The sequence below is a fragment of the Halichoerus grypus genome, chromosome 1 (genome assembly GCF_964656455.1).
Source record: "Halichoerus grypus chromosome 1, mHalGry1.hap1.1, whole genome shotgun sequence".
Taxonomy (NCBI): domain Eukaryota; kingdom Metazoa; phylum Chordata; class Mammalia; order Carnivora; family Phocidae; genus Halichoerus; species Halichoerus grypus.
Window position 1 is genome coordinate 199458180 of NC_135712.1, and position 141146 is coordinate 199599325.

The window sequence follows — 141146 nt, forward strand, 5'->3', positions numbered from 1 at the left end:
TTTCTTTTCTTTTTTCTTTTTAGATTTTATTTATTTATTTGAGAGAGAGAGAAAGAGCATGAGCGGGAGATGGGGGGAAGAGGCAGAGGGAGAGGGAGAAGCAGACTACCCATTGAGCAGGGAGCCTGACACCTGGCTCGATCCCAGGACCCTGAGATCATGACCTGAGCCGAAGGCAGACACTTAACCAACTGAGCCACCCAGACGCCCCATGGACCTTCATTTCTTGTAGCAAGAAGGCAAACTGTGAAAATTAAGGCCAGGATTTCATTATAAGCGTAGTGGAATTAAAAGGATGTCAATGCGCAGACCTTGCAGGTCTTCTCTGCTAAATTAGGACACTAAAGCTGAAGGAGTAAGACCCTGATACCAAGGACAGGAACATATATTTGGATCTTCCGGAGACCAATGAACCCCTAAATTCCCTCTAAAAAATCTCTAGGTCTATGGAAGCAGTCGCCTTACCTTTGCAAGGGGAGAGCAGGGTCCCATTATCCTCTGGTCATACAAAGGCCTCCTGAAGTGGCTTCCTCCCAAGATGCTGTCTGCCCACCTCAAACTCCACTTCTGCCCCCTTCATGACCCCCAGGCCTGTAACTAAGTTCAGGTCTCAGCAGGGCCTTGGTGAGAAAGTAGCTGATTTACCAAATGAGTGGTATGCTGTGTCTCATTTGTATTGATGGGCCCTGGGGGAATAGGAGCAGAAGGGCATTGTGCGGGTTTTCACTTGCCGTGGAAAAGGCCGGGCACGGAAGTGTTTGTTGATATGAGGGCACTCACAGTGACTCAGGACTTGACATCTTGTAAAGACACATGACCCTGGCCCTTGACCCTGCTGGGAGAGCTCTTTGAAAATATGACATGATGACGCCACAGTAAATGAGGCAGAAATGCTGGAACTGCTATGGCAAATTGTGAGGGTCAGAGTTCTAGCAAAAGGACAGACAAGAATTGAATTATTAGGGGCGCCTGGTCGGTTCAGTCGGTTAAGCATCTGCCTTCGGCTCGGGTCATGATCTCGGGGTCCTGGGATCAAGCCCCACGTCAGGCTCCCTGCTCAGCAGGGAGTCTACTTCTCCCTCTCCCTCAGCCCCTCCCCACTGCTCATGCTCTCGCTGGCTCTCTCTCGCTCAAAGGAATAAACAAAAAATCTTAAAAAAAAAAAAAAAGAATTGAATTACTAGGGGCGCCTAGCTGGCTCAGTCAGAAAAGCATGCGAGTCTTGATCTTGGGGTCATGAGTTTGAGCCCCATATTGGGTGTAGAGATTACTTAAATAAATAAAACTTAAAAAAGAATAATTGAATTATTATGTGATTCCAGAGAAGCCACTAGAATGGTCCTGCAGCTGATTATGATTACTATAACCCAGCTGAGTATGGTCCTGGAGAGGACCTAGAGATTACTCCTTTCACAAAAGCAATACAGGATGCTTTAGTCAGATAGGCACCAGCATCACTGAGAAGCTCAGTAGTGAGGTTTTGTCCTCTGAAGGTCCTGGTGAGGACAGGAATGTGACTAAGAAAGTGGGCTCCCTAGTGTGAGTGGGGACAATAGGATTCCATATAATACGAGCGAGATGGTAAGAGCTCAGTCAGAAGCAAGATGGGTGTGACTGCTATGACGAGAAAAAAGTCTGGCTTTGCAACCTGGGGGCCTCTATCCACCGGGATTTGTGTCACTGGCAAATCGGCCTTCTTCCTAGGTATGAGATTGGATGGGCAGCCCCGGATGGCACTGCTTACCTTCTACAGATGAAGTGAGAAAGAATGGGATTGCAGAAGACTTATGTCAGCAGCCTAGCAGATTAACTGTGAGCTCTTATGCAACTTTGACATCTAAACCAGTTCACAGAGCCCATTGCTTGGATGGGGACCTGGGGACCTGGTGTCCTCGAGAATGGAACCAACAGAGCCTCTGTACGTATAAATAAACATATATTCATGGAGTCTTTTACCAATGGGACCTATGGCCATGGGCCCAAGTCCCTCCACACTGGAAAAAGAAGGATACCCAGATCTATTGAGGGCTATTGGATATAGATAAGGAGCTTACCCGATTACCAGGGTAACTCTAGGGAGAATTTTGTGAAAAAGTAAATAAGGATAATCAGGACTTGTAATTTCATGTTAATTATTTTGGGGAAGTCACTGAATTTTCATCCTCCTTGGATGGCAACTGCAATCTTCAAATCTGTAGTTCTTATGAATCTCCAAAGATCCTTAAAAGAAAAGGGCCTGGAAGCTGTTTTCAGTATTTGTAAAAGCGTATTGGAAATCATATCTACATTAAAGCTTCAGAAGCTAAAAAAAAAAAAAAAAAAAAAAAAATCTGTGCCCAGTCAGAGTCATGCCAATCACAGTGGCCGGAGCTGTGTTGTTTGCACAAGAAATTAGTCAAGTTTTGGAGAATGACAGTGTATATAGATTTCAGGGAGACTGTCTCCTCAATTTTTAATTAAGTCCAGAGGCCATATGGATGGCACTGTGTTCACGCAGGCTTCACGTGGGCTGGTGTGTTTATGCTGTATTGTGCTTTCTCGAGCAATCTGCCATCACCTCGGCTCTCAACATGCATTCAATGACTCACTGCCTTAGACAAATACATGTTTTCTATAATAAACACACACACGTCATTTCCCCGGGAGCACTTTAACCAAACCAATTCCTTTGGAAGTTAAACTTATATGGTGAGCCATTATCTTTCATTTAATGATAATTTGATATTTTGTTATATTTCACTTTTTCGGTTTCGGATTCCTGTCTATACATTCCTTGCTTGTTGATTTTTCTTCAGCTCCTTTTCTCTTATTCAAGGGCTGCTACCCTGCTTTCTTTCTTTCTTTTAAATTTTTATTTAAATTCTAGTTAGTTAACATGTCATGTAATATTGATTTCAGGAGTAGAATTCAGTGATTCATCACTTACATATAATACCCAGGGCTCATCATCACAAGTGCCCTCCTTAATACCCATCACCCATTTAGCCCATTGCCCACCCACCTCCCCTCCAGCAGCCCTCAGTTTGTTCTCTCTCTTTCTTCAATATAGATATTTCTATAGGCTTCTCTTATACTTTTTAGATAGTCTTATCACTATTTCGCTATTTATCATTATTTATTACTTAGTCTTTCATGTAGCGTTAGTGAAGCATTGATTCACTGGAAAAAACATCCTTCAACAGAAATGTAACCGGGCCACAGGGGTGCATGAGCACCTGGCTCCAGGCTCCCAAACAGACCAAGTGTGGCCACTCGCTGCTGACAAAATCCAAAGGCAGAGAGACCAGCGGTGGTGAAACAAGAAAGGAATTTATTTCAGGGAGGCCGACACCTAGAAGACAGCAGACTAGCATCTCAAAGATGGTCTCCAAAGTGCCGAAAATACTCCCAGGTTTATATAAGTTTGGTGGGTGCATGCAGGTGGATAGTGAAGGTCAGGTCGATCTCGTCTTGGGGTCAGTCGCCATCATTGTCTTGCTGGCTCAGGGTGGTTCTTATTGCTTGAGGGGGTAGTTTCAGTTCTCATGGGGGATGCTTTGCCCACAGGGTCTTTGGCCTGAGTTAAGAGATAATGCTAGAAAGAACTGAATCAATTAGAAAGGAGGACTGAGGTCAAAATGGAGGTGCTTGAAGTCCTCTTTCAGACACATATAACAAGTATCTCTCTTTGACAGAAAACCAGGACTTCTTCATATTCTGATTCTATTATTAGTAGCCTGTGCCGTTCCAACTATCCATTTGCTCATTTCCTCTCTGTCTTCTCCTCAGTCTCTCACCCACTTCTTTGAATAGCTTAAATATTTGGGTCTTCAAATATCTTAAACTATTGGCTTCTTAGCTCTGTGCCTCTGTGTTCTATGTCCCAAACTTCAACAATTTTCTGATCCAGAATCTCTCATCATGTTAAATATTCCATTAAATGTGTGGTTTGGGACTGGGATAAATTCCTTTCAATAAGCACACACACACATTTGGGCATTCTGTGTCCTATTGATGTGGGAAACAAAGGCAGAAGAAAAATTATTAAATTTCCTTACTACCTAGAGACCACTGACAAGTCCTTGAAATAGGCAGAGTGACATTCCTCTAGGGACTCAGCTGCCTCGATGTTAATACTTTGCTAAGGGCAAAAGACAATCCTAGCCCGACTCCCCCGCCCCCCCCATCCTGTAAGTCTACTTTAACATATAAAAATTCCTTTGGAAACTTCCTTTATCTCTAAACCCCCCAAGATACATGTTGGTAATCATCCTCCAAGCATATGACCCACTGATATACACCTGAAGGGTCTCATGACTAAGGTTTTATTAGATAGTAATAAATGACCTTTCCCCAACAAGAGCTAGCCCCCTCAAGGTCTTGAAAACCTTGCTTCCAGAATTCCTTAGAGATTACGCTCTCCCTAACCCCCTCCCAACCTGAAAGTATATAACGGGCCACCCCTCATGACCCTGGTGTAGCTCTTTCTGCCCACGGGTCCTGTCCCTGTGCTTTAATAAAACCACCTTTCTGCACCAAAGACATCTCAAGAATTCTTTCTTGGCCGTCGGCTTTGAACCCTAATAACGTCTTTCCTACATCACTATCACTTTCTGAGAACCCAGAGAGAATGGGATATTCTGCAGGATGGGTTATACTCGGAAAGGAGTTCAGATACGCTGGACCCTTCTGTTCCTAACTACTTTGATTTCATTTAGGGTAATCTTCTAAGGATACCTGTTTTATTTTATTTTTTTTAATTAAAGATTTTTATTTACTTTTGAGAGAGAGAGCATGCGTGAGCGAGAGCACGAGCAGCGGGGAGGGTCAGAGGGACAGGGAGAACAGACTCCCTGCTGAGCAGAGAGCCTGATGTGGGTCTTGATCCTGGGACTCCAGGATCATGACCTGAGCCGAAGGCAGATGCTTAACCGACTGAGCCACCCAGGTGCCCAGGATACCTGTTTTAAAAGTATTTTAGAATTCTACATTTTCCTGTGTCATCTTTTATAAAAATGTCTGGTTTTATACACAAATACTAGGAACATTATAATTTTTCTGCTTATAAAAGGAATAAAATCTTTGAGTTCCCATACTCTGATGGCATATGCTGGGAGATTCTCATTTGTTTCTGTCTCAGAGCCCAGTACAATTAAGGAGACAGTAAGTGTCTCTCTCACCCAAAGTGCTTGTGATCATTGAGAAGCTGCCCATGTCCTTTACTTCAGTATATAATTGGACACGTAACAATGTAAGTCTGGAGGTTTCAGAGATTCAAATGATCCTTTTGGATAATTTTTAATTGTTATTTCTGACCCTAAACATATTTTCCTACCCCTGCTATTATTTGTTTACTCTTGTTTTTTATTCTGTTTTTTTCATCAACTCCTTCAGGTGGTATGAACGAGTTGATTGTTAAATGCAAGTGAAGAGTTGACTTGGGTAGCGGGTGGGTGGGTGATCCAGGGAAGTATTTAATGGTGACAATCACTTATCCCGGAAGGAAGCCTGAACGGAGAGGCTATTTTGTGACTGAGCTGAGAACTGGTCTCTTTCTATTGCTTGGTTTACTAAAATAACCCGTATATGGTTGCTTACGTTATCTTTCACTTTCTGGATACGTAAAGCGTGTTTCTGTGCTTTGCTTGGGCGTCACCCATGTCCCCCTACTTCGTGGAAGTGCTGTGATTCAGCTTTTCCATCCTCTTGGCTTTGGTCTGGAGCTCCCTCTTCTGCCACCTTGCCTGGTCAAACAGCCTCCTGCATGGCTCTCTACAGCGGACTTCTTTTTTTTTTTTCTTTATAACATTTTCTTTTTTAATGTTCAGTTAGCCTACAGCAGACTTCTATATGCACCATCTGACACACCGTCCCGGGAGGAGACTAAGCCATCTACTTGCTTCCTTTTCTTAGAAGATAAAACTCCCAATATTGGACTCTCACCTTCGTTTTATTGATCTGTTTTCCTATTTCCTAATTCATTCTCAAAACTATTAAAGCTATTTGTTGGCTTATAAAGATCTATTTACTTCTTTTCTTTCTTTTTTTAAGATTTTATTTTTAAGTAATCTCTATACCCAACGTGGGGTTCAAACTCACAATGCCAGATCAAGAGTCACATGCTCCACTGACTGAGACAGCTGGTGACAAGAGCTTCATCATCATAGCTCTGTATGTGTAAAATATTTTTCACATAAGTCCTATTTTACTCCATATTTAAATCTGAGCTTAAATATTTAAATTTAAAATATCCAGACAACTTAAATATTTAAATTAAAAATATAAAGCAATAAAATTTTGCAAAAAAATCTACATGACTACATCTAAAATTTAGGGGCAGGGACAACCATATCAAAGAAGATAAGAAAGCAGAAACTCTGTAATAATAAAATGGAATTACTTGATTAAATACCATGTAAAAACATTTGTGTGATAATATGTTCTATAAACACAATTAATACACAATTAGCACATAAATAATCGATCTAGTAAAAATGTACTTTGCAGATTATAAAATTTGATTAGTTACACAGAAGTAATAACTCTTATGAATTTCTGAGGAAAGACTAAGGGAAAACTGGGGAAAAGGTATGAATTTTCAGTTCACAAAGACCAACCCAAAAAGATACAACCTCCTAGAAAAATATTCACATACATTTGGGTGAAGAAATGCAAATTAAAGTAACAATGGCAGGGCGCCTGGGTGGCTCAGTCAGTTAAGCATCTGAATTTGGCTCAGGTCATGATCTTGGGGCCCAAGGATCCAGCCCTGCGTGCAGCCCCATGTTGGGCTCTGTGTTCAGCCAGAAGTCTGTTTCTCCCTCTCCCTCTGCCTCTTCCCCAACCCCCATGCTCTCTCTCTGTCTCTTTCAAATAAATAAAATCTTTAAAAATAATAATAAAATAACAATGCCATATCACTTTCTACTCGCCAAACTGAGGGAAACACTGAAATTACTAATGCACACTCCTACTTTGCTGGTAGAACTCTGATTTGTTTCAACCCACCTGGAAATCCATGATCCTCGTCCTCTTCCCTCGTCTCCCTCCCCCTTCTCCGTTTCTCCCAGTCTTCCTTCTCTCCCTCTTTCCTTTCTCTAAAACAGCATCCCACTCCTGTGAGTCTGAATCTGCCATAAGAATAAAGAAACAAGAATAAGCTTGCTACAAAGCTGCAATCAGCAAACATCTAGGTTCTTATATACTCAGTAAAAAATATAATGAGGCTACTAATATTGGAGACTGTGGAGTGTAAAAGTGAAAGACCCCAGAGCCAGTTCAAATCTCAGCTGTGCTACTCATCAGATATGTGAATATTGGCAAGTTATTTAATCTGACAGTGTTGCATTTTCCAGATCAGTGACATGAGGATAACACTGTATCTAACTCATGAGTTTGTTTTGATAATTAAAATAGATCTTAACCCACTGAGGCACCCAGGCACCCCACCCCCATCTACTTATTTGATGTGAACATGATTTTTCAGTGTGTATCTGTGAAAACAAAGGGTAAATATAGAACTGATGCTGGATCCCGAGTAATTCCAGCAACAAGTAATATTCGAGGTATATACACAAATAACTGAAAAACATCAGCACCATGCATCTCATTAAGAGATGTATACCTAGGAGCACCTGGCTGGCTCAGTTGGAGGAGCGTATGACTTTTGATCTTGGAGCCGTGAGTTAGAGGCCCACACTGGGTATAGAGATTACTTAAATAAATAAACTAAAAAAAAAGAGAGAGAGATTTAATAAAAATTTACTTCTATGTTAAATAACTATCAAAATTTATAATATATGCTGTTTTGATCAATATGTACTACTGTTTGTGATAACTCAACCCAAAAGAATTTTATTAACACTTTATATCCTATGGTCACAGGAAATTGAAAACATCAATTCATTGCATATTTCTGTTGAAGAAAATTAGAAAAGCCTGACCAGTAAAAATTTGTAACATAACATTGTGTATAAAATTGTAGGGAAAGTAGAATGAAAATTCTACTCATTCAAGGAAGAAAAGTATGTAAAATTTCAAACTGCGAGCTCATCCATATGTTTGGTTACATGAAATCACCATAGAATGTAGATTCCACTGGATACATCTTAAAGAATGACTTTCACTTTCAACATTTTTATTTTAAAACGTGTGCATTTAATCATTTGTAACCATTTAAACTTAGGGTGAAACATTTTACATGCCACTTAAAAAATATCTAAGTGGGGGCGCCTGGGTGGCTCAGTTGGTTAAGCGTCTGCTTTCGGCTCAGGTCATGATCCCGGGGTCCTGGGATTGAGTCCCGCATCGGGCTCCCTGCTCAGCAGGGAGTCTGCTTCTCCCTCTGCCTGCCGCTCCCCCTGCTTGTGCTCTGTCTTTCTCTCTCTCTGTCAAATAAATAAATAAAATCTTTAAAAAAGAGAGAGAGAGTTTTAAAAAAATATCTAAGTGGGGTGTGGGTGCCTGGGTAGCTCAGTAGGTTGGGTGTCTGACTCTTGGTTTGAGCTCAGGTTATTGTCTCAAGGTTGTGGGATCAAGCCCCACGTCGGGCTCCGTGTTCAGTGCAGAGTCTGTTTGGGGTTCTTGCCCTCTCCTTCTCCCTCCCCCTCTGCTCCTCCCGCTCTCTCTCTCTCTCTCTCTCAAATGAAATAAATAAATAAAATCTTTTTAAAAAAACCTAAGTGGGCATCAAATTTAGAGGGATTGAAAGCAAAAATTTTGGAGACTATTATGGTACACGCTGTGGTCAATCAGAACAGTACTGAGAAAGCAGAGGCACCTGGGTGGCTCAGCTGGTTAAGCCTCTAACTCTTGATATCAGCTCAGATCTTGATCTCAGGGTCTTGAATTCAAGTCCCAGGTTGGGCTCCACATTGGGCTCCATGCTAAGTGTGGAGCCTACTTAAAAAATAAACAAACAAACAAACTGAAAACAGTACTGAGAAAGTATACTCCACCTCCCAGAACTATGCGGCATGTCCCTATTTAAGGCCATTCATCAAGCACTGGGACCTACAGAATTTATGATACCCAATAACCTCTGAACTTCTCCTTTAAAGTTGGTGTGTGTTTTGTTTTGTTTTGTTTTAAGATTTTATTTATTTATTTGACAAAGAGAGAGGTAGCGAGAGCAGGAACACAAGCAGGGGGAGTGGGAGAGGGAGAAGCAGGCTTCCTGCCAAGCAGGGAGCTGGATGTGGGGCTCGATCCCAGGACCCTGGGATCATGACCTGAGCCAAAGGCAGACACTTAATGACTGAGCCACCCAGGCGCCCCAAAAGTTGGTATTTTGAGGGACTTTTGTTCCAAGTGGTAGAAAGAGCTATCGTCTAGTGCTCATGGAAAGAGCACCCCATCCCAGGATTCCTCAACTCCACTCAACAAGGCTGAACCTGAACAAGGCGGATTCCATATAAGATAACTTTCCACTTTAAGATTCTGTGAGTTAGTATTAGAAACCTTCTAAATTAAAGGTTTCGATAAACTGAATACAGAGTTTTGACTACTGATGAAATAAGTAACTGCATATGAAGCTGTGGCAATTTATAGTACTGTCTACACACCCAAAGCTGTCCTAGATACAATGATTGCTATACAGATAAAAATACAAGAATTCAATATTTGGGTAGGACACATCTCTACATTGCTAGGTCCAGGTTTGGCAAGAACGACTAAATTCTGGAGCGGTAATGGACAGTACATACCACCCTTAAAAAACTGAAATAGAAACTCACGAGATTTAGGCATGACAGAATTTGGAGTTGGAAGAAATAGGTATGAGTTGTAACCACATTCTTAACTTCAGAGTTCCCTTCCTTCAGGGCGCCTGGCTGGCTCAGTCAGTGGCGTGTGTGACTCTTGATCTCCAAGTTGTGGGTTCGAGCCTCACATTGTGTGTAGAGTTCACTCAAAAATAATAAAAAAAATCTTTAAAAACAAAGTTCACTCTCTTCTGCTGTCAGGCATCTCAGCCTTGAAAAGACATTTCCTCCCTCACCCACCCACTCCCACACATGTCGTAATTTCATTATCAACAAACTGGAAATAAAAAATATCTCGTCCAGCCTGTTTTTCACAGCAACTATGGGAGTCCCAGCAGGTAAAGTGGACATACTAATCTGCAAACTTTTGAGTAGGAAAAGGGTTATATTCTTTATTATTTGTTTTTACTCAGGGAGGGTCTTGGGCAGAAATTACCTAGATATATAATTTGCCTGGAAAATGTATCAAAACCATATAAATAATGTCAACTGCCTTGTACTATAATATTTTCAATAATGCAAGTAAGCTGTTGGTAAATACTCTATGGTTTTCCCTTCAATACTGATATAGATTACTAAATATTAACACCAAAGTAATAATATGGAAGATTAAGAAAGGATTAAGAAATGTTGTTTTTTTCCTTCCTGTCTTTTATTGTCTGTTGATTTAACACGTGTCACTGAACTTCCTAGTGACTGCCCTTCTTACCTCAGAGATAAAGATCAACTTTTAAACATTTAATCGCAAAGTTCTTGGTGCCTATTCTTTATCAAATGATCCCCTGCAGATAGTCTTTACTAGCTCTTTTTCTGGCATCTTCTAAAATTCCATTTTTGAGATCATTTTCTTCTAATGTCCAATTGTTCTAGAGAAATAAATGAAGCCACTTAATTGCATCAGACAAAATTCATTCCAAATGGCCTGAGGAAAGAACATACTTGAAGGATTTAGACTTCACTTCCTGGTCAGTGCGGGATCTCTGTGAGAATGAGTACTTCACGTGGAACTTGCTCTCTCCTACCATCAAAGGCTGCATATTTTCATAGCTCTTCTGCCACCATGAAGGAGGTTTTCTCGAATGCCATCCTTGTCCTGGCCATCTCTGTGTGGGCTGCCCTTGCAGTTGGTGAGTTATGTATCCTTGCTCTGCCCACGTTTTCTGGGGTATATCCAGTATTACAGGAAAATCAGAGGCAGGAGTGGAAGTGCTGTTCAGTTTTGTTTAATACTAATTCCTTTATGTTACAGATGTAGAAACTGAAACCCAGAGGAAGAGAGGATTCATTCCCTCAATGTCATTGGTATCAAAGCTGGGAGTCAAATCCAGACCTTCCAAACCCAGGACCACTGAACTTTCCAAAATACCTGATTACTATCGAGGCATTCAAACCTTAAAAACATTCATTTCCAGAATCTGTATATTTACATTTCTCAAACCCCAAAGGGAGTGTCAGGCAGGACAGCGAAGCAGAGACTGCCAGGAGGCGGTGGTGAGGGGCTATAGTTACAGGGCGGAATGAGGAAGTATGGGGACTTATGGAATTTTCCCTTTTTTGGTAATCTGAGGAACTGTGCGTGGCTGTAACTGGTCAGTTAGGGCCTATGGCTATTTCATGTGGATTGCTTCATGAGCCTGTTGGTGTTAGCTTGGTTGTCGGTGGTCACTGTGGGCCCTCTTGCCTTCTTCAGATTTCTATTGCGCAAGCCTGTTGCCTAAAAGCAGCCTCTACACTCAACAGGTCCTGTTTCCATCTGGACTCTGAAATTCTCATTTATCTTCAATTTTTTACTTTCTATTGGTGCTTTCTCTCACTTAAAACATTTTTTTCAAGCCTCTCACATCTTAAGAGGCTCTGTAACAAATTGAAAACTGTTCTTCCTGCCTCTAATATCTTATGGGGAAAACCCCTTTTCTTCTACTGAAGAAAAAACTATTTCCTTCTACTCCAACACTTCTGACACCAAATGTGTGGGTTTTCCACACCAAGCAATCCTCCCATTTTCTGTGGACATCAACTGGGTATCCCACAATTTAATATAATTATGGCACTACTATCTGGCATCCATCCAAACACCACAGTTAAGGACTCAGTCCCACAAGACTGCCCCTACTTGGGACAGCAGTCACAAGACTGGGCCTCCAGTACTTCTAACCAACAAGTTATAAGTCAGGAGTTCCCCTGACGCCCTCCTCAGGTTCAGTAACTTGCTAGAATGGCTCACAGAACTCAGGATAATGCTTTACTTACTGTTACCAGTTTATTATAAAGGACACAACTCAGGAACAGCCAAATGGAAGAGATGCATAGGACAAGGTATGTGGGAAGGGGCAGAGAGCTTCTATGCCCTCTCTGAGCATACCACCCTCCCAGCACCTCAGTGTGTTCAACCTGGAAGCTCTCCAAACCTTGTGGTTTAGGATTTTTATGGAGGTTCCATTATGACAGTGTCAACTGAGAAAAAGAGGCAAAACTGAAGAAGAACAAAGGCTTCTATCTGAGGTCTCAGAATTGCAATTTGGCAAGCACAGTTTCCAGAGTAACCAGAAAAGTGTCCTGCTCACATGGGAAAGCAAGAGGGGTTTTATGAGAAAGAAAGAGGGTAACTACAGGATATAAAGAAGAGTAAAGAACTTAATTCAGTGCTAACCGGTTGAGCTGCTTTTGGTGACTACCTAGTCGATTATTTTATAGGTGCTATCAAACAAAACTCCTCCTGGAATGCATTAGTCAATGCTTCTGTCTTCATAAAGGTCATGTCAACAGTTTTATGGTCTGAGGACCTGTTGTTCTGTTGGATTTTACAAGCAACTGTTTGTAATACAATGACCCCTTCTGGCCCACTTCAAGAGTTCATTAGTTAGAAAGGAAAACAGAGCTTCAAAATGGAATCTCTCCTGTCTAAATATTTTATACAATTCCACAAAGGCACGCTTGATTAAATCATTGGTCACTGGCAATTAATTTAATCTCCACCTTCTGATGGGATATGTTGCTTCCTGTGTGCCAAGCAGGGTCTCCCTCATCCTAGCTTTTTTTCCCTAAGGTCAGAAGACAGAGCAGCAACTCTTCCGAATGTGTTTTTGTCTTCCAGATTTCCCTCTTCCTACAGGCACAGGGGCTCGCCTACGAGAGACAAAGGTGAGCTCTACTTCCTTGGTTCCCAAGAACAAGAATGGGGAGTAAGCCAGTTTCCTGGATAGTCCCCAGAGCTTTCTTCTGAGAGGTGGGGGCAGAGGGGACTTGTGTGGGAATAACACCACAGTAAAAGCTGGGTCATCAACTGTGTGTAGCACATTTCATATGTTCCTGGGCCCTCTTCCCATGCATCATTCCAACCAGTTCATACTCTGTTGTGGGATAGAAGCCAAGTATTTTGAACCATTAAATGGATGATGAAGTCATGGCTCAAGTTCAGGTCTGTCCTATGCTGCAGTGGACATTCTTTCAGCTGAGACAGGCCAATATGTACATCCTGCCTCCCCCACACTAAGGCCCCACAAATATTCTCTCTGTCCCCTTCCTTCTATACCCCACCTCTGCTGTGATAAGTTTGACATCACTGTTGTCTGAAGCACCACACACAAGTCACTCAGTAATGTTCATAAGAAAAGTCTAACCTTCAAGACATGTTCCTTTCTGTAATCTAACAATCACATTTTGTGGTTGGTAGGGCAGGGATTTTCATCCTAATGAGGAACTTACATCTTAGACTGTGGAGTTCACAGATTATATGTTACATTATAATATATATTATATTATAGTCATATTGTTGGGTATGTGCCAGGGGTCAAACCCCAAAGCTGCTAAAGACTGTTCCCTGGATGCTTGGTCTCGCATTCCTTCTTCAAGCCCCCTACCCCACTACCAGTGACAATGGTCAGAGGTCCTGGAGGAAGGCATCTGAAGCAGTAATCTGTGTCTCATCTTCAGGCGCACTGCACTGGGAATATAAATAAGTGCTGGATTTTCTCTTACATCAAGCCAAGTGAACCCATATGTGGCAGTGACCAGGTTACTTACAGTGGTGAATGCCATCTCTGCTCCCAAATCCTGTAAGTCTTGATTTTTATTTTCCCTTCTCCCAGTCAGGAGGCTAAAGGTAGCCAAGATAGGAGTAACCTCTTCAGAACGCTTCCTACTGGTTAGATCTTCCCTCCAGTGACTCCTCCATGATTTGTTCCTCCATTTCTTCGATCTTCCCTTATGCTCTCAGAAGTGATCCCATTCACACAATTGCAGAAACAGAAACCCACTGAGACGAGAGTGTTCTGTCTGGCCTGGACAAGTATCAAGTGGAAAGTTCTCAGCAGCAACGAGCCACAGCAATCAGATCATGTGACCGCAGATGAGGGTTACCCTCAAGCCCCCTCAGGCCAAAGAACAAAAGCCTGATGAAGAAGAGGAAGAGGGGGCTGGGTGCAGAATCTTCCCAGCTGTTGCTTTATTGATCCTTGAAGGGGTATTATCCTCTCAAACAACTTTCTTTAGCTTCCAACTTTCTTTTAGCTTTCATGCTTTAGCTTTCATGGCTTAGTCTTTGGGCCCATCATATGTTAGGCATGAAGTGGCCAATGCTTTGGTCCAAGAGGAACAGCAAGGCACAGAGGTTTTCATCAAGGAGGCTGCCTTACAGAGTTTGGAAGAGGATTCCCTGACATCTGCTTTCTCCTTTAAGGAAAAAGCAACACCTTTGGATGACTAAGATTTAGAGATTAAGTCCAGTATTTTAAGAGAGAGAAAAAGCAGACAGGAGAGTAGATAAAAGTTTCTTTCTCTCCTTCCTCTTGTCTTCTCCTTAAAAGAAGAAATAATAATCCTGGTCACAATAAGAGATGTCAAGCTGGGCAGGATTGGACTTTCTTGCATGCCTTGCTGCATAAATACCAAAATTTACACTAGAACCCATAAAAGACTTGTGAGGTGAACAACTTTAGCGTCAGCCTCCAGGACCGGCATAGACAGCGGACAATCAGAATGCACAGTCTGGGGGGTTTAGGACATCACAGACCCAGAGAAGGCTAAAACCAGGAGATACTTGAGAGATAGATGACTTTCAAAGAACTCACACTGACTAGTATTCCCCGAAATATATTCTTAGTAGTTAATAGGGGAATGAAAGGATTTTACTGTATAATACTCTAGTTTGGACTGATAACCACATTAATTACCAAAGTATTTTTAAAAATTTTGCTCCTGATAGCTCCATTCTACCACCTCTTCTTTGTATATTATCATGCAAATTATACCTTCATACATGGATGCCCATCAATATAGATTGGTAATTATTGCTTTACGTAGTTGCCTTTTCAATCAGAGAGGAGAAAAAATTATAGACAAAACATACATTTACACTGTCTTTTCTATTTCCCTATATAGTTACCTTTACTGGTTCTCTTTGTTTCTTCATGTGGATTTGAAGTTCTGTCTAGTGTCTTTTCACTTCAGCCTGAAGGACTGTCTTTAGTATTTTGAAGCAACAAATTCTCTCATTTGGGTTGTTTCCTCATTTTAGCTATTGTGAATAGTGCTGCGATGAACATTTATGTAAAGGTATGTACTTGAGCACCTGTTTTCAATGTTTGGGGTATAAACTTAGGAGTGGAATTTGCTGGGTCCTATAGTAATTATATGTGTAACTTACTGAGAAACCACCAAATGTTTCCCACAGGGACTGGACCATTTTACATTCCTGCCAGCAACATTGAGGGTTCCAATTTCCTCACATTCTCCCCGACATTTTTTAATATCCATCCTGTGGATGTGAAATGATATCTCATTATGGTTTTAATCTACATTTCCCTAATGACTAATGATGTTAAGCATCTTCATGTACTTGCTGGCCATCTGTACACCTTCTCTGGAGACATGTCTATTTGAGTCTTTTGCCCCATTTTTAAAAAAGATTTTATTTTATTTATTTATTTGAGAGAGAGAGAGAGAGAAACAGCATGAGAGGGGAGAGGGTCAGAGGGAGAAGCAGGCTCCCCACTGAGCCAGGAGCCCGATGCGGGACTCGATCCCAGGACTCTGGGATCATGACCTGAGCTGAAGGCAGACGCCCAACCGACTGAGCCACCCAGGTGCCCATTTTTTTTTTTTACTTCATTCTTTGTCTTTTTATTTTTGAACTGTAAGAGTTCTCTATATATTCTTTTTTTTTTTTTTAAAGATTTTATTTATTTATTTGAGAGAGAGAGAGAGAGCATGAGGGGGGGAGGGTCAGAGGGAGAAGCAGACTCCTCGCAGAGCAAGGAGCCCGATGCGGGACTCGATCCCGGGACTCCAGGATCATGACCTGAGCTGAAGGCAGTCGCTTAACCAACTGAGCCACCCAGGCGCCCTGTCTATATATTCTTAATACTAGATATTATAATTTGTAAATATATTCTCCCATTCTGTAGATTGTCTTCCACTTTCCTGATAATGTATTTTGATGCACAAAGTTTTGAATTTTGATCAAGTCCAATGTATATCTATGTATTTTTTCCTGCTGCTTCTCCTGCTTTCAGTGTCATACCTAAGGAGCCTCTGTAAAATCCAAGGGCATGAAGACTTATCCCTATGTTTTCTTCTAAGAGTTTTATAGTCTTGGCTATTAAACTTAGGTTGTAGGGGCACCTGGGTGGCTCAGTCAGTTAAGCGTCTGCCTTCAGCTCAGGTCATGGTCCCAGGGTCCTGGGATCCAGTCCCACATTGGCCTCCCTGCTCAGCGGGGAGCCTGCTTCTCCCTCTCCCTCTGCTGTTCCCCCTGCTTGCGCTTTATCTCTCTGTCAAATAAATAAGTAAAATCTTTTTAAAAAATTTAGGCTGTAGATCTATTTTTGAGCTAATTTTTGTTATGGTGTGAGACAGAGGTCCAGCTTCATTCTTTTGCATGTGATTATCTAGTTGTCCCAGCACCATTTGTTAAAAAGACTATTCCTTCTATCACTGAAAGGCCTTGGCACCCTTGTCAAAAATAAATTTGTCATAGATGTTTGAATTTATCCTGCACTCTCAATTTCATTCCATTGTTCTATAGGTCTATCCTAATGCCAGTGCCACACAGTTTCTTATCTTGGTAGTAAGTTTTTGAAATTGGGATTTTGGGGTTCTCCAGCTTTTCTTTTTTTCAATGGTTCTGGCCACGCAGGACCTCTTGCAACTCCGTATGAATTTGAAAGTGGGCTTTTCCGTTTCTGGAAAAAAAAAAAAATGCCATTGGTATTTGGATAGGGATTACATGGACTTTGTAGTTTGCTTTGGGTAGTATGGACATTTCAACAACATTAAGTCTTCCAATCCATGAGCATGGGAGAGTTTCCATTTATCAGGACTTCATTAATTTCTTTCAGAACTGCTTTTTAGTTTTCAGTGTACAAGTCTTTCACCTCCTGAGCTAAATTTATTCAGAAGTATTTTATTTTTTTGGATGCTATTGTAAATGGGATTGTTGTTGTTGTTTCTTTGTTTTTTAAGTAGGCTCCATGCCCAGCATGGGGCTTGAACTCACGACCTCGGCAGAGTTGCATGCTCTACCAACTGAGCCAACCAGACTCCCCTGTAAATGGAATTTTTTTTTAATTTTTTTTAGAGATTTTATTTATTTCAGACAGAGAGCGAGCGAGAGCATGAGCGGGGGTGGGGGGTATAGGGGCAGAGGGAGAAGCAGACTCCCCACTGAACAGGGAGCCTGACGCAGGGCTCAATCCCAGGACACTGGGATAATGACCTGAGCCGAAGGCAGATGCTTAACTGACTTGAGCCAGCCAGGCGCCCCTGGAATTGTTTTATTAATTTTATTTTCAGCTTGTTCACTGTTGCTATATAGAAACACAACTGATTTTCATGTGTTGATCTGTACCCTGAAACAGTGCTGAATTTATTAGCTTTAGTAGTTTTAATATGAATTCTTTGGTATTTTCTATATGTAGAATCATGTCATCTTCAAATAGAGATAGTTTTACTTCTTCCTTTCCAATTTGGATCTCTCCCCCTACCCCAGCTTTATTGAGGTAAAATTGACAAATGAAATTTTGGATGCCTTTAATTTCTTTTTCTTGCCCTGGCTAGAACTTTCAGCATAATGTCGAATATCAGTGGTGAAAATGGGTATCTTTGTCTTGTTTCTGATCTTAGAAAGAAATCTTTCAGTCTTTCACCACTGAGTATGATATTGCTGTGGGTTTTTCATAAATGTTGTTTATCAAAAAAAAAAAAAATAAGTGTTGTTTATCATATCAAGGAAGGTCCCTTCTATTCCTTGTTTCTGAGCGTTTTTATTATGAAAAGGTGTTGAATTTTGTCAAATAAGGGATTTTTTTAATGTAAATTGAGATGAACATGTGCCTTTTACCTCCTTCATTCTATTAATGTGATGCTATTGCATTGGTTGATATTTTTGGGTTGAACCACCCTGCATTCTTGGGATAAATCATGGTCATAGTGTATAATTCTTTTAATATGCTGTTGGATTCAGCTTGCTATAGTTTAGTTGCGAATTTTTACATCTATATTCATAAGGGATTTGGTCTATAGTTTTGTGTGTGTGTGTGCGTGTGTGTGTGTGATGTCTTTGTCTTTGCTATCATGGTAATTCTGGTTTCATAGAATGATTAGCAAGTGTTTTTTCCTCTTCTAGTACTTGAAAGAGTTTGAAAAGGATTGGTATTTGCTCTTAAATGTTTGGTAGTATTCACTAATGAAGAAGATACCTGGTCCTGAACTTTTCTTTATTAAGAGGTTTTTTATTACTGAGTCAATCTTTTTACTTGGTACAGGTCTGTTGAGATTTCCTATTTCTTCTTGAGTCAGTGTGTTTCAGTACTTTGTCCATATTTCTTCTAATTTGTGTTTTTCTAGGGATTTGTCCATTTCATCTAGATCATCTAACTGTTGACATAACAATAGTTTATAGTATTCCTTTATAATCATTTTTATTTCTGTAAGGTCAGTAGTAATGTCTTACCTTTCATCAAATTCATACTTTAATTTTACTGCATATTCTTTTTATGATACTCTGAATTTCTACTTAAATATTCAAGATTCTTTTTAATTTTCTATATTTGATTTAAGGCTGAGTATGTTTCACATATCAAATATCTTTGACAAATAAAGATCTATAACAATAGGGATTTTTAAATATTTGCTACATAAGAATTCACTACAAGCAGTGTTTTTCCTTCTCAAACTTAGCTAAAGATTATCAAGTGCAATTTAGTTGTAATTTATAATATGCCATAAAGCAAAAATAATCATTTCAAAATATAATTTCTTTCAGATACAAAGGGCTTAACATAACTAAACTGTACGATGGACCATGTGTAAGTAAAGTCACTCTCATTTTTCATTTTTAGGAGTAAACCAGATATACTGATATGCTGTAGAGAGCTTTAAATGGTTTGTTATAAAAAATTTCAAACATAACATAAAACTAGATACAAGATAATATCATATGCCTGTCATATCAATCCAACAAAGTATAAAGTGTTTGCCACATTTCCTTCCTTTATTATTCCTTTTTTTTTTTTTTTTTGCCTAAATATATTAATGCACGTCTTGGACATCATGTCATTTTACTAAGAAGTGTGGACATTTCCTTACATGCCCACAATGCTGTAATCACACCTAATTAGTACCCTGTCATCTTCTAATATGTACTTCATGTTCAAATTTTCCCAGCCACCTCAAAAATAATATCTTCTGGGGAAATAAAAGTATTTCAGCCTAATAATTCAGTAGTTAAGAACATCCAGTCCACCTTTCTGTTCCCTGCCATACCCAATTTCTGGGATTTTTTTTTTTTAAAGATTTTATTTATTTGAGAGAGAGAGAGAAAGCATGCACGAGCAGAGGGGAGGAGCAGAGGGAAAAGTAGACTCCCTGCGGAGCAGGGGACACTCGATCCCAGGACCCTGGGATCATGACCTAAGCCGAAGGCAGACACTTAACTGAGCCACCCAGGGGCCCCCCCCAATTTCTGGGATATTGACAAAAGACACTAACTGGAACATGAAAGGTTATTCAGAGTGAATGGACCAGGTCTTGCTTAGCTCTGGCCTAGATATTGTGTCTTTGACTTCAGGGTCATAGGGCCAAAGCAAGAACTCAGCTGATGCCATAAAGATCATTGTAGAGTTATGAAGCACAGAAACAAGACTGGGGAAAGTCATCTTGGAACAAAATATAAAAAAGGTGGAAGGTAAAGCAGGTAAAAAAGACAATTATATACTTTTGTAATAATTTTATGACAATATCTTCTGACACAATCTCAACAAGTTGACAAGACTCAACTGATGTACAGACCAGCATACATATTACTCACTTGGGGAAGGTCTATAACCTGAAAGTTCTCTAGTTCTACTAGAGAGAAACATAAAGACTTTTAGGCATTTCCATGATTTGGGGTAACTCTAAAGAGACCTTACATTTCCTCTACCTCTGTCAGATGCCTTTGACCTGGGCTAATTCATAAAAAATCCTGCTGAATCCCCTTCTCTTATATCTGGACCATAGCCCTTTCCAAATAAACTTCTGGTCTTACATCTTTTTCAAATTTGTAACTTCAAAGAGATGCTTTTAATCTCAAGGATATCAATAAGATGGTGTCTGAAAGCTTTCTGCTGGCAGAATTTCTTTTTGCTCAGAGAGGTTGGTCTTTTGTTCCAATAAGACCTTCAGCTGATTGGATGAGGTCCACCCACCTTGTGGCAGGTAATCCTGGATTAAATGTTAAATGTTTTTTTAATTGAGTTTATTTTAATTCTAATATAGTTTATATACAGTATTATATTAGTTTCAGGTGTACAATATAGTGATTCAACAATTCTATACATTACTCAGTGTTCATCATAAGTATACTCCTTAATTCCCATTAGCTATTTCACCCATCCCCCTCACTCACCTTCCCTGTGGTAACCATCAGTTTGTTCTCTATAGTTAAGAGTCTGTTTCTTGGGGGTGCCTGGGTGGCTCAGTCAGTTAAGCATCTTCCTTTGGCTTAGGTCATGATCCCAGAGTCCCAGGATCAAGCCCCGCATCAGGCTCCCCACTCAGCGGGGAGTTTGCTTTTCCCTCTGGCCCTCCCCCCTCTCATGCTCTCTCTCTCTCAAATAAATAAATAAAATCTTTAAAAAAAAAAAGTCTGTTTCTTGGTTTGTCTCTTTTATTCCTTTGCTCATTTATTTCGTTTCTTAAATTCCACAGATGAGTGAAATCATATGGTATGTGTCTTTCTCTATTTTGCTTAACATAATACCCTCTAGTTCCATGTCATTGCAAATGGCAAGATTTCATTCTTTTTTTTTTTTTTAAGATTTTATTTATTTGACAGAGAGAGAGAGAGACAGTGGGAGAGGGAACACAAGCAGGGGGAGCGGGAGAGGGAGAAGCAGGCTCCTGGCCGAGCAGGGAGCCCATTGTGGGGCTCCATCCCAGGACCCTGGGATCACGACCTGAGCCAAAGGCAGATGCTTAACGACTGAGCCATCTAGGTGCTCCAAGATTTCATTTTTTTTATGGCTGAGTAATATTCCATTGTATATTTATATCACATCTTCTTTATCCATTCATCTATCAATGGACACTCAGGCTGCTTCCATAATTTGGCTATTGTAAATAATGCTGCTCTAAACAAAGAGGCCTGTGAATCCCTCTGAATTAATGATTTTGTATTTTGGGGATAAATACCAGTAGTGCAAGTACTGGATCATATGGTAATTCTATTTTTTAACTCTTTGAGGAACCTCCATACTGTTTTCCATAGTGGTCGCACCAGTTTGCATTCCCACCAACAGGGCATAAGGGTTCCTATTTCTCTGCATCCTCACCAACACTTGTTTCTTGAGTTTTTTATTTTAGCCATTCCGACAGGTGTGAGTTGATATCTCCTTGTAGTTTTGATTTGCATTTCCCTGATGATGAGTGATGTTGAGCATCTTTCCATGTGTCTGTTGGCCATGCGATTAAATGCTGAATGTTAATCCCATGCAAAACACTTTCATAGAAATATTCAGAATAATGTTTGATCAAATATCTGGGCAGCATGGCACAGCCAAGTTGACACATAAAATCAGTCATCACAAAGCCTGTCTGAGAAACACTGGTTGGAAGACAGCTGGCCTCCAGTGCGAAGCACCTACCTGCCCCAGGGACCACTACATATGCAGGCAATGAACTTTTTATTTTATTCAAGTCTTTTCATGTTTGTCTATTTACTAAATGGCACTTGAGTCTGCCTAAGACAAAAATGAAGATACTATAATCATCAATCCCAGGGTGGGCTTAGCCACAAACTATTAACACTATTAAGGGGATTCTGAAATTGTGCTGGAGGCAAGATCAGTCCACAAAATCAATAAGAGTTCTTTATAGCAGTAACACCCAATTAAAAAATAAAATAAAAAATAATACATCACTCAAAATAGAAACAAAAACTACGAAGTATCTGGAAATTAACTATAAAAGAATAAAAATGCTCAGGACTTCCAAAGAAAAAACTTTAAAACTCAAAAGGTATTTAAAATCATATGAATAACGGAGAGACGGTCCATGCTCCTAGATTATAACTTAAGTAATATGATTGTTAGTTTTTTCTAAACTATTCTAAAAAATTCATTTCATTCCCAATCAATATTTCAGTTGGGTTGAAGATCTCCGATAAGTAAAGGACACTATGGTAAGTTAGTAGACAACTGACAGAACTGGAGGATATTTGCCATTCCCAAAAACAACAATAAGCTAATATTGAGAATGTGTGTCTAAATAAGCAGCAAGAAAATATACAGCAAACCAACAGGAAAATAGGCAGAGGCTACGGTTTTATACAAGAAAGATAAAGACTAATTAGCATAAGAAAGATGTTCAAAAGCTCGTGAATAACCAGACGGGTTCAAATTGAAACAACAAGATACCAATTTGCACTTGTTATACGAGTAAAAATCAGAAAGCTGGGTCATGTCTAATGCTGTACTCTTCATGACATGTGGTAAGAGTGAAGACTGTCCCAGCCACTCTTTTTTTTTTTAAAAAGATTTCACTTATTTATTAGAGAGACAGCAGGAGCAGAGGGAGAGGGAGAGGGAGAAGCAGATTCCCTGCTGAGCAGGGAGCCCGACACGGGGCTCAATCCCAGGACCCTGGGATCATGACCTGAGCCGAAGGCAGCTGCTTAACCGACTGAGCCACCCAGGCGCCCCTGTTACAGCCACTCTTGAGGAGCAATCGACCACTTCCTAGGCAAAGTAAGAAATTAAATACATGCATATCTAGCGGGCCAGCATTTCCAAACCTAGGAAATCACAAAGCAATTCTCTCATAGCTTTGTAAAGTGACATACATGTTTATTGCAGTGTTATTCATGGTGGCAGGTGGCCATTTTTTTTTTTTTTTAAAGATTTTATTTATTTATTTGACAGAGAGAGACACAGTGAGAGAAGGAACACAAGCAGGGGGAGTGGGAGAGGGAGAAGCAGGCTTCCTGCTGAGCAGGGAGCCCGATGGCAGGTGGCCATTTTGAGGGCAGCCTGGGTGAGACTAGTCCAGAAATCAACTAGTAAACTGTGGAAGGTGTCTTCATAGAGGTCCATGCAGCTTTCAGAATAAAACAGATGTACATTTTGGCAGTGTGAGTAGATCTCACAATATTGCACTGAGCGAAAAAGAGAATAATTCAAGTACCTCAATACCATTACGTAAACTAAAAATAACCACAAACAGTACATATTTTATGCAAACACATAAACAAAAAGAGACATACTGAACTCATTAAAATGTTTGGCTGTAATGTGAGGAGAAAGGGAATAAATGAATAAATGAATGAATGAATGAATGGTGGCCCCTCCCCATAGCCCTTTACCAAAGCACAGTGGAAACTGTTTTTGACAAGATCGAAAAGAAAATAACAATATCCTTGGTGGGAGGACTAACAGTTATCACTTATCGACTGCTAGCTGTGTACCTGGCCCTGTGTCCCATGCTTTGCCTATATCTCCTCCCCCATGTTTCTACAGCCCTCACCATGAGGCAGGTGTTGCTATTAGCTACATTTCATATTGAAAGATGGAGAGGTCTACAGAGGGATGTGACTTGCCCAAGGCCACACAGCTAGGAACGGGCAGGGCTGAGTCTTGAACCCGGCTGGTCAGCCTCCAGACCCTGTTAATAGCACTTTCTGTGCTGCCCATGGCACCCCATAGGCCTCTGACCAGACTCTGCTTCACCAATGTCACTGCCTCTATTCTCCACCTTTCTGCCCCCTGGCTCTCCTGGGGTTCAAAGACTCACATAGCCATCTGCATCCTTAGCTCTCCTCTTCTCTTCCCACTTCTACTCTGTGCTCCTATTCTTCATTGACATTAGAATGTCTCCAGTCTGCCTTAATTCACAGAATAATGGTTTAGCCATTCCTCCTGCAGGACTGTGGGTGTAGTTATCAATGTGGTAGTTTTTCTCTTAACTTTCCCAAATTTGATTTCTCTAAGCCGATACTTCCCTTGCAGGAAAACTCCTGAACTTACCGTGAAGAATTATAGAACTTGCTGAATCCCCGACGATCAAGGGAAACATAATGGTTGTCACTTCCAGTATCATCCCCTGTGGAGGAGAATGCTGATGCTGGAGGAAACCAATGGTTAGAGGATCAAACTCCTTGATGTTTGCTTCTTCAATAAATGATTCTCAGTAGAAATTCTGGCTGGCAAACATTTCTCTTGGTTAATCAGAATCTGTTAAAAATATCAACTATTCTGGGTTCACATCCCAAAACTACAGGACTTATGCCATAGATTCCCTTTGTTCTCATACAGACTGTGAGCAAATGACCCCAGAAATCTAAACGATGGGATAGGTGCCTCAAGAGCAGCTATAGATACAACTCGAAGGCTCTGGTCATTATGGGGCTGAATATGTGTCTTGTGAGTGACACGGATTTCAATACACCAGGATCTGGTTTGAGCAATTTCAACCATACCATAAAAGAGAGACTTTTATCCAAAGAAAATGTATTGAGCACAATACTGCCTGGCCACAGTATGGTTTCTAAATACTATACAAGCACTAACTTACTTAAGCCTCACTACAAACTTAAGAAGTACATCCTCATTTTATAGACAAAGGAATGGAAGCTTAGAGAGTTGCACACAATTCCACACTGAGGATTCTACTAGAACAAACTGCATAGATCCTTATATAAAACATACAGTAATGGTCCTAGGGAAACACATATATACACATGTACACATTAAACTGAGAAAGATGAGGAAATACATGCTTGTGTTAATGTATGTTTATTTCTTAACATGCTTTAATGCTTTTCCGCTTTCCCAAAATTATAAGTTGCAGACTAATGATATCACTTAGGACTAAGGACATTTACTCGAAACAATCTAGAAGTTATAGTCATTTGCTCCAATTTCTTGTCACTTCTTAGGACACAGCATAAAAAGAATGAAAAGAATAGAATGAGATTCTTTTTTTTTTTTTTTAAAGATTTTATTTATTTGAGAGAGAGAGAGCATGAGGGGGGAAGGGTCAGAGGGAGAAGCAGACTTCCCGCCGAGCAGGGAGCCTGATGTGGGACTCGATCCCGGGACTCCAGGATCATGACCTGAGCCGAAGGCAGTCGCTTAACCAACTGAGCCACCCAGGCGCCCTAGAATGAGATTCTTATCAGAAGTTCTGAAATGAACCCCAGGCAACATGCAGTAAGAATGAAAAGCCTCCCAAACTCAGAAATTCTGATGCAAAACTAGAATTAGGAACCATTTGACTCAATTAGCTTCTTGAGGTCCCATGCAACAAGAGTCCTACAATTCTAAAGAGAAAATTGCTTATATCTGATGGCACTGGGTGGTTAGTGTAAACATGTCTTTTCCTCAGATATGAGAGACCAGACAATGTCTATAGAAATAAAAGAAGTGGACAGAGATTTAATATGAGGATGAAATTGTTTAAGATGCAAAGAGGGGGCGCCTGGGTGGCTCAGTCGTTAAGTGTCTGCTTTCTGCTCAGGTCATGACCCCAGGGTCCTGGGATAGAGCCCCACATCGGGCTCCCTGCTCAGCGGGAAGCCTGCTTCTCCCTCTCCCACTCCTCCTGCTTGTGTTCCCTCTCTCGCTGTGTCTCTGTCAAATAAATAAATAAAATCTTAAAAAAAAAAAAAAAAAAGACGCAAAGAGGAGGGGCGCCTGAGTGGCTCAGTCAGTTAAGCATCAAACTCTTGGTTTCAGCTCAGGTCATGATCTCAGGGTTGTAGGACCGAGCCCCGCATCACGCTCTGTGCTCAGTGTGGAGTCTGCTTCAGATTCTCTCTCCCTCTCTCTTCCTCTCTCTCAAATAAATAAATAAAATATTTTTTAAAAAAAAAGAGGCAAAGAGGAGATGAGATTAAGGGACAAAGTAGAAACCTCCCCTGAATTCATATTAGTGGGCTTGAATCTGTTCCAACATGCCCCGCACACATGCATAAAATGACATCTGTATGATAATAACACCACAAAGGAGCAGGCGGATGGAGTTACAGAGAAGCAAAGTTTTGTACAGTATTAAAATTAAGTTGGAATTAACATGAACTAAATTATTATATGTTAAGATGTTAATTGTAGGGTGCCTGGGTGGCTCAGTTGGTTGAGCGACTGCCTTCGGCTCAGGTCATGATCCTGGAGTCCCGGGATCGAGTCCCGCATCGGGCTCCCTGCTCGGCAGGGAGTCTGCTTCTCCCTCTGGCCCTCCCCCCTCTCATGTGCTCTCTCTCTCCTCTCATCCTCTCTCTCAAATAAATAAATAAAATCTTTAAAAAAAAAAAAAAAAAAAGATGTTAATTGTAATCCCCAAGGCAATCATTAAGGAAATAACTAAGAAATATAATAAAAGAGGGGCGCCTTGGTGGCTCAGTCAGTTGAGCATCCAACTCTTGATTTCAGCTCAGGTCATGATCTCAGGGTCATGGGATTAAGCCCCATGTTGGGCTCCATGCTGAGTGTGGATCCTGCTTGAGATTCTCTCCCTCTGCCCCTCCCACTCGCACATGCACACACACTCTCTCTCTCTCTCCCCAAATAAAAAAGTAAAAGAAATGACAGGGGAATTAAAACAGTACCCTGAAAAATATTTAACACACAAGAAAAGGCAACAACAGAGAAATAGAGGAACAAAAAAGACCTAAGACAAATAGAAAACAAATTACAAAATTACAGAGGACAATTCTACCTTATCCACAACTACATAAATGGATTAAACATTAAAACCAAAAGCAGAGATTGACAGAATGAATAAAAACATGATCCAATTAGATGCCAGCTACAAGAGACACATTTTGGATTCTAAGACACAAATAGGTTGAAAATAAAAGGATGAAAAAAACTCATGCAAAACAGTAACAAAAAGAAACCTGACATGGCTATACTAATATCAAACAAAGTAGAATTTATCCAAAAATTGTTACCAGAGACAGAGGATATTTTATAATGATCAAAGAGTCAATCCAGCAAGAAGACATATAAACATTTTTGCAACTAAAAATAGAGCCCCAAAATACATGAGGCAAATTAAAGAGATAAATAGACAATTCCACAATAACAGCTGGAGGTTTCAACATTCCATTTTCAATCCTGGATAGAGGAACTAAGCAGAAGATCCAAAGTAAAAGAGAGTAACTATACCTATACAGACATCACAGACCTAACGAGACATCTATAGAACACTCCATCCAACAACAGCAGAATTACACATATTTCTCAAGTGCACATGAAATATTCTCCAGGATAAACCATATCCTGGACCATTAAAAATGTTCAATAAATTTGAAAGGATTGAAATCATACTAAATATATTCTCTAATCACAATGGACTAAAATTAGAAATCAATAGCAGAAGAAAATACCTAGGAAATACCTAACAAAACTATTGGCAAATACCTAACAAACCTAGGTACATACTTTCCTTCCAAGCCAGTAATCTCACTCCTAGGAATCTACTACTCTGAAGACACACCTCTAAACAAAAATATATATGTGCAAGGTTATTCACTGCAGCATTGTTATTGCAAATAATTGAAAACAACCCAAATGGGGCGCCTGGATGGCTCAGTCGTCAAGTGTCTGCCTTTGGCTCAGGTCAGGATCCCGGGGTCCTGGGATTGAGCCCCACATCAGGCTCCCTGCTCCTTGGGAAGCCTGCTTCTCCCTCTCCCACTCCCCCTGCTTGTATTCCCTCTTGCTGTGTCTCTCTCTGTCAAATAAATAAATAAAATCTTAAAAAAAAAAAACAAACCTAAATGTCTACGCATAGGGGAGTGGTTAAATACACTACGGTACGTCACACAATAAGGAACAATGCAGCTGTGAAAGAAAAGTAGAAGGTCTCTGTGAGCTGATATGGAGTGTTTTCCAGGGCATTCTGGAAGTGGAGAAAGCAAAATGCCAAAGAGTATCTACAGTATGCTACATTTGTGTAAGAAAGAAGAGGATAAGATAAACTACGCCTGTATCTGCCCATTTGTGCAAAGGGAATATAGACAGGGTAAACCAGAAACAAAAAAGAATGGTTCCCTATAGGGAGTAGGTGGGGAAATGATGGAAAGAAATGGGGAAGGGGAACAAGATAGCAGGAATGAGGGGGGAGCAGCACTTCTCTGAGCATATCTTTTGGTACAGCTCCCTTGAAACCACAGTTATGTTTCACATACACAAACATAAACAATTAAAACCAACCAGGATGTGGGGGGACTCGAAATGGAATACAAACATTAAGGATTGCACTAGCTGTGTTTTAAATTGCATAACCACACTGAAGGGGGTAGGGAAGAAAATAACCAAGCTAAGTAACTTTATGGAACAGTATCTTGACTGGCTACTGTAAGGCTAAAGACAAGAACTCTACGTAAATGCTATCATCCAGTTGGTAATTGTTGAGGGTGAAGATGCTGGATTTTGTGGGGGACATAACAGATTTGATATGAGGATTACATTTTAAGGGCAGATGTGCTGCAGGCAATTGGGAGTGACTGGAGCTCCAAAGAACGTTAGGGAGAGCCATCCACCCTCGCCTAATAGATCACAAGTCTTTACTTCTGCATTAAGAAATGACTCCTCCGGACGCTCCATTCAAGACAATTAGAACTCTAATCCAAAGAGCGGTAGAAGACAACTCATTTCTTCTTTTGTAACTTGCCTGGACATGTTTTCACTTATCAATTTGTAGAGTCGTATTTATTAGCCATTAGGTAAGGGACATTTATTTACTGTAGTTGCCAACAAGCTATAATTGTTTACAATACAGTCTACAGTTCATTCTTGGTCTTTTATGGCATTTATTTACTTATTTAAGTGGCCTAGCCTTTCCTTTATGGCCTCTAGACCATATCTTGCTTGGGAAAGTCTCCTCACCACAAAGGATATAAAAATATTTTCCTAAATTTCATTCCAACATTTTCATCGTTGTATTTCACTTTTACCCATTTAAAGCCAGGCAGAATTTATCATGTATGTGGTTGAGGTTAAAGTGTAGGTTTCCTTCCAGATGAATTCTCAACCTTATGAACATTACTCTTTCCCATGGAATACCATTGACTTTTATATATACATATACTTCACTATTTGATGAAAGTGGATTTATAAGAAATATATTTTGTAAGATAAGTCTATACCCAATCATTTTTCTTTTTAAAAATAATTTTGACTGTTTTTCAAACATTTGTTCTTCTATACACAAGACCCTCATTCTGGGGCGCCTGGGTGGCTCAGTTGGTTAGGCGACTGCCTTCGGCTCAGGTCATGATCCTGGAGTCCCGGGATCGAGTCCTGCATCGGGCTCCCTGCTCGGCAGGGAGTCTGCTTCTCCCTCTGACCCTCCCCCCTCTCATGTGCTCTCTCTCTCTCAAATAAATAAATAAAATCTTTAAAAAAAAAAAAAAAGACCCTCATTCTGAAAGTTTTGTCTGTGACTGACATAATCCTATTCCAATGCCATAATTTTAATTATTGTAGTTTACATTTAATATCTAAGTACTATCTCATTACTCCCATTTCTTAAGGTTTTCTTGCCTGCTTTTTTCTGTCATCTTTAAAAATATTTTCTTAAATATTCCCCGATCTCATTTGTAATATTGATTTTAACTGCCGGCATGATGCTTGAAATGTTCTGTATCATGATCTGGGTGATGGTTACTCAGGTGTAGATATATTTAGACATCGCATACTTAAGATTTGTTCACTTTGCTGTATGTGTAACCACATAAAAATTTTATTTTTTTTTTATTTTTTATTTTTTTTAAAGATTTTATTTATTTATTTGAGAGAGAGAATGAGATACAGAGAGCATGAGAGGGGGTAGGGTCAGAGGGAGAAGCAGACTCCCTGCTGAGCAGGGAGCCCGATGTGGGACTCGATCCCGGGACTCCAGGATCATGACCTGAGCCAAAGGCAGTCGCTTAACCAACTGAGCCACCCAGGCGCCCCGCATAAAAATTTTAAAATAAACTTGTATTTTGATACTTTTTTTTCATTTTGAGAAATCTCTGCTCTTAGTTTTAACTCTGCCTTTTTTAGTTTATTTTTTCTAACTTGTAGAGATGGATGGAGCTTAGATGATGGATTCTTCAACCTTCTTTTCTAATATATGTATTTTAGGTTTCAGCAGTATTCTTCAATTTAAAGCAAATTATACCTAAGGACAAGGTACATACAGAAGTCATGTAAGCTTAAGCAGGATGAAGCACCTCCTCAGTACTGTTAGTAAATGTTTTCTATTACTACTGTTAGTTGTCCTTTGCCTCTTTTGTATGCATAAGGACCCTGGTGGTGGGAAAGGGGTTGGGAATGGGACAAAGGGGAGGATTCTGGGATTCCATCTTTATTAGAGCATGGACTTCTTCTGTCCTCTCCATGGGAGAAGATTTGTGCGTTTCTTCAAGTTTGGTTCATGTTGGAAGACTGAATTCTGGGATCCCATCTAGGTCAGGGTCTGGAATTTGGGGAAAGAGCTGGTTTCATATAGCTTCCTGTCTTTTGTTCAGCTGGGTTGTTAGCTTGTTTCTGGGCTTCTCCTGGAATCCCAATGATTGTGCTAGGGAAATTGGGGAATGGTAATGCTGGCTATGGCTTCTATCTCCTGGGTTATGGTGGTCATTGTATTGCCGAGGTTTCTTTTGCTGTGTCTTAGGACAAGGGCTTTATTGAGCCATCCGTGTTTCTTTTGCTGTGTCCTAGAGCAAGGGCTTTACTGAGCCATCCATCTGTGTCTGAGAGCTTTACCACTTACTAAGGACAGTTCTCTTCCATCATGGGTCTAGGATGACCTGCTGACTGAGGCTACTGTGTTGGGACATAGAAGTATGGTCACAGTGACTGGGACTTTCATTGCCCATCTTCTGAGATTTGAAACTTCGTTCAGGCTTGCTGCTAGTCTACCACATCCTGTATTTAGGGGAGTTTTTCTGGCTGTTTTTTTTTTTCCCCCTGGTTTTCCAGGAGTCCTATTGTTTCATGTTCTGTGCCTGGTGGATTAATTTGCTGGCATTCATTCACTATGTCCTCTGGCCTATGCAGTTTGAGTTGCTGTGATTCCCCTTGTCTGTGGCTCATGGTAGGGTGAAGTACTGCCTTGTCATTTGTAGAGTCAGGGTTGGGGGTCTGGGGTTCCCGGATCCTGGAGGTTAGCAGTTTATGGGTGAGGGTTCAAAGGTTAGAATCCATAGGTCAGGATTTAGGGATTAAGGGCAGGATTACAAGGTTAGAAGATAAGTATCAGGGCCTCAGGATCTAGAAACCAGGTCTAAGGTTAAAGGGTTATAAGTTTAGGGACTAGGGCTTGGGTTAGGGTTAGAAAGTAGTGTCAGAGGAGTTAAGATTAGAGTGGTGGTCAGGGACTGTGCCGGATTAGATGTTAGGGCTGTGGCAAAGGCCTGAGGTTTAGGGCTTCAGTTTAAGGATCAAGGGTCAGAGTTACAAGGTCAGTGTCAGAAGAGAATGAGTCAGGGTCAGAAGATCTAGGTTTAGGTTACAAGTTAAGAGTTAGATCACTGCCAGTGGTGCAGTTAGGGGTCAGGATATAGAATTTAGAGTAAAAGGTTACGTACTAGGGTTGGAATTTGCTAGGGTTAGGGAAGCAGAGTGAGGGTAACTTCTCTTTTTTCCTTGCTGTGGGCAGATTGTCCAGGAAGATAGAAGGCTTCAGGTTCTATGGTTCCATAAGCCCCAACTCCCAGAGGACACACGTCAAGGTTTCACACTAACTACTCCACTGCACACCCGATTTGACCATGGCAACACTGGGCCCTGAGGTTCAAAGGATCAGTAGTAGAGCGAGGCCAATCTCCCTCTCCTGCAGGCACTTCCCCATATCTGAAAGTCGGACTCTGGAGTCCTCTTCACTTGGCTCAGGGGAATCACCTTTCCTCCTCCAAAGCAACCTACACACACACACACGCAGGGAAGAAGCAAGTGGACCTGGAGGGCAGCTAGCCAGATTTTCCTCTCATTAATAAAGCCAGAAGAAAGGGTGGGCTAGAGTAACAAAGACAGGTACAGGTACTGAGGAAAAACAGAGAAGGATAATGGGAAAGAGAATGCAGGGAGTGGGTGTGGCTTTAGATCGTGAAATCTGGCCAGGCTCTCTGAGGAGGTGACTCAATGCTGAGTGAATGGAACAATATTGGGTAGAAGAGCTTTCAGACAGAGTGAGCAGCTCCTGTGGAGGCCCTGAAGTGGGAACAAGGTGGTGGAATGGTAGGAGTGAAAGGGAGAGTGGTTTGTGAGGAAGGAACAGAAGTCAGCAAGGGCCAAGTCAGGTCGTGCATTAAGGGCCATGGTGAGGAGTTTGGCTTTTGTTCTTAGTAGAGCAGCAAAACACGGAAGTGCTTTAGGCAGGAGAGTGACGTGACCTGCTTTATGCATTAAAAAGATCAATATGGGGGCGCCTGGCCGGCTGTCAGTGGAGCGTGCGACTCTTTGATTTCTGGGTTGTGAGTTTGAGCCCCACAATGGGTGTAGATTACCTAAAAATATCTATTTATTTTAAAAAATAAAAATTAAAAGATCAATCTGATGGCTGTATGAAAAACAAGCCACAGAAGGGATAGACAGTACATGAAGGGATGAAGCTGGCTTGGGCTAGGAGATGGCCAGAGGTGATCTGATTTAATGTACAGCTGAAGGTTAAGTGGACAGGTTTGCTGAGGGATTGTTGAGGGGAGTCTGGCAAAAAATGAAACCAAGAATCATGCCTGAGTTTTTGGAAAACTGGATGGCTAACGGCAGGAGTGCAGCTCAGGGGACTGAAAGTTCTGTTTTATAACATTTATGGCAAAAGAAAAAATACACACTTCATCTAAAAAGCGAGTGTGAGGGTGTTTAAATATTTTTTTTTAATGGAAAATATGTTTCAGCAGTTGTGAGCAGAGATGGTGATTCAAAGTTAGAAACTTCTATCAGGATTTTTATTCTTAAAAGTAAATGCTCTCTCAGTTATGATCCACTTGGTTTGTAAATATTCATTAGCTAAACTTGACTAAACTAATCCTTGGGACTTAATCTCCTGATTAAACAGGCCAGTGACTAAACTGGATATGAAATGGGTTCCAAATATTTGTATTAGTGTCTAGGATTCCCTTGCTCTTTTTGGCATTGTCTGCTAATATTCAGGGGTTTAAATACTGTTATACAGCCAATGCCCCCAAAACAACATTCAACTCATGTTGTCACCTCGGAAGGAAACTGAAACCCTCAGGGCTAACGTGGACCAGAGCTGAGTCTGCTTAAAAGGGAGAAGGTCAGAGATTCTGAGAAGGGAAATAGCAGACCTGGCCTAACTGATGATGGGGCTTACAACGGATACTGATAAGGCATTATTCATCCAGAAACAGCCTGACACATACACCTCACTGGAACTCTAGAGGTCTTCTGGAGAACCCATAAGCAAGTGAAGTTGATATTTTATAATCCATTCACTTGCCCCAGGGAAAAATACTGGCTCTTTGTTGGCTGCTAGCTGATGAGCAGTCTACCCACAGGAAACAAAAGCTACAATTTTCACACAATCTGTGGTTTTTCCTTCTTCCCTCTCTGCTTTCTTATACATAAATCGTTTTTGCTGCTAGATTAAATCAATTATTGTTTTCCCTTATATACAAGTAGTTTTTCTTAAGTTTATGTATTTATTTAAGTAATCTCTACACTCAACATGGGGCTTGAACTCACGACCCTGAGATCAAGAGTTGCTGCTTTTTCGACTGAGCCAGCCAGGCGCCCCTTTATAAATAAGTTTTTAAATGACAGGGGAAGGATTGGTCTTTGATCTTGTCTTCTGTCTGCATTCTTTCCCATGGTCGGTTCTTCACTGACGTATTTCTGACTATCACCACTCTGATAACTCCCAAACCTAACTATCCAACCACCACCAAGCTAGTTCTGCTTGAATGTCCCACCATCGCTCCAAACTCACATCCCAAATGAATTCATTTTCATCTTTAAGCCAACCTCTTACCCAATTCCCAAACACACAGGCTGAAACCAAAGAGTTATTTTCAACTCTATTAGAAAGGGAATGCTTCCTGGACTGATTCCTTGCGTCCACGAGGATTTCCTCTATACACTCCTGAACTCTTAGGGTAACTCTCCTCCCCCGGCTGAAGCTTCAGGGACAGAGAGCCAGGTTAAGTGTAGCTTTGCCCTTTTTTCCGTTCCTTATTTTGGAAGCCAGCTGCCCACAGGTTCTGCTGCTCTGTGTTGGAAGTTTCACAGGAATAGGCTCTGCCTTTTGGCAGAGGTGGAGGGATGAATGAATGAAAACATTCCTTTTCAAAGGAATGTTAGGATCTCTTGTTTTGGCAGAGAACATAAAAGAGAGACCTGGTGAGGAATTTGGGAGTGAAATATCACATACAAGTTGAGGCTATGATGGGACCAGCACTTGAGGCATTTCAAACACTTTTCAAGTTGGCCATGTGGAAATGCTGGCCACTTTGTTCACTGGCCAGAGTTTTTATAACTCCGATTTTATGTACAGGCAGGGATGAATGAGTACCTTAGCGAAATGCCAGTCACGTGGCTCAGCAAAGGCACTGTCCTTACACAAGCACTAGGGCTTAAGCATGTCAGGGTTAAGGTGTGGGCACTGACCTTGGCCTTAGCACAGACCCACTGCCTTCCTTTGTGGGGTATCTGCAAAGCCTAAGCAGCAGAGAAGACCTTGGTGAGCAGGCCCTGCTGAGGCACAGACTGGACTACGGGAAGTCTTTCCCTCTACACGCCTTTTAGATATTGGGGTAAAACAAGTATCTGGTCCTTTACTATGTTTTTTAGCTAGTTCGACAGGCCAGGGGCTTTAAAATGCAATTAAATTCCACACATGCTAAGGAACACAAGTGTGTAAGCTCCAAACTTTGTTAGTCCCAGTCCAGCAGAAAGCATGAAAAAGCTGTCCCAAATTCCATCCCTTATGTTCTGAGCTAGACTCAAAGCCAAAGGCTAAAACCAGAAGAATTCATGTGTTGTTGTTTTCTTTTCTCCATGGTTTAAGGGTCACTCCCCACTTGCAAGTCTGTTTGTCATAACTCTGGCTAGGGTTTTATAGTTCTGAGATTTACAGTGCAGCTTCAATCTTAAAAAGATGGTAGGTTTTATTTATAACAACAAAAACAATGCCCTTATTACATATAAAATATGTCATCTTCTCAGACTGAAGTAGAAAAACCACCCAATGCAATAACCCCAGCCACAGAGGTTGACAAGATGAGAAAAGCCTGTGCCTGGAACACAGTCTTAAGGAATCACGCATGTTCAGGAAGTCCAGGAAGAAATGCATAGCTTTAGAAACCTACTCCATCAGATTAGAAGCAGTACAAGAATGAAAACAAGGAAAAGAGATTTTTTTTTTTAAAGAGAGATTTTCTTAGAAGACAGTTGACATCTTGGAAAACAATTGACAGACAAATCTCCAGGGCATGGCCCTGGTTCCTTCCCTACTTTCTGTAGCCTAGCAAAGAGCTGGCTCCAAGGTCTTCCTTTTCTCCAACAATAAAAATGCCAAAAATTCACTGAGCCTTCTGGAAAGGAGTAGGGGAACACAGGCGGAAAAAATTGCCAAAAGAGAAGTGTCTGAAAGAAATGCTACTCCCCATGTGACCCATCCAGAACCTGAAGACAGTATCTTGAGGAATGGCAGAGATCTCAATTCTCCCTGGGTCCCTGAAGCAACAAACTTTAGAAGCAAGAACATCAGCTTCAGGTTAAAAAAAAAAAAAACCCTGCCAGAGTGATTCTCAACTGGAACTCATGGGGTAAAGGATCACCCTCCTGCCCTCCACACACAGGAGCCAAGTGTCCTGGGCCTGACCAACTCAACAGCAGAAGGCAGGGGCCAACTGAGGGCTGCTCACAGTGGGGCTGGGTAAGCTAGGTCCTAAGAGCCCACTCTCAATGCAGCCTGGGGATGCCAGAAACAAAGGACCCAAAAGAGAAACGGTATTAAGAAATTTGAATATGCTGGATAAAAAAGAAAGGCATCTCAAAGACCTGGTTTGGGGCTGCCACTACGGTAAATTAACACTGCAAGAAGGTGGCATCGTCTTAAATACCCCTGGCTACAGACAAGACTAGACACAGGTAGATGCCCCTCAGGATATAATGAACACAGGTCATAATTAACCTCATAATGGATGATTCTCCCAACTGAGTTTAGACTCACAAGTTAGGACACTCTGAATAACTGGTATAGAACTACTCGAGTCCCAGTGACATTGAATCAAGACTTTTCAGCCTATTCACCTTCCCTCACATACCACTGAGTATCAGTCTTTTGACAGGTTTCTAGGGACAAAATCTGCTACAAGCGAGAGGTGGTCCGCTTTTTAAATTCAGTGAATGTGGGGCAATACTGTGATCATTTTGTATGCCGTTAACGATTTAGATTCTTTTTGTTGTTGCTGTTGCTTTAAAGCTTTTAAGAGACCTGGCATTGAACTCTGGCAGCACAGAATTAGAAGGCAGGCGAATTTGGTTCTCACTCTAAGTTATGTTCTCCTTCAACTCCATCAGTATTAGATAAGCTGATATTTGGTCTCCACCTGCCTGCCATTCCTCTATTTCTGTTGGTTCTGAGCCCAAGTTCAGAAAAAGGCTGTTATTTATTGGGTCTCCTCCTAAAATCACAACTGCCCTTACTTTCATTATGTAGGCTTGTTGCTGACGATAGTCAAAGCAACTATAAAATACGGAACTAAAGCCTTCTCCAGTGTGTGTGTGTGTGTGTATGTGTGTGTGTGTAAGACAGGTGAACTAATGACCATGGTCTAAAAATTGGCAAAGTCCCTTTAGTTCAAAGGTATATTAGTGAAGAGAAAGGTAGAAAACGGGGTGCCTGGCTGGCTCAGCCAGTGGAGCATGCCACTCTTCATCTCACAGTTGTTAAGTTGGAGCCCCCTGTTGGGTATAGAGATTACTTAAAAATAAAACCTTAAAAAAAAAAAAAAAAAGGTAGAGGGCGCCTGGGTGGCTCAGTTGGTTAAAAGACTGCGTTCCGCATTCAGCTCAGGTCATGATCCAGAGTCCTGGGATCGAGTCCCACATCGGGCTCCCAGCTCAGCAAGGAGCCTGCTTCTCCCTCTGACCCTCTCCCCTCTCATGCTGTTTCTCTCTCTCTCTCTCTCTCAAATAAATAAATAAATAAAGTCTTAAAAAAAAAAAGGTAGAAAACAAAATTGGACCTGGTGTACTTGGAAAATAAAACTAAAACCTGACGTCTGGGCAGTATCACATGGTTAAGTTTACTCTCATCCCGTGAAGGCAGAAATGGACCTGTGCCTTCACCAGCGAGGCAGGACTGGACTTTCCCAAAGACACCTGGTGGAAACAAGCTCCCAGAAACACCGACCTGCCTTCCAACATTCCAGGAGTGCAACACCTGTGTATCTGGCACCAGAGTCAGTTAAAAATACATATATACTTACATTGATGACAGTTATGGCTTATTTTCACTGTTCGCAAAGTCAGTGACTCTTCCCAAGAAAAAAATGTACCACCTTCTTCAACCTGCCACGCTGTCCCCGCTCCATACTCAGACTACACACCAAGAATACCCGCAGTTCTCATCTCACCCTGCACTGCTTCAACAGACTCCTGGGTAACCCACCGCACCCCAAATTTCTTAGCGACACGTTCAAGGCCCTTACGACTAGCTCCCCTCACGGCCTACGGACACCTGGACCCCAGCCAAGAACCCTGGGTCATCACCCCCACATGAGCTGTGCTCCCTCGTGTCTCCGTGTCGCTCGCAGCTCGAGACTTTCAAGGGCGGCCTCGGCCCTCGCGATCGAGCGCACACGTCCTTCGGCCTCCACGTACCTCCGACAAGTACTGGCCGCCAACCACGTACCAGGCACTAGCCTAGACAGAAAAGGAAGAGAGGACAGTCAGGCAAGGTCCGTCCCACCGCCGGACGGCCACCGCCCCCCGCGCAGGGCCGCCCGGGCACGCCGGCCTCCCTCCCGCCTGAGGGCGCCCGAGCCCCGGCTCGGAGCGGCTGCTCCCGCCCAAGACGGCTCTGTCCTCCCGTGCGGCCCGGGGTAAGCGCTGGGGAGAGACGAGGGCCGCCGGCAGGGCCGACCCTCGGGCTGCAGGCCGCCTCGCCTCGCCTCGCCTCGCCTCGGCCGGGCCGCTCCCCCCGCGCCGTCTCCCCGCGGGCCTCACACACCCAGCCTCCGCGGCCTCCCAGGTCCGCCGCCTCCCGGCAAGGACCCCCAGCAGGGCTGCCCGGCCGAACGCCCGAAGGACCCCGCTGGGGCCGCGCAGGGTAGCTATCGCGGTGCCTGCTGGCCGGCCTCCGCGGTGGAGGACCAGGTGAATCCAGAGCAGAACTCCGGCCGGGCTGGGGCCCGAACAGCCCTGAATCTGGGGTGCGCTTAGGTCCTGGTACGAGGGCCAGGAGTCGCGCGGCTGCAGGCCCGGAGAAATGAGGGGCAGCGAGGAGAGGGGTTGGTGTCAAGAAATGGGGCTGAGAGCCTGGGGGGTTGGGGAGCTGGGCCTCAGGTGTCGGGGTGGAGGGTAGGGGATGGGGAGCCGAGACAGAGTTGGGGGGTTCCAGGTCCCCGCGGAGCCTGGGGGTGGGGGGGGGCTTGGTCAGCGTCCTCCCGGAAGCAGAGGAATGGGCACCTCAGGTGTGGAGGCGAATACCCAGGCAACTTCTGAAATTTGGGGTTCTCTGATGGAGTAACTTTAAAGTTGAGCGAGTTTCTTGACCTGTCAGCATTTGTTTTAAACCAAGGGCCGAGACAGTCATTACTTAGCTGGCATTAGGAAAGGAACCACATCCTTCCCTGGAGAGCCCCTGGCAGCTTGGCCTTGTAATAGCTGGATGAGGTTCATTCATTCATTCATTCAACAAATACAGTTGAAGAGAAGGCTATGTACTAGGCATTCTGCTTAGGTACTGGGAATAAGATGATGAGCAAAACAGACCCCTGCTTTAATAGAGTTGACCTAACAGGTGAAGATGTAACTGAAGAAAATGTCCAAAAAGCTATATAATAGGGGAAGTGAGGTAAGATCTAGTAGGTGAATAGGAGGTAACCAGAGGAAGCACATTCTGGACTGTGGAAACATCTCTCGCAAAGCGTTAAGGAGGGAAATGATATGATTAGATTTGCATTTTTAGTTCACTGGCTGCTGTGTGAACAGACTGTAGAGGCTGGCAGGAGTAGGAATTGAGAGGCCATGGAGGAGGCTGTTGCGGAAGTCCAGGGAAGGTTGATGATGAATCCTGGACTTGGGTGGTGGCCCTGGAGAAGGAGAGGATTGTATGGATTTGAGATATATTGCTTAGGTAAAATTGCCAGAACTTGGTGATTAACACGGATGTGGAGAGTGAGGGAAGGGAAGTGTTAAGGATATCTCTCCCTAGATTACGTTGAAGATTCCGTTTGCTTTTGGGTTACTCACAACTGGGATATTAGGGAGAGTGGTTTGGCTGATCTTGCACTAGTTAGGCTAGACTTAGTTTTGTGGTTTGAGTGGAGCATCCAGCTGAAAACTGTAGAAAGGACATGAGTAGGGGAGACCCTAGCACTGCCTTTAACATGATTGTCAGGCTACTCTCAGCCTAAGAGAAAGGAGAGTGTTGTCCAAACTGTCCCTGTGTGTGTTCATGGAAGCCTTCTCCATATTTGTTGGCAAATTTAGGAGCTCCACCAGGTAATCTTTTGAGACCTAGTTCTTAGTCCTGATCAGATGATCAATTTCTCACATCTGAATAGAATTTCACAGTTGAGGGGTGCCTGGGTGGCTCAGTCATTAAGCGTCTGCCTTCGGCTCAGGTCACGATCCCAGGGTCCTGGGATGGAGCCCCACATCGGGCTCCCTGCTCTGCGGGAAGCCTGCTTCTCCCTCTCCCACTCCCCTTGCTTGTGTTCCCTCTCTCGCTGTGTCTCTGTCAAATAAATAAAATCTTTAAAAAAAAAAAAAAAAGAATTTCACAGTTGGGAGAGACCTCAAATTCTCTTAGTCCAGTTTAAAAAATACCTTTATGTTCCTTATATCATTTCCACAATTATTTATTGAGCTCTTACACCATGCTAGACACTAGAAATACAAAGATGGACAGAATAAGACTGTATAGGTTCAGTTAGTCAATTAAATTGGACCTTTGTCCTAGGCACTGTTTCAGCTGCCAAAATGGTTACAACTGGTCCTTGGCCTTGGAGTTACGTGTCCACAAGCCTTGTCATTGAGGATAGCCAAGTGTATTAAAGGATTTGATTTGGGAGATCCTGACCTATCTGTAAGATTAGATAAGAGATGGTACGTATCCAGCAGACTTCTTTGGGGTATCCTGGCAACATCCCAATTCTTGTCCATCCAATCTTCCAATTCTAGAACTGATGGGAGCACACTATGGGATAGAAGGCCTTATGAAAGGAAACAGTTATTGTACCTTTGTGGCCAGGCTGTTTAGCAGTGTAAATTATAAATCCTCTAAAACACAAAGAAAAGTTAGGAAGTGAAGGGAATATTGGCAGAGACAGGTAGTGTTTAATCTTGAATTTCTCCTGAATAGGTAACTCCTTTGTATGTAACTGCCACAGGCTTTGGGAGTGAGATCGCTGTGGGTTTGCAAGGCTGCATGGCTCTGGAGTAGGGAGGGTGGGGAGCACAGCACTGATAGGTCCCTAATCCAGCTTTCTGATGGCAGGAGTGAGATGACCTCAATCTTGCGGAGCCCTCAGGCTCTCCAGCTTACTCTGGCCCTGATCAAGCCTGATGCTGTTGCTCACCCCCTGATTCTGGAGGTAAGAAGGAATCCTAAGCCTCTTACTGTAAGCCCTGGGCACTGCTTCTCTTTCTGGTGCCACAGGGCCACTTGTGAAGACTGACAGCACAGTCCTGTGCAAGATGCTGTGGGGAGGCAAAGCTAGGAGCCATGGGCTCTGACCCTAAAAAGACTAAAAATCTACTGGAGAATTGGGGCAGATTAAAAATATAAGGATCCGATACAATAAGAAGAACCAAACCTCAAGACAGTGTATGTATCTTAGTTTTCTATTGCTGTGCAAAAAATTACCACAAACTTAGCAGCTTAAAACAACGTTTATGATCTCACAATTCTAGAATTTAGAGGTCCAATAGGCTCAGGTAGGTTTTTCCTCAGGGTCTCACAAGGCCAAAGTCAAGGTATCAGCTGACCAAGTCCTTAGCTGGAGGGTCTGGGGGAAGAATCCACTTCCAAACTCATTCAGGTTGTTGGCAGAATTTGATTCCTATGGTTATAAGACTGAGGTCCTTGCTGGCCTTCAGGCGAGAACTGCTGTCAGTTTTTAGAGACCACACGTTCCTCACCACATGGCTCACTTCACCTTCAAGATAGCAACAGTGTGTTTAGTGCTTATCACGCTTTAAATCTGACTTCTTTAGCCCCTGGCCAGATAAAACTCTGCTTTTAAAGAGCTCATGTGATTAATTGGGCTCCTCTGGATAATCTCCCTTTTGATTAAAGCAAAGTCAACTGATGGGGCGCCTGGCTGGCACAGTCAGTTGAGCGTCTGACTCTTGATTTCAGCTTAGGTCATGATCTCAGGGTCATGGGATCAAGCTGTGTGTTGGGCTCCACGCTCAGCAGGAAGTCTTTTTGAGATTCTCTCTCTCTCTCTCTCCCTCTGCCCCTCCCCCACACATGCTCTCACTCTCTAAAATAAATAAATAAACCTTAAAAAATAAAGCAAAGCCCACTGATAGCAACCTTAATTACACCTGCAGAATTCCTTTTGCCATGTAATGTAACAATCATATTGCTTCATATTCACAGTCCTGGAGAGAAGGGTGCAGAATCTTGTTGGAACTGGGGGAGGGTCGATAAGTACTAACTGAGCAGCTCTGCTAGGTAAGCTCACTGTGGTGCAGAGGAAGACCAGAGCATTCAGGCATGGTGGCCCGCAAATGTTGGGACCTGGCCAGGCTCGAAGGAAGGGTGGACTTCGGTTGGTGCACAGGAGGGCAGAAGTTCTACAAAGGGAGATACTGAGGCAGGAATGTGTGTGGTGGATCTGGGGGCCACAGGCAGGCTAGGGTGATGGGACTAGAGAATTGGAAGAGGTGGAGGTCAAGGAAAGTACAGCCTTGAGCACTGGGCTAAAATAGTTGTACCTCATTCCATGAATAAGGTTCTGACCAGAGTGTGACATGTAAGTTACGATGTTTTTAATCTGTCAAGTGTGATGGTTTGGAGAGAGTGGGACAAACTCAAGGCAGGACCACTATCGAGATTTTTCGATGGTCTGAGGGTGGGTCATGTGGGCTTCAGCTCAAGGGGCTGGAGGAACGGAAGGGCAGAGATAGCACCCGAGGCTCATGCTCTGGCCGCGTGACGAAAGGTCTTTACCTCACCCCACCTTCCTGCTCTTCTGACCCAACAATGGGACAGGCTCTCAAGTCCTGGGCTCTGATGGGTCCTCATGGTTCTTTTGGTCATTCTGGGTCTCCTATTCACTCATATGGTCCCTTTGACCGATTTTTATCTCTGACGTTATCCAGGCTGTTCATCAGCAGATTCTGAGCAACAAGTTCCTTATTGTACGAATGAGAGAACTTCTGTGGAGAAAAGAAGAATGCCAGAAGTTTTACCAAGAGCATGAAGGTAGGATCAACAATCCTCTGAATGGGAGGCTTCTCTATCCCAAGACGTGTGCAAGGGAGATTTTAGCTGGGTGCACAATGGCAGGCTGTCTCTGACCTACCAACTGTCAAATTGCAGACATTCTTCTAAAGCCTTGCTTTATACACAAACTTTTCATGATTATCAATCTTTTAAAAATATTTTCAAGGGGGCGCCTGGGTAGCTCAGTTGAGTGTCTGATTGTTGATTTCGGTTCAGATCATGATCTCAGGGTCATGGGATCGAGCCCTGCGCCAGCTCCCTGCTCAGTTCAGAGTCTGCTTGTCCCTCTCCCACTGCTCCTCCCCCCGCTTCTGCTCTCTCTTTCTCTCTCTCATTCAAATTAATTAAATCTATTAAAATATATATATTTTCTAGGAGGGTTCCACTTCGTAGTCCCGACCAGAAATTTAGTTTTATGTCCTGATGATATCAGTAGTTATTAGTGAATGTTTACTCTTTCAGACATTGTCCTAATGCTCGTGGTTTCATTGAATTTTCTCTAGTGCCCTATGACATAGGTATTGTTAGATCCCCAGTACACAGATTAGGAACCTGAGTTAGGGAAGTTAATGACCTACCGGAAACTGCACAGGTTGTAAGTGGCAGAGCCTGGATTCAGACCCAGATATGTCAGACTCCAAGATCCTTCTCTAAAACAGTTTTTATTGGGATGCTGGGTGGTGCAGTTGGTAGAGCTCAGGTCATGATTTCAGGGTTGTGGGATCAATCCCCACGTCAGGCTCCACATTTAGCATGGAGCTCCCTCTGCCCCTCCCACCTGCACACTCTCTCGAAAGTGAATGAATAAATCTTTTTAAAAAATAAAATTAAATCAGAGTTTATTATTCCAAGTAAGGAGGCAGAAGTACAAAAAATTCTCTTGGGCACCATGTCTTGATGGTTACTCTCTCTTTGCAGGGCGTTTTTTCTATCAGCGGCTGGTGGAGTTCATGGCCAGGTACTTCTAATTTTCATTTCAGCATCTCTATCCACCAGGATTTACCTCCCCCTGCTCCCTAAATTTGTTGATTTCATTTGACACTCTTTAGAGTTGTAATCAGTGTTAAGTGTCTGAAGAAACATGGCTTGGGGCCATGGCTAAGCCAACACCGACCTGGTAGCACCTGTCCCATGATGGTTATTGGTCCAGTGGCTATAGAAGAGTATCGTTGAATGCTACTTAGCAACTCTGCTGACCTCCATGGCCTTTTCTGTACACCCATAGTGGCCTTCCATCACCTGCAACTTGAAGCAGCATTGGTATTTAGCAGGGTAACTCTCAGGATGTAGTGTGCTTTTATTCGCGCCCTGCTTACAGTGTGCCCTCCTCGACCACACAGCCAGGTTCCTCACATGTGTTCCTTTTGTACACAGCGGGCCAATCCGAGCCTACATCCTCGCCCACAAGGATGCCATCCAGCTCTGGAGGACACTGATGGGACCCACCAGAGTGTTTCGAGCACGTCACGTGGCCCCAGATTCAATTCGTGGAAGTTTCGGCCTCACTGACACCCGCAACACAACCCATGGCTCTGGTGAGTCTGCCTCCCCTGTCCTCGGCCACAAATAAGGGAGGATAGTTGGTGGTTGGTGGTTAGGCCATACCGTGGAGTTGAGAGCCAGGTAACCCTGCCGTGAACTTTGCTCCCAATTGCATTTCTGGTCCTTTATGGCCATCTCAGCAGGCAGATGTGGCCCCAGGACTGAGGATCGGGCAGAACTAGAGGCTCAGGTTTCTAAATCTGATTATAACTGCCCCTTGCCTCCATCCTGCACTCCCTATGAGAACCCCTTCTTTCTTTCTTTTTTTTTTTTTTTTTTAAGATTTTATTTATTTGCGAGAGAGAGAATGAGAGACAGAGAGCATGAGAGGGAGGAGGGTCAGAGGGAGAAGCAGACTCCCTGCTGAGCAGGGAGCCCGATGTGGGACTCGATCCCGGGACTCCAGGATCATGACCTGAGCCAAAGGCAGTCGCTTAACCAACTGAGCCACCCAGGCGCCCAGAACCCCTTCTTTCTTACCTCCCCTTACAGACTCTGTGGTTTCAGCCAGTAGAGAGATTGCAGCCTTCTTCCCTGACTTCAGTGAACAGCGCTGGTATGAGGAAGAGGAGCCCCTGTTGCGCTGTGGCCCTGTGCGCTACAGTCCGGAGGGAGGCATCCACTGCGCGGACGGACCAGGAGGCCCAGAACCAGCCTCATGCAAGCCCGTTGGTCTCTGAAGACTGGTGGCATTGCCCAGCCTTTTCTCGGAGACCTCCTGGGACCGGGGAGGCCTGGGGATCATGGCGCCATCTCTGCTGGCCACCACACCCACCTGAGGATCTAGCTCCTCACTGCCACCTGCTCTAGAATCTAGTTCTCTATCTACCTCTTTTCCAGAATGTTCATGGGTGATTCAGAGGAATAATGGCTCCTCTTTTCTCTGAGAACTATTCATCTTTTTCAAGGAATTTGCCTAATTGACTTGCCTGAAAAATGCAGTGACTCTCTAATAAGCACCATGTGGCCTGTCTTCTTCAGTAAAAGTCAGTGTTCTACTAAATCCTCAAGGCTAGCAGCACTACTCTAGGTGCTTTCTCTCTCTCCTTAAGTGAAGTAATTAAACCTGTCCCAGGGGTGCCTGGGTGGCTCAGTCGGTTAAGCATCGACTCTTGATTTCGGCTCAGGTCATGATTAGGTCGTGCCGTCAAGCTCCATGCTCAGTGCAGAGTCTGCTTAGATTCTCTCTTTCTCGCTTTGCCCCTCCCCCTGCTCTCTCTCTCTTTCTCTAAAATAAATTAAAAGGGGCGCCTGGGTGGCTCAGTCGTTAAGCATCTGCCTTCGGCTCAGGTCAGGATCCCAGGGTCCTGGGATCAAGCCCCGCATCGGGCTCCCTGCTCCGCGGGAAGCCTGCTTCTCCCTCTCCCACTCCCCCTGCTTGTGTTCTGTCTCTCGCTCTGTCTCTTTCTGTCAAATAAATAAATAAAATAAAATAAAATAAAAAGTAATAAATTAAAAAAACAACTGTCCTGAAGCCAAGTTTCTATGCTAAATGGAGAGAATTGTGTAGAAATCTCCGAGAAGGTTCACACACAGTGTGCAAGCTTGTCTAGTGCATAAAGGCACCCAGTGACAGAGCTGAGTATGGGTCCGAATCCATGCTGTGCACCTGGCATACGGCTGCATCCTAGAGGGACACTTTTTATTTGAACAAAGGTGTGTCTGCCCAGTAAAGGCATGTTTTTATGACTCACTTTTTTTCTGATTTGCATAAAGCCACTCAAGTTGGCCATGTCTCTGTTGTAGATGAGGATGACAGTTACCTATTGCTGCATTACAAATCACCTCAATATCTAGTGGTTTAAAACAATGATTAATTTTTATGTGTTTCTGAATTGGCTGGGTGATTCTGCTGGTCTCACTTGGACTCACTCATGTGGGTGCATTCAGCAGGTGGATCAAATGTGGTTTTTTATCCTTAGCTGCTTCATAGCATGATTGTTTCAGAGTTCCAAGGGGGCAGGCCCCCCATTCACAACCTTATCAAGCTTCTGCTTATATCATGTTTGCTAATATCCCATTGGCCAAGGCAAGTCACGTGGCCAAGCCCAGCGTCCATGTGGGAAGAGATTGCATAAGGGCATGGATCCTGGCAGGTGTGAGTCATTGGGGGACCATTACTACGATAATCTACCATACAGGGAGTAGTGAGGAACCTTGAATTTATATAGAATTTTGAAAACAAATATTTGTACAAGCTAACAAAGGAGATGAAGAAATAGCCCAAGAAGGAAAGAAAAAAACCAAGGATGTGTGCATCAGGAAAGTCAAGAGAAGAGAGTGTTTCTGGAGAATGAAGCAATGTTGAATATTGTTGAAAAGTCCAAAATGATGAAGCCTTTAAAATACCCTGTAAATGTGGCAGCATGGAGGTTACTGTGACCTTGGCAAGAGCAAGCACCTCTGTGCCAATAGAGGGGTTACCTTGCATGGAAGATAATGGGCCAAAGCATTTATAATGTCATGGTACCCTGGGGTTAGAGTGAGATGTCTGGGAGTCAGAGAAGCTTCTCACAACTGAATCTATAAATGTATCTGCATATGCTTCCCTCTTCTCTTCTCTTCCTATTACAACATAGGAAGGGCCCTGCTTCCCATTAAGCCAGTCCCTCCATGTGCTCTGAATCCCACCTTGCTGTTTTGGTTTTCTGGTCTCTACTGCACTTTCACCTTTCCCTGCTGAGTCCCTTCCCTTTGAATTCAAACATGTTTTGGTGTCTCCCATCTTTCAAAAGCTTTTTAGTCCCACTTTCCCCTTCAGCTACCTCTGTTTCTTCATCTCTGTACAAACAAACCCGCACTGGTTGTCTGCTCTAACAGGCTCATCCCCATTTTCCCAGCAGCCCACTCCAGTGTGGTTTGCACATTAACCACTCCAGAGGAGACGGGTTTCCTCGTGCCTTTATCACTATTGCCCAGTACAGTGCCAGACATAGGTATCATTGCTTTGTAAATAGCACTAGGCCATCCATATCCTGGTCTTTGACATCACTTAGGATCCCTCCATCTCTAAAGTCCTTAAATCCTACTTTTAAATCATAGTCTTCTATATTGCTCTCTCACATCTTCTAAACGTAGACCATCTGCTCATCCACTCTCCTAGGTAACTTTCATATATTCTCTCTCCGAACCTCCAACAACCTCTTCCTTCTTCCTCACTGTCCAGCTGTTGACCCCCGCTTCCTCTTTCAGGATGCTAGTTAACAGAAACAGCTAGGAAAGAAACTCCTTAGACTTCCAAGACCTTACTGAGCACCCACTTGCATTTGTGCTTGTGTACTCTGCTTCCCTCCTGTTTGGATGAACAATGGACAAACCTTCCAACCTCCTATTTAAAGCCTTCCCCATTTTGGGGGCGCCTGGGTGGCTCAGTTGTTAAGCGTCTGCCTTCAGCTCAGGTCATGATCCCAGGGTCCTGGGATCGAGCCCCGCATCAGGCTTCCTGCTCAGCGGGTAGTCTCCTTCTCCCTCTCCTGCTCCCCCTGCTTGTGCTCTCTCTCCCGCTGTATCTCACTCTGTCAAATAAATAAATAAAATCTTTAATAAATAAATAAATAAATAAAAAATAAAGCCTTCCCCATTTTGTGCAGGAAAGCTTATTGTCTGCTACCTATTCAAGGCATTGCTCCAGTAATTATTTCCTATGCTTCCTGCATTACAGGAGATAGATCTTGCAAACATGCTGTCATTTCTCTCATTAAAAAAATAAATAAGGGCTCCTGGCTGGCTCGGTCTGTGCAGCATGCAACTCGTAATCTCAGGGTCATGAGCTCAAGCCCCACGTTAGGCATGGAGCCTACTTAATATTTTAAAAAATAAAAATAAATAAAAGCAAACCTTTCTTAACATCACATCTCCTTCATGCCACTGTCCCATATCTCTGCTCACCTTTATAGCAAAACTCTCAACAGAGTAACCTAGAACAGCAATGACCAGTGACTTTCAGCCTAGACAAAATGATGTAGACCCATTTATCTCTGCTCTTCCCTGCTGAGTACAACTATAAACCTGAAAATAATGCAAGAAACAATCAAGGAGAACTCTGAAAGGTTCTCCGAAGGAGACTTCCAAACTAGAGGAACAACACAGCAGCAGGGCTTCTTAGGTCTCCCTACACAACAGAACAAGGTGATCCAGACTAGGAATTTCCCAAACCCTAACCTGGAAACAGATGACAGCCCATCTGGCCCATTCTTTCCCATGACTAAATGGACTAAATAGAAAGTCCAGCTCAAAACACCAGGCAAACTGACAAAGGAGAATTGATCAGGAGTGCCAGCTATCAGTAAGCAGCCAGGGGAAGCACTCTACTTCCTAGCCAGGTCTGAGGCTACCATCACCCATGGAAAAATACTAAGGTGGTGGGTTAACACCCACAAGAGAGACCGAAACAAGTGCCCTAAGTCCAAGTTCTGTGACCAAAGTTAGATGTCTAAGTCAAAGTCAAAGGTAAGCTCCAAGATCCAAGTCAATCCCATGTCTGAGTTCAATGTCCAGGACAAGTTGAGTTCCAAAGTAAGGTTCCAGTCTAAGACCCAGGTCCCCGAGTCTAGGTCTAGGATTCTGGTTCAGATCAACATTCCAGGTCCAAGGTCATGTTCTGGTGTAGGTCTGAGGACTTGACATGACGTCAAAGTCTCAGGTTAGAGGTTGAAGTTCAAGTAACAGTTCCAAAAAACCAAGTCTGAGGACAGGTCCAACATCGCAGACGAACAGAGTTCCACAGTTGAGATTTGATGTTCAAGTCCAAGGTCCAAGTCTATGTCCAAGGACCAGTTTGAGATCTAAAGGCCAAGTCCAAGATCCAGGCCCAAGTCTGAGGTTCCAGGTTCAAGGTCCAGGTCCAGAGTTTGAGAACAAGGTCATTCAGTCTACAACATAACAGGTCAAGGTCCAGGTCCAAGATCCATGTCCATTTCCAAAGCCCAGGTCCAACATAAGTATCCAAGATCAAATGCAGATTCACACCCTACATTCAGGTCCAAAGGGCAGATCCAAGTTTAGGATATTCAGTGTCAAGTCTGAGGTCCAAGATGAAGTTCTAATATCAAAGTCCAAGTCCATGTCCAAGGACCAGGTTTAATATCAGGACTAACTTACAGGCCAATTCCACACCCAAAATCTACAAGGTTCAGGAGCAGGTCAGTGTTCAGTTCCAAAGATTATATCTAAGATCTAGATCCAAGTCTAGGTCCATGGTCTAGGTCCAACATCTATGTTCATATTTGAGTCTCAGTTCCAATGTTAGTGTTTAATGTCAAATCTAGGTCCAGGTTCACAGTCTAGATTCAAGGCCCAATGTTCAAGGTTGAGGTACACTCAACCAATTCCAAGGTTCAAGTTTAGGTCAAGACCCAAAGTCTGGATCCAAAATCAGATCCAAACCTGAGGTTCAAGGACCAGGTCCAAGGTCCAATTCTAGGTCCACTTCCCAGGTCTAAAATGAGTCCAAGATCCAGATTAAATCCATGTCGAAAGTCCAGGTTGACTATCTAGTACCAGGTTGCTCCAAGATCCAAATCCAAGTTCTAGTTCCAAGGTCATGTATAATCCATTCTGAATTATAGGGTTAGGGTCCAGAAATGAGGTTCAGCTTTAAGATCTGATTTCACATTTGAGATCCAAATCCAGGACTGAAGTGTAAGTCTAAGAACTACATCTACGTCTGAGGTCCAGGACCAAAGTCAATTTCATTGCTAAAACTCACTGGTGAGATCCAAAATCTTGTTCATACATGCAGGTTCAGGTCAAAGATCCAAATGTAGGCACAATTTCTTTTTTTAAGGTAAGGTCTATTGTCCAAGAAAAAGCAAGATTTGAGATTCAGGGTCTCCTGGGTGGCTCAGTCAGTTGAGCGTCTGACTCTTGATTTTGGCTCAGGTCATGAGTTCGGGGTCGTGGGACTGAGCCCTGTGTCAGGCTCCATGATCAGCGTGGAGTCTGCTCGTCCCTCTCCCTCTGCTCCTCCCCCCACATCTCTCTCTCAAGTCCTGGTATTTGTCTAATGACCAAGTCTAATGTCAAGTATATGTTCCAGGTAAAGTCAAGGCCTTAAGTCTAAGTCCAACATCCAAAACCAGGTCCAGATTTAGATCCAAAGATTAGGTACAAAGTCATGTAAATTCTGGTCCAAGGTCCAAGTCCAAAGTTGAAGTCCATTTACATCATCTAGATCATGGTCCTAAGTCCAAGATGCAGATTGAAATCTGAGTCCCAGGTCCAAGGCTGAAGCATAGGTCAGATCCTTGACCAAGGTCCAGGTCTAATGTCAGTTCCTAAATGCTGAACAAATCCAGGTCTGAGGTTGAATTCCAAGGTTCAGTTTCAAAGTCCATGTCCACATACAAGGTCCAGCTCCAATGTCCAAGTCAAAAATCCAATTTCAGTTCCAAATTCTAGGTAAAGGTTATATGCAGGAAACTGGGAAAATCTAGGTCCAAAGTTCAGGTCCAATGTGCATGTGCATATCTAAAGTTCATATCTGAGGTCCAGGTCCAATGTACAAGTCTAATGTCAGGTAAAAATTCCAGGTCCTATGTATGTCTAAGTTTCAGGTTCAATGTCCAGGAGAAGGTCAAAGTTCAGGATGGACATCCAGGTCTAAATTCTTGGCCCAAGGTCATGTCCACATCCAGATCTGAAGTCTAGGCATGGGGTCAGATCCATGGTCCAAGTATAAAGTCCAAGTCCTTTGTTAGAAGTTCAGATTCAACAACCAGGGGTGCCTGGGTGGCTCAGGTCATGATCCCAGGGTCCTGGGATTGAGTCCCTCATCAGGCTCCCTGCTCAGCGGGGATCCTGCTAGCCTGCTTCTCCCTCTCCCTCTGCCCTTCCCCCTCGTTCATTCTCTCTCTCTCTCAAAATAAATCAATAAAATCTTTTTAAAAATAATTTAGGTCCATGTCCAAATCCAGGTACTGGGTCCAAGGTCCAAGTCCATATCCAAAATCCAGGTCTGATCTTCCAGTCAAAGTTTCAGGCACTCTTCCAAAGGTCAAGGTCTAGGTCTAAAGTCAGGTTCAATGTTCTGGTCAGGTCAACGTCCAGTTCCAAGTCCAAATTCCAAGTTCATATACAGAGTCCAAGTCAATGTCCCGAAGATACCACTTCACAGGATTATGGGTTGAGTTTTGGTCCTCAAAAATTCATATGTTGAAGTCCTAACTCCCAGTACTACAGAATGTAACCTTTTTTGGAAATAAGGTTGTTGCAGATGAATTAGTTAAGATGAAGTCATACAGGAGTAGGTGGACCCCTAATTCAATATGACTGGTGTCCTTATAAAAAGAAGAAATTTGGCACAGACACACATACAGGGAGAACTACCATGTGAACATAAAGACAGAGATTGGGGCAGTTCATCTACAAACCAAAGAATGCTGAAGATTGCCAGAAAAACACCAGAATCCAGGAAAGAGGTACAAAATTGATTTCTTCTTCACAGCCCTCAGAAGATATCAACCCTGCCAACAGCTTATCTTGAACTTTTAGCTTGCAGAACTGTTGAGACACTAACTTTCTGTTGGTTAAGTGATCCAGTCTGTGGTATTTTGTTACAGCAGCCCTACCATATAACACTCATGCTCCAGATCGAGATCCAAGTTCAGGCCCATGACCAAGGTCCAGATATAACTCAGGTCCAAGATTCTGGAAAAATACAGGTTGGAGCCCAAGATCTAAATATTGTCCAAGGTCCCGGGGTCTAAGTCCAGGACAAATTCCAAGGCCTAAGTAAAACGTTCACATCCACTTATAATATCTAGCTTATGAGCGTTTCCAAGGAACTAGACAAATCCAGGTCCAAGGTGCATGCCTAACGTACATGTGTAGACCTAAGGTCCTGATCCAATATCTATGACTAAGGTCACGTCTAACATATGAAGTTAAAGGTCCAGATCCAAGGTACAGTTCCAAGGTAAAAGTGAATAAATACAGTCAAGATACTGGGATGCCTGGGTGGCTCAGTTGGTTAAGTGTCTGCCTTCGGCTCAGGTCATGATCCCAGGGTCCTGGGATCGAGTCCTGCATTGGGCTCCTTGCTCAGCGGGGAGCCTATTTCTCCTTTGCCTGCCGCTCCCCCTGCTTGTGCTCTCTCTCTCTCTGACAAATAAATAAATAAAATATTTTTTAAAAAGTGAATAAATACATACCAAAAAAGTCATCTTTTACTTTCACTTTCTTAATAGTGTCTTTTGAAGCACAATAGTTTTAAATTTTAATTAAATCCATTTTATCATTTTTTCCTCTCATTTGTTGTGCTTTGGGCGATCTAAGATTTCACTGCCTAACCCAAGATCTCAAAGGTTTGTGCCTATGTTTTCCTCTGAGTTTTATAATTTTAGCTCTTACCTTTATGTCTTCCATTAATTTTGAGAGCAAATTACGTATCTGATAAAAAGGCTTGTATCAAAAACATAAAGAACTCTCAAGGCTCAATAATAGGAAACCAAACACCCAATAAAGAATATGGGCAAAATGAAAAGATGTTAAACATTATTACCCATTAGTGAAATGTAAAATAAGACCAAGATGAGATACCACTATACACTTATTAGAATGTCTAAAATTAAAAATATTATCCATACTAAATGTTGGTAAGAATGTGGAGGAACTGAAACTCTCATACACTGCTGGTGAGTATAAAAAATGGGACAACCACTTTGGAAAAGTTTGGTAGTTTTATAATAAAAAGTCAAGCATACACCCATTATATGACACAATCATTCCACTCCTATGTTTTTACCCAAGGTATCTGAAAGCATTTGCCCATACAAAGAATGGTACATGAATGTTCATAATATAGCCCAAATTGGAAACAATCCAAATGTCCATCAACAGGTAAATGGAATATTACTCAGCAATAAAAAAGAATAGACTATTGATAATCCATGGGACAGAAAGGAAAGAGCACTGGATTGAGAGCTGGGCTTCAAGAACTGGTTCATCTTTTTTTTGTTTTTTTAAGATTTTATTTGTTTATTTGAGGGAGAGAGAGAGAGAGCGCATGAGGGGTGGGGCAGAGAGAGAGGGAGAAGCAGGCTCCCCGCTGAGCAGGGAGCCTGATGCAGGGTTCGATCCGAGGACCCTGGGATCATGACCTGAGCTGAATGCAGATGTTTAACTGATTGAGCCACCCAGGCGCCCCAAGAACTGGTTCATCTTCCAAAGAGAAGTTTGACAGTGAAAAGAAATCATAATAGATACTACATGTTGTGCAGACACAGATCTGGCTCCATATGACCATTATTTCCTGTAAGAAAATAATGTCCAAGGTTTAAAAATGATGATTTACAGAAGATGGCTACATGTATTTGTTTTAACCTGAAATCAAGTAAATTCATTTTCTATTTCTGCAATTTTACTTAAAATCAAATGAAACACTTATGACTAAAACATACCAGATTAATAAAAATATACTAGATTAATAAAAATATTCCAGATTAATAAAAAATATCTTCAGCACAGATTCAGCTTGAAAACAGGTGGTAACATAGAAATCCAGCAAAATTTGGACATTTCAAAAGACAATTTCCTCTTCACAGTAGCTATAGAACATTCGAAAATTTTTTCACCTGTCAGCTTCCTCCCACTGCACACAATCCTCTTCCATGGAATTGGAATCTCTAAGTTCAAACGTTCATCTACCCAAGAATTCCCTCCCATGCATTCATTATCCAACAAATTCTCCCTCAGGCTTATTCTTCTTGGTCACATATGGGCCTAGGGAGCCTGGGCCCTTGAACCATCCAACGGCAGGGTGAAGAGTGAGATTCACTTCCCCAGATGAGCAGCCTGGATGCCTAAACTGAGTCCACATTTATCCCACTTCTCCAAGAGCATCTCCAAGGATTCACCTGTACTGGATTCTAAGGTTCTGAGAGCCCATGATCCCTTTAAGACTCATATATGCCTGAGCCTCATTCCACCCTTCTCTCTCTCTCCCTGGAGAGAGGCTCACCCTAGGGCCCAGCATCTGAACTACAGGAGCCACATATGGGGACTTTAATTCCCATCTCTCACCCCAAGACCTAGAAAGAGACAGGGTATGCAGGGCCCTCTCAAGTGTGGAAAGTAGGAGCAGAGGCAGGGGATGTGGGAATGATGATGGAAACAGCTGCAGAAAACCAGGACCCCTGGATTGAGTCGATAGAGCACTCCCACAAAGCCTCATGGGAAAGTGGCCTCTAAACACAGACCTCTTAAGATGTTAAAACTGTGCAATAGTGGGGTGGGGTAATGGGGGTACCTCCATTACTCGGGGAGGCAGAGGGTAGGGAATCAGTTACAGTAACTAGAGATGACCAAAGGTTCTATCTCATCCCTGCAGAAGTTGGGATAGGGGCAGACACAGTGAGCAGCCCTTCCAGCGCCCTCTCTGCCCCACCCCCACCCCCACCAAGCACTCTTCCCCACAGTCCCAGCCTGCAGGTACTTCAACATTAAAAGAAAATTTGGGACGCCTGGGTGGCTCAGTCAGTTAAGCGTCTGACTCTTGGTTTCGGCTCAGGTCATGATCTCAGGGTCCTGGGATTGAGTCCTGCGTTGGGTTCTGCACTCAGCGTGGAGTCTGCTTGTCCCTCTCCCTCTGCTCCTTCCCCCGGCTTGTGCTCTCTCTCTCTCTCTCAAATGAATAAATAAAATCTTAAGAGAAGAAAAGAAAAGAAAATTTGAGGAAGGAAGGAAGAAGTCTATACTGAGGGACAAAGCTGAGAAAAAAAGGGGGTGAAGTCTTTGTAGGGCTAAAGAAAATTGCTTCAAAAGGGGCAGAGCCAGAGAACTCTGGGGCGAGGTTGAAGGATGATGCCAGTAGGAACACAGGAGCTGTCCTGGCCTCAGTTTCACTTATCAGGCCCTGCAGCCTTTTAAGTCTCTTATCATCCGTCAGAAATGAGCCATTTGCCCCTACAGCAAAACTTCAGCTAGGAGCACCTGGGTGGCTTGGTCGGTTGAGCGTCTGGCTCTTGATTTCGGCTCAGGTGTCAGGGTCCTGGGATGCGGCCCTGCATTGGGCTCTGTGCTCAGCATGGATGGAGTCTGCTTGTCCTTCTCCATCTGCTCCTCCCCTGCTCTCTTTCTCTGTCTCTCTCTCTCTCAAATAAATAAATAAATCTTAAAAGAAAAAAAAAAAAAAAAAAGAGGAAGACACAGGAGGGACTGATTCCTGACCGAAAGGAACCCAAAGCTATCTGCCCTGGCCTGGACATTGGTCCCCTCTGCATCTCTTCCTGTGATTCCTGAATCTGACAGTGGTCTCACAGGCATGTGCGGTGTCTCTACAATGTCTGTGTGCATTTTAATAGAAAACAAACATTTTTTCTTTCCATCATGTGGGCCAGGAAGGGCCATTTGGGCCCTGGGGAGGTAAGACAGGCAAGAGTGGCTCCGGTTCAAAGAGCTTTAGCAGCATAGTGAGGACAGATATGAGCATGTGGCTAAAAGACTGGACACAGAGATTGGGGGCGCTTTAGAGGGGCCGTGCTTAAAAGCCCCAAAACCTGGTATTGTCAGGCTGATGGTGGGCATTGCTAGTGATCTTACACCTGCCAGGGAGGACCAAAGCAGCATGGTTATGAGATCTAAGTCCCGAGACCGAAGAACTTTGGGGTGTGGTTAAAGGGACCTGGGTTTGGGATTGGAGGGGTAGCAGGAAGACATGGCTGAGGAGTCCCTCAGATTACGGGCTAGAGACTGAACCCTGAGCAATCCCTAAAGATAGGGGTTGAAGAGGATGCAGCAAAGGTTTGGGACATAGAAAAAAGGGAAACAGGAGAGTGTCATAGAAGTCAATGGAAGTTGATGGACTTGCAGAAGGAAGTAAAAAGTAGTTGATGAGGTGTGAAGACCACTTCTCCAAGGGGAGCATCACCTGGTATCTCTGTTCTCAGAAGCTAGACCTCTGCCACCTTCACACTCACAGAAGGGGTCAGGGGTCAGAAGACTGTCCCTGAAGCCCTCTCCGAGCTGGCATGGGGTTGGTCATGTATGGAGGACAGATGTGACTCTCGGTGTTTCTTAAGCAGTCACCTCCAGCTAACACTTTGCACTCCCTGCACACAGGCTTCTCCCTGAGTATGTCCTCTGCTCTGTGATGAGGAGTGATGTCCAGCTAAAGCCTTGTCCACATTACCTTACAATCCAAGGCTTCTCCCTGAGTGTGTCCTCTGGTGTGGCTGATGGTTGACTTGTTGCTAAACACACACCCTCGCTCTCCGCACACCTAAGCCTTTTTCTTGAGTGTGCCCTCCAGTGTCTCATGAGGGCTGACTTATAGCTAAAGCCTCACCCATATTCCCTGCACACATAAGGCTTTTCCCCTGAATGTGTCCTCTGATGTGTGCTGAGAGTAGACTTGGGGCTAAATTCTCACGCACACGCCATGCACTTGTAAGGCTTCTCTCCCATGTGTGTCCTGTGGTGTGTGCTGAGGACTGTCTTGTGGCTAAAAGCTTGCCCACACTCCCCACACACATGCAGCTTTTCCCCTGTGTGTGTCCTCTCATGTCTGATGAGATGTGACTTCCTGCCGAAGCCTCGCCCACACTCCCCACACACACGTTTCCCCTGTGACTGATTTGTCTGAATAGGTTTGTCTTCTGGCTAAAATCTAGTCCATGCTCTCCAAACTCAACTGCTCCAAATCCTGAGGTTTCTACCCTCTCAGGAACCGTGTGCACACCCCAGAGCTCGTCCTATGGGCTGGACTGAGTTTTACCTTCAATACTCAGTTGCCTGCCTGGGAGCTTACTGATGGTCCCTGGGGTGAGTTAGGGAAAACCTTGGAAGTCCCCCTCTCATTTGTACTCCCAGACGAGGGTTTAGAACCTCCTCTTCCTTGATCTTCTGCTTTGGCCCCCTGGTGGTTTTTATCAGAACGCAGTTGCGGTTGCCGTTGCTGCTGCTGGTCCTCTCGGCAAGAATCTCCTGGTTGGAGTGGATTTACTGAATGTAAATCTGGAATATAGGATGACTGAGTAGTTAACTTTGACTGAGAAATTGCTGCTTGCCAAAGGCCAGAAGGCAGGAGGGCCAGGGATGAACTTCCAGTTTTGATTCTGCTGAAGAAAGGAAGAAATGAAGTTCTGAATCAGAGTAGTCATAGGAAAGGCTCACAGGGCTCTTCTTCCTTGTCTTATGGTTAAGATCTAATCCATTAATCATTCACAATGACTCATGTCTGTCTCCCCAAGATGAACTTCACAGGACCTACATTTCCATTCAACATCTTTAAACTTTTTATATGGAAATAGTTTCAAATGTACAGAATAGTTGCAAGATTAAGAACAATACAAAGAACATCTGGGCACCCTCTACCCGAATTACCTATTGTTAACATGTGTATGTTATATTTGTGTGTGTGCGTACAGGTATATGTATGTATATTTTTTCTCTGAACCATTTGAGAGTATACTGCATACATCATGGTCCTTTAATCCTAAATACTTTGATGTATATCTCATAAAAGTGGGGTATTCTCTTTCATAACTACAATACAGTTATTAACTTCAGTAGATTTGACATTTACATCATACCCGTATCTAACTTCCATATATATTCCAATCTTGTCAGTTGAGCCAATAATATCCTTTTATAGCATTTTCCCTGCAGTACAGGATCCGGTCTAGGATTAGGTATTATAATTAGTTATCACGTTTCTTTAGTTTCCTTCCCCTATTTTTAGAGAACATTCCTCATGGTCTAGAATATATACGAATATATAGAGAGCGTTCCTGATGTTTTCCCATGATTAGATTCAGATTATGCACTGTACTCAATTTTTACATATTACATCTTTTACTTGAACCCAAAAACCCACAGCAAAACCTATTATTTACCTAATATTGTACATATTATCCTAACAAGGAATCCTCCAAGTAAGCATTAGGGGCATCTTCAGCTCTGTAAGTGTCTGTAATTATACTAAAATTATCTTCTAGGCCATAACCAGTTACACTGACACAAAAAGCTACAACCATTTGTTTCCAACAAGAGAGAACCATCTTTATGACCTATATGGAAATGTCCTTCGTGACTTTTCCTATGGAAAGAAAGAATGGTTGACATAAGAGTCACTCAGTGTGGATGTCCTCCAACGTAGAAGGTAGTATGGAACAGTGGTTAAAGAGCATATGTGAAATCTACATTTGAGTTTCCCCATCCATTCACAGATATTAGTTAGAGGACTAGTATGCACCATGCTACCAGGCAGTGGAGATTCAGCAGCAGAAAAGACAGGCAGGCACAACTGACTTAAGTGACCTTGGCTCTTGGCCTCCCAAATTAGTCCAAGATATGCTCTTCTGTTTCCAAAAATCAACACATACACAAATTTTACCATTTGGCTGCACTTACCTAAGAAATACTCAAAATTGGATCGCAATTGTTTCTAACCATCTAAAGATGATAAACCATGAACTTTTTTTTGTTTAAGATTTTATTTATTTATTTGACAGAGAGAGAGATGGTGAGAGCAGGAACACAAGCAGGGGGAGTGGGAGAGGGAGAAGCAGGCCTTCCACCGAGCAAGGAGCCCGATGTGGGGCTCGATCCCAGGACCCTGGGACCATGAACCGAGCTGAAGGCAGATGCCCAACGACTGAGCCACCCAGATGCCCCAAACCATGAACTTTTTGAAATCATGGGAGACCAGACCGTTTATTGGCCCTAACTGAAGACTCTTTCCAGATTCATTCCATCCCAGGCAGAATGCTAATTTTTTAATCTTTTATTAGCACAAATGCCATAAAACTGCCTTTCTAGTCCTTAAACATCCCTGACATTTCTCTGTGAACTATTCAGTAAAAGGTTTTCTACTGGTATTTATATCTTTATCTGACAATTAAATAAACTCAGAATTTTTTTTTTTTTAGTAAGTTTTGGTGGTCTTTGCTTTATGACCTGACATTTGGATTGTAAGAGTTGTTTTTACCATTAGTATTTGCCATAATAAATAGCACTTGCTATGGCCCAGCATTTTGCTATACAATGTTTTTCATGAAAATCAAATTTAATTCTGCTATTATCATTTCATAGATGGGGAAACTGAGGTTTAGAGGGGCTAAGTAACTTATCCACAGTTACAAACTAAGAAAAGACAAGACAGGTTTCAGGATGTGCTCTTAAATAAACCACAGATAACTGACTACTTAGCATACAAAGGCTTATATCCTACTAAATCTGTCCTTAAAGGGAAAAAAAAAAGCTTCTAAGCAAAAAATGACACTCTTGCTGCCTTGACTAGGTTTTTGTAGAAAAGAAGCCAATGAGAATTAAGCCCTGGACACAGATGCAGTCTTCTGGGGGAAAAGCCAACCAAATTTGGCATATAAACTAAATCTGGAGGCAGTCTAGGGCTGCAAAGCTGCCACCAAGACATCCTGATCAGATTTCCAAACGCCCAGCCCAACTGCCCTGACTCAGGACAAAATGGGGGTAGCTAAGTCATGCTGCTCCAGAGGACCTACTGAACCCAATTCTACCAGGACCCTCACCCATTCAAAAGGTAGTATTTCCTGGAGCCTGGAGAGCTCTGTCCTGAGATCAGGAATAGAGGAAAGGGGTGGGAGTGGTGAATAAAGCCAATGCTTTCTCTTCCTTCTTTTTTTTTTTTTTTTTTTCTCTTAGAGAGAGATGGGGGGAGAAGGAGGGAGAGAAAATCTCAGGCTGACTCCATGCTGAGCACACAGCCTGAGGCAGGGGGTCAATCTCGTGACTCTGAGATCATGACCTGAGCCAAAATCAAGAGTCAGATGCTCAACCAACTGAGCCACCCAGGTGCCCCTCTTCCATCTTTATTCTACATTTCTAATAAATAGGATTCTTCACTTAAAACATTTTTTTTAAAAGTCCATAATGTTCTGAGTAAAAGCCAAGCTCCTCAGAAGGCCTGCTAGGTTCCACCTTCTCTGGTGATCTGCTGCCTCTCTGACTCCATCTAGTCTCCACCCTTCATTGCTCCACCGGACCCATGCTGATCGCCCCTCCTGAAGCCTTGCACTGGCTGGTTCCTATGTCTGGAACACCTTTCTCCCAGACATATCACTGGTATCTTCCAAGAACCCAAAGCTGGGCCTAACATTGAAGAGTTAATAGATATTTTTGAATGAATGAGTGGTAGGAGCAGAGTTAATTAAGAAAGAACTAAAAGGTGAAGTAGAAGACAGGTAAGAAATTGTCAACACCGTCACAACCAAACCCTCCTTTTTTAAAAGATTTTATTTTTAAGTAATCTCTACACCCAACGTGGGGCTTGAACTCACAACCCTGAGATGAAGAGTCACGTGCTCCTCCAACTGAGCCAGCCGGGCACCGCCAAAGCTTCCTTTTATCATCTGTTTTCTAACATCTCATTTACTGTCCTGAAATGAAATTTATATTTAATAAGTTGTGCCCATACAAAGAATATTTTTAAGATAAGGTAATACCCTATCCAAAATATCAAAAAGGAATTTTAAAAAAGGAATTTACAATAAAACATTATGCATTTCATATGAATTTCTTGTCAGGACCACATTAAGAGACATAACAAAGCAATCAGATGCTCACAGCTATAGGCAGATCATCATGGACATGAAGTTACAAATGCAGACAGATGTGGATGTACCTTTTGATGACAGACATGTGTCTGTTTTATTGGTGATAGACACACGTGTGCTGTAGAGGTCATGACTCGAACACTACCCAGCACTGCCACTGGTGATGTGATTTTTTTTTTCATATTGGTGAACACCTCTTGGTAAAGTTTGAAAGTATTTTCCCTCGATTTACAATCTGTGCAAAAATTACCATACAATGTTATCTAAAACAGATTTATATTCTAGATTCAGAGCATTACAAACAGATTCATGGCCCATGGGGAAAAATCAGGAGAGGGAAGAATTGATACAGATTTAAGAGACATTTAAAAAATGGAATGCGGGGGCGCCTGGGTGGCTCAGTCGTTAAGCGTCTGCCTTCGGCTCAGGTCATGATCCCAGGGTCCTGGGATCGAGTCCCACATCAGGCTCCCTCCTCGGCGGGAAGCCTGCTCTCCCTCTCCCACTCCCACTGCTTGTGTTCCTGCTCTCGCTATCTCTGTCTCTGTCAAATAAATAAATAAAATCTTTAAAAATAAATAAATAAATAAATAAAAAATAAAAAATGGAATGCGTGGATCTTGTCTGGATCCTGATTCAAGTTTGCAAAAAGACTTTTTTGAGATGTTCAGGTAAATATGAACATGGACTAAGTGTTAGATGATATGGAAGCACTACTGATAATTTTGTGAGATATGATAATGATACTGTGGTTATGTAAAGCAAAATGTCCTTATTTAGTAGAGTTGCACTGTGATATACTTAGGAGTGGTATGTCACTTTATATGGGATTTGTTTTAAAAAATTCAGCAATAAGAGAAAAAAAAATATGGAGAGGAAGGAAGGATGAATCAAGAGTAGCAAAACATTTCAAAGCCTAAAATGGATCCAATAGGATCCAAAGTTTCAGTGTAAAGATTAATTTGAATCAGGTTATTTTAAGGCAATTTTAACATAGTCTTCAGAATCAACAAAATGTGTGAGCATAGTGAATAAGATCAGATGAAACAAGATAAAAACAAGACCAAATTAGATTGGCCAGTTGAAAGCAAATTCAGGGATGCCTCGGTGGCTCAGTTGGTTAAGTGTCTGCCTTTTTGGCTCAGGTATGATCCCAGGGTCCTGGGATCAAGTCCCATGTAGGACTCCCTGCTGAGCAGAGAGTCTGCTTCTCCCTCTCCATCTACCCCTCCCCCTTGCTCATGCTCTCTCTCTCTCTCTCTCCCACTCGCTCTCTTTCAAATAAATAAATAAAATATTTTAAAAAGAAGAAACTCTCTCTCCCTCTCTCTGCCCCTCCCCCCTGCTCACTTGTGTGTGCGCCCTCTCTCTCTCTCAAAAAATAAATTTAAAAAAATCTTTAGGGGCACCTGGGTGGCTCAGTTGGCTAAGCATCTGCCTTCAGCTCAGGTCATGATCTCAGGGTCCTGGGATCGAGCCCCACATCGGGCTCCCTGCTCAGTGGGGAGTCTACTTCTCCATCTCCCTCTGCCCTTCCCCCTGCTTGTGCTCTCTCTCTCTCTCTCAAATAAATAAAATCTTTTTAAAATTAAAAAAAAATAAACTCTTTTAAAAATAAAATACTATCAAAAATAAATAAATAAAAATAAAATACTATCATTTCAACACATAAGCAATATTGAAAGGTTATCGGTAGTTTATATTCTTTTCCTCCAAACATCTCTTCTAAATGAGGTGCATACTTGACAGAGCATATCTCAATAATGACCTTAAATTTTCAAAGGTTAAAGGAAAATGTAGTCTCACCAAAAAAAATAAGTAAATAAACTTGTGGGGCAGAAGACACAAACAGACATTTCTCCAAAGAAGACACCAGATGGCCAACAGACACATGAAAAGATGCTCAACATCACTCATCATCAGGGAAATGTAAATCAAAACTACAATGAAAAACTACCTCATACCTGTCAGAATGGCTAAAATCAAAAACACAAAAAACAACAAGTGTTGGCAAGGTGGCAGAAAAATAGGAACCCTTGTGGACTCTTGGTGGGAACGCAGACTGGTGCAGGCAGTGTGGAAAACAGTATGGAGGTTCTTCAAAAAGTTAAAAATAGGACTACTCTATGATCCAGTAATCACGCTACCAGATATTAACCCCCAAAATACAAAAACACTAATTCAAAGGGATACATGCACTCCATGTTTAGAGCAGCATTATTTACAATAGCCAAATTATGGAAGCAGCCCGGGTGTCCAACAATAGATGAATGGATAAAGAAGATGTGGTATTGGGCGCCTGGGTGGCTCAGTCGTTAAGCGTCTGCCTTCGGCTCAGGTCATGATCCCAGGGTCCTGGGATCGAGTCCCACATCGGGCTCCCTGCTCCGCGGGAAGCCTGCTTCTCCCTCTCCCACTCCCCCTGCTTGTGTTCCTGCTCTCACTATGTCTCTCTCTGTCAAATAAATAAATAAAAAATCTTTAAAAAAAAAAAAAAGAAGATGTGGTATTTATATATAATGGAATATTACTCAGCCATAAAAAAGAATGAAATCTTGCCATTTGCACTGACATGGACAGAGCTAGAGAGTATAATGCTAAGCAAAATATGTCAGTCAGAGAAAGACAAATACCATATGATTTCATTCATATGTGAAATTTAAGAAACAAAACAATCAAAGGGGAGAAAAAAGAGACAAACCAAGAAACAGACTCAACTATAGAGAAAAAACTGATGGTTACCAGAGGGGAGGTGGGTAGGGGGGTGGGTGAAATAGGTGATGGGGATTAAGGAGTGCAGTTGTCATGATGAGGACTGGGTGATGTATGGAAGTGTTGTACACCTGAAACTAATATATTGTCTGTTAACTATACTGGAATCAAAAATTTTTAATTAAATACATAAACTTGTGTTTGATGGGGAAATATTTTAGACTTCTTCAGTATTTAGTTACAAATTAATTAAAAGTAAATTTTACGATGTAGTTCCTCAGTAGCACTCGCCACAACAGGTGGTCCACAGTCACTTGCGGCCAGTGGCTGTGAGAGCAGAGAGTGCTGACGGTCCCCCGGCGGGAGGCGGGCCGGAGATTCCGGGGGCGGCTGTTAGCACCATGGACAGTGTACGGGAGCGCCCAGCCTCAACCGCCGCACACCCTGACGGCCAGCCGAGGCCTCGGGTACCGCGGACACCAGCTCGGCGCCTGAGGTCCGAGTGCGGCAGAAAGCAGGCGGTCACCTCCTCTCTCCCTGTCCCTTCGCCAGACCGAAGGCCACCTGGCCGGCCGACTCACCGTGAGCCGCCGAACCCGGGGCAGAGCCCACGCCTGGGCTGACAGGAAGGCGAGGCGGGGGCGGCAGCGGTGACAGTGGCAGAGGCAAGTCGAAGGAGAACCGCGCAGAGATCCCCGGGGCCGCCTGCGGCGTCAGAAGGAGGAGGGGATTCTAAAGGCAGTGCGTCCCTGTGCGGCGAGCAGCCTGCCGGGAAGCGTAGTTCAGAAGCAGAACGCTCCTCTGGCAGTAACCCCCTCCAGTTCTTAGATGTGATCCCACGTGCTGGGAGCCGTCACCGCGTGTGAACAGTGCCATGACCTCATGTAATCAGGACCATGACGTCACATGACCAGAGCCATTGGCCCCAAGTGATGGGAACTGTGACCCCACTAACAGTGACTGTGACCCCCACATGCTGGGGCCGTGATGCACGTAATCAGGGCGTGCAGCCCCTGTGCTAAGGCCCCTGACCCGACTTGATCAGAGCCTTGACCCCATGTCCTCGGGGGCTGTGACCATCGCCTTGCTCAGAGCAGTCACCCCTATAGTGCTCAGGACCTATTCTCCAAACCAGGACCCAACTTCACTGGGGTCTGGACTGTAGGTCTTTGTGGCCGGGACCCCATGTCCTCATGTGGAAACCCAGCTTCAGGTGGTATTGACCCCACATACGTGGGGTTGTTACCCCTCATACAGGGTATGACAAGGTGGCATGTCATTAGCCATCTTTTATAAATTAGGTGTAGATAAGTCAGTGAGTTAGATGGATGGAATAATTTGTGGGGGTGGCTAAGTGATTTCCATTCTTCCTGTTAAAAAACTATGGAAGGAAAAGGGAAAGGGGGAAGGAGAGGGCGAAGGGAAATCATGGCTCTGACCACAGTCGGATCGGTTTTGTGATATATTAGGGATGGGAGAGATTTTAGTAGTCTCTCCTCTGCTGTCCTGCCCACCACTCCCTTGCAGCGTATTCAATAAACTTCTATCTCAATCAATCAATCAATCAATAGGATGGGAGAGATTTTAATGCCACTTTCTCAGGGCCATGACCACAGGTGACCAGAGCCCTGACCCACCTCATCAGGACCATGACCTCCACATGCTCAGGGCCGTGACCCCCGTTCTCCCGGCTGTGAGGAGGCTCTGACCTGCCCTCAGGAGGGAGGCGGCAGGCACCCGCACCCTGCTGCGGGATGGAGAGGGTCCTGCAGGTCTTGGATCCCGGAGCAGCCAGACAAGTTGGGGAGGGAGTGTGAAGGACTTATTTTTCCCTTACGCTCTCCATGTTTTTTAGTGACCTTTGATTCTCTCAGATTATCTCATATTAAGCAATATAATATGGCCGTTGAAGACACTGAATTTGCAATCCAAAAGAACTGAGGGAAAATCCAAAACCCACCAATTGCTCACTTTGGAGTCTTAGTTTCCCCATCATCGAAATGTAAATGAGGTGTCCTCTGTCCACTCAACACACTGCCTCTCGGATACAGGGAAGGAGGCTTAAAAAATCATATCTCCTCAGGCAGTTTAATTGGGATTTCCTTTGTAGATAAAGCTGAGTATTTCAAACTAGCCTGGTTCAAACAAAAAAACTCAGCATATTCTTGTGTTCTGATGTGACTATATATTAGGTAAAGAGATCAGATTCAAAATCAGGTTGTAATTACAGACGTTATACCGTCATTATTGTGGAAATACTACGGAATTATTATCCCAAGAAGGAATGGAATAATGTAACTTAGGGAATGGATGGATTAAGCGTGTCTACGGGAGAAAGTGTGCCCACAGCTCCGGCCTGAGACAGCCTTACCCAGGAGCCTCCTTCACCCTATCCGGACAAGGGTAACCACGGCCGCTCCGGCCACCTCCCCCACTCACCCAACCCTCCCAAAGCCCTTCCCTGTCTGCATCCCTGGGACTTTGGATCTGGAACATCAACCAGGAACACTCCCAGGGTGGGGGAGGTATTGATGGGTCTGAGCTCCGCTGTGCTCCTGGGGTGACAACAGCAGCATCCGGGTGCAGACGGCAGGGGGTGGGGCTAAGCTGGCAGACAGGAAGGGCGCGAGCAAGACCCAGGATGGCTCTGAAGCTGGAGTTTGGCAATGGGCAAGAAAACTGTCCTACCAACTGTAGCTGAGGCTTGCCAATTTGCACCTTATTCGGATTTTGGAATCCAACAAGTCATGTGAAATTTCTATTCCCTAGCATGCAATGGGTAATGCAATAAAGATCGTGCCATGATTGGGTGAGACTGTGCTATATTTAGCTCACCAAACTCTTTTCAGGCAATTTAAGAAAATCTGTCTATCCTGGAGAAGTTATTTGACTTTTTCCTACCTTGTGTGAGGTTTCTTTTTTCCCTGTTTTGCTTTGATTTGGTTTGGTTTTTTCCCCATGTGGGACGTGGGGAGGTTACCCTTTATCTTCCTTAAGGAAGAGGCGGGGAAGGAGAGGAGCAGACATTCCCAGTGGCTACACTTCCCTGGAGGCTTCTAAGTGCCCCCTCCCTGCTCTTGACCAAGGCTCCAGGAGCCCTGGAAGCAGCCCACGGGGCTACAGATTCAGCTTGAGGAAATTCCTTCTGGCTCCTTGTGAAACCACCACCTCTGGTTCAGCTGTCCAGCCCACCCTGGACCTCCCACAGAATGCTCCTCTTGGCCCAACTCCCTGCATACTAATGGCTTGTTTGGATTGCTTCTTCACCTCAGGTTTTTCTTCTGGATTCCACAGGCTCCCCTCACTCGGTTTTTTGCCCCAGGCCAAAGATGCAGTACCCCAGGCCCCTGAGGTGGTCAGCCAGCCCAGCCCCAGGGCCCCAGAACCAGCTGCAGGAACCAGGACCCCAGAACCAGACCACAGAGTCCCCTCAGAACCACGCTGATGTACACATCCTCATCCCTGCAAACAGGATCTGGCCAAACTAGAAACAGGCGCTTGGTGTCTTTCAAAGGCCACAAAGGCCTTTGTGAACAGGGAGGACCATTGGTGGTCAGAAAAACCATCAGGCTGACTGGCTCCAACATTGAAAGAGGGGAAAACACCTCCTGCCCCACTGAGCACACTCAACCATCCTCATCTCATAAAAGCCATGAACCCATGTGCTCTGAGGCCGAAGCTCATATTATGGGTCAGTCTGGTGATAAACAGTATGTCTAAAAACAGCAAAAGGCTAAAGACAGACCCATGGAGACACCCTACTGATTTATTTAGTTGTTTAGAGGTACTTATACCAATCAAAAGCTTTAAGGAATTATTTATTTATTGGAGAGAGAGAGAGTGTGTGTGAGTGTGCAGGGGGGGCGGTGCAGAGGGAGAGAAACTCAAGCAGGCTCCATGCTGAACACGGAGCCTGATACAGGGCTCAATCTCATGACCCTGAGATCATGACCTGAGCTGAAATCAAGAGTCAGACACTCCAGTGACTGAGCCACCCAGGTGCCCCCAATCAACAGCTTTAAAAACAAAAACAAACAAAAATCCCAAAACTGGCACTGAAATCACAAGTAGAAAATATTGCTCATCTTTGGAGTGACACAGTGACATTCCGCACTAGGTGAGCAGATGCGGACAAGGCCAAACTCCACTCATCTCTGCTCACGGGTGGCATCTGGCTGGTTACAAGGCACCAGTTAATGCCCCTGACCTGCTGTGTGTCCTGGGGCTGCTCCAGTGAATGTGGCCCCAAACTCTGAGTTCCTATCAGTGATTTTCACCACGAGACCACAGCTAGGCAATATGCTTCCTCTGCCTCGTGTTTAAAGACATTCCAGTCTTGACTCACCAAAGTCATCCTTGGAATCACCAGAAAATACAGGTTCCCCATCAGCCAAACCTCTCCCCTAAAGGGAAGAGAGGGACTGCCATTTCTCGGATGCCTATTATGCGTTCTGGAGGCGGCAGCCCACAGCTTCGGTGACTGATACAGGTCAATGTCACCAGCTACTCTGATCTTGTCTGTTCGGGGTGGTTCCTCTGATCACAAACATCTGTGGGGGCCATCTTCCCCTAAAAGGACCAGGCTAAAAGCATGGGTCCTAAATCCATGCTTTTGCCCCCAAACCAGCCACAAGGAGCAGAGACCATCCAAGAAGCAGTTAAATGATTGACTCTAAAGCAACTACAAAAATAATCTAAGTAAAATATTGATTATAGATTCTAATAGGTGGGTACATGTACAATTCTTTCAATGGTTCTGTATGCTTAACTACTTTTTAATTTTTAATTTTATTATTTTTTCAGTGAGCTCAATGCCCAATGTGGTGCTCAAACTCACCACCCCGAGATCAAGAGTCACATGCTCTACCGACTGAGCCAGCCAGGTGCCCCTGCTTAGCTACTTTTTAAATAAAATATTGAGAAAAATTTAAAAACTACATAAATCACACAAAGATGAACACCTTTGATGGAAGAGAGAAAACCTATTTCCTAAAGCAAGAGCCTTTTCAGATCCCTGTAATCAGAGAGGACCATGTCCCTTCACTAAGACAATTAACTCTGATTTCCAGGGTGATCACAACGATGGCCCACAACAGGGCATGGGAATTCAGTAACTGATGAACAGTGGCTGTCACAGAAGGGAGGCTCGAGTGGAGCCCACTCAACACGGGCCCGCTTGGGAAGGGGGGAGCCACTGGAAGCAGAAAACCTTAGCGTGACCTGCTCACCAGGAAGAAGCAAGTATGACAGATAACAAAGGCAATGCTATGTGATATCCTGCTTCCTGTTGCTCTCAGAGCAGGATGACTATGTCTTATTTTCGGTTGGCCCAGAAGCAGATCTAAGACAAGGACACAAGGGGAAGGAGTTTATTTGGCAGGCAAAGAGAGAAAGCAGCAGTGGGAGCACAAAAATATTTTTCCTCCAACTCCCACCAGTCTTTGGTTGAGGCTGCTCCCTGGAGTGCCCTAGTGCCCAACTCCCCTAGCAAAGAACCACAGGTACTTCTAGTCAGCTACTGAATGGCAAGTGGGCAAGACATTGACAGTGTCTGAAACACCCATGTCTCTCCTAGCCAGAGCTCTTCAGCCTGCCGAGCAAGATTCTTGCTTTTAATGGTGCCGAATGTTGGTACCATTTGATCCCTAAACACAAGCCCCCAACTTAAATCTTCTACCCAGCTAAAGAAACAGTGTTTGCCAATGCCAGAGGAGATGCCAGGAGCGATAGTCTTTTCCAAAGTTAAGATTTTCTTCCTTTTTTTTTTCTTTTAAGATTATTTATTTATTTATTTGACAGAGAGAGAGAGAGACAGTGAGAGAGGGAACACAAGCAGGGGGAGCGGCAGGCAGAGGGAGAAGCAGGCTTCCTACTGAGCAGGGAGCCGGACAGGGGACTCGATCCCAGGACCCTGGGATCATGACTGGAGCTGAAGGCAGACGCTTAACGACTGAGCACCCTAGGTGCCCCCAGAGTTAAGATTTTCATTAAGATTTTCAAGGGGAATTGGAAATTTATGGGAATTGTACCAGCAGGCTGACCTTAGAACCCAGCCAGCCAGGAGACTGAACGGTGCCTCTGTGTTTCACAAAATGCCTGGCCCCTCCCTCAGCTGTCACCTCCATAGCAGGAACAGCTCTGCAGTCTCTCCACTCCCACTACACTCAGGGTAGATCTCCTGAATCACTACTGGGTGTTCAACGAGGATGGTGGGAGGCATTTGAAGGGCATGGGGAAGAACCCGGAGAATGGAGACACTATCCTGGCCCTCCTGGCCCTACAGCCTCACCCCAAGCCCTTCTGGATGGACTAGCTGTCCCCACTTTTGTGTTTTACATGGATGGGTGTTCACGCACACACGCACAAGTCCTCCCAGAATTGAGGATTCGGTCATGGTAAGTGGGAGGAGGCAAGATAAGTAAAATTGAAGCTTGGAGGAAGTTGCTTTCACAAAAATTTATTTTTCAGGGTCCAGAAGCCTGAGCCAAGGCAAAGCAGACCCTTAGGACACTTGCCTGGGCCCAAGATTCTTTAAAATGTCCTTGATTCGCCTGCCAATTCTCTGAATCCTTCTGCCAATCTTCTGCCTCCCTCTCCTGAAGAGATCACGCAGCCGGCCAAATCTCCTGACTCCCATGACCTGTGCATCAGAAGGAAGCAGTTTCTTTATGGGAGCTGGGCTGGACCCAGGGTCAAGACAAGACCCCCCCCAGACACCCCTCTTCTCGGGCCACCCCAAGAGCCTTCAGGCTCCAGTTCATCCTCTAGCTATAACCTTCAGAGTGTGTGGTTGATTGAATCCCTACACCCACAAACAGATGAAGAAACTGGCCCAGAGATGGCAGGGGTCTTCCCAGGGTCTCACAGCTGAAAGCTCATTACTCAAAGGGGCTCTCAAGCATCAACAGGAGTCAGAATCCCCTGGAGGGTTTGTTAAAGTACAAATTGCTGGGCCCCACCCCAGAATCTGATTCTGTAGGTCTGAGTGGGGCCTGAGAATTTGCATTTCTAACAAATTCCCAGATTCTCAGGACCACACTTTGAGAACCACTGTTCTAAGGGATTGCAGAGACAGTCCTGGAGACCTGAGGCTCAGGTTGAGGGAGAAGCCCAGGGTAGGAGGGGCTTTCTCTGCCTGGATGCCACAGTGGTTAATTGGCCCATAGGATGGGATGCTTGGGTGGCTCAGTTGGTTAAACCGCTGCCTTCAGCTCAGGTCATGATTCCAGAGTCCTGGGATTGAGCCCCGCATCGGGCTCCTTGCTCATGCAGGAAGCCTGCTTCTCCCTCTGCCTGCTGCTCCCCCTGCTTGTGCTCTTTCTCTTTCTCTCTCTCGCTATCTCTCTGTGTGTGTCAAATAAATAAATAAAATCTTAAAAAAAAAAAAATTGGCCCATAGGATATTCTATGCACCACCACCCCATCAACCCCTGCAACCCAGAAGGGGCCACTCACCTCATCACAGCTGATGTCAAAGTCGTCCCTGTCCGAGTCCAGGATGACTGTCCCATCACACTGTTTCACCAGCTGAGAAGAGGATGCTCCGGGTCAAATTGGAACCCTTGTGCCATAACCTCCCAGCCTCACCCCAGTGGCTGGAAATATTCCCAGGAGGCCACTTGTTTAGCTCCCAGGGGGGCATCTGCCAGCACCCCCAGCCTCACCCCATTGTCCTTGAAATCACACTGCTCCAGGGGCTGCTGTGTCGTCTTGGGACACACAGTCTCCTTCACGGTGAAGCTCACAGGCTTTGGGATGTTCGGGTTCTCGTCCTGGTCAAGAGAGGAAGTGGGAAGACCAGACTCAGGCTCATGCTTGCCTTCTCTAATCTGTATTCCTGCCCACCCCTCCCCCAACCCCTGCGCCCCCCACCAACCTCCCAACTAAGAGAGCAGCCTTTCAACAGCCCCTGCTATGTGCCTGGCACTGGCTCTGAGCTAAGGCACAGAGGTGAGGACAGAGCCCATTCCTGCCCTCACCAAGCTGAGAGAGCATGAGCAGACCTCAGACAAGCTCTAATGAGGAGCACCTCCCCCTTAGGGGGCCACAGGAAAGCAGGGGCCTCCTGGAGGCAAAGAAATTGCCACTGGAATCTCAAGGCTGAGCAGAGCCCTTCCCTGGGCAGGGAAGTCACATCCCAGAGCCAGTAATCCCACTCTTATCCCTGGAACTTCCAGAAGGCTGAAAGGGAGTGGCACTTCTTCACCTAGTAGAGATTCCAAGGCAAGAAGCACTCATGCTGGTGGGGGGGGGGGGGGGGGGGAGGGGAGCACACAGCTGTGGGAAGGTTTCCTGGAAGAGGTGGGACTGCACTTAAAGGGAGAAAAGCCTTCCTGACATGAGCAAAGCATGAACAAGGGGAGGGACAGTACAGCCAAGACTGGCTGGCTGGAGCAGAGCCTCCCTCCTCACTGCCCCCCTCTTCCACTCACTCCCTGGGGCTGTGAGTCCAGCTGCAGGAGACGGTAGAGATTCTCCTCCGAGGACCGCTGGTTTAAGCTATCCACAACATGGAGCACAGCCTCCCTGTAGCTAAGGGTCCGGGAGGTGGCTGGAGTGATCACCAGGCCCAGCAGCAGTAGCAACAGTGACCACCGCCCCAGGGAGGTGCTGTCCCTCTGGGTCTCCATGGTCCCCAAGTCGGCCTCCTCCCAACCTGCAGGTCCCTCCTTTATGCCAGCCTGGGCCTCATGTCTTCATCCTGCCTGCCAGGATGTGGGCTGAGGCTTGCCTCAGCCCCTGTTGTTGCCTCACGGGGCTCCCTGGGCAGTGGGCAAGTCCTCCTCATGTGCAACTAAAGAAATAGTTTCTCCATCTCCCTGACAATGTGTTGGCCTCTGCTGGGCCCCACAGGGGAGTGTCATTGCCAGGGTTTCTCAAGAGAGTTGAGTCCTCCCGGAGGGAAAGGGAGACAGGCAACCGTCCAACACCCTTCTCCCCAGATGACCTCCTCAGGAATCACGGTAACATAGTGTACTCACCACTCCATCTCCAGCCTAGGCACTGCCTTGCACCCAGTAGGCACGCAGCTAATGTTTGATGAATGAGTAACAGTAACCACCACTCATCTAGAGCCTGACCCACCCAGTCAGTCCTAAGGGAGACCTTCAAGGCCACACCATATTGTTCTCTGGACCCAGCCCTCAGCCAGTTCAGGGGCTCAGCTCTGGCTGTCCCCCTTTCCTGGGTTCTTCTCCACTGCCTTTCTCAGTCTAAAAATGGCCCCAGCTACCACCAGATGTGGCCCATTGCCTTGGCTCCTCCCCACTCGAGCCTGAGGAAGGGTCATCTACCTTCATTGACCCCCTTCTTGACTCTCTCTCACACTCAAGGCCGCTGCAGGCTGGCCAGCCCTCGCTGGGTGCAGTGGTCTCTCCCAAGGCTTGTCTTTACCTGTGTGGGCACTGAAGACTGCTACTCCGTTGTCCCGATGCCAGTCTCCTGGTTTTCCGCTCACCTCCCTGGTACTCCTTCTCAATCTCCTCCAGGGACCCTTCTCTTAATGTGGGGGGGCTGCTTCTCTTCCCAGTCCTCGCAGCTCCCTGGGGACACCCCCTCTTGGGACACCAGTTATCAGAGACAGACCTGGTCTGTATCTCTAAGTTCAAGACTCCCATGAATACCCCTGCTTGTCCCCGCCACGTCACCTGGCCTGCTGTTTTGCTCAGTGCCATTGCATGAACCCTGAGATGAAACCTTGGGGAGTGCCCTACCTGCTCCTTCTTCCTGGGGACACTCCCTTCTGACCTCCCCCATGGCCCCTGTCCTGGTTTCTACCATCATCTTCTCTCCTCTGAAGTGTGACCATAATCTCCAGACTCCACTTTCTCTAGGTTCCAGGCTCTCCCCAGACCACAATCTACCATCCACAGCAATATTCCAGGGACTCTTTCAAACCCCTGCCTTTAGGAGCCCACACGCCTCCTGGGCTGGTATCAGAACCTGGAGTCTTGTTGCTCCCCATCGCCCTCATCCGCAGTCCTGCACGCCCCAGGCACCAGGATGGCCCATGTACTCCAACTGCTCAGACTCCTCTGAGACGCCCTCTCTTTCTCGACCTCCGCACCTGATCCCTCTGCTTGGCATGCCCTTCCACCTTGTGAAGACTTCCCCAACCTCCAACCAGACACAGCAACCTCCTCCTCTTTGCTCCTCTTTGCTTCCTCCAGAAAGTCTCCTCTGAATTGACCCCAAATGACTCTCTGTCCAATGCTCTGGTTGAGACACCAGGCTGGGGTGGCTGTTTCCTGGGGGTGGAGAGAGCACCTGGGAGAAATGATCAGCCAAAGTGACAGAGACGTTCAGAGGCCATGAGGCAAATGCCAGTCCCAACTCTCCTGTGGCATGGCCATGATGCTGTGAGGTCTGGGGTAGGTCCTGACTCCAGTGGCCCATGGGACTCTTGGGGGCTCGGGTGGGGCACCTCGGGAGGTGGCAGACGGGATGCATGCCACTGCTTGCGCATTCAGCCTTGGGAAAAGGAAGGAGGAATGGGCTGCTGTGCAACCTAGTTTCGCAGGCCAGCTGTTGCCCCAGTGGCCTCGTGGTCAAGCAGGGCTTCACACTGGGGCCTTTTATAGCGGTTCTGCCCAGACTCCACAATTCCCACTGAGCACCTTTGTCTCCCCTGCAGGATTGTACTGCCAGAATGGGGGTCCTGAGCACCATCCTTTCCTAGCTCTGTGACTTGGAGCAAGTTGCTTTGTTTTCCTGGGCCTCAATGGGTTCTCCTCATCTTTAGGATGGGGATTACATGCCCTGCAGTGTCTGCATGGGGACACATGTGACCGTGAGTGCGAAAGTGCATGTGTCCTGTCAAGTCTTGCACTCCCAGGGCATTTTTGTGAGTGAGGCCAGGGTCAAGTCTCCTTGCTCTGCAATTACTCGAGCTCAACTGTTCCCCAACAGATGCATGCCCACATGCAGGTTTGGGAGCTGTGCCCTCCTTGCCAACACCACCACCCGCTGCCCCAGGCCCCTGTTACATTTCTCCTCAGAGTCAGCCTCTCCAGGAGGTCTGGCCCAGTGTCATCCCCAGTTGGCATCCTCTACGATGCACCCCACACCCCGCACCAGGGTGGGAGGCAGCTCTCCAACCTTACCTTTAGTCTCAGGCTGGTCCCCGGGGTAGGGCTACCTATCTCCTTAGGCAAGAGTCATGAAGGCCTGAGCTGCCCCCTCAGACTTGGACTCCCCAAGCCACCCCTTCTGTCTAGCTTCCCCCCAGGGCTTCCCAAATGTGACAAGTTTGTCCCACAGACAGAGGCTCCCGGGGGCAAGACTCTGCATTCCCTTCATCCCACAGGTTCCCTAGGGGACAGAACCCATTTCATCTTTGGACCCCTCTCAGGACCCAGCACTGGGCTCTGCCTTCAGAGGGATCCAGCAGCCAGCGGGTCCAGAGCCAGGTTTAGAAAACATCTGTCAAAAGAAAAGTTGCACATCATGGGGGTGGTGATGGGTAATTTCTAGCAAATATGCCTTTGTTTCCTGGAGTGATTCCCAAGAGGGGCCTGGGACATGGTGTCCCAGGAAGCTCTGTCCAGCCAGAAGGGGGAAACCCAGATATTGCCCGGATTTCAGCTTCTAGGGCCCATCTGTCTTCCCCTGGTGGTGGTTGCAAGGTGGAGAGCGGGGGCAGGAAGTGTCAAACCAAAGCATGTTCTTCCTGAGAAAGGCCAAGGCAGCTGTGGGCAATCACACCCCATACTGTGCAAGAATACCCACCCTGGGCCAGGGACCCATTACAAAATCAGATTTCCCATCTCCACATTTGCCGCCAATGAGGAAGATGAGACCTTCAGCTTCCTGACCTGGGCAGCCCCTCCTGCTTGCCTGGTGACCTTGCCCAGCTCCATTCCCCATTCCCAGACTCTCCCCTTGGCAGTGATCCATAAACCCTGTGCAGCTCCAACATTTCTGTGCCTCCAGGTGGCTGGGGCCGGTGCAGCAGGAGAGAAGCCAGCCGCCTGATGAACCTCCCTCTTTCAGCCTTCCCTTCCAGCCCCCCTCCAACCAGGGAGCCCCCAGAGTGATGTGACTGAAGTCAGGACTGGTCCATGACCACCGTCTTCCCCTCTCTCATGCGGGCCGGGCAGCATGCACCTGTGGCTGTAGGGATTGGGAAGCAGGTGCCTGCTCCCAAATCAACTCTTTTTTGTTGTAATAGCTTTACTGAGATATGACTGACATGCCACACAGTTCACCCATTTAAAGTGTAAAGTTGATGATTTTTAGTATATTCACAGAGTTGTGCAACCAGCACCACAGTCAATTTTAGAACATTTTCATCATCCCCAAAAGAACCCGCTTGGAGGGGCACCTGGGTGGTTCAGTCGGTTAAGCATCTGACTCTTGATTTCTGCTCAGGTCATGGTCTCAGGGTCCTGAGATTGAGCCCTATCTTGGGCTCTGCACTCAGCAGCGAGTCTGCTTGAGATTCTCTCTCCCTCTCCCTCTGCCCCTCCCCCTACTCGCTTGCATGCTCTCTCTGTCTCTCTCCCTAAAATAAATAAATAAATCTTAAGAAAAAGAAAAGAAAACCCTGTTAGCAGTCACTCCCCATTCCCCCCACCAAGCTGCACCCCCAGCCCTAGGCAACCACTAATTTACTTTCTGTCTCTATGAATTTTCCTATTCTGAACATTTCATATAAACAGTTTGGCTTCTTTCATTTAGCATAATGTTTTCAAGGTTTATCCATGATGCGGCATGTATTGGTACTTCATTTCTAGAGCCAAATCATATTCCATTGTATTCCATTCCATTTTGTTTACCCACATATCAATGGATGGACATTTGAGGTGTTTCTACTTTTTGGTTATTACAAGTAATTCTTTTTTTTTTTTTTAAGGTTTTATTTATTTATTTGACGGAGAGAGACACAGTGAGAGAGGGAACACAAGCAGGGCGAGTGGGAGAGGGAGAAGCAGGCTTCCCGCGAAGCGGGAGCCCGATGCGGGGCTCGATCCCAGAACCCTGGGATCATGACCTGAGCCGAAGGCAGATGCTTAATGAACTGAGCCACCCAGGCGCCCCTGGTTATTACAAGTAGTTCTAATTGACTCTTTTTTCTTAAGATTTTATTTATTTTGAGAGAGAGAGAGAGAGAACACGCAAGTTGGGGGAGGGGCAAAAGGAGAGGGAGAAAGAGATTTGGGAGTAGACTCGGTGCCAGGGGCCGTTGAGGGGCCCAATCCCAAGACCCCAAGATCATGACCTGAGCCGAAATCAAGAGTCAGATGCTTAACTGACTGAGCCACCCAGGAGCCCCTCTAATTGACTCCTTATGGACCACCGGGGCCAGGTTTAGCCCTCTAGCCGGGCATTCAAGGTTGTCCATCATCTGCCAACCTGTCCACCCTCCTCATTTCCTGTTCCTCCCACCTGCGTACAGAGGTCTTAAACTTTGGAACACCACACTGGCTTCTGCCTGTAAACCTTGCTACGGCGTCTCCTCTGCCCCTCCTGGGTGTCCCAGGTTCACCCCAAGGCATACCTGAACCCAATCCATCTCTCAAGTTCAGCCCAAATCACACCTCCCCCAGATGCCCTCCCTAATTGCCAATGGCCCAAAGTATACATACTGGGGCCCAAAGTATACATACTGTCCTTAAGTGGCCTCACTGGTGACGCTTTATCCTTTATCCTTTACCCCAGAGAGTGATAGAGGCCACAGCATCCGGGGAAGAACCTGGGAGGGAGTAACCTTGAACTGAAAGAGAGAGCTCCAGGGCCAGGGGTGCAGCCTGAGCAAAGGCAAAGTGGCTAAGTCGGTTAAGCTCAGTCGGTTAAGTCTGCCTTTGGCTCAGGTCGTGATCTCAGGGTCCTGGGATCATCTCTGAGTCCAGCGAGCTCCCCTGCTCAGCGGGGAACCCACTTCTCCCTCTCCCTCTGCCCCTCCCCGCTGTTCTCTCTCTCTCTCTCTCTCTCTGTCAAATAAATAAATAAAATCTTAAAAAAAGAAAGAAAAGAAATTAAGAGCTCTAAAAGGGCACAAAGAAGTGCATAACAATGCTGACTATTACAACTCCCCACTGTTCAGAAGGAGTAACTGAGGTCCCCAGAGAGCAAGGCAGAAGGGGGCTTAGCAAGGCCACAGATAATGGCAGTGCTCTGGCTCAGGTCCCAAACCCCCCCCCCCACCCTGCACGCCGCCATTGGACCCTAGGGGGCAGTCTGGAGCTTTGTGAGCTGGCCTCTGGCCTCCTCTCCAGCCCCCACATCCTCTAAGCCTGCACAGACCCAGTGGAGCCCCCCCAAAGGACTGGCTGCTTTCCTCTGCTGGAGAGCCCTCCTCCCACCCCCAACTCCTGCCCAGGCTTCCTGACCTGCCAGAGTCCTACTCTCCTTCAGAACAAGGCTCCCCTCCTCAGGAAAGCCCACCCTGACTGTCCTTGGCCCCAGCTCCTGGGGCTCGCTGCACACAGCTCTCTTTCAGCACTTTGCCCCGCAGTGCAGTCTCTGGGGGGGAGTCGTGAGGAGTGTGAAAATATTACAATCGAGACAAGTACAGAACTCCTCTTGGGGAATCCTGGGGAGATACTCAGTAAGCTAATACTGGTGTTGTGTTCCTGAGAGGGGCAGGCAGAAAAGGATGTGGGGAGGAATGTCAGGAAGGCCTGAGGTAGGAAAAAGGGTTGGAATCTTAGGCTGGGATACCTGACTGACTTGGCGGCCAGGTCCATTTCCTTGTCTGTCTTCCTCCAGACTGCGGGCCCTCGAGGGGCGAGACCAGTTCATCTGTGGCCCAGCTCTGAGTGGCCCTGGACCCCAGAGGCACTTAGTATGGGGTGGATAGATGGGCTCCCTGCACTGTGAGCTCAGGAAGGGACACTCAGGATTCTCCCAGCCCCACCCCACCGAGGAGGCCCTGGGAGCTGAGCCAGGAAACATGTAAGCATCCCAGACTCCACAAGTGCCCTTCTCAGCTTTTGTACAAGTGAGCAGGGGACCTAGGCAATGTCTCCTGGAAAGAAACTAGGGAAACTCCTCAAGAAAGTGGATCTTTTCCATTTGCAATGACATGGAGAGAGCTACAGAGTATAATGCTAAGCGAAATAAGCCAGTCAGAGAAAGACACACACCATATGATTTCACTCATCTGTGGAATTTAAGAAACAAATGAGCAAAGGAAAATAGAAAGAGAGAGAAAGCCAAGAAACAGACTCTTAACTACAGAGAACAAACTGAGGGTTACCAGAGGGGAGTGGATGGGGAGATGGGTGAAACAGATGATGGGAATGAAGGAGGGCACTTGCTGTGATGAGCACCCGGTGTTGTATGGAAGTGTTGAATCGCTACATTACACACCTGAAACTAATATAACAATATATTGTTAACTAACTGGAATTAAAATTAAAAAAAAAAAAGTGGCTCTTCTGCTCCCCACCCCCCCCGGGGGTAAGATAGATGGGATGGGCTCTGGGAATATGGGTTCTGATGAAGGTCATGCCATGAAATGGCCAAGGGCACAGAGGCTGGAGCTAGGTGCCCGAGTTGAGGTCCCAGCTCTGCCACTTACTTGCTGTGTTCTTTGGGGCAAGTAGCTTCCCAGCTTCTCTGTTTGTCCATTTCCCTCTCTGTAAAGTTGGCCTTGGAAAGCACAGACCTCCAGTGGCTGATAAAGGATGAGGTCTGATAAAGGAGTCAAAACAGATAAAGAACTTGGTCCATAATTGATGTTATTATCAACAAGAGGAGGAGCCACCCCCAAGGGTTGATAAGGACCTTAGATTCTGGGGTCAGGCAAATGTATGTTTGGATCATTGATATACCTCTCACTAGCTGTGACTTCTTTGGAAAAATTCTGCCCTTGAGGGACTCTTAGCAGCAAGTGAGGGTGAGCCCAACTCACATTGCTTCAGGCATAACTGAGAAGTCCAGCAGGAGAACAGGAGAACAAGCTATAGAACTAACTGGTCCCTCTGGATGGCCACTCCATTCTCCTAATACCCTTTGCCTGGAGCAAAGGGAAAAGCAAAAGTAGAGGAGGGTCAAGATCTCAGAGGCTGTGGTAACTAAGCCCTGAGATGATCAGGCCAGGCTCTGGGCACCCTCCCACCCCACGCCCGCTCCTAACCCAACAATGGACACCAGCCCAAGAGGTGGGAGCAGATGGTCCTGCAGAGGTTGGTGTAAGAGTGTTATCACCACCTCATCCCCAACTTTGGACTCCCACCTTTCCTAGTCCCCCTCTATTCCCCTCCCAGTCTGGTTGAGTCAGATGTTCTTCCCCATCATGCTCTGCACTTAAAACCTGCACTCTGAACACACACAGCCTCACTTGTATGTGAACACCTCCTTGATCCCAGCCCCAGAGTCCTGGACTTCTGGGTCATCAATGCTAAGGGGTATAAGAGAACTAGCAGGGTCCGGGGCTGAGTGACATGGGTTGCCCCCTGCCCAACCTGCTGACCACCTATGAGAACTTAAACAAGATTTTCACCAGCTGCACCTCCCCCTTGTCTATAAAATAGAAGATATTATTATACCTGCTTGGAAAGCCATTGTCTTCTCCCTGAACTTCAGCCTCTCTGAACTTCGAGGTGAGGGATCAGAGACCCAGTCTCTGCCTCCTGAGGGTGAAAGGGGATAGCAGCCATCAGATCCATGCCCGCCCCACGGGACCTGCTCAGTGGGAGAAGCCCTGGCCCAGCCCAGGCCATTGTCAGGGTGCCCCCTGAAGCCCCACTTTTCAGGAACCTCCCTCAAGGATGCGCGTGAGGAGGCATGAACCAAGATGCTCCATGCAGCTCTGTTGGGCCTAGTTGGGGAACTAGAAATTATCCAAACACGTGTCAGTAAGGAATGGTATGTTCACTCTATGGCCTATAGTGCAGCCATTTAAAAAGAATGAGCTGGGGGGGCACCTGGGTGGCTCAGTAGGTTAAGTGTCTGCCTTTGGCTCAGGTCATGATCCCAGGGTCCTGGGTCCTCAGCAGGGAGTCTGCTTTTTCCTCTCCCTCTGCCCCTCCCCTACCACTCCACCCCACCCCCACTCATGCTCACTCTCTCTCTCAAATAAATAAAATATTTTAAAAAAGAAAAAAAGAAAAAGAATGAGCTGGAGGGGTGCCTGGGTGGCTCAGTCAGTTAAGCAGCCGACTCTTGACTTTGGCTCAGGTCATGATCTCAGGGTCATGGGATTGGGCCCTGCATTGGGCTCAGCACAGAGTCTGTTTGGTATTTTCTCTCTCTCCTTCTGCCCTTCCCCCCACTTACGTGTGCACGCTCTCTCTCTCTCAAATAAATAAATAAAATCTTTTAAATTAATTAATTAACTTAAATAAAAAGAATGAGCTGGAAACTACCCAAATAGCCATCAATAGTAAAAGAATAACAATATTGTGGTATATTCATAGAGTGGAATACTACTCAGCAATAAAAAATTGAACAAACTATAATTATATACAACAACATAGGTGATTCTCTCAAATGTCATGATGCATGAAGAGACTGTATGCAAAAGAGTATATAGTGTATGGTTCTATTCTCTATAAATTTTAAAATCTGGCACCACTAGTCTATGGAATTCAAAGTCAGGGTCATGGTTATAGGGACGGGTGGCCCCTCAAAGAGGCACAAGGGGACTTCTGGGGGCTGGTTACACTAATGTGTTCACTTAGCAAAAACTCAGCAAGCTGCACACTTATGATTAGTGCACTTTTTCATATATGTATATATATTTCAATTAAAGGTAGGAAGATGCCAGGGCACCTGGGTGGCTCAGTCATTTGGGCATCTGCCTTCGGCTCAGGTCATGATCCCAGGGTCCTAGGATCGGGCCCCATGACGGGCTCCCTGCTCAGCAGGGAGCCTGTTTCTCCCTCTCCCACTCTCCTTGCTTGTGCTCTCTCTCTGTGTCAAATAAATAAATAAAATCTTTCTTAAAAAAAAGGTAGGAAGATGCCAATATAATTATGAAAGGGAAAAGTCACATTGCAGAATAATATGTGCAGATGATTCCATTTTTGCAAAACATCAATCACCGTAAAATAAGACCCTCTATTTCTTGATGTTCATCAACGTATATAAACATCAAAGAAAAAGATCAGGACAGGTATCCTCCCAGTTGATGAATGAAGGTTATTTCTGATGTGGAGATTGGGATGAGTGGGGCAGGGATGCAAGCTGTCCAAAGGACTTTTGTTGTACTGTGCTTGTTTGAATTTGTCTAAGGAGACTATGTCCTTTAACAATGCTTATAATTAAAAGACAGAAAGGAGGCGCACCTGGGTGGCTCAGTTAAGCATCTGCCTTCGGCTCAGGTCATGATCCCAGGGTCCTGAGATCGAGCCCCGCGTTGGGCTCCCTGCTCAGCGGGGAGTCTGCTTCTCCCTCTGCCCCTCCCCCTGCTCGTGCTCTCTCTCTCTCTCTCTCAAATAAATAAACAAAATCTTTAAAAAATAAATAGAAGAAAAGGAGGAGGAGGTAGAAGAGGAAAACCTAGAGAGAGAAAATGGAGGCAGCGCCTGTCGGGAGGGACAGCGAGCAGCTTGGAAAGGCAAGATTCCCTGAAGGGCTAGGTGCTCTGCATGAGGAAGAGCAACAGACAAAACCAGGTGGAGTGCACACTTGACAAAGCTGGAGCCACACACAGGTGAGGGGCCCCTGTGGGTCCTGGGAGAAGCCCCATCCCGATCACGATGAGATTCTTTCCTCTATTCACATGAGAGAATCCACGAGAAGCTCAGTAAAAAATCCGAAGTGTCAGACCCGCAAGCCTGCTCCTCAGAGACAACCACAGTCACCTTTGCCCTGTGTGTGCTTCCAAGCTGTCCTGATGCCTTTTGATTCTTAGGCCCTGGGCCATGAGTACGGTGGAGGCACAAAGGTGATTCAGAGGTGATCTCCACCCCCAAGCAGCTCCCCGTTCAGCAGGAAGATGGACAAGGACACGATATCTGTATTAGAGAGGGCTGCCCATGGTATCATGGAAGACCAGTAAGCACAGCAATGGAGACAGTGTGAGCCAAGGCATGACAGCGAGAAGGTCCAGCAGGTTCCGTGCACAGTGACTAATTCATGTAAAGAGTGAAGCATTTATGGGGCGCCTGGGTGGCTCAGTCGGTTAAGTGTCTGCCTTCGGCTCAGGTCATGATCCCAGGGTCCTGGGATCAAGCCCCACATCGGGCTCCCTGCCCGGCGGGAAGCCTGCTTCTCCCTCTCCCACTCCCCCTGCTTGTGTTCCCTCTCTCACTGTGTCTCTCTCTGTCAAATAAATAAAATCTTTAAAAAAAAAAAAAAAAAGAGTGAAGCGTTTGTGTGGGCGGGGAGCAAGTTGCTTAGCCCGGAGGCGTCAAGGCCATGGCCGAGGCCACGCCAAGGCAGTAGTAGTGTTGAGCTTCCCGGGCCATAGAGCATCCCTCAGGCCTGCCCCAGTGCACAAGGCTGGCAGAGACCCCACAACTCTCTGCCCTCTTCTGTGGTCAGGGGACACCTGAGGAAAAGCCCCGGCCCTTGCCCCTGGCCAGCCACCTCCAGGAGAGCCCCTCCATTTCTAATATACCCACGGAAGCTGAATCTCAATCTCTTGACCAAGATGGGTTTCGGAAAAGGAAATAGGACAAGATGTTAGAGGTAAAGAAGGCTGGGACGGGGGTTCTGGAGCTGAAGGGTGGGGTACTGAGGGACAGTAGCCACCCCAGGGAAACAGGTGTGGCCACAGTAGAGACAGCTGAAAAAGACCTGACCCACGAAGACCTCCTTCTGTGACCCTAGGCAACCCACTCTCTGGCCTCAGTCTCCTCCTCTGCCAAGTGGAACAGTGGTGACCCCTTGCCCTGACCTCCTCACAGGACTACTCTGAGCTCAGAGGGGACAGATGACACAGGAATGCCACGTGCACATCACATCCAGGCTTAGATGGCCAGAGACCATGGGCAGCATGTCCATGGGCAGTCATGACTGTAGGATTCTATGGCCCCAGACATGCTCTCAAGGTGTTGTTACCATGACAACCCCAAAGACGCAGGTTTTTGCCTTGGTGATGGCAAGGGCCCCAGGGCTGCTCTGAGGGCTCTGAGTTTCCAAACTCACTGGAATAGGGCTGAAGAGAGGAGAGCATCTCCTCCAAGAGTTGGAAGAGATAATTACCAACTTTAGAGTCAATGAGGGGAAGGGTCCACCGTGTCCCCAGGTGAAGCCACTAAGGAGTTCCAGTCAGCATGAACACACAGAAAACACACTCCCCCAGACACATGCTCGTACACACACGCTCACTCCCAGGCCCCATCCTCATGCACAGGCAGGTGCGAAGTCCCCTCCTCACCCATAGCAACATGTCTCCACACCAAGGACACCTACAGGAAAATTTGGGTTCCCAGAGTTCTTCCCTCGGGCAGTGTTGTATCATCAGCAATGGGTGGTTATTCCAATCAAGAGCTGTATCTCGGTAGGAGGCTGCCCTTCATCTCTACAGGGTGCAGCTGGCCTCCCAAGGAGATGGAAATCTGCCCAAATCCCATGGGGGAGCTCTTCTAACTCCCCTGGTGCAGACCCTTCTGAGAAACTCTGGGAGCCTGGATGCCTTCCTCCCTGCCGCCCCACCTCCCCAGCGGGAACCATCAGTTGGGATGAACACGATGCCCTCTCCTGTTCCCAAGCCCTACCTTCTCTGTGGTTTCCTCAGCTTGGTTCAAGGCCCCACTGTGTTCTGGAGAGAGCGTCCTTGGCTTCCATCCTTGAAGTGGCCCACTCAGGAAGGTACCTTGCTACCTCAAGCCAGCCCCTCACCTTCTGGCTTCCCTTTCCCTCTGATGAGACCTACAAGAAGAGGTAACTGCCCAGCTGGCAGACTCACCAGGAGGATCAGACAGAAGGGATGGCAGAGCAGAAGCCGAAGCAACCAGGGAAGAGGCCCCATGATGACCCTTGAGGAAGAGATCCTCTCTGGTGTGATCCTTACTTTACCCCCTTTTCCAGCAAGCCACAGTTCTCTAGAGGTCTTACCAGTTCCTCTGTGGGGCTTACTGTCTCCAGGAGGGTGAAGTTTAGGGTCTGGAATGAACTCAGGTCCCTGTCCTGGCAGAAGATGGGGAGAAAGGCCCCAGCTCAGAGTTCACCCCTGGCCTCACCACTAGACTATGAGGGTAGAACAGAAATGATATGCCAACTTGGGTCTCCCTGGGCAAGGCCACACCCCCCCCCAAGGGACTGGGCAGTAAGGGCCATCTCCAGACAGGCCCCATATGTGCTGGACTTGGGGGTTAGCCCAAATCTCCTTTAGCCCCTTTAGTACGGCCTGAAGGAATCCAGTCAAGGTGCCTGCTCAGAGTCGTCACTCAGAACTATCCATCTGTTCTCAACCCTGGTAATCTAGCCAGGAAGAGGTCCAGGTATAATCAGATGAGTTCATCAAAATCCTTCATTGGAACAACAACAAGGGCAACCAGTTGGATCAACTCATCAGAGCCTATCAAAGCCAAGCTTCACTGGGGCCTCTGCCCAGCCTGTCTGTAGTGTAAACCCTGACAGGTGGTTGGTTTTCACTTTTTTTATCATGCAAATATAAACTTAAGCTTTGATTGCCCAGGTATCCACTTCAAAGATAGCTATCTCAGGGGTGTGTGGCTGGCTCAGTAAGTAGACTCTTGATCTCAGGGTCATGAGTTCAAGTCCCACATTGGATGTAGGGCTTTCTTAAAAAAATAAAATAAAATAATAAAATAGCAAAGATGGCTATCTCAAATAAACACATGTCCAGCCACTCAACTAGGTCAAAAACCAGACCACCTGCCCACACTGAAGGTCCTTTGTTTTAGAGATCTTGGTTGATTTCAGGAACTGACAATTTGGGCCACTTGGTTTTTTCTCTTCCTTTAAATTCACCAGTAACAAGTGAGCCTAGGCCCTCACACTCAACTCCAATAAACGCAGAACCCCGGGCTTGCTCTCTCTTGCTTCCTCTCTCTTCCTGGGGTCTCATTCTGTGGCCCTAAGTGTGCCTTGTAATTTCCAGGTCTTGTAAGTAGTAAACTTGGTTTTTTCTTTCAAAGTTTCCTAATGGTTACAGCTGAAGGGCACCTTGCAATTATAATAAGAACCACGAGGGCTGCTCCAGCCACAACTATTGGCTATTGATAGGCTAAGACCAACATACAGCAAATGGCAAACTTGGCGGGATTGCACGATTGCCCCCGCAATTAACCAAGGCGAATGCACTTTACCTGTAACTTGCTTATTAACCACCTAACTCAGATGGTGAGCGCCATGTAGGAAAGGAGCACCACGTGCTGGGGGTCCGGTGGGCCGCTGTGTGCTTTCACATATTGTGTGTTGTTGCCTGTAATATCCAGCCCAAAAGGTCACGGCGGCCATAATAACCTAATAATCTCCTCTGAGCAGCATGATCAGGCTAAGTTCTTTTTGTTATATATATATGAAATATTTTATTGAATTTAAAGGACTTTAAATTTCAATTTTTTTTCTTTTTACATGGTTATAAACCTAAAGAATCAATCAAGAAAATAAAAATTATTACCTGTTTATACAGAGCTATTACTGAGAAGTATTCTGGTGTCTAGCAGAGGAGGGTAGAAAATGGGATTCATGGGCTGCCTGGGTGGCTCAGTTGGTTAAGCATCTGACTCTCAGTTTTGGCTCAGGTCATGATCTCAGGGTTGCGGGATCAAGCCCTGCATCTGGCTCCACGCTCAGCTGGGAGTCTGCTTGAGATTCTCTCTCTCCCTCTCTCTCAGTCCCTCCCCTCCAATGCTCGCTCTCTCTCCTCTCTCAAATAAATAAATAAATCTTTAAACAAAACAAAATAAAATGGGGATTCATTCAGTCCGGGTGCCCTGGTGCACCTCTGGTGTTCAGTGCTAAGGCTATAAAGATAGCTAGTCTGTGGTCCAGGCCCTATGGCCTTGTGTTCTTGTGTCTAAAGACACACAGGAAAATATACCGGTAGGTGAGGATGGGAGACCTCTGCCTGCAACTACGGAGTCAGGGGGTAGTAGTGCTCCTGCTACGTGTCCTACCCTGAAGAGTGAGCAGCCTTGCAACCAAGAAACCACTGGTACCGCCAGGGGGACTATACAACAGAGACCTTTTGTCTCTGTGTCACCACTCACTGCTCCTACTCTTTGTCCTCTGACCCGATGGGATTCCTTGGGTCCGATCCCTTGGTGTGATGTCACTAAAAAAATTAATGGACCAATATAAACATATAAATATAAACATCCTGAACATCTAGTCTCAGTGCCTCCTAAGAACCCTGAGGTGAGGGCGCCTGGGTGGCTCAGATGGTTAAGCGTCTGCCTTCGGCTCAGGTCATGATCCCAGAGACCCGGGATCAAGTCCCGCATCGGGCTCCCTGCTCCTTGGGAGCCTGCTTCTACCTCTGCCTCTCTCTCTCTCTCTGTCTCTCATGAATAAATAAATAAAATCTTTAAAAAAAAAAAAAAAAAAGAACCCTGAGGTGAGGCACCAGCTCCCTAATAAACGCAGAACTCCATGGAAGCTTTCTGGGCATGCTCAGTGCCACGGCATACCCACACACCAAGACCCTGGTCTCCCGCTCCAGAAGCCCAGGGGCTTTACAAAGACTGTGTATGGTGCTGGCGGAGGCTGACACCAGTCCATCCCAGAGCAGTCTCTTGGGACACCCTGGAAAGGAAAGCAGCCACCTACCAAGAGGGCTCAAGGGATGTCATCTGAAATTTTCTAGTAACAATGTGTAAGATTAAGGCAACAGGAAAAAATCAAGAAGTACAAACTGAGATCAAAAATTATGCCTTAACTGAAATTCAGATTCAATCTTTCTTCACATTCTATGCAGCAGGAAGGAGAGAGGTGAATGGATTGGCTATTGTGGTTCTTGTTTGTTGTTTGTTTCTTTGTTTGGAACGGGCTCTAAATTGTTACTCACTGCTGCCAAAATGCATCAACTGGTCAGTGTCACTAAAGACCCTAAAATCCAGGGGCGGCTGGGTGGCTCAGTCATTAAGCATCTGCCTTCGGCTCAGGTCATGATCCCAGGATCCTGGGATCGAGTCCCACATCCGGCTCCCTGCTCAGCGGGGAGCCTGCTTCTCCCTCTGCCTGCCGCTCCCCCTGCTTGTGCTCTCTCTCTCTCTAACAAATAGATGGATAAAATCTTAAAAAAAAAAAAAAAAGCTCTATTGCCCAAAAATCTAGTCAACAACCTCCTTAACATTACTTATCAAGGACAAATACATATCTTAAAAGTCTTCTCCACAGAGGCGCCTGGGTGGCTCAGTCGTTAAGCGTCTGCCTTCGGCTCAGGTCATGATCCCGGGGTCCAGGGATCGAGTCCCACATCGGGCTTGCCTGCTCGGCGGGAAGCCTGCTTCTCCCTCTTCCACTCCCCCTGCTTGTGTTCCTGCTCTCGCTATCTCTCTCTGTGTAAAATAAATAATAAAATCTTAAAAAAAAAAAAAAAAGTCTTCTCCACAAATATTAGTTAAAAAAAGCTTTAGCCATTGGAGTGGGTAACCATAACTTGTCCCTCTGCCAGAGACCCAATTTGTATCAACTGTTCTTTTATAAATTAATGACTTTTGTATTATTATACCTGACTCATGGCTAAAACTTTAGAACCAAAACTATAAGGTCTCTTTATCTGCCTGTATGTTTGTACACACATACATGTGTATACATGTACGTTATAGATATATAATATTTTTCTATCTCTAGATGGTATTGTTAAAATTAATTTCTGGGGCATCTGGCTGGTTCAGTCAGTAGAGCATGGGACTCCTGATCTCAGGGTTGTGATTTCTGGCCCCACATTGAGTATAAAGATTCCTTAAAAATAAAATCTTTTTAAAAATTTAATCTGTAGGGGCGCCTGGGTGGCTCAGTCGGTTAAGCGTCTGCCTTGGGCTCAGGTCATGATCTCAAGGTCCTGGGATCTAGCCCCCATCGGGCTCCCTGCTCCGCGGGAAGCCTGCTTCTCCCTCTCCCACTCCCCCTGCTTGTGTTCCCTCTCTCGCTGTGTCTCTCTCTGTCAAATAAATAAATAAAATCTTCAAAAAAAAAAAAAAATTTAACCTGCAAAAGAGCTCTATTTAATTGGCTTTAAAATAAGCGTTTTCAAGTTCACATGATGAGAGATCATCTTTGCTAAATAAAAGCTAGTTTGGGCTTAATTAAAGTTGGCTTTAAGTGTGGCTTAATTAAAATAGGTATGTCTTCAGAGTTATGGGCATTAAATACAATGCAGATAAACAACTTATATTACTCTACATGGTTTTACTAGTCAAATAAATTTATGTTATCTCTATTACAAAATTTGTGAGCAAGAAAAGTAGCTCGGGATGATGGCTGACTTCGTCTAGTGTCTAATGAAGTTTTCATGGGTGGTCTAGACATAATTGCTGGGAGCAGCTGATTTACATAGCTATAAGTGAGATAATGTCTCTAAGTGAACTTTTAGCAATGATTATGTGTTATGGTATGTCTGCTTAAAAATAGTTTCCTGGGGGGGCGCCTGGGTGGCTCAGTCGTTAAGCATCTGCCTTCGGCTCGGGTCGTGATCCCAGGGTCCTGGGAAGGAGCCCCGCATCATCGGGCCCTCTGCTTGGAGGGAGGCCCGCTTCTCCCTATCCCACTCCCCCTGCTTGTGTTCCCTCTCTCGCTGTGTCTCTCTGTCAAATAAATAAAATCTTTAAAAAAAAAAAAAAAAAAAGGTTTCCCAGGGCGCCTGGCTGGCTCAGTCAGGGGAGTGTGCGACTCTTGATCTTTGGGTCATGAGTTTGAGCCACACTTTGGGTGTAGAGATTACCTAGAAAAAAAACCAAAAAACACAGTTTCCCAAATCTTTGGTAACTTCCACTCTTAGGATTTTGCTAAGTTAAATTATATGATGGGAATTCATTGAATATCTTCTATGTCACTTCCAAATAAGATGAAGTACTGAAACTTTAATTGCTAAATATGTCTCCATTTACCTACTTTTGACCTCTTATTACAGAGGAACTAAAGATATTTGGACCTGTTAGAAAACATATCTTGTGCCACATTGAACAATTGTGCTATGGGGAAATGTATGTCTCTAGATATTATGAAATGTATTCATCAATTTGCCAATCTAAAGAATGCTGGTGTAACAGTTCATAATTGCTTACTTTTTAGTTCACAACTGCTTACTTCTTAATTTTCTCCAGAAATTCAGGTTTATAAGGGTTAAGAATTCCAATTAATATATGCAATTAAAACTTCTGTATACAAAGAAAGTAGGATGTGTTTTGGGGTAAGAAAGGTATGAGGTATTGAGATGAATTTTTAAGAGAAATGAAAGTAATTTTGTCCTAAAGTAAAGCTAGTTATTTCAGAATGGGATAAAGGAGAATAAAGAACAAAATGGTATAGATATTTGGCGAGAGAGAGGGGCCCCTGGGTGACTCAGTCAGTTAATCATCTGCCTTCAGCTCAGGTCATGATCTCAGGGTCCTGGGATGGAGCCCCACACCAGGCTCCCTGCTCAGTGGGGAGTCTGCTTCTCCCTCTCCCTCTGCCCCACCCCCACTCATGTGCTTGCCCTCTCTTAAATAAATAAATAAAATCTTAAAAAAATAATAAAAAAAGAAATTTGGGAAGAGAGAGAAAAAAGAGAATTTTACCTTGTGTCATCAAGTTGGCTAAAATTGACTTGCTATTATAAGGATTTTCAAAATAAACTTTAAGGGGCGCCTGGGTGGCTCAGTTGATTAAGCATCTGCCTTCGGCTCAGGTCATGATCCCAGAGTCCTGGGATCTAGCCCTGCATTGGGCTCCTTGCTCAGCGGAGAGCCTGCTTCTCCCTCTCCCTCTGCCATTCCCCTCCTTGTGCTCTCTGACTCTCTCTCTCTGTCAAATAAATAAATAAAATCTTTAAAAAAATAAAAAATTTAGAGGTGCCTGGGTGGCTCAGATGGTTGGGCATCTGCCTTCGGCTCAGGTCATGATCCCAGGGTCCTGGGATCGAGTCCCACATCCAGCTCCCTGCTCAGCGGGGAGCCTGCTTCTCCCTCTCCCTCTGCCTCTCCCCCTGCTCCTGCTCTCTCTCTGTATCTCTCTGTTTCAAATGAATAAATAAAATCTTAAAAAAAAGAAGTAAAAAAAAGTAAAATAAAAAATTTTTAAAAATACACTTTAATATCAATAGTATACTTATGAAATTTTCTTTCATTGCTAAAAGGACAAAGTTTTGAGTATCCGTCTGCTCCTGATGAGAGGTTGTGAAAGGTTTCTTTACCTTTTAAGTAAACTGGCTAGAAAGAAAGGAATTTGTGCTTTCTCAAAATAATTTTCTGTGCTTCGTGTTGTCTTTATCCCATCTTTGATTACCTAAGACAGTTGAAACTTCCCTATTAAGAGCTAAAGTCTTTTTTTTACAGTTATGTAATCTTCTATATTTGCCTATGAAATCTTTTATTGTTACTTTGGTTAAATGTATAACTACAAGGATTGTTTCACAGTGACCTGTGATCCTATTTAATCAAGTGTCCAAAACTTTAGGTATTTTTTACAAATTCCCCCCAAAAATCAAATTCCAGATGAAGACTTGAAGACTTCAAACTAACTTTGAGATTACCCAGAGGGTCCCTGGGCCATCTCAAAATATTTGTTCTCTCTCCTTACAAAAAGGGAGACATTAAACTAATTAGGCTTACTTGTTGTTTTTTTTTAAATATTTTATTTATTTAATTGAGAGAGAAAGAGAGAGCAGCACAAGCAGGGGGAGAGGCAGAGGGAGAGGGAGAAGCAGTCTCCCCGCTGAGCAGGGAACCTGAGGCAGAGCTAGATCCCAGGACCCTGGGATGGAGACTTGAGCTGAAGGCAGATGCTTAACTGACTGAGCCACCCAGGTGCCCCTGACTAGGCTTATTTGATATGTTAAATTATATGGGAAACATTGTCAAATAAGAAGTAATACTAAACCTTCTTCATGTCTTATTTGTGTAAGTATGTAAGTGTTTGAGAAATTGCATGAAATTCCTAAAATTCTGATATACCCTGATATTATGTTATCAGTCATAATTCTAGTTATTATCTTGAAATGTTGTGTGTCACTGAAATAACCAAATTTCTTTGTATTGTAATGAACTCTAATAAGATCTTTAACCATGGCTTTTAAGTCTTTTGTTATTTACAGTTATTGCTTTCCTCTGAAGCTTTTGCAAAAGTGCTTCATCTTCAGTGAGATTCCTGGGAATGAATCTGACAAGTACAAGTTTCTGATAACTTTCAGATCATACCATTAAACAGATAAGAATGAACAGAGCTCTAATGGAGAACCTGATGGCTTCATAAAACTGCTAACAAAAGATCAAGATCAACAAGAATTAATTACACGGAACTGAATGAACCGATGAAGATGATTATAATTTTTATGATTTTTTTTGTTTGAAACATGATGGTTCTTTAATGTTTTGTTTTTTCCAGATTTAAGGAAACATCCTCTCATAAGCTATCTATGACTTACAGCAATTTGGTAAAGTGTATCCTTCTGAACAAAGAAGAAACAAGTCCTTTTTCTCCCTACCCAGTAACTCCAAAATTAGAAAACTCTCAATGAGTATTCTTATTTTCATGGCAATATAATTATTTGCATAAATTCAATAAGAATCTGTTCTCCTTGTGATAGGACACAATTGGAAACATTAGTTATATCACCAGGCTTTGACTGCAATGTTATATTTGAGAGAAATGTATATAGATTCAGATACAACCAGACAGTTTTAAGGAACTAAGGTTGACTTTTTGGAGCCGATAAAGCCCCTTGGAAAAACTGGCCTGGTATCTTGCTTACAAAGTTCCTGGCAGGGGCGCCTGGGTGGCTCAGTCGGTTAAGTCTGCCTTCTGCTCAGGTCATGATCCCAGGGTCCTGGGCTCCAGCCCAACGTCAGGCTCCCTGCTCAGTGGGGAGCCTGCTTCTCCCTCTCCCTCTGCCTGCTGCACCCCCTGCTCGTGCTCTCTCTCTCTGTCAAATAAATAAATAAAATCTTTTTTTTTTTAAAGATTCTTATTTATTTGACAGAGAGAGAGATAGCGAGAGCAGGAACACAAGCAGGGGGAGTGGGAGAGGGAGAAGCAGGCTTCCTGCTGAGCAGGGAGCCCGATGTGGGGCTCGATCCCAGGACCCCGAGATCCATGACCTGAGCCGAAGGCAGACGCTTAACCAACTGAGCGACCCAGGCGCCCCTAAATAAATAAAATCTTAAAAAGAAAAAAAAAAGTTCCTGGCCGTCTTACCAGGTGAGTAAGGGAGGTCACTTCCTGGCACACCCAGGAACTTCAGGATATTTTGGGGACACCAAGAAGACAAGAATTCACCCAATCTATAGGTATTCCAGGTGAAATCTGATGGTGAGCGCTTGGCTTGGCTTCTTAGCGTGGAGAGGCTTTTAAAAGGTCAATCTGAGGGGCACCTGGGTGGCTCAGTGGTTAAGCGTCTGCCTTCGGCTCAGGTCATGATCCCAGGGTCCTGGGATCGAGTCCCACATTGGGCTCCCTGCTCAGTGGGGAGCCTGCTTCTCCCTTTCCCACTCCCCCTGCTTGTGTTCCCTCTCTTGCTGTGTCTCTCTCTGTCAAATAAATAAATAAAATCTTTAAAAAAATAAAATAAAAGGTCAATCTGAGATTCCTTATGAAAAGTTCCAGGGGCTCCTGGCTGGCTCAGTTGGTGGAGTGTGAGATTCTTGATCTCAGGGTGGTGAGTTTGAGCCTCATATCAGGTGTAGAGATTACTTAAAAATAAAATCTTTAGGACGCCTGGGTGGCTCAGTTGGTTCTCCCTGCTCTGCGGGGAGCCTGCTTCTCCCTCTGCCTCTTCCTGCCACTCCCCCTGCTTGTGCTCTCTCTGTCAAATAAATAAGTAAAATCTTAAAATAAATAAATAAAATCTTTTAAAATAATAAAAATAACAATAAAAAATTAAAAAACTTAAAAAAAAAGTTTCAGTAAAGCAAACTTAAAAGAGCCTATATGGTCAACTACTATTCTTGCTACACTTACATAAATAATCAGGCTGATTTTATTGAAACTAGACTTAATTTGCAAATAAACTAGTCTTACTATGCTTATCTTTGATAGAAATGGAGGAGATTGTAGAGAAAAGTCATGTTTCAGTAGAAACTGTAATACACACTGTGGATATTAGATTCTAGTTCTGTTAAGTGTCTTTGAGGCGTGGTTTTTCTACCTGTAAACTGGACTGGATACCGAATTCTTCTCATTTCTTCCAATATCTGGCTGTAAGTCTCCAGACCAATGCTTCCAATTTTTCTCCCATCCTTCCGACTTGGAATCGCTGAGAACTAAAACTGTCCTTTTCCTGAAGGCATGCAAGCAAACATGGGACAACACAATATAAACTTCAGAGAAATCACTATAACAGCTCATATATGTACAATCTTTGTGCCTGATGCTCTGTGGGCCACACACAAAAATCACCAGAGACATTCAAGCTGCAGACCAGGAAAATCCATCAGAGAGCCACAGCCTGCCCTCACTCCATCTGAAGATGCTTCAAGCCCAACATCTAGAAGCATCTCAACTAGCTGCCTTCAGAACCCAGAACCTGGGATTCTAATCTGCTCCAACCATTGACCATACGGTGCTGTTGCCATTGTTTCCATAGAAACGCTTCTTATCAAATACCTGATGGCTTGTTCACGATAGGCCTACCTTGGGGAACCCACTTGCATCACCATCTCCTCCTGAAAGGAGACACAGCCCTCTAACTAAACGGACCTATTCTCAGGACCAAGAGACTGGTCCGAGGCGACATGGACCAACCTACCAACTCAGGACAGGTTCAGACCTACACCGGATGGCCCAAAATATTAACACTTTCCACAATATTGCCCAAATCCTTAGGCAGATTCCCAGGGCCCTCGAGATCATTAACTTGTTTTCATGGCAGGACCCTTCAAGTTTGGGACATGGCTACAGACTGGATTTCACACTACTGCCTGCAGAATTATTATAAAACTTGCTATGGGGCGCCTGGGTGGCTCAGTCGTTAAGCGTCTGCCTTCGGCTCAGGTCATGATCCCAGGGTCCTGGGATTGAGCCCCGCATCAGGCTCCCTGCTCTGCGGGAAGCCTGCTTCTCCCTCTCCCACTCCCTCTGCTTGTGTTCCCTCTCTCACTGTGTCTCTCTCTGTCAAATAAATAAATAAAATCTTAAAAAAAAATAAAGATAAATAAATCTTTAAAAAGAAAAAAAAAAGACCCGAGCTGAGATCAAGATTTGAATTAACTGACTGAGCTACCCAGGTGCCCCGCATAAACTGATTTCTTCATTTAATTTTCATTAATTTAAATTTAAGTAGCCACATGTGTATAGGACAGTGGTGGAGATACTTTTTTCCTTGGTCTCCTTGCAAAATGTTCTTCCTCCTTTATAGCTCCATATTCCAAGGTGTTTATGGCAAATGCGTGGCCACAAAAAATATTAGCCCTAGCCGACTCAGTTCAGGGCCAAAAGGAACCTCTCAAGATTCGCAGAAACTGGTTATTGTCACGTCCACATGGACTCGAGAGAGACAAGAGCTCTCAAAGGGAGGCCCTCTCCCAGGTCCATGTTCTGTCTCCCAAGCACCACCGACCTCCATTCCACCCCTCAGAGTGCAGGCCCCTCGCAGCTTCCAGAAATAACCCCTGCCCATCTCCTTTCATCCCCAGAACAGCCTCTGAGACAGACAGGGAGGGTGGTGGTGCTATTATCATTTCACAGCTGTGTGAAGTAAGGCCCGCCCAGGGCAGGACAGAGCAACTCGCCAAAGACACCAAGCTACTCAGAGACAGATGGAAGTAAGGCTGAGGCCCAGGTTACTCCCTAGCCTCTCCTGGCCTCAGCCCACCCTCTCACCCCCACTCCCCGCTGCAGATGATGGGAGAAGGACAACCAGGAATCATTTTGAAAAGGTTAAGCTTGGGATGCCTGGGTGGCTCAGTTGGTTGTTTGGCTCAGGTCATGATCCCGGGATCCTGGGATCGAGTCCTGCGTTGGGCTCCTTGCGCACCAGGGAGCCTGCTTCTCCCTCTGCCTGCCACTCCCACTGCTTGTGCGCTCTCTCTGACAAATAAATAAATGAAATTAAAAAAAAAAAAAAAGAGGGGGTTAAGCTTATCATACAACCCAGAAATTCCACTCCTGGGTGATTACTGTCAGGAAATGTGGGGTGCCTGGCTGGCTTAGTCGATAGAACACACAACTCTTGATCTCAGAGTTGTGAGTTCAAGCCCCACATTGGGCACAGAGCTTACCTAAAGAAAAAAAATGAAAACATACCTCCACACAAAAACTTGTATGAGAAGGTGCTCAGCAACTTTATTCAGAATAAACCCAGGAACACCCCAAATGTCCATCAGCAGGCCCATCAAACTGTGGAACATCCCTGCAATGGAATGTTACTGACAAGTAAAAAGGAAAGAAATGCCCGTGTACACATCACGAATAAACCTCACAGACATTATGCTCAGTGAAGGAAGCCAGATACAGAAGATGATCACCTATTGTATGATGCTAGTCCCGTGAAATTTCCAGAATACGCAAAACTATAGTGGTAGAGAGTAGATCAGTGGCTGGGGCTGGGAAGAAGAGAGTGACTACAAAGGGGCTTGAGGGAACGTTTTAGGGTGATGAGAATGGTCCACATCTTGATTGTGCTGGTGGTTACACAATTGCATGTATTTGTCAAAACCCATATAATTACTCTTAAAATTGTGAATTTTATGGTAGATAATGTATACCTCAATTTTAAAAGTTGTAGGCTGGTGGGGAGGGGTGCCGCCTGGCTGGCTCAGTCGGTGGAGAACACGACTCTTGATCTCTGGGTTGTGAGTTCAAACCCCATGTTGGGTGTAGAGATCACTTTAAAAAAATTTTTTTTAATAAAATAAAAGCTGTAGAGTGGGCAGATAAGTGCTGGCAAGGTGTGGGCATATCCTTCCAGGAAGGAACGCTGTTCTCTCTCCTCAGCTCTCTGCGAACACGAAGCCCAAGCTTACATGAGCTGGCCCTTGAGCCCAGATGGGAGAAAGGGTGGGCGGTGAGGAAGGGGATTAGGCCTGCGGTGCCCCCTCCCTGCCCACTTGGGAAGGTTGTGAGTGTGCCCAGGGAAGGGAGACCCAGGTTGTATTCAGGAGCGGAGCCCACCAACCTGGGGCTGAGGGCAACAACTCCCTCCTCTGCGTTTCTATTTCCACACGTGTGAAATGAATGTGGGGGCCACACTGAACTAAGTAGGTACTTCTCAGATTGTGTTCCGTGGAATAGTGGTCACGCAAGACTCTATGAAAAGCATCCCTTATTCAAGTAAGTATGTAAAACCTCCCTTGCTGGTTCTTGGAGACTCACAATACACGTTAGCTTATTAAAGCCTTTGAAGAGTCCTGAAGAAAAGGAACCTGTTTCATTCTGATTAACCCCAATTTCCTCAAATTTGCGCCTTTTTTCACAGAACTCACAAACATCCCAGAAGGCCTGGAGCAGGCCTTAGAGTCTGGATTTTAGGTGTAAAAGATCAGAATAGGTCCAGCCTCAACTCCTTCTAGGGCAGGCATTGCTCAGGGCTAGAAAGGAATAGGTCCTGGAAACCAAGCCCCACCCTCCCACCTGCAATCCCCTCCCACAACACCTTGCCTAATGTGGCCATTTGTCAACCAGCTAACAGCAGGTTGGCGCAAGATGCTCTAACTCAACCAGGATGGGAGGGAGCCTCAGGAACAATTTCACTTCCCAGAGGCCCAGGGATTGAGAAAGACCAGGACAGAGCAATGATACCACAGGTCCAGCTTGTTGGTCTCCAGGCCCCTTCAGCTGCCCGTATATTCTGGTGGGGGGAGGGAGGGACAGCACCCAGGCAAGCTGTAGGAAGAGCTCAGCTGCTCCCCAGGACCTCTGACTTCCAGAGGGATGACCCCAAGAAAGCTCACAAGAAAACTTGGCCCTTTAGAATGAAGCCCTCCCACTGCTCTAGAACCTACCATGACTCCCTATTGCCCCAGTGTCCTCCATTCCCTGCCCGCTGCCTCAGACCTAACTCAGGACTCACCACCTCTGCCTGCTGGGGAATCACCTGTCTCATAATGTGCAGCGCTCCATACTTACTCACAGTAGTGTACATGAGTGTGTTGTTGAAAACCAGTCTCTGTGCTCTGGAGCCGAAATATGTAACATGAAGACAGAGTTTGGTATAAGGAGGAACAATAGCTTTATTGCTTTGCCAGGCGAAGGAGGCTGCAGTAGGCTAAGACCTTTGAAACAGCATGCCTGCCGGGAGGAAGGGCCTGGGTGGAGGCGGGGGGGGGGGGGGGGGGGGAGGACTATACGGAAATACGGGATCTAGCCAGTTTAGACAGGAATTGTGTACGTGCTGCCAACCTCGTTTGTCATGTCTTCAGGGTGGTACCGGGTTCCTGAAACAAAAGGCCAAGAAGGGGGATGCCCGGCTGGCTCAGTCAAAAAAGCATGTGACCCTTGACCTCAGGGTCGGGAGTTCAAGCCCTACAATGGGGTATAGAGATTACTAAAAAAATTAAAAAAGAAAACTTAAAAAAGAAAAAAAGGCCAAGAAGGGAGGAGGGGAGGTCTGCAGAAGAGAGGGAAAAGATTATTTTTTATTTTGTTTTTTAAAGATTTTATTTATGCTTTGACAGAGGGAGACACAGCGAGAGAGGGAACACAAGCAGGGGGAGTGGGAGAGGGAGAAGCAGGCTTCCTGCGGAGCAGGGAGCCCGATGCAGGGCTCGATCCCAGGACCCTGGGGTCATGACCTGAGCCGAAGGCAGACGCTTAACGACTGAGCCACCCAGGCACCCTAGGAAAAGATTACTTTAAAATCAAGCTTTGCTGAAGCATTAGCGCAGCCATTTTGATTTTTGTTCAACGCTATGCTTTTATGCGATTTCAGGTGTAGTGTCACACACTTATTAGGTTACATTGGCACAGGGGCAGCATGGGGGACAGCGAGGGTCAGCAATCCCAGTACACTTCATTTCAGATTTCTGAAGAGTATTTAAATTATTTACTTTGTTCTCTCTTGCTAATGCCTCCATGGGGTAGACTGGTCAGGGGTCATTCCTCCCATTTCCTTGAGTGTAAAACTGAGACCAAGAGTGGTCAAGAGGCTGACACAGAAGGTAAAGGGCCAGCTGAGACCAACAACACAGGTTTGGGGCTCCCGGCCTTGAGCATGTCCCACCTTGCAAAAGGCTCTGGAAACAAACCCCAGCAATTAGGGCGCTTCCGACTTTTCCACACACGCTTCGCTTCCATCCCAAGCCGCTCTAACTACAGCGGCCTCTTCTGCCAGCAACACCCCTCAATTCTTTCCCAGAGAATATTCTCCTGGGAAACAAGTGCCCTCTGGCGGCCTCCTCAGGTGCTACACCCATGTCCAGGGAGAAGAGTGGCAGAAATAGTCCTCAACCTTTTCTGGAGAGAAAGGGGACCCTAGGGAACTGCCATCTCCCTAAGTCCAGTCCATCTTCTATGGAGGGGGAGAGGAGAGGGATGACGGCTTCGCAAAGGCCCTTTCTAAACCCACCACCTTCAGGATAACACTCAAATTCTTAGTCTTCTTCCACTCCACACATTTCTCCTCATGCTTCTGGGAACAAGTCCTGATGCCCCAGAGAAGCTTCTGACTTACCCAGCAGGCCCAAGGCTCTCTCCCTATGTCTGGTTCCCACCCTTGAGGGACCAAATGGCTCCCTCTATCATGACCTCTCTATAGCATCTTTTTATAGGAGCCATTTGAGGTGGGAGGAAAATTTGGAGAATGGTGTCCTGAAAGTCAAGTGAAGCAAATGTTTCTAGAAGGGAGTAGTCAATTGCATCCAGTGCTGTAATGGACAGCTTCTGGAGAGTAAGATAAGGTGTACGAATTGGTCACCAGATTCAGCAAAATGAAGGTTCCCTGGAGAACTTGCCAAACGCCATTTCCACAGAGTAGGGAGGGTGAATATCTGATTGGAGTGGGTTTAAGACAAAATGGGAGGAGGGAAATTAGAGACAACGTTTTTGAATTTAACTGTGAAGGGAAAGACTATAGCTGGAGGGGAAAGTGGCATCAAGGGCAGGTTTTATTTCATATATATATATAATTTAATAATTGTATATATACATAAAACTTAATAATAATTTTATTATTAACAATAAACACTTCAGGGGCACCTGGCTGGTTCAGTCCATGGAGCATGTGACTCTTGATCTCTGGGTTGTAGGTCTGAGCCCCATGTTGGGTGTAGAGATTACTCAAAAATAAAATCTTTAAAAACAAAACAAAACAAAACAAGGGGCACCTGGGTGGCTCAGTCAGTTAAGCGTCTGCCTTTGGCTCACATCATGATCCCAGGGTCCCGGGGTCTTGGGATGGAGCCCCTTCCGGCTCCCTGGGAGGCTGCTTCTCCCTTTCCCTCTGTCCCTCTCCCCTGCTCATGCGCGCTCTCTCTCTCTCTCAAATAAATTAAATCTTTAAAAAAATAGGGGCGCCTGGGTGGCTCAGTCGTTAAGCATCTGCCTTCGGCTCAGGTCATGATCCCGGCGTCCTGGGATCAAGCCCCACATCGGGCTCCCTGCTCGGCAGGAAGCCTGCTTCTCCCTCTCCCACTCCCCCCTGCTTGTGTTCCCTCTCTCACTGTGTCTCTCTCTGTCAAATAAATAAATAAAATCTTTAAAAAAAAAATCTTTAAAAAATAAAACAAATTAAAAATAAATTAAGAAATATACCATTCACGCAGAAAAGTGAACAAACCATGAGTGTGCGGCTCAATGAGTTTCCACAGGGTGAACACATTCATGCCACCAGAACCCAGATCAAGAAACTATATGACCCGTTCCCAAAAGTTCTCCTTACAGCCCCTTCCAGTCACCACCCACCCCCCATAGATGACGAGTACCCTCACTTCTATCACCAAAGATTAAAAAGCAGGACTTCATTTTATAAAAACTTTATGTCAGCAGAATCAAACAGCATGTCCTCTTCTGCATCTGGCTTATGTTCAACATGGATTGTGAGATTCATCCATAGTATGGGTAGTTCTCTTCTTTTTGTTGCTGTATGAAAGAACCTCCATTTACCCATTCTATTGTTGATAGGTATTTGGTTGTTCTCTGCTTGGGGCTAAAATGAATAATGAAGCTATGAACATTTGTTTAAGTGCTTTTTGGTGCACTTATGAACCATATCGTACCTTCTGTGCCATCTCTTACCTTTCCAGAGCCTTCCTGTGGCTACTTCGTCACCTCCCGCCTCTCTCACCCACTCAACGTGACCAAGACCTCCATCTGGCCACCTTCCCTGACTCCCTTCAAGGTGTCTCAACCATGGACTGGCCACTCCTTCCCTGTGGTTCCTTCCCCAGCCCTACCTCCACGGGCCTCTCCTGCTACACCCAGTCTTCAACACTGATGCTCCCAACACCCAGGTTCCAAAAACACTTTTTGCACATCCTCAATGGACTTACCATCCTCGTGCTAATGAACCACAAATCTCTCTCCTGAGTGCCAAGCCCATATAGTACACAAGCACAAAATGGAACTTACCAAATTCTTCCAAGAACTGTGCTGCCTATTGTTGAAATAATGTTACCATCCAGCCAGTTGCTTAAGTCCTTACTGATGATTCATTCTAGACTGCTTCCTCTCCCTAACCTCCTCAACTCTGTTATCAAAATCCAACGATCCCTACCTCCTTCCCAAGGTCACTTCCTTCTTCCTATTGCTAAGGCCCCTGCCTTGGTTCTGGATATCACCTTTCCTCACCCGGGACTATTTGCACAGCCCCACCTTGCAGGCCTTCCCATTCTCCCCACCCTGACCCACCTTGTAGCAATTCTGAGCCCATTATCACCCACCCTCCACGCCCTCCACTGTCCACAGGCCCAACGCTTCAGCAAGTTCTAAGTCGTTCAAGAGCTGACTCCTTCCTCCCACTTCCTCCCATTTGTGTTGTATGGTTCATAAGTGCACCAAAAAGCACTTAAACAAATGTTCATAGCTTCATTATTCATTTTAGCCCAAGCAGAGAACAACCAAATACCTATCAACCACCCCCATTCTAAGACTTGGCTGGGACAACTCAGAAGTAGTTCCCAAAAAGTGCTGTTCTCACCTCCTAGCTTCAGGGGGCTCTTCTTAGACAGCACCCCACCTCAGCTGACCCCATATTCCCCTTTCCCAGGGACCTATGCCAAGAACTGTGCCAGCCTTCAAGCTCCAACAGCTTTAATCTCCTTTGGCAAGCACCCCACCTCCTCCAGCCTTCCCCATCTCTATCTCCTCCCCTCCTCCAGGTCCCGCTAACCTCAAAGGCAACCATTATCATGGTGATGACTCCATTATTAGAAGGATCATTCTGTGAGATTGCATTCGGCAGATGTAAACCCCCTGAGGGTAGGGATTGTGGCATTTTCTTTCCCACCCTCCCTGTTTGTCCCAGTAACCAATAAATATTTGTTGAATGAATGAATGCAAGAATAGGGATGTTGAAGCAAGTATGAATCTCCCCAGACAGGAGCAGAGGGAAGAAATTTTTCAGATTTAAGGGAGGAAAATATTTGAAATAGTGAACTGGGCAGGGGAGGGCACCCTGGACCCGTGGGGACTGTGACAGCAGAGAGGCCTAAGTAGTGTCAGGTTTCTGGAGGGCCAGGAGGGTCATGGCTGGTACTGGGGTGCTTGTGAGGGTATGGAGATGGAGCGGGAGAGGAGGGTGCCTCACCATAAAGGATCTGGTGTCTTGGGCCAAAGGTTTTGGGCTTTAGCCTGTCACCCATTGCTTTTCAAACTATAGGTTAAAAGCCATCATAATATTAATTTTGTTTGGTTTGGTTTTTGGTTTTGGTTTTTGATTTTTTAGAGAGAGAGGGGTGGGGTGGGAGAGAGAGAATCTTAAGCAGCCTCCACGCCCAGCACCAAGCTAGATCTCCCAAACCTGAGATCATGACTTGAGCCGAAGAGTCGGATGCATGCTTAATCGACTGAGCCACCCAGGCACCCCTCATTACCAGGATTTTTTAAGTGACATAAAATAAAATAGAAAAGAGTGTGTTGCATGAAGTATGAATAAATGATGTATTGGAAACTTTCTGAAATGTGTGTTCTGGGTCACAGGTCCAAAATGTATGAGAGCCCCTGCTTTAAGCAATGTGCTGGGTACAGGCAGGGCTTTGAGCAGAGGAAGAGGGAAGAAGAAATTAGATTTGCATTTAGAAAGATCACTTGGGGCCAGGGCTTGGGAGTCCAACTAGACCAGGGCAGCAGTGAGGAGAAGGAACAGATAGATGATGGTGCCATTTTCTGCCAAGAGCCCTGGGGAGGGTCAGAAGCTTGGAAGGAAAGAGATGCGAACTTGAGGCAAGTAGAGTTGAGTTGCCAGTGGGCCATTTCTAGGTGGATTCAAATGAGGGGCTGGAATTCAGGAGGGAGATTCTGACTGGAGGCGGGAACTTGGGAGTTCTGTGGGGATAAGGCTGAAGAAGTAGCGGGGGTGGGTGAAACTGTTCAGGAGCACCCATGAAAAAAATGGAGGGGCTCCTGCTAGAAAAGACTGTCATTCGAGAGCAAACATTTAGCCATGAGACAAGACATAGCCTGTGCTCAGAATTCCATCCTACAAGACTTGTTACCCAGCACAATATAGTAGAAATTCAAATTACATATCAAAATAATGTGTGTGATCTCTGGTCCTCAATGTCCTTAAAATCCAAACAGTTCAGTCATTCCCCAACCTGGCTGTGTATCAGAACAATTCAGAGAACTTTCTGATAGCGCAGATACCAAGCAGAGCCCCATGCTAAAATTGTGACATCAAAAAATCCAAGGGAGACCAGAGCGTCTGTATTTTCAAAAAAGCTCCCCAAATTGGTAGTCATCAAAAATAAACTGAGGAGGGCACCTGGGTGGTTCAGTTGGTTAAGCACCTGCCTTAGGCTCAGGTCATGATCTCAGGTCCTGGGATTGAGCCCCGTGTCAGGCTCCCTGCTCAGTGGGGAGTCTGCTATTTCCTCTCCCTCTGCCCTTCCCCCCACCCATTCCCCCCACCTCTCGTGCGCTCTCTCTCTCAAATGAATAAATAAAATCTTAAAAAAAGAAGAAGAAGAAGAAGAAACTGAGGAACTCTGTGATATTGAACCATCTCCAAGATACATCAAGTGAAAAAAGAAATGTTCAGGACAGTGTTTATAATATGTTGCTGTCTGGGAAAAATCACAAGTGTATGTGGGAGAGAATGTACTGTTAGCATAGACACAGACTCTAGGAGACACAAAAAAGCTGGCCACAGTGGTGACCAACAGGGAAGAAAACAGGGTAGCTGGCACAGGGATGAGGAGGAGATTTACTGTAGGACTTTTTGGTATCATTTGAATTTGTACCGTACAAATGGATTATCTACTCAATAAATAAATCCCCATACGATTGTGATGTAGAACCAGAATTTGGGAACCTCTGATTGTAGGGACTCCTCCTCACCTTGAGAGCATCTAACACACTGGTTACACACCTCCTGGACAGCTCATTCATCTTTGAAAGCTCTGACCCTCCTTCTTATTGTAAACAGAAACCTGATAGCCTGGGGGCGGGGGGGGCGGGGGGAGGTCTCATGCTGCCTCCCATAACCAGGCAGAATCAACCCAAACCTGCTCCCAGCACAGGTGGGTGAAAGGAGAATGAGCACACATAAAACATGAAATCAGAAAAGGAATGTTTCTTTTGCCCCAGAAATTAAGTCTGATAATGGATGGAAAGCTATTCGGATTTTTTGTTTAACAAGGGACTCCTTTCTCCAAGCAAAATGGACAAGGCACTGCAATACCTAATGCAGATTTAAAAGCCAAGTTTCTGTGGTTGCCAAGGAGTGGCAGGGAGGAGGCAGGAACCCTGCTTGGGCACCTCACTATTCGAGAGACACAGTTGTGATCCACCTCCGTCACCACTCACAGGTCCAACAGAGACCTACTTCCCCCCTCTACATCATCTCCTGCCTCGTTCAAGTCACCACCTTCTCACAGCAGGACCTTGTGATCCCCTCCAAACTGGTCTCCCCAGCTCTCCCACTGCTGCTCTGAAATCTATTCCCCATTCTGCAGCCAGGGTTATCTGCTTAAAATGTAAATGTAAACCTTGCTTTGTTTCCCATAGCCTTTGAGATAAAGTCCAAGTTCCAGAATGTGGTCTCCAAGCCCCTGCAGAGTCTGGGCCCTCCCCAGCCTCCTCTTGTCCCATTGTTGTCTGCTCTGCACCAGAGATTCCGTCCAGCCTCAGAGCCTTTGCTTAGGGCCTGTCCCTCTGCCCAGAACACTCTCTTCCACCTCCTAAGGATTTATCCTTCTGGACATTTCCTCAGGGACATACCAGATCAGATCAGATTCCCTACTTAAACACTCAAAGCATTCATACTTTTCTTCTTCTTCTTCTTCTTCTTCCCCCCTTCCCCCAAGGGGGTTACACTTTTTCTTTGTAGCATGTATTCAATCTGTATGTTCTGAGGAGTACCAGGGCCTTGCTGGTACTAAACAAAGGGGAGAAAAAGGCAGGGTCCCTACCCTTTTAAGTTTATAGTCATTTGGGGGAGACTCACCCTGATCCAATAATCACAGAATCAAATGTAAACATATGGTGCCTGGAAGGTGGATGATAACGGGAATAGATCAGTTGGGATGTCTGAGGGTAGAGCTTTCCTGGAAAGGGTAGATTTTGCTGAGTGAAGTGACAACGGAGGTAAGAAGGGCCTTTCAGGCTAGTGTCCAGGAAAACCCTGACTGTTTGGACCTAGCAAATTGGTAGGCTCTTAGTAGAGACTGAATGAATGAGCAAAAATTGACTTGCCCCAAAGCAGAAGCATATTAGAACTCAGACCTCCCAGTTCAGTGCAGGGTTCCTCCCGTACCATAGTGCTCCTCCAGGATTTCAGAGAGCATGCCTAAGTGAATGGGGGAAATGGTTTGGTGAAACTATGCTTCTCCTTTTGCTTCCATTTCACATTTCAGACATCAAGTTTTTATTCCAGTACTTGGACTTGCTGGTGGAAATGCTTCCATGTTAGTCCTCTTGGGCTGATCCCACTCGGGGAATGTCTACTCAGGCAAGGAGGGAGAGCTTTCTTTTTTTAGAAAAGATTTTATTTATTCATTTGTCAGAGAGAGAGAGCGCACAAGCAGGGGGAGCGGCAGGCAGAGGGAGAAGCAGGCTCCCCGCTGAGAAGGAGCCCCATACAGGACTCAATCCCAGGACCCCGGGATCAGGGCCTGAGCCGAAGGCAGACGCTTAGCCAACTGAGCCACCCAGGCATCCCTAGAAGGGTGAGCTTTCAATTCCTTTATTTGACTCTGAAACAAATACTGATTGTATGTTTACAATGCACACACATGCAAAGTTTAAAATGTTTTTTAAAAAGTTTAAAATATTGACAGTTGTGTTCTTGATGGTAAAATTACAGATGATGTTTTAAATTGTTTATCTGTATTTTCTAAGGCTATAATTATTTTGTATTATTTGTGTAATGCAAATCCTTGAAAGCAAAAGCTTCTCAAAGAAACACTGAATTAAATGAATTTGATGGCTGGCCCTAAGCCGAGGTAATGGTCATAATCTCCACCAGACACCTAAAATAAATATACAATCTAAATAAGCAGCGTGTCTGCTCTAAGCATGCTGTCTACAGACAAGTCCTCTTGCAGCCTGATTACTGTACCTATGCCTTTTATAAAATCATTGGATCTCGGACCTGCCATTGATGCAGGAGATATAAAAATAAATATGGTCACCTATAAAATGGGAACAATTCTTCCCTCATAGAGTTGTAAGGATTAAATGAATTAGTACAGATAAAGCACTTGGAACAGCGTCTGGCACATCAACACTATGTAAGTGTTAACTATTATTATATTTATGGCATTGCTATCTAGGAGCCACCCAATAGGGTAAGAAAGGGTAGAAAGGAAGGAAATGATTCTGAAAAATACAGTAAGAGCTTAAAATGGAGGTGAGCAATGAATGCAGAGTCTGGCAGCCTGTATCGTAGGGTTCAAGGCTGTTGGTCAGGTCGTGGCCAGCACCGCAGGAATGTTAAGCGTTTCGTTGTTGGGGCCTGGAGTTCGAGACGCAGAGTTCAGTCCTTGGGACATTCAGTTCCTACCCTCGTTACAAAATTGGGGCCTGGAGGTCCCGGGCGGAAGAAAGGGGCCTACAGTACCGCACGGTTACAGGTCGAGCTAAGGCTGGGCCCGGCCCGGCCCCCAGTGGCCAGGACGGCTCTCTCCAGGCTGCACGTCCCCTCTGTGTATGGACCGCCGGGAAAGGGCTACGCAGCGGTGGCCCACAACCGGTAAGAGGTGCCCGGACCGCAGTGCGGGGTGGGAACTACGCTTCCCAGCATGCAACGGGGCAAGAGAGGGCTCTCCGCCTCTACCCGCGCCTCGCAGGTTCTGCTGGGAGTTTTCATTGACCTCTGAGCCCCCCCCCCCCCCCCGCCTCGTTCGGATCCGCTCCGGCCTCCTCTAGGCCCCGCCCCTTTCGGAGAGCGGGTGACCTCGCCGAGCCCCGCGAGCTGCTTCCTTCTTCCCCTCTCATTGGCCCAGCGTAGCTGCCATTCGGGAGCGAGGAGGAGAAGTTGCTTACTGATTGGTGGATTCCGTTTGGCGCCAACTAGGAAAGGGGGGCGGGGCAGCGGCGGTCCCTAGTGAGCAGCTATTACCGCGAAAGGCCACCTCGGCAGCGACAGCCCGGAAGGGAGGTGAAGGTCCGCTTGGTGCTCTGCGACCCCGGGTTCGGGCAAAAAAGGGAGAAAAGCGAAGAGAGTGTGAGCCCTGGCCTTGGCCTCGCGGCCCTGGCCGCTTTCTCTTATTGACCCGACGCGGTTGTTTGGATTTAATCTTCAGGTTGCCGGCGCCCGCCCGCCCGCTGGCCTCGCGGGGTGCGGGGGAATCACCCGTGCATGTGGCTGGCGCCTGCCGGGTCCGCACACCCGCCCGTCCGCGCCGCTTGCCCGCGGCAGCCGCGTCCCTGAACCGCGGGGTCGTGTTTGTGTTTGACCCGCGGGCGCCCGCGGCGGGGCGCGCGGCCGAGGCCGGTGCCGGCGGGGTGGGGTGGGCGCGGCGGAGGCGGAGGAAGAGAGAGCGGGAGCCCTGGGAGGCCGGGCGCCGCCATGGAACTGGGCCCGGAGCCCCCGCACCGCCGCCGCCTGCTCTTCGCCTGCAGTCCCCCTCCCGCGCCGCAGCCCGTCGTGAAAGCGCTGTTCGGCGCACCAGCCTCCGGGGGCCTGTCGCCTGTCACCAACCTGACGGTCACCATGGACCAGCTGCAGGGGCTGGGCAGGTGAGGAGGGACTGGCGAGCGGTGCCGCAGGCCGCTGGGCTCCCAGACGGCTCTCGGGGGGGGATCCAGCTGGGAAACGGGCCCGGAGCGGGGCGAGACCTGTCCGCCGCTCGTGGGCCACCCCGCTGATTTGGGGCCCGCCATGTGCACCCTCCCCCCAGGCGGAATGTTGGGCGGGAGAGGCCGTTCCGACCCTCCAGGGCCGCCCTCAGCCCCGAGCCGGGCCCGGTGGGGGGTGGGGTCAGCCCGGGTTCCCCACTTTGGCCACCCCTTTCAGATTGCTTTGTACTCTTCTGTCCCAATCCCAGGAAGCTCTTTGTAATCTACCCCACGGGGGCAAAGCGGACCCTTTCAGGCGCTCACTTGTACCCTTTGCTGAACCATCTCGAAGGATCTTAGCTTCCTGCGAGCTTTGTTCCTTCTCTACAGAGAGACATGGCATTTTCTTAACTGGAGTATGTGCAAAATCATCTCAGTTCCTTAGCCCGTGCACATTCCTGATGTCCACCCCTGCTTTCCTAAGGCCAGGCCTTTTTATTCAACTTTCCATCCTCAAAAGCTCCCTGGACTTTTCCTTTTGGCAAAACATGCATCCCACGGTGTTTCTGGTGGAGCTGATTACCCTTCAGTTTTGGACGTCCCATTTTCTCTGTAAGCACATGTCTTGTACGTTTTCCAGCCTCTGAAAAGCAGGAACTTGTCTGATTCATCTTTCATCCTAGCAGGTACCTAGAACACATGCTCTCGTTTCAGGAAATACTCCAGCATCATAGTCCTCTTGTCTACAGCCTGACCCAGGCCATGCCTACCCACTCCATTCTCATCTTTTATATTCAAGTGCTAACTGGGTGTTTTGGGTGGCAAAATGGGGTCTGTGGTGTGGCCTTAAAAAGTAGATGGTTAAGAGCAGCCTGGATACTTGCTAACCTCATGGCCTGTCTCCTGTATGTAACCTTGCAATTGGGTTTTAGAAATACATAGAATTCTTTCTCTTGCTTTCAGTGAATATGAACAGCCGCTGGAGGTGAGAAACAGCAGTCTGCAGAGAATGGGCTCCTCTGAGTCAACCGATTCAGGTATTCCTGTAGTCTTGAACATTTATTATGTGTTTACTACATGGGGATCAAAACTTGGGAATTTGTTGTAACGTGTGCTTCACCTAGGAACTTAGTTTGGTGACTAGTTGAGACAGTAAACAAGAGTCATGGCATTCCGTGACAAATACCCTTAAAACAGGACAAAGAAGGCCCTATGGTAGTATATGGAGGAAACAAGTGTCCAGTGTCTGCATGGTGGTGGTGTGTGCTTGATCTTGAGGATGAGTAGTTGGGTAAAATGAACTATAACACCAAGACCAGAAAAGCGTATTGGTTGAAACACAGAGTCAAATTATTGTTTCAGTGAGCCTGCTATGGAGGAAATGGACCAGTGCATTTTACTCTAATTCATAAATTCATGGTTATATTTGCACAGATGCTTTAGGTTAGGGAATAAGAGCAAAGGTCTTAAAATGTAGACTTCTTTTTTTAAAGATTCCAGTTATTTATTTGATAGAGAGAGAGACAGCGAGAGAGGGAACACAAGCAGGGGGAGTGGGAGAGGGAGAAGCAGGCTTCCCGCCGAGTAGGGAGCCCGGTGCGGGGCTCGATCCGAGGACCCTGAGACCATGACCTGAGCCGAAGGCAGACGCTTAATGACTGAGCCACCCAGGCGCCTCTTAAAATGTAGACTTAAGAACTAGGGATAGGATGCTTACTTGTGGCAGCGTGGCAGATGAGAGTATCAGAGCTAACACTTGACTTCCTGCAGTTATATGGAGAGGTGTGCACTAGGCAGACGCTGGTGGGTCTGGGCCATACTGAGAGGTGTCTCCTACACCTTGCTCCCTTTGGTGAGATGAGCACCTTACTTGGTGTTATTTAAAGGCAATGAATACTTGGCTTGTCATAGGACTAATAAATGTATTTTTCCAAACCCCCAAATTACACATATGATCTGACAAGATAAAATATTTTGAAGTCAGAACTATTCCAGAAAACCAGTACCTATTCTTTCCGTGGTCAGCACTCACAGAAAGTTACCTGGGTAATCTCTGAATAACCAACCAGTCATCATAAGATTATGTTTAATTGTCACAACTTATTCCCTTGATGGTATTTGTAAGTAGGAAAAGGGGATTGGTAGATATACCATGAAAATGTTAAGACTTGTGCAGATACAAAGTTTTTGACAATCAGATAATGATGCCACTTTAATTCTGGCAAAAGTCCAAGCCTGAGTCTTGATTGATGGCTTAAGGAAACAGTACTAGTAGTATTTTTGTTTTAATGACAAAATGGTGTCTCATGTATTATTTCCTGAGGTTTTATTATTTCCCACAGGCTTCTGTCTGGATTCTCCTGGGCCCTTGGACAGTAAAGAAAAGTATGTATTCACTGGTTTTAAAAATTTGTGCTTAGGAAAGACTTTTCTTAATTTTTTATTGAAATTCTTTGTGCTCTGGATGGGAGCCCTGGATTTAGCTGACCCGAGTAAGACTTGTGGATCCTATAAATAAGTCTGGTGCCTTTAGAGAATGAGTTGTTTGTGCCAGCAGTTTTTAGGACTTCCCATCCTTTATTTTAGCTGTAATTTGTGGTGTTCTCTTCGAGTCTTGCCCAAACCCTTACTTCACCCTCTGGCATCATAGACTTAAGAGAAATGTGGGGTTTTTTTGTTTTGTTTTTTTTTAAGATTTTATCTCTTTATCCGAGAGAGAGAAGGAGAAGCAAACTCCCTGCTGAGCAGAGAGCCTGATGTGGGACTCGATCCCAGGACCCTGAGATCATGACCCAAGCCAAAGGCAGACACTTAACCGACTGAGCCACCCAGGTGCCCCGAGAAATGTGTATTTTAAGAGAAAACCTGGGCTTGCTCTTTTTACCTAGAAGCCCGGTAATGTTGGGGGTGCTTGTGAGAACAGGACAGCCTCAGAAATCTGTTCTTCCATCTTGCCTAAAATGGGGATGTTTGACTCCCCCCTCCCCAAACTATAGACTAGACCACTGCATCTGCTAATAATGAATACCTCTCTCTTGTTTTATTCTCATTGTTTACCTTCTGATCTCATTGCAGCCTTGAAAATCCCATGAGGAGAATAAGTTTCCTGCCTGTAAGTTAGTTCCCTTTTTATTTTGAGCTAATTCATATTATCTGTCTCCTTAGCTATCAGTATGACCTTGATGGGAGACCTTAATTTAGACAGCAAAGACTGCTTTTCCTTAGTCTTATAAGCACTCAAAACACCTAAACAACCTCACCTTCAGTTCTAACTACCAGTTAGATACAGGAAGTATTCTTTTTTTTTGCAAATGATATTTCTGGATTGATTTGGCACCCTAAATCTCTGCTGAGAGGGCTGTAGACCTACCTTGTGAGGTTAGGTGGGAAGCCATGTAGCGGGATCTCCTACCCCATGTTGTGGCAAGGTGGAACCCTGGCCACATTTCTTGGTTACCACCTGCAGTGTGTGAGGAGATAAACCCCACCCCCCCCACTGCCATTTTTGTTTTTCTTTTGAACGTGAGTTTCATTGAATTGTCATTTATGTACCCTAATGTCTTTTTTTCATTTTGACAGCAGAAGCTCTTGGGATGTAGCCCAGCTCTGAAGAGGAGCCATTCTGATTCTCTTGACCATGATGTCTTTCAGCTGATGGACCAGGATGAGAACAAGGAAAACGTGAGTGGCCTCAATGTATTAATGTAGGATAGAGGTAAAGCCAGAGGTGGCTTAGAGAAGTGGCTGGGCTGCTTTCTGGGAAACTAGACCTTCACCAAAGTCATGCATGGTCTCTGCAGTCAGAGAAACCTGGATTTGAATCCTGCTTGTGTGACCTTGACCCATTACTTCTTTTTAGGCTTCTTCATTTCTTTGTTCATAAAATATGAGTAGCAGTAACTTGTAGGGCATTATGGAATTAAATAAGATAATGTATATAAAGCATTTAAAGTGGTTCCTGGCAGGGAGGAGTTGCTCAGATGGTAGCCCTTAGGAGTAATTGTATCCATGAATACTTTATCCAGAAGGGTCTGCCCAGGCCCTGCCTCTTTGTGCTCACCCTGGGATGAGTTGTAAGCTTAGGAAAAGGCTTCTTGGCAGTATTTGAAAGAACAGGGCCAACAAGTCTCAGGGAATCACAGAGTAACTGAACTGGTACCTTAGAGGGTGAGCTTGTGGTGGTCCATCCAAAAGTCCAGGAACACCTGGCCTGGCTTTTCTCTCATACCTGCCAGGTGCACTGCACAGGGTAAGCACCCAAAACAGTTCCGTGACTTGGCTCAGTTTTTCCAGCCTTCATTCTCACTATATCCCCATTTGATTTCCTCCCCTTTTCCATCCCCTGCTAAAATGCCACAGTTTATAATCCTTATCATCTTCCAGACTTCGTGTAAAACCTACTGCCTCCATGAATTCTCCCAGTGATTCCCTTAGCAACTTGTGAGTGGTTCTGAGGGACAATACATAAAGTGAGTTCCTGCCTTGAGTGCTTGGAGCACTGCCTCGGCGTGCTTGCGTGCGTGCGTGTGTGTGCGTGCGTGCGTGTGTGTGTACGTGTACTGCCTTCTACTGGACACACCGAAGCTGTACTGATGCCTGGTTTTCCCCTGAACGTGGCTTTTCCCAGGATTGCCCGCTTGGAATTTTGTTCTGGAGGGGAAAGAGCATAGATGGTGGTTAAAGAGCTCTTGTGATCTTAGGCACATCACTTAACCTGTACGGCCTAGTTTCTTCCTCATCTGTAAAATGGGGTGATCGGTGATGGTTATATGAGTTAACGCATAGAAAGTACTTAGTCCTGTGTTGGCTTATACATACTCTGATATTTGCTGAGCACTTCATCACAAGTGAAGTGGCTGTTTTAGGCAGGCGGGTTATAAGTGCTTTCAAACTTGAAGTAAATGGAATCATACAGAATGTATTCTGTCACTTCTGGCTTTCACTCAACATGTGCAATTCATTCATGTTGAGTAAAAACAGTAGTTTTCTTAATTTTCCATTGCTTTGAGTATGGAGTACAATAACTTTAAGTGGAAAATAATTACCTCCTGTTGGTAGGAAGAAGGTGGAAAATACAAAATCTTCAAATCTAGAGTGAAAAGTTTTTGCCCCCATTCACGGGCAATTATATTGAAACCCTTTGCTTTCGATTTTAGGAAGTTGTTGATTGGATTTAGCTTATTAACTCAGTGTTTTGTATACTTGGCCGATATTTATGTTTGTGTCAGGAAATAGTCTTTGTGGTGAGAGATAAAATGCTGCCTTGGAAGTCAGCTGTTGACAAAGTCTGTGAAATTCTTCGTGACACAGATCCAGTGTTGGAGTTAAGCTCAGAAATGGGTAAACCCTTAGTTTGGAGGCAATTACAAAGGTGAGCAGTGCCTGCTCCCTTGGCTGTCTCACCGAGCTACAGCTGAGGCCCTGGTTTTCATGGACAGTGGAATATGTCTGGACTCTACTGTCTTGCAGGAAGCCTTTGAGTTTAAGAAGCCAATAAGACCGGCATCTCGTGGCTGCCTGCATTCTCATGGACTTGAGGAGAGTAAAGATCTCTTCACACAGAGGCAGAACTCTGCCCCAGCTCGGATGGTATGTGCCCTGGCTTTCACAGGGGAGTTCCTGATGGGAACAGAATTGAAGCACCTTCTTGAACCCGGAGTCGAAGACACTACAGTAGCTCTTGTTGTCTTTAACTTGACTTTGTCATTTGAAACTAGACTGTCACATTTTTTGGTGTTTTTGCTGTGTCTGGAGAGCAGACAGGCAGAAGCAGAGTGAGAGATGGTCTGTTTGGAATATTGAACTTGAGCAAGGAATATTTGACCTTGTCAATTCTGGGGAAATAATCTGCGGGCATCCTGGGTCATTCTTCTAAATGTGTGTACGGTGGGATTATAGGTCTTAAAACTTGCTCTTTCATAGTGCCTCCTGAGTGCTAAGAGGTACTTCCCAGAGTGGTTTTGTTCAGAGACAGCACTTGGCTTCTCCCAAAGGTGGTTTATTAAGAACTATTGGGGATTCCAGTGAACCTACCACCTATGGGCTACTTGACAGAATTGGGGGCCACCTACCCCAGGGTTATTTCTTTGCCAGAAAGAGGCGTCACTGCTTCCAAAGTTGCGTACTGGTGATCTGACAGCTAAGGCTAGAAAGGCCCAACGAGATGACCACATTTGGTTTCCAGTCTTTCCTGGGAATTTGCATGTGAAAATACAGCTTTCCAGTCTGGCTTGTGGTCTGAGGTTTGGGTTCAGCCAGTATCCTTGCTCTGTCTAGCATTTGCACAAAGCACTTCTATATATGTTCTCATAAGCCTGTGAAGTAGCTGGAGTTAACCCATTTTACAGATAGGGAAAGTCTGGTGAGGGAGGTTGGCTGATTTGCCAAAGGACACAGATAACAGAAGACCAGGATTTAACAAAATCTACTGATTCCCAACTACACAGTAATTCTTTAAGTACTGGGTATCCAAAACTAAATATCTTTAGTGTGCCCTTGAAGACCACCACATCGGGGTTTATTGTGGTCACCTAGCCTTCCCTAATTATAGGTGACATGTCTGTCATTTGCTGTATCACATGTGCACTAGGGATCCCAGAACCTAGGTCACAAATACTGGTATTATAAAAATTTTTTTTTAAGAACTCATTTATTTATTTGTCAGAGAGAGAGGGTGCACAAGCAGGGGAACAGCAGGGGGAGGGAGAAGCAGGCTCCTGGCTGAGCAAGGAGCCTGATGGGGACTCGATCCCAGGCCCCTGGGATCACGACCTGAGCTGAAGGCAGACGCTTAACTGACTGAGCCACCCAGGCTTCCCACAAATACTGGTATTCTAGTGTGAGCCTTCAGAGGGTGTTGCCCCACGATAAAGTTACCTGCCCCTTGGTTCTGCTAGCTGGAAACTTGCCAGTGTGCCCAAAGCATGCTCAGGAGCACTTGTGGAGGATCAGAGGCAGCCTAGAACTTCTGTGAAGCAAGCTGGTGCCTGAAGCAGAGGAGGCTGGCTGCAGAAAGGATCCCTCCCTAGGTAGGCAGTTGACGCCGAAAACGAGAGGGCAGCTTAGGGATTAATGCAGTTCTATTGCAAAGGGATTTGTGTCTCAAGGATTATCTGTAGGACTTAGGTTGAGACTGCCTCCTTACTGTGGGAAAAGATAAATCTCTGAACATTTTTCCTGGCTTTGGGAAGCACCTAGAAAAGATATAATTCACTATCAGCAATGTTTGTATTAGTAATGTTTATCTCTAGAATTTTTTTTTTTTTTAAGATTTTACTTATTTATTTGACAGAGAGAGAGCACCAGCAGGGGGGAGGGGCAGAGGGAGAAGTAGACTCCCCTCTGAGCAGGGAGCCACGTGGGGCTTGATCCCAGGACCCTGAGATCATGACCTGAGCCGAAGGCAGACCCTTAACCGACTGAGCCACCCAAGCACCCCAGCAATGTTTATCTCTAGATGGTAGACTTATGAGCCATCTTTCTAAATTTCCTATATTAAATAATATATTAGTTTTATGATGGGGGTTCCCCCTCAAACAACAACATAGTGTCACCTAGTGAGATACCCTATTTTTACTCCAGGAGCAGTTCTCTCTCCTAGGAGAAAATGTGGTGAGAGAAGCTTGGGCTTTGGAGTCAAACGGGTGAGCCATGTGGTCTTGTGGTAACCTCTCTTAAGCACTGGTTTCCTGATTTGCTAAATAAGTGGAAAAGGAGGTACTCCCCTTACTGTGTTGTGAGGTTTAAATGGAACTGAACACTTAAGATCATATCATAGTGTCCACTACACAGTAATTCCTCAGTTAAAAACAGCACTTGTCATTTAAACTCCAAGTCTAACAGACTAGGATAGACTGTGTAGAACCAGGCCCCCCTTTACCGCTCCCCGCCCCTCTTCAGAGCTAGAGTTACATAAGCATTCTCTAGGCCATTCTGTGGGCAGAGATTGTATCTTCTCAGCCTTCCTCATTGCAGCAGGTTATCCTACTGTGTATCACAACCTGCATGTTGATCCCTGTTCACTGATTACAGTCCTCTGGTAAAGCAAACCTTGCCCTTCGTTAGAGGCTCTCCCCACATCCCACTGTAAGGTGAATTGCTTCTGAGAAGAGGTTTTTGTGAAGGCTTCCAGGCCTGATTCTACCCAGGACTATGTGTAGACATCAAATCCTTTATCATCTTAGGCTGCATTTTCCTTTGATGAGTATCTGCTAAAATTTTACTGCTAATAAATACAGTATGTTTTCCTCATAAAATCTAATGACCCATCCAAGGAAATCCAATCTGATCAGTTATTAACAAGCCGTGAATTCTGTCTTCCAGCTTTCCTCCAATGAAAGAGATGGCAGCGAACCAGGGAATTTCGTTCCTCTTTTTATGCCCCAGTCTCCTGTGACGGCCACTTTGTCTGATGAGGACGATGGCTTCATGGACCTTCTTGATGGAGAGAATCTGAAGGTGCTGTGTGTGTGTGTGTGTGTGTGTGTGTGTGTGCGCGCGCGCGCGCGCCTGCCCATTCCCCTAAGTACCCTGGGGAAGTCCTGTGAGAAGGAACAGCAATTCCCCAGGGCTTTGGGGTGGCTGATATTTTTGTTCTTTTAGTGAGAATTTATTGAGACTCTGCTCCTAGTCTAATTAAATCTGAGGTGGAAGTGGGGCAGTTCTTCAAAAGAAGACACCCAGAGGATCCTTCATACCCTGAAGGAACTGACAGTCTATTTTGTACAAGAGACCTGGAACAAGAAGAGTATAAGACGAGCTGGCGTGAAGCTGGAGAGCCAGAGGCTACCTCTTCATGTACCCTTGGGGTAGAAGGTGCTTTTAGCTACACGTTCAGATGTCCGAATTGAGAAACATGATGCTCTTCTGACCTTAACATACTGGGCAGTGGGAAAGAGGAGCGAACATTAGAGGCTTCCTATCCAGGCTTGTCTGATACTCCTCAGGCAGAATCACACCTAATGCCTTCAAACTGTTAGTCTCTGCTGGATCTTTATAATAGTTTTTCTCTTTTAGAATGATGAAGAGACCCCGTCGTGCATGGCAAGCCTCTGGACAGCTCCCCTTGTCATGAGAAGAACGACAAACCTTGTAAGTTGTTCCCGTTGTCTGGAGAGAGCCTCGAGTAATTAGGCCTCTGGGACAGAGTGGACTAGACTAAATGGAAAACTAATCTTTCTGCCCACATCACCACAGGGATCAAAAATAGTTTCATTTGATTCTGTCTTTGAGTCTATGGGCCTTTCCCTTGACTGGTCACTAGTGTTCTCTTGTGTAAAGAGAACTGTTTACACTGTTTCTTTAAGTTTTCTTTTGTCCTCATTGGTGTGTGAGGAAGTCTGGCTGATATATACACATGTAGTTCTTATTTTTATAATTTTTAGTTTATCCCAGCCATTCTTGGTCAAGTTAATGTCTTGTGTGTGTGTGTGTGTGTGTTAATGTCCTTTCTGTTCAACTCTGACCTCTCTTACTTTCTAGTTGAAGATCTCAGGAAAACATCTGCTAAATTGAATTCCTCACAAGTGACAGTGATTGATGGCACTTTTGTGTTCTAAGCTGTGGGTGCAAGTACGGATAGTCTGGGGATTGGCCCTGAATGAGGCTGAGTTCACAGGCTGGGGCCTTGTTCGGCCTCAAAACACAGCATCTCCCCCAGGAGCTATTGAGGAGTACACCTACGTGGGCACTCTGAGCTCTTTAGAGCTCCTGTTTGCAAGGTGGGGAGCTGGCTGTCCTCTGTCCCTGGGTCTCTGGCTCTCCTCTTTCTTCAGCTTGTTTGGTTGTTTTGTCCACGCTTTCCAACATTTGCACAAAGTCTGCCAAACGTTTGGAACACTGCTTTATCTCTGTTTTCTGCTCAAAGATTCTGCTTTACTACAGGTATTTTCCACATGGGGTTTAGGATTATTTCAGAGCTTAAGGGTACTGAGAGTATTACCCGTAGAAAGTTGAAGTTTTATATCATTTTTATGTTTTTCCATTTCTCCTGTATAGACTCACCCGCAGCTCATATTTAGGACAGATATTTGTGTTTCTTTTGCCTAGGTTAAGTTAGAATTGCCTTTGACCCAGCCAGGCATTTGGTTACAACTGTTACTGATAGAAGCACATCCTTGGATGACTACGTCATTGGAATGGGGTCCGAAAGTGGCCTGTGAAGCTCTGTTTCGCACCTCTGCAGAGCCACCTCTGCCCAGACCTCACGGCTTAACCTGCTCTGAGAGGTGGTCTGAGTTTGAGAAGGGGCAAGTGGCTTGCTGTGGCCACCAACATTGGCTTCAGCCAGGAATTTGAGGCGTCAGTAGATGAACTCAGTCTGTGCTTTCACATTGAGGCTTCCCTTCTAGCCGGTGTCCTTAATTACCCATTTTTATAGCCTGTGTAACATTGTCCTGTCCCAAATAGGGTTTGTCCCCACTGTCATCCTCAGCTACACCTTTGTGGGGTTTTTTTGTTTTGTTTTAAGATTGATTTATTTATTTGTCAGAGAGAGCATAAGCAGGGGGAGCTGCAGGCGGAGGGAGCAGGCTCCCTGCTGAGCAAGGAGCCCGATGTGGGGCTCGATTCCAGGACCCTGGGATCATGACCTGAGCCGAGACAGATGCTTAACCAACTGAGCCACCCAGGCGTCCCTCAGCTACACCTTTAACTCAGTCCCCGTATTAAAACCTGACACTTTAAGCAGTAAAACAGCAAGCAGTGGGTTACTTTGCCACATCTCCGTCGCGGGGTAGCCGCGGAGTTATGGAGCCCCTCAATGGTGAAGCAGACCACAGCTTACCCTGTGTGTGTGGCCTTGTTAAACACACATGTATTGCCACGTGTATCCCATCGAACGGGTGGGCCTCGTGGGCACTTCAAGGGCAGGAATGTGCATCACCCTGGAAAGAGCCATGTGCTGTGAGCAAGTCAGGGGCCGATCCCGCAGAGAAGGCATGTTTGCCAAGGGTCTCACGGTGTGTGGGAACTTGGGGGGCAGGATGTGTCGATTCATGAAAGAACAGTTCATCTGCGTAGCCCTGTGAAGCTGGAGAACGTGGACGTGTGGTGGGCAGGGGCGAGGTTGTGACGGATGTCACTGGTCTGCCAGTCTAAGGGGTTTAAATGGATTTTCCCCAGGGACGCTAGGGTTCGTGGAGTGTGACTGTTAACTGGAAGGGAGGAGGGGTCAGTTGTGACTATGTGGCAAAGTGCTCAAGTGCTTATTTTCTGAATTACGGAGAGAGGAGGGAACAGATAGAAGGAATTATCAATTAGGAACGGGTGGTATTTAGGGGTAATAGTGGTAAAGAAGAAGTCATGACAATGACACCAAAGTTGTCAGTGGGAGAAACACTTTTTTTTTTTTTAAGATTTTATTTATTTATTTGAGAGAGAATGAGAGAAAGTATACATGAGGGGCGGGGGTCAGAGGGAGAAGCAGACTCCCTGCCAAGCTGGGAGCCCGATTCGGGACTCGATCCAGGGACTCCAGGGTCATGACCTGAGCCGAAGGCAGTCGCTTAACCAACTGAGCCACCCAGGCGCCCATGGAGAGACACTCTTAAAATACATCCTCAATTTTGTTGGGTGTCTTTGTGTGTGTTTAAGTACGTGGTGGGTAGAGAACCTGTGGTCTCCCATCTTCTCCATAGCGTTTGGGATGGTAGAGGTGTGCCCTCAATTATGCAACCTTAGGTGAGTACAACCAAAGGTCAAGTGGAATGATAGGACCTAGGGATCTGGGTTTAGACCCCGCCTGAGCCACCCACAAATGCAGACCTTGAGAGATGCATTTCATCTGTCTGCATGTTTCCCAGTTTGTAAAACAAGGAGTCTTGATTAGGGGAAGGACCACATTTATTGCTGGCTCTAACATCCAGGTAGTTGGAAAAAGACTTTTCAAGTATTAAATCTTTTTTTTCAAGCATCAAGTCTGAAGACTATTTGCCTTTTTTTTTTAATCTTTCTCATGTATTTATATTCCATATCATCTAGCACAACACTTGCCAAACAGCAGTAACTCACAGACTTTCTATCAGTATATAGCCTATGGACTTCTGTTTCCATCAGGGATACTTTCAAACAAAGCTAGAAGCGAGGCTAGACCTGCACAGGGACACATCTTCACCTAGTGTGCAAACGCCTGGTGAAAATTAGATACTATCACAGTACAAAATCAGAGCCCCACACCCTTAGGTATACATATAAATTGATATCCTTACATTTTTAAACTAGCACGGCCCTTGAACTATATATAAATATGGGACAAATGAACTATACTTTTGAGACCACTTACAAATTAGATTAACATGCATAGCTATGAGGAAATGGACTATCCCATTATATATGCTTTGACTAAATTTACTACTTTGAAAGACATAAATTATGTACAGAGTGAGGAAGCTTGGGAAATGGCTATCAGTTGTTTTTTTTTTTTAATTGGATTTTTTTTTTATTTAAGATTTTATTTATTTATTTGACAGAGACCGCGAGAGAGGGAACCCGAGCAGGAGTGGGAGAGGGAGAAGCAGGCTTCCTGCCAAGCAGGGAACCTGATATGGGGCTTGATCCTAGGACCCTGGAATCGTGACCTGAGCTGAAGGCAGATGCTTAACGACTGAGCCACCCGGGCACCCCTTTAATTGGATTTTTTAAATTACCAATCGAGTTCTGGGACCCTTCACAGCGAGGACTTGCCTTGCACGGACACTGACTGCAGACTCACAATTGCTGGGCTGTATTGGAATTGTGGTTTCTGCCCTGGAGGAGTTCACAATTCCCTCTGAGACTGTTGAAAGCAGTGAATTCCCTTCCCAAAAATGCTTCCAGCTTTTCTAGGTTAAAAAAAAATCTCTGGGGGCGCCTGGGTGGCTCAGTCGTTATGCGTCTGCCTTCAGCTCAGGTCATGATCCCAGGATCCTGGGATTGAGCCCCGAATTGGGCTCCCTGCTCGGCAGGAAGCCTGCTTCTCCCTCTCCTACTCCCCCTGCTTGTGTTCCCTCTCTCTCTGTCAAATAAATAAAATTTAAAAAAAAACAAAAAAAAACCTCTGGTCCTGCTTTTCAGAAAACATTCCATTAAAAGAAACTTCAGAAAAGTTAGGAGAAAATCCGTGGTCTCTGGGAGAGCTGGCCTGGGAGTGGCACACTCTGCTGGGGATTAACCTGAATGTTTCAAGGACGCATCATCGAAACTGTAGTATCAGCTTGAAAAGGAGCGATTTACTGGGGTATGAAAGAAGATTCTGCATGGAAGGGAAAGCCAGGCCGGGGCACACTGAGTCATAAACAGACACATGAATTTAGACTGTCTCTACCACTGGTCGGAGTGGCTGCCCTAGGACTCTGGGAAATTCGTCCTAGAAAGACCAACTTTTGAACACAATTCTGAAGGCACTTGCTTCTCTGTGCACCCAGGCTCCTTGCAAACTTACACCCTTAGCACTATGTTAACACCTTATTGGCCCTGTTTTCTAGCACATTCAGCTACCTCCCACCTTTTCTGGATTTAGGTGGGGTATTAAAATCTGTTGAGCTACTCAAGCAAGGTGCAAGTTATCGAGAGGAGGAGGCAAACCAAAAATGTTTTCCCATCTAGAGGGTAACAGTTATTTGACTCTTAGGACCCTGTGTAGACAGCTTTTGAGAGCGGATTGTCTTCTTCATCTCCATATCATGTCAGCTGTGTACATGTTCGTTGGGCACCAGGTATTCGGTGGCTACTATGTGCCAGGCCCTCCAGGAGTCGCTGGGACTAGAGGAAGGGACAGTGTCTGTTTCCTGACTTAGGGTGAATTTTAAACCATCCCAGGAAGCCCTTGACCCATCCTCTTTACCGTCCAAGTGAGCAGGGGTTTTTGTTTGGTTTTGGTTTTAAGATTTATTTATTTTAGAGAGAGCTCCAGCAACCGGGGAGGGAGGGGCAGAGGGGGAGGGAATCCTGAAGCAGACTCCCCGCTGAGTACAGAGCCTGACAAGGGGTTCAATCCCAGGACACTGAGACCATGACTTGATCTGAAATCCAGAGTCGACTGCCTAACTGACTGAGCCACCCAGGTGCCCCTCAAGTGAGCAGGTTTTAATGGAAGATGGGTCTCTTTTTCTTCCCCCGTAGGGCAATCGATGCAAGCTGTTTGACTCTTCTTCCACGTGTAGCTCCATCGCCCGGACAGTGTTAAAAAGACCAGACCGATCTCAAGAGGAGCACCTGCCCGCAAATACGAAGCGGAGAAGGAGCATGGCTGGAGCCAGTGCTGAAGAGGCAGCCAGTCCAGAGAAGCCCCAGCAGGTGAGTTTTGCAGGTGCCTTTTTGCTCAAGGAGAATGATACTGTATTCTTCAATTCTGAAATTTCCATTTCGTTCTTTTTCTTTGCCAAGACTTAACTATTTTCCATGTGTTTCGAGCATGTTCCTAATTGGCTACTGAAGCATTTTTAGGATGGCTGCTTTAAAATCCTTACCGGGTAATTCCAGCATCCATGTTGTGGTGTTGGCTTCTATTCAAGTTGAGATCTTCCTGGTTCTTGGTATGACAAGTGATTTTTCAGTTGTATCCTATGTATTTTGGGTATTAATAAGACTCTGGTCTACGTAAATTTTCTGTTTAGGCCTCTGATACTGCAGGGATGATAGGGGTGGAAGGTCAGGTTCCCCAACATGGCCTCCTTTGACACGGTGGGGGCAAGCCTCATTATTGCTGGGCAGGAGTGGGAGTTCAAGGTCCCCGCTAGGCCTCTGCTGACACCATCCCGGTGAGGTGGAGACTGGGCTCTTCATTACAGCTGGGCAAGGATTGGACGAGTAAGCTCCCCGCTTGCTGACCAGGCATGGTGTAGGGCCATCATTTTTCCCTTGGTGTTTGGCTACGGTGGTGGTATTGTCTAAAAGTTTTCTGTCTTGATAGGTGGCCCTTTTCCTAGTCCCTTGGCTAGGGAGAACAGACTTTCCTTAGGGTTTGTTTCTTTGGGTTTGCTGCATCACTGTGTCCTGGTCTACTTGGATCTATAAATTTCCCGCTACTTTAAGTTTGTCTCACAACTGTGTAGTGTTTTTCATTGTATTCTAAGTGTTTTAATTCCTTTGTTTACTTTTAATTCAGACCTATTGTGGCCTAATAAAAGTTTAATTTTTGTAAAAACTTTCACCTATACTCAAAAAAATATGTATCCTCTTTGGTGTCAAGTTCAGCATATCTAATTCTATCAGATCAATTGCTCATAGTTTGTTATGGTTTGTTTTCCTGTTATTTTGGAACTTTCTCTACTAATAATATATCAGGAACTTTTTTTTTTTTTTTTTTGGAGGATTTAATTTATTTATTTGACAGAGACATAGCGAGAGAGGCAACACAAGCAGGGGGAGCGGGAATGGGAGAAGCAGGCTTCCCGCCGAGCAGGGAGCCCGATATGGGGCTCCATCCCAGGATCCTGGGACCATGCCCTGAGCCTAAGGTAGACACTTAATGACTGAGCCACCTAGGCGCCCCTATCAGGAACTTTCTATAGTTCGGTACACAAATGTAAATTATTTTTAAATAGCTGCATGAGAATCCTTGTTATGGATATGCTATTTTTCTGTTCATTAACATTTAGATTGTTTCTAGTGTTCAAACACTATAAACAATTACAGTATTTGCTGTCCTTGCATGTTCATTTTGGGGAGAATAGGTGGGGTTGTTGGCAAAAGCTATGGACATTTACTGTATCCCCCCTATTTATTTTTTCTTTCTTTCTTTCTTTCTTTCTTTCTTTCTTTCTTTCTTTCTTTCTTTCTTTCTTTCTTTCTTTCTTTCTTTCTCTTTCTTTCTTTCTTTCTTTCTTTCTTTCTTTTTCTCTCTCTCTCTCTCTTTTCTTTCTTTCTTTTATGGGGGGAGGGGCAGAGAGAGAATCTTAAGCAGGCCTGACTCAGGGCTTGATCTCATAGCTCTGAGATCACGGCCTGAGCTAAAATCAAAACTCAAGAGTTGGACGCTTAACAATGTGGGACTCAATCCCAGGATCCTGGGATCATGACCTGAGCCAAAGGCAGATGCTTAACCGACTGAGCCACCCAGGTGTCCCGCATCTCTTCATTTCTTATTGACCATTAGCCATTTCTTTAGGTGCGTGACTTGTCTTTATAGAGTCATGGTTCTCTGGGCATAAATCCTATACTCCTTTGCAGTGTTTATTCCATGAACTAAAGCCTTCAAAACATTATTGCATCCCAGCTATGATTACTCCATTTCTATTAACTTGTTTATACATTTTGGCTTGTATTCATAGATTTCCTGATTTTAAAACTATTCTTGCTTAATGAAATGTCATGTTTGGCTTATGTAGAATTGCTTTTATTAAACACGTTTTTCCTTCATTATACTGTCCTTATATCAGATTTTGGCATTAAGGTTTGGTATTAAGCATTGTAAAATAAACTGGAGAACTGCCCATGTTTTCTGTAGCATGAAAAGGTTTGAGTAACCACTAGTTGTCTTAAAAGGTTAGCTAAAGGGGTGCCTGGGTGGCTCAGTCCGTTAAGCGTCTGCCTTCGGCTCAGGTCATGATCCCCATGGTCCTAGGATCGAGCCCCGCATCCGGCTCCCTGCTCAGTGGGGAATAAAAAAAAGTCAGCTAGACAACAACCATGAAAATACCTAGGCCTGGTGTTTTACGTTTTATAATCTGTTTTAGTTACCTAATACTTGATGAGCATTTTACTTTTTCTAATTAAAAGTGGAATTCTCGGGGCGCCTGGGTGGCTCAGTCATTAAGCGTCTGCCTTTGGCTCAGGTCATGATCCCAGGACCCTGGAATCGAGCCCCGCATCGGGCTCCCTGCTCGGCGGGAAGCCTGCTTCTCCCTCTCCCACTCCCCCTGCTTGTGTTCCCTCTCTCTCTGTGTCTCTCTCTGTCAAATAAATAAATAAAATCTTAAAAAAAAAAAGTGGAATTCTAGGGGCTCCTGGTGGCTCAGTTGGTTAAGCGTCCAACCCTTGATTTCAGCTCAGGTCATGATCTCAGGATTGTGAGATGGAGCCCCGCATCGTGCTCTGTGCTGGGCGTGATGCCTGCTTAAGATTCTCTCTCCCTCTCCCTCTGTACCACCCCCTCAAAAAAAAAAAAAAAATTCTAAACTAAAGGGCAGGAACATTTATGAAACTTTGCATTTTATACATGCCAACAAATTGCCTTCCATAAAGCTTCTTAAATATCCAGGAATATTCATTTCCTTGTACTCTTGCCATACTAGGGATTTACCTTTTTATTTTCTTAATATCGTTTCTAAATTTTTCTTTTTTAGTAGAGAAGAGGGTAGGGGACAGAAGGAGGGGGAAGGAGCATCTTAAGCAGGCTCCACACCCAGCGCAGAGCCTGATGTGGGCCTGGATCTCACGACCCTGAGATTATGATCTGAGCTGAAATCAAGTCAGATGCTTAACCAACTAAGCCACGCAGGCGCCCCAATATCATTTCTAATTGTCTCCAGTTTATTTATTCAAATCTGGGTTGAAATAAGGTCTATGCATTGCAGTTGGTCGCTAGTCTGTTATTTGGGCTTCTGTGCTCCATCTTTTTGTTTACTTCTTGAAATTTTTGGTTGAAGAACTCAGGCCAGCTGTCCTGTAAGTTCCCAGTCCTATGGGATCTTCTAACATTGTCTTCTATCCTCTGTATTGCCCATAAACCTACACTCTAGGAAGGCTTCATCAGATTGGAGTTCCATTTCTTTGGCATGACTATTTCCTGGGTGATTTGTTTACTTTGATCAGGCGGCACACCACCGGGCAGCCATTGATGATTATTGCCTAGATTTCATTTAACCAAGGTTTCAAAAAGTGATCCTGCAGTTCCATCATTCTTCATTTATTGGCAGAATGTTCCTACAAAGAGAAACTTCTGCGCATCAAACTCTTTGGTCACCCTTGGGAAAGGCAAATGAATGCTGGATCTCTTTAAAGGGAACATACCCCGGGGCACCTGGGTGGCTCAGTCGTTAGGCGTCTGCCTTCGGCTCGGGTCGTGATCCCGGGGTCCTGGGATCAAGCCCCGCATCGGGCTCCCTGCTCAGCAGGAAGCCTGCTTCTCCCTCTCCCACTTCCCCTGCTTGTATTCCTACTCTCGCTATCTCTCTCTCTCTGTCAAATAAATAAATAAAATCTTAAAAAAAAAAATAAAGGGAACATACCCCCATAAATACCAGCTATGACCAGCAAAGAGCACTAGCAGCAGCCCAGAGCCCCTCATATGCTTCCCCCGTCAGTAACACTGATCTGAACTCAGCCACTGTGGCTGAATTTTGCCTGTATTTGAACCTTGTATCCTTGGAGTCCTACTGTATATATTTCTTTTATGTCTGGATTCTCTTGTTCAGCATTATTTTTGTGAGAATCATGTGTTGTCTCTATCCATGGTTGAGTGACCCCCCCCCCTTTTTTTTTTGTCATTGCTGTATAATATTTCATCCCACGAACAGAGTACAGGTTATCTGTCCCATAGTTGATGTTTGGGTAGTTGTTCACAGGTTTTGGCAACTATGAATAAAGGTGCTATAAACATTCTTGTACAATTTTGTTTTGTAAACATATACTTTGATTTCTCGTGGAATTCTGGTCCCAGGCTAGTCATGTGTTTGGCTTTGGTAGACACTCCGCCAAATCGTTGTCCAGCATGGTTGTTCTCACAGCAGTGTATGAGTGTCGCACTCTGCATCCTTCCAGTATCCTTAGTGTTGTTCATCCCTTTAGTTTTAGCCGTTCTGGTGAGTGTATGGTGTCTGCAGTTTTAGTTTGTATTGCCCTAATAGTCATTTTTCTTGGTCCTGGATTTTCCTCTCTGTATTGCTAGTCCAAGTTATTGCCCATTTTTCTACTGGGTTATCTCTTATTTATGGGAGTACTCTATGTATTCAGAGATGAATCTTTTATTGAGAGATTGTATATCTTCCTACTCTGGCTTGCTTTTTCTCCTAATACTGTTCTTTTGATGAACAGAATTTCTTGATTTTTTACATGTGTTTCAGTTAATCAAATCTTATTTATGTTTAGTGCTTTTTGGGTCCTGCTTAAGAAATCCTTACCACCCCATGACTAGCCCTTTTGACATGGCCTTACTAGTCTGGTAGCTTCCTTGCTACTATCAGAAGGCATTCCAGGTTTATCTTGTATATTTCTTTTTTTTTTTTTTTAAGATTTTATTTATTTGACAGAGAGGCACAGCGAGAGAGGGAACACAAGCAGGGGGAGTGGGAGAGGGAGAAGCAGGCTTCCCGCGGAGCAGGGAGCCCGATGCGGGGCTCGATCCCAGGACCCTGGGATCATGACCCGAGCCGAAGGCAGACGATTAACGACTGAGCCACCCAGGCGCCCCTATCTTGTATATTTCTTGTCCCAACCTGGAGTCAATTACATCTTCAAAAAGCCCTGGTTTCTTTTCTTTTCTTTTTTTTTTTAAGATTTTATTTTTAATGGGGCGCCTGGGTGGCTCAGTCGTTGGGCATCTGCCTTTGGCTCAGGTCATGATCCCGGGGTCCTGGGATCAAGCCCCGCATTGGGCTCCCTGCTCGGCAGGAAGACTGCTTCTCCCTGTCCCACTCCCCCTGCTTGTGTTCCCTCTCTCGCTGTGTCTCTCTCTGTCAAATAAATAAAATCTTTAAAAAAGAAAAAAAGATTTTATTTTTAAGTAATCTCTACACTCTATATGGGGCTCGAACTCACAACCCCAAGATCTAGAGTCACACGCTCCACTGACTGAGCCAGCCAGGCATCCTCAAGCCCTGGTTTCTTTTAGTGGAAAATAGTATTCAGAGACCACAGTATTCTTTAGGAATGCTCATTGTACCTCTAGAGCTTCTCAGTGGAGAGAGTTAAAAAATATGTATTTTAGACTTAGCCTTAATTTTTTTTTTTTTAAGGATTTTATTTATTTGACAGAGACATAGCGAGAGAGGGAACACAAGCATGGGGAGTGGGAGAGGGAGGAGCAGGCCTCCCGCAGAGCAGGGAGCCCGATGTGGGGCTCGATCCCAGGACTCTGGAACCATGACCTGAGCTGAAAGCAGACACTTAACGACTGAGCCACCCAGGTGCTCCATAGACTTAGCCTTAATTTTAATTCCCCTTTTTAAAAAAGGTAGGGAGGGGTGCCTGGGTGGCTCAGTCAGTTAAGTGTCTGCCTTTGGCTCAGATCATGGTCCCAGGGCTCTGAGATCGAGCCCCACATTGGGCTCCCTGATCGGCGGAGAGCCTGCTTCTCCCTCTGCCTGCCGTTTTCCCTACTTGTGTGTACGCACACTCTCTCTCAAATAAAATCTTTTTTAAAAATTTAAAAAATTAAAAAATTTAGAAAGGGAAGAAGAAAAACTTAGTTTCAGAACATTTCAGTTAGACACTGAAATAATAGTAGACCTCTAGTCAGTGACCTACTTTCTCTTTTTCATTCTAGATTCAATCAAGTAAGAAAAAGTATTTGCTAAATGTAGACATTTACATGTCACTCTCCTCCTGAGACATGTTCTAGGTGAATGTTTTCAAAAGTCCTATTCAGAATCCTGGCCTCATTTTCTACCTTTGATTTGTTACAGATTCTACATCAGTCTTTATCCCTGGCATCTTCCCCAAAGGGGACCATTGAGAACATTTTGGATAATGACCCAAGGGACCTTATAGGTGACTTCTCCAAGGTAATTCTAAACAGACGCAAGGAGAGCTGCTCTGGCTATGTGATTTGGGCTTTAGGGTGTTTCCTAGAACCCCCCCCCCCTCAGCCTTTCTCCCTCCCTGGGGTGGCTCTTGCAGTGCCCCCAAGGGGACATAGTTTGAAGTTTTTAAAGATAAGGAAACAGACTCACGATCTGATGTATCTTGGTCCCTCTGGGACTGTCAACCTTACTGGTACTGACCAGACGAAGTAGGAAGCCACCAACCAGCCGCCTCAGCTCCAGCCCAAAGGCCAGGCCCTTTGGGAACTGTGTTTCTCTTATAAAAATAGTAATGCAGTAAAGTACAAAGAAGCAAGAATAAACCTATAGCCTCACTACACGACTGTGTATTGAAAGGTTATCTTAGAAGATCCGAAGTTGACGGATTTCTCTGTTGTCCAGAGAAGCACAGCCTTTGAGGGAGAAGGCCCTCAGGGAAGTGCAGAGGAAGGTCTGCTGATGGCCTGATAGTACGGATTTGCCGAGTGGAGGACTTGGCTGCCTTTGGACTGTGGTGAAACACAAGGGTGGGACAGAGAACGTGTCGATAGCAGCTCATGTAGCCAGACAGGACATGAAGGCTACTAGATCAATTTCTTAGTCATTAGTTTAGCTAACATTTATTGAAGCACTACTGTTACATGTTAGGGAAAGATTCCAGTATGAGACCCAGTCCTTCCCTCAAAACACTTCTCATGTGGTAAGAGCTGCCGTGCCATGGACCGCACGGGAGATGGAAGTGAAGGTCAGTGCAGTGTAAGCAGGCTGGGAGAAAAAAGGGGGGCTGTCTCAGCTAGAAGAGTGGGGAAGGTATGGGTCTGGGCCATATGTCATATTTCAGCCAGCTGAGTTTTGAAGGAATGGGGACACATAAGGAGGTTAAAAACAGGAGACAATTCTATCTGAAGGGAAGAGCGAGCAAAGACTGGGTGTGTCCTTGTTGGTGGAACCTTCCACTTGAATTGAAGCTGTTGGTTATATTTGTCATAATGACCTTGCACATGGCCACAGGGATGGGTGAGCTTTTGATTCAGCCAGTTGCCCTAATGAGTAATTGCTGATGTGCCTGTCTCTCCCCTCAAGGCCAGACAAGTTCTCATTTTTCCCATCTCCAATGCCCAACACCATGTTCCTGACAATCTGGCTACTGAGATGAAGGTTCCTGACAAGTAGGGGGAAGGAAATTACCTGAGGTTTCTGTATTTACATCTGGCTTACTAGCTAGCTATCCTTGGATAGGGTTGCCCAGCTTTACATTTGAGAATAAGGACAATATGCCTTGTTGGTGTGTGCGAAAATGAGATGTCAGGATGTTAATGAAGTGCCTAGATGAGTAACCTGCCTGTACTATTAAGGTTTGTGTATAAAGCTGCCTCTTACCAGGCAGGCTAGCAGTATAAATGTTGCATTTATAGGCCTTGAGATTTGCTAAGTATCTTTTTTTTTTTTTTTTTTTTTTTAAGGGTTATCTCTTTCATACAGTTGCTGGGAAACATCAGGATTTAAAATACATCTCTCCAGAAATTGTAAGTCATCTTTTTGGATCCTGCCACCTGTGGGGTATTTGAACCTAGTTGTTTCTGGCAGCCAAAGTTGATTCTCCTGGGCTTTCTCTCCACAGATGGCATCTGTTTTAAACGGCAAGTTTGCCAACCTCATTAAAGAATTTGTTATCATTGACTGCCGGTACCCATATGAATATGAGGGAGGCCACATCAAGGTATGTTCCTGAGGTTTGCTTGTGAGCTCTGCTGTTGTGGGAGGCGTAGGAGCCCTGACAGGATCTGTGATTTTATTTTATAACTTTTTTTTTTTAAGATTTTATTTATTTATTTGAGGCAGAGGGAGAGGGAGACCCAGCAGACTCCCCGCTGAGCAGGGAGCCCAATGCAGGACTCCATCCCAGGACCCTGGGATCATGACCTGAGCTCAAGGCAGACACTTAACCAACTGAGCCACCCAGGCGCCCCATGGATGTGTGATTTTAAAAGGTGGAGGGGTGGTCAGGGCGCCTGGGTAGCATAGTTAGTTAAGCGTCCAACTCTTGATCTCAGCTCAGGTCTTGAACTCAGGGTTGTGAGTTCAAGCCCTGCATTGGGCTCCACATTGGGCATGGAGCCTACTTTAAAAAGTAAATAAAAGTAAAAAGTAAAATAAAGGCGGGTGGTGACACCTGGCTGCTTACTAGCTCATATGCTGGTTATGAGAATTTTTAAAAGGGGCCTTGAGTCCTGGTGCACTGAAGAATGTTCCCTGGCCTACACTACTCCACCACATTGTACAGCAAATGCTCCCTGTCCTGTGCCTCACACCGTCACCATCAAGGGCATTTCTAGGTGGTACTCACTGATTTCCAAGCCAGGCCTGGGCACCCCAAGGCTTCTGACTAGAAGCCAGTCTCTGGTGACATGTCCCAGTCTATGCCAGACTTAGTGATGCCTCTAAGTCTATAGTTGGATTAAGCTGCAGGGTGGAGGGCAGGTGTGGGGACATGGTTTCCCAGGAAGAAAGTAACTGGTTGTGCCAACTTAAATCTTTTAACCAATAAAATAGTGTTGAAATACAGTAAAGGGGTACATTAAATATAACATTAGTGTTTGCCACTGTTTCGGTGGCTTTTTGAAAGTCCCGAATTCATAAATACCCATCGTGCCCATCATGGTTGTAACAGAATATGAGGTGCCCAATTAAAGATGACTCACAGAATCCTTATTGGCAAGGATGATGCGCACAGGTGCCAAAGGAGTCTCTGGTGCCTCCACAGGGTGCGGTGAACTTGCACATGGAAGAGGAGGTTGAGGACTTCTTACTCAAGAAGCCCATCGTACCTACTGATGGCAAGCGCGTCATTGTCGTGTTCCACTGCGAGTTCTCTTCTGAGCGAGGCCCTCGCATGTGAGTGCTGTGTGCAGCTGGGCTCTGGGCCACGGGCCCGCGGTAACAGGGGGCATGAGGCGGGGGAGGCTCACACTCGGGGCGTACTTCAGCACACCGAGCACCCTCTCGCACCTCCCAAGTCATTTCCATACCTTAGCCGGCATACATGTAACTGTTTGCTTCTGTGAAAGTTCAAATTCATGTGTAGCAGATGTTTTCCCCAATTCTTACCTATTAAGCAGTCATTTGATGTGATGAGCAGCTTCCTTGAGTGTGGCTTTTTATAGGCTTGACCTAGCAGTGTCTGTTGCCAAGGCTTTGGGCCTTCTCCAGCCCGGCCCTGTCTCCGATGCTAGTGTGGTCTGTGCTGGGAGAACTGAGGGACAGCTGGAGAGGGGGGTGGGGGCTGGGCCAGGGTGGGCTGCAGCTCTGACGGGGGTGGGCCAAGGTAGACTTTTCATAGGCCCACAGGCCTGGATTCTTGTGCAGCCTTTTCATTTTGAACCAGTTCAAAAGTCAGGCCACATGGGGGCGCCTGGGTGGTGCAGTTGGTTAAAAGTCCAACTCTTCATTTTGGCTCAAGTCATGTTCTCAGGGTCATGAGTTCAAGCCCTGGGTTGGGCTCCACGCTCAGCCGGGAGTCTGCTTGAGATTATCTCCCTCCCTCTGCCACGCCCCCCCCACACCACACACACACACACACACACACACACACACACACTCACTCAAATAAATAAATCTTTTTTTTCCTTTTTTCTTTCTTTTTTTTTTATTTGAGAGAGAGAGAGCATGCACAGGAGTGGGGAAGAGAGAGAGGGAGAAGCAAACTCCCCACTGAGCAGGGAGCCCATGCAGGGTTCAATCCCAGGACCCTGAGATCATGACCTGAGGCAAAGGCAGACGCTTAACGACTGAGCCGCCCAGATGCCCCTAAATAAGTAAATCTTAAAAAAAAAAAAAAAGAAAGAAAGAAAAGAAAAGGCCATTTGCCTACGTGTGCTTCACCTGACTTCAGCAGCAGCTGCTGTTTCGCCGCATTAGCACACACGACTACAGCAGGGACTTGTCTCCCCCCCTACCTCCCAAGGGCAGGGATTTGCCCTGCACTTGGCACAAAACCGTAATTACAGGAAGAAGTAGGATTTGAGCGAGGACTCCTGTTCCTTCACGAATGGGATTATTCATTCAGGTACAGGTACTTACTGTTGCCCCTCACATGCTAGATAGTGTTCGGGGTACTGTGGAGAACCAAAAGCCCTGCCTTCAGGGAGCTGGCATTTCCAAGTGGGCGGGAGCAGACAAATACGATAAAAAATAGGTCAGCTACTCCGTGTGTTAGAAGGTGCTCCCAGGCAGGTTGGAGGAACAGCAAGGGGGCCAGAGTGGCTGGAGTAGAGAGGGGGGGAGGGCCGCGGGGGCGGGGTACCGCATTATGGGCCACTGTAAGGACTTTGGCTTTTGTACCAGGGGTTGGGAGGTCAGGAGCCACAGCGAGGTGAGGGTATTAGTAAGAGTATTCAGGATTCAGTCCAAGCAGAGGGTGCAAGTAGGCGCCGTGAGGCAGGAGCTAGGGTGGCCTATTTAAAAGGCACAGGAAGAAAGCAGCCGGCTTACATAGGAAGTAAGGGAGGGACCCCGGCTGTGGAGGAGGCTGGGGGGTGTGCCAAGGGTGGAGACTGCATTGGAAAGCTGTCTCGGAAGCTGTCGCTCCACATGGGGTGCCGGTGGGGGCAGGGAGGACGCTGGGCAGGGGCCGGGCGGTAGGGCTGTTCAGCTCAGAGGCAGGACCGTTGGAGAGAGACCGTCTCCCTTCCACCACCTGTGAGCTCTTCCTAAAGATTACATGTGGCCAGGAATGCACAGCTCAACACTGACTGTTTGCAACAATGACCGGGAAGCTGGGAAGCTGTGTAAGGCGTGCTCGCACCGCCCCAGCGCCCTCACTGTGTTGTCTCGCGTTGCTCTGCATCGGAAGAGCTCACCGTGCCGCGGCCTGCCTTCTTGACAGGTGCCGGTACGTAAGAGAGAGAGATCGGCTTGGTAACGAGTATCCCAAACTCCACTACCCTGAGCTGTATGTCCTGAAGGGCGGGTATAAGGAGTTCTTCCTGAAATGCCAGGTAAGGGGAAGTCTCTGGAGGGCACGGTGCCCCCCTCACGCAGCTCGGACAGTCTGATCTGGCTGGTGGTCATGGCTGTGTCTCATCCTGGCTCTGGGGCTCTGCCCTGCACAAAGAAGGGCCCTGGAACGTGCTGCGCTTTTGGCGCTGCTCCCCACCTTGCAAGCCCAGATGGGGGGAGCCGGCTTCCACGCGTGAGCCAGGGGCCCCTCATCTCGTCCTCTCCTGTCTGCAGTCTCACTGTGAGCCCCCCAGCTACCGGCCCATGCACCACGAGGACTTCAAAGAAGACCTGAAGAAGTTCCGCACCAAGAGCCGGACCTGGGCAGGGGAAAAGAGCAAAAGGGAGATGTACAGCCGCCTGAAGAAGCTGTGAGGGCGGCCGTGCCGGACAGCAGCAGCCTGACGCTCCCTCCGTGCCTCCCCCCTTCCCTCTTTGCTGCAGAGAAACTTGAGCGAAGGGGCCAGCCGCGTGCACGACGTGTGGAGAGAGGACCCGGAGCTGGTGGGCCTTCCCCTGGCTCCGCGCTCCCGGGGTTGGAGCGTCCCGCCGGCCGCACCTCCTCCGTCCCTGTAAGACGTTCTCCTTCTGCCTCGGGACTGGCCACCAAGGCTGTCACTGCTGTCACTGGCCGCAGCACCGGTCCAAGCACAGAGTCAAGAAGTTCTGACTTCTCACCCCCCCCCCGCCGTCGGACAGACCACCTGGGGCCTTGCTGGGCACTGTCCTCTCCTGAGGCGGGGGGGTAGGAGAGTGGGAGAGAAGTAACGGAAGCAGAAATGCTGTGGTCAGATGCCAAAGACAGCCTGGGAAGGGAATGGTCTTGGTGGGATAACCCGTATCTTTAATTTATTCAACTTCATCAATCACTTTAATTTTTTTTTTTTTTTTTTAACTCCTGGAGACTTATTTAACTGCTTCTTTAAGTCATAATACTGCCATTCTGGGTAGGGTTTTATCATCCCAGGGACTACCTCTGCTTTTTAAAAAAAAAAAAAAAAAGATGGGGGAGAAGAGGCAAACTTGTGTTGAGGGACAGAACTAGGAGCTCTGTCACCCCCAGGAGGCACTGTGGTACTGGGCCCGCTGCTATTTAAAGCCAAGGACTGAGGTACTGGTAGGAGCGGGCACTGGACTCAGACTTGGCTGCAGGACATAAGCTAAACCTCCCAGACCTACCTCGAAGGCCACTGAGATCGGGTTGGGGGCGGGGGGCTGACCCTGCTCTTCCTCACCCCGGTTCCCTGTGACGCTGGCTGGTATAGGAGTCCCAGTCAGGAAAGCACTTCAGGCAGCTTCCATTGGGCCGCCCCCAGGTCATTGTTGGAATGTGGTAGCGTAGGTGTCCTAGAGTAGGGGGGGCAGGGCGGGGGGGGGAGGGGAGTGTACACTGAGTGTCTTCGATTACTCTGATACTCTCGAGTAGCTTTTAATTTTCTAAAAATAGTCATTGTCCGAGTCAGGGAGTATCAAATCAGTGTTCGCTGGGCCACCCCAGAGTGAAGAGGGGCTGGAAGCCCTGGGCATTAGGAGAGGGCTGTGGGTGCTCGCATACAGAGGACTACCGAATGTGTTTCTCAGGAGGCAGCGTGGTGGATTTTGAAGGTAAAACTTTCTGAGTTTATCATGTTTGAATTTGAGGGACAGGGAGTGATGGATCATCACTAGTTGCCCCCTCATCTAACCCCGTGGAAATGGGGGTCTCAAAGGAACAGCTCCTGTCCAAGGAGCTGGGGCTGACTTGGTTGATCCTGGACAGGCCTATTTGGTTCCTGCTCGCCCCCACCCATAGGCACCAGCCTCCGCACCATCTTTGCTCCACTGGGGTGTAGCCAACTTCTTCTTAAACACAAGAGCCAGTCTCCCCTCTTACTTCCTTTCCTCCTCCCGAGGTAGGGAAGGAAGCAGTGGTACCGGAGATGGTTTGTTGCTGTTGTTATGGGTTCCAGTTGCATTTGGCTATAAAACAATCTTGTTAGAAAAAATCAGTGGGGAGGAGGGGAACAGGAAGAAAGAGGAAGGCCTCTTCCCGCTCTCACCACACATTGAGACACATCTCAGTTGGTCTTTAATCTTGTTTGTAGGGATTCTGTTGGATGCCTGGAAAGGGAGGTGGGATGGCCTTCAGATCGTACCAGCTTAGCTCACATTACTGACCAGCTGTTGCAGGCTCTGAAAATAAAAAAAATCCTGAACCCATGCTCTCTGCCTAGTTCTTGATGGATTTGAGAGAATTGTGTTTCCCTTTAAAATTCTGGGACCATACTTGACTAAAACCAGTGGGGGGTGGAGGGGGGGCCAAATTTCCTCAAGAGGCCAAAGGGCTCCCGTGTAGCAGGCCTTCAGGGATGGCCAGAATGACCTCTAGTTACTACCCTGACTCCAAAAACGTGTCATTCAGATTGATTGGCAAGATGAAATAGGGACATCAAAAGCTTACCCAAACCAGGCTCCTGGGTGGCTCAGTCGGTTAGGTGTCTGCCTTAGGCTCAGGTCATGATTCCAGGGTGCTGGGATCGAGCCCCACATTGGGCTCCTTGCTCAGCGGGGAGTCCGCTTCTCTCTCTCTCTTTCAAATAAGTAAAAGCTTCAACAACATCTACTCAGAGCCAGTCTTCTCTTCCTCACTCTCCCTGACTTTGTTCTTTAAGTTTACTCTCAGCAGGTAACACTTCTGTGGATTATTGCCAAAGCCAGCTGGCCTTTGGCTTAGCCTATTGTTGCCACAATCAACTTGCTAAATGTCTAATTAGGTCAGCCCATTCTTACTGGAGAGTTTAATGGCTCCTTGTTGCCTATAAAATTAAACTTGAACTCTAGCCCATGTGCAAAGATCCAACCCCAGCCTTACCCTATGTTTGTCTTATGCTCCAATAACAGGTAGAGTTCTATTTCTAGAATGTACCCTGCCCTCTGATCCTTGCTTGGAAGTTTGGTTGAGAGCTGAGAATCTTGGGTAAGACAACTCAAAAAAAATTAGGGGCAACTGTGTTGTATGCAAGCCATCATCCACTGGTTCCAATAAAAAATGTTTAAGTTCGGGGGCACCTGGCTGGCTCAGTCGGTGGAGCATGTGACTTGAGCTTGGGATTTGTGAATTCAAGCTTAATAGTAAATCGTCCAGTCTCACCCATTCCCCCCAAGGTAACTGCTACCCCTGGCATTGTGATTGTTTTCTAAGCAAGCAGATACAGAATTGCTTTTCATGTTATAAACTGCACAAATATCTCCATTTTGTGCACATTCTTCTGCATCTCACTTTGGGTTTTTTGTGGTTTTTTTTTTAAAGATTTATGTATTTGAGAGAGAGTGCGTGCACGTGGGGTGGGGTGGAGGGGGATGTAGAGAGAATCCCAAGCAGGCTCCGAGATGATGCTGAGCCCCATGCAAGGCTTGAGATCACGACCCGAGCCCAAACCAAGAGTTGGACGCCCAACTGACTGAGCCACCCAGGTGCCCCTCACTTTGGTTTTTACACTGTTTCTTACACCAAGCGGCATAAGGGCATTTGGCTCCAGGAAGGGCACAGCATGAGTCAGTGATGACTCACAGGCCACAGCTCTCCAACCAAGGAATCTGCAGTAAGTCACTTCTCGCTGCCTGGTGCCTTTCCTCAGAGCTAACAAAGGGCACTTGAAGTAGATGTTCCACTGCAGCAGCGACCCGTCCCAACATTCTGGGACTCGGGTATTTGGACGCCCCCATACCCACTTCAGATCTACTGGGAAGAAGGGCATCCATGGAAGAAGAGCTGTAGCTTTCACGTGCTTGTTCAACAAGCATTTCAGTTGTGCTAGGTAGGCACTGAGGATGAGATGTGTAACAGGCAGGCTCTCCTCAAGGAGCTCACCGACTAGTGGGAGAAAGTAGTCCCGGGCGCCTGGGTGGCTCAGTCGTTAAGCGTCTGCCTTCGGCTCAGGTCATGATCCCAGGGTCCTGGGATCGAGCCCCACATCGGGCTCCCTGCTCTGCGGGAAGCCTGCTTCTCCCTCTCCCACTCCCCCTGCTTGTGTTCCCTCTCTCACTGTGTCTCTCTCTGTCAAATAAATAAAATCTTTAAAAAAAAAAAAAAAAAGAAAGTAGTCCCTTCAAGACCAGGAGCACGTGGGAGTGACACTTCCGTGGAAGAGAACGAGGATCAAGACAGGTGTAGAGCAAATAGTGCTCAAGAGGGACGGAAGGAAGCGCACCACCCAGGAGGTGATGGGTAAGCCTGATCTCGAGCAGGACTCGGGAGACGGGGTATGCCGGGAAGAAGGAATAGAAGGGTGAAACAGCACACAGTCATGAATGTAGATGAGGTAGGGGACAAGCTTGGGAGGGCAAGGGTGGTGGAGAGGGACACCAAAAACCTTGGATGGGGAGCTGAGGAGTCTGTGGAGAGCAGGACTTCTCAAGTTTAACAGAGCAGAAGTCACACCCGGGGAACTCGTTAAAACACAGATTCTGGCTCCATAGGCCTGGGATTCGGCATTTTCTTGAACTCATGACCTGGAGATCAAGAATCGCAGGCTCTTCTGACTGAGCCAGGCAGGCACCAAGCGACTCCGCCTTACTAACAAGCTCCTGATGCCACGGGGCCTTGGTCCACACTTGAAGCCAGCCCACGTGAGGCAGCAGTGGCTGAGGGGTGATGAGCGCACAGCCACAGGGGAAGCTGTGGGCCTGGGAGACCAGGATGCTGGCCACTAGGACCTGGTGGTGGGTGGATGGCAGTAGGGGGAGGGAGAGACCACAGTGGCGTCCTGGCTCCTAACCTGAGGAACCGGGTAGACCGTTGGCACTTAGAGCAAAAAATATAGGAGGAAAGGAAATGTCTGCATTGAGGAACTTTGTAACGCTGCTGGCCTATATTCTCCATAAATGTCAGCACCACACAGGGCAGAGGGGCTGAGGAACCGTTCCAGATTAAAGGAGACTCAAGAGACCTGACAACTAAATGAAATACGGGGTCCTGGACCAAAACAGAAAGTGCTGTAAAGGACATTTTGGGGACAATTCACAAAATTGCTATATGGACTGTTGATTAAGGTTAAAAGACTGCCTCAGTGTTTAAAAGTTCCTGAATTCGATAATTATCTAAGGATATCCTTATTCTCAGGAAATAACACTGCAGTTAAGGTTAAGCACTATGACATAGGAGAGTGCCTGGCTGATGAGGTCAGCGCGAGACTCCTGATCTCAAGGTCGTGAGCTCAAACCTCACCTTGGGTGTGGAGCCTCCTTACTATTTTTTTATTTTTTATTTGACAGAGAGAGACACAGCAAGAGAGGGAACACAAGTAGGGGGAGTGGGAGAGGGAGAAGCAGGCTTCCCGCTGAGCAGGGAGCCCGATGCGGGGCTGGATCCCAGGACCCTGGGACCATGACCTGAGCCGAAGGCAGACACGTAACGACTGAGTCACCCAGGCGCCCCGGGTATGGAGCCTACTTAAAAAAGGGGGGGGGGGCATCTGGGTGGCTCAGTCCGTTAAGCACCAGACTTTTTTTTTTTTAAAGGTTTTATTTATTTATTTGACAGAGAGAGACACAGTGAGGGAAGGAACACAGCAGGGGGAGAGGGGGAGGGAGAAACAAGCTCTCCGAGGGGCAGGGAGCCCGATGAAGGGCTCGATCCCAAGACCCTGGGATCAGGACCTGAGCCGAGGGCAGACGCCCAACGACTGAGCCACCCCCCAAGTGCCAGACTCTTGATTTTGGCTCAGGTCATGATCTCAGGGTCTTGAGATCAAGCCCAGTGTCAGGCCCCGCACTGGGTATGGAGCCTGCTCAAGATTCTCCCCCTCTCCTTCTGCCCCTCCATACCCACCCTCTCTCTCTTAAAAAAAAAAAAATAGAAGACTATGGTGTAATTTACTTCCAAGTGGTTTATAACAGTAACAAAAAGATGTAAATGTGTGTGTGAGAGAGAGATACAGAGAAGAGAAAGCAAATGGGACAAATGTGAAAAATCAATGATTTTTCTTTTTTTAAGTGAACTCTAGGCCCAACATGGGGCTGGAGCTCACAACTCAGAGATGACGAGTTGCATGCTCTACCAACTGACCCAGCCAGGCGCCCCCCAAAATCAATGACTTGATAAAGGGCCTAAGGGAATTCTTTGTACTATTTCTGCAACTTTCTGTAAATATGAAATTATTTCAAAAGAAAGAAGTTTAAGAGGAGAACTTCCAACCTCGGCTCCTGTGTGGACGGGGCAGGTGTGGGCAGCGGACTGTCCAGGTGCCTGGGTGGGCGGGGATGGACGTGAGGGAACTGCCCTGGAGAAATATCCAGGGTGGTGACAGCAACTTGTTCCAAGTGCCCAAATGGCATTGGTGTAGGAGAGAGGTGGGGGGAGGGGCGCTGAGGGCCCCAGGGAAGCAGTGAGAGGCAGGAAGGCAGGATGGCAGGGACAGGGATGGGCCGGGGAAGGGGAGTGGAGCCACGGGCGGTGCGGCAGGAAGGCCTGAGAAATAAGGGAAAGCTCTGCTGGCTGGGGCTGGAACGTGCCCGACGACCTTGATTGAACAAAGGCTGCCCACCCTGGGGTGGAGGCGGAGGAGAGACAAGGAGGGAGGTAGAAACAGCCTCAGGGGTGAACGGGGTGATCCCGGGCCGTTCTCAGCCTCCATGTGACTGTGACCTGGCGGGAGGATGGGAAGTGGGAATGACCTTGATGATTAAAGATCTTAAGACCTTGGCCACTCAGATTTGCAAGTGATGATGCCTGCGAGTCGTGTAAAGTTCAGTCTAGGGCTCCCTGCTTGCACACTCCCAGGTCAGGGAGCTCACCCTTTCCAGGAGGCAGCCCCTTCCAGTGATGGCCAGAGTGGGTCAGCTCTTCGGGGGGGAGGCAGATCGCCCAGAGCGATCCTCCACCCAAGGGCGTCCTTTGTTCTCCTTTCGCCCCGCTGGGCTTGCAGCCGCGACCACTGCCATGGCCGGGGTGCGCCACCAGATGGCGATAGTGCCCCAGCTTAGCCTCCCAGGGCTCTGCCTGCCAGCTTCTCTTCCCCTGAACCGGCAACAGGGAGGAGCTGGGGTCTCTGCAGGAGCTCCCCACGCCACCCCACCCTGGCTTCCGGCTGCATTTAAGGGCATTTTGCTGCCCCGAGTGCGGGCAAAGCTGCGGTTCTTCCTTGTTCAGGCTGCAGTTCCCGAAGGCGTAGCTCAAGCGTGTGCTTCCCGTACCACAAAGCGGGAGCACCAAAAGAGGAAACAAAAAGGAAGGATGAGGGTGGGTTATCAGTGTATATATATTTTGTAAAATTATTTATTTATTTGTTTTTCTTTCTTTCTTTCAAGTGGGCTCCACGCCCAATGTGGGGCTTGAACTCAAGACCCTGACACTGAGTCACGTGCTCTACAACTGAGCCAGCCAGGTGCCTCCATCGGTGTGCTTTTTGTTTGTTTGTTTCGTTGGTTGGTTTTGTTTTGTTTTGTTTTTAATTTCTACACCCACCGGACACATTTCTACACACTTCACCGACTGAACCATCCAACCCTTTTGTTGGGTTTCTTTATATTTCATTTATGGTTTATTTTGGATA

At 45.7% G+C, this 141146-nt stretch overlaps 4 protein-coding genes and 2 long non-coding RNA genes across 21 annotated transcripts; 3 read left to right on the forward strand and 3 right to left on the reverse strand.

Annotated features, from left to right (window-relative positions):
- Positions 1 to 3288: 3288 nt before the first annotated feature.
- Positions 3289 to 38465, reverse strand: LOC118520651 (uncharacterized). 5 transcript variants are annotated; one of them, XR_013450058.1, is made up of 6 exons: positions 38406 to 38465; positions 37946 to 38098; positions 15124 to 16921; positions 9714 to 9885; positions 6988 to 7109; positions 3289 to 3574 (listed from the first exon to the last, which is right to left on the reverse strand). It is a non-coding gene; the product is annotated as an uncharacterized LOC118520651 (long non-coding RNA). The 5 variants fall into 5 exon arrangements; XR_013450055.1 differs by having other exon boundaries at positions 3289 to 3584; XR_013450056.1 differs by lacking the exon at positions 15124 to 16921 and having other exon boundaries at positions 3289 to 3584.
- Positions 10704 to 30439, forward strand: SPINK8 (serine peptidase inhibitor Kazal type 8 (putative)). 2 transcript variants are annotated; one of them, XM_078078666.1, is made up of 5 exons: positions 10704 to 10867; positions 12835 to 12881; positions 13674 to 13795; positions 19003 to 19045; positions 30347 to 30439. In XM_078078666.1, exons 1-5 carry the CDS (start codon positions 10729 to 10731, stop codon positions 30413 to 30415), a joined length of 420 nt encoding a protein of 139 aa, XP_077934792.1. In that variant the 5' UTR covers positions 10704 to 10728; the 3' UTR covers positions 30416 to 30439. The 2 variants fall into 2 exon arrangements, with proteins under 2 accessions (XP_077934792.1, XP_035924650.1); XM_036068757.2 differs by lacking the exon at positions 30347 to 30439 and adding an exon at positions 24221 to 24408 and having other exon boundaries at positions 10711 to 10867.
- On the forward strand, positions 38196 to 47944 carry NME6 (NME/NM23 nucleoside diphosphate kinase 6). Of its 6 annotated transcripts, none has more exons than XM_036068754.2 (6): positions 38196 to 38277; positions 40899 to 40995; positions 42734 to 42836; positions 43776 to 43815; positions 44232 to 44392; positions 44892 to 47944. In XM_036068754.2, exons 2-6 carry the CDS (start codon positions 40906 to 40908, stop codon positions 45077 to 45079), a joined length of 582 nt encoding a protein of 193 aa, XP_035924647.1. In that variant the 5' UTR covers positions 38196 to 38277; positions 40899 to 40905; the 3' UTR covers positions 45080 to 47944. The 6 variants fall into 6 exon arrangements, with proteins under 6 accessions (XP_035924647.1, XP_035924646.1, XP_035924648.1 ...); XM_036068753.2 differs by lacking the exon at positions 38196 to 38277 and adding an exon at positions 38284 to 38607; XM_036068755.2 differs by lacking the exon at positions 38196 to 38277 and adding an exon at positions 38284 to 38551.
- Positions 47945 to 53086: 5142 nt separating this feature from the next.
- LOC144382663 (uncharacterized) lies at positions 53087 to 69048 on the reverse strand. Of its 2 annotated transcripts, none has more exons than XR_013450060.1 (3): positions 64225 to 69048; positions 57112 to 57451; positions 53087 to 53649 (listed from the first exon to the last, which is right to left on the reverse strand). It is a non-coding gene; the product is annotated as an uncharacterized LOC144382663 (long non-coding RNA). The 2 variants fall into 2 exon arrangements; XR_013450059.1 differs by having other exon boundaries at positions 57112 to 57454.
- A 1036-nt stretch (positions 69049 to 70084) lies between these two features.
- Positions 70085 to 72310, reverse strand: CAMP (cathelicidin antimicrobial peptide). The gene is made up of 4 exons (XM_036068756.2): positions 72076 to 72310; positions 71308 to 71415; positions 71099 to 71170; positions 70085 to 70283 (listed from the first exon to the last, which is right to left on the reverse strand). Exons 1-4 carry the CDS (start codon positions 72271 to 72273, stop codon positions 70146 to 70148), a joined length of 516 nt encoding a protein of 171 aa, XP_035924649.1. The 5' UTR covers positions 72274 to 72310; the 3' UTR covers positions 70085 to 70145.
- Positions 72311 to 107305: 34995 nt separating this feature from the next.
- On the forward strand, positions 107306 to 135815 carry CDC25A (cell division cycle 25A). 5 transcript variants are annotated; one of them, XM_036068759.2, is made up of 15 exons: positions 107308 to 107920; positions 108923 to 108996; positions 110302 to 110344; positions 111035 to 111071; positions 111539 to 111640; positions 113429 to 113548; positions 116282 to 116416; positions 116975 to 117049; positions 122057 to 122230; positions 128500 to 128598; positions 130080 to 130142; positions 130238 to 130336; positions 131381 to 131511; positions 133502 to 133613; positions 133849 to 135815. In XM_036068759.2, the coding sequence occupies exons 1-15, from the start codon at positions 107751 to 107753 to the stop codon at positions 133987 to 133989; spliced, it is 1575 nt and encodes a 524-aa protein (XP_035924652.2). In that variant the 5' UTR covers positions 107308 to 107750; the 3' UTR covers positions 133990 to 135815. The 5 variants fall into 5 exon arrangements, with proteins under 5 accessions (XP_035924655.2, XP_035924656.2, XP_035924657.2 ...); XM_036068761.2 differs by having other exon boundaries at positions 111542 to 111640; XM_036068762.2 differs by lacking the exon at positions 128500 to 128598 and having other exon boundaries at positions 107306 to 107920.
- Positions 135816 to 141146: the final 5331 nt, after the last annotated feature.

Bases quoted from the DNA above. Each gene is read 5' to 3' on its own strand.
- SPINK8 (XM_078078666.1), top strand. From the start codon at position 10,729: ATGAGTACTTCACGTGGAACTTGCTCTCTCCTACCATCAAAGGCTGCA. The intron at 12,882-13,673 runs GTGAGCTCTACT...TCTCATCTTCAG, and splicing joins CTCGCCTACGAGAGACAAAG to GCGCACTGCACTGGGAATAT. The intron at 19,046-30,346 runs GTAAGTAAAGTC...TATGTATTTTAG, and splicing joins AACTGTACGATGGACCATGT to GTTTCAGCAGTATTCTTCAA.
- NME6 (XM_036068754.2), top strand. From the start codon at position 40,906: ATGACCTCAATCTTGCGGAGCCCTCAGGCTCTCCAGCTTACTCTGGCC. The intron at 43,816-44,231 runs GTACTTCTAATT...TTTTGTACACAG, and splicing joins CTGGTGGAGTTCATGGCCAG to CGGGCCAATCCGAGCCTACA. The intron at 44,393-44,891 runs GTGAGTCTGCCT...CTCCCCTTACAG, and splicing joins CAACACAACCCATGGCTCTG to ACTCTGTGGTTTCAGCCAGT.
- CAMP (XM_036068756.2), bottom strand. From the start codon at position 72,273: ATGGAGACCCAGAGGGACAGCACCTCCCTGGGGCGGTGGTCACTGTTG. The intron at 71,171-71,307 runs GTGAGGCTGGGG...TCCTCTTCTCAG, and splicing joins GTGATTTCAAGGACAATGGG to CTGGTGAAACAGTGTGATGG. The intron at 70,284-71,098 runs GTGAGTGGCCCC...TCTGATGCACAG, and splicing joins TTGACATCAGCTGTGATGAG to GTCATGGGAGTCAGGAGATT.
- CDC25A (XM_036068759.2), top strand. From the start codon at position 107,751: ATGGAACTGGGCCCGGAGCCCCCGCACCGCCGCCGCCTGCTCTTCGCC. The intron at 111,641-113,428 runs GTGAGTGGCCTC...ACTGTCTTGCAG, and splicing joins AGGATGAGAACAAGGAAAAC to GAAGCCTTTGAGTTTAAGAA. The intron at 131,512-133,501 runs GTGAGTGCTGTG...CCTTCTTGACAG, and splicing joins TCTGAGCGAGGCCCTCGCAT to GTGCCGGTACGTAAGAGAGA.